This window comes from Pleuronectes platessa, chromosome 11, assembly GCF_947347685.1.
Source record: "Pleuronectes platessa chromosome 11, fPlePla1.1, whole genome shotgun sequence".
Lineage (NCBI taxonomy): Eukaryota > Metazoa > Chordata > Actinopteri > Pleuronectiformes > Pleuronectidae > Pleuronectes > Pleuronectes platessa.
In genome coordinates, this window is record NC_070636.1 from 10,832,970 (window position 1) to 10,974,607 (window position 141,638).

Below are 141,638 nucleotides of genomic sequence, written 5' to 3' on the forward strand. Positions count from 1 at the left end.
TCAAGCTGATGCTTTTTGAGGAATTGTAAAGAGCTTGTTTTTCACAAGTGGCGGAGGATACGCAGAATAACAAACCCACAGTCTGACAGACTGATGGCTGGCCTGTCAAATAATAGTGTATTTTTGTTTGATTCCTTGTTATTCTAAGCCCCTTTTTTTGACACATTTGTCTAATTTCAGACGATGTAGATATCTTCTTAGGGAGGAATTCCCTGCTGATCCGAAGGAGAGCTGGTTATGTGGACTGGACTGTGTGGGAGTCTGCGTTCCTGTCAGAATGAGGAGTCTGCAGTCTGGTGCCTGCCTCCTTCGTCCCACAGCATCGCTTCAAGGACATCACATCACAGGGGGGCCTGGACGGACACAGCGTGATGCATCGCTACAGCGGCCATCACACCTATCCCATCTGAAGCAGGCAAGATGCCTTATATCACCGCAAAATCTTAAAGTGTGATTTCCAATATAATGGCATATCGATGTGAAAATATATTCAAAAGAGTCATCGTTTTCTTGGCTGACTGGTGAGCTAAAGACTAAAGACTAAAGAGGGACACATTAGCGGTTTCTTCTAAGAACACCTGAACATACAGCCAGCAAATTGTTTGATTAAAAAAACTAATAAAAGGTAAATACTGAATCATTCTCTATTTCGAGAGCTAAACAAAAAGACCACATAAAGCCCATTCATAAACATCTTTAAATGTCATTTATTAACATGTATCTTTTTTCCTCAAATAAAACGAATCATTTTTCTTTTTTTCTTTTTACACTTGTTTTCGTATCAAACATATATTCTGATATATGCTATATTCTCTCCATATATGCTAATCGAAGCTTCTGATCATGCTAATGCTAAACCTAAACTGAGTGGCATTGAACTTCTCATCTTTAAAGTTGTCAAGTTAATGTCTATTTCAAAATGTTGTTGACAAATTGACTAAAATCCCTTGTGGCACACGTTTCCTGCGGTGCTGTAAATCAACCTGCTGAATTGATGCTATCACGAATCTACCATAATCACAAAAACCTGAAGGCTGATGATTAGTAAGTGGTTTTATTTTAAATTTAACGTGCTGTTTTTTAGCTTTTTAAACAATTATTGCTATGAATTGCTTTTAAATTGTAATCACCTTGCGACCCTGTTTTTGTGTCTTGTGACCCCACCATGGGGCCCAACCCCTAGTTTGGGAACCACTGCTTTTAACAGGTCAGTATCATAATAGATTGTGTACCATCTTTCTACACTTAGATTACAGTTATGTAATCTTCAAATATTAGACGAGTAAAGACTGTGAAGTGATATACTTTCGCTTTCACAAGAAGAAGTCCTGCCTCTTTTTTCTCGTACTTGGAAGTGGTGACTCAGTTTAACCGCATTAGATATGTTTCTATGTGGGATTTTGGCAGGACAGAGTGTCAGTGTCACATTTCTCCTCCTTCCCCATCCTTCCCTCCCTCGGTGTCTCTCAGCTCCCCGCCCCTCGGTGTGCTGCTGCTGGTGCGGAGTGAGGCGCACAGAGCGCAGCGTGGATTTGGAGATGTCTTGGCAGGATTACGCACGACGGCACGATCCACGCAGAAGCTTCTTGTAGCCGGACGGGGCAATCTGAAGCTGGAGCGGACACAGATTTAACTTCTGACCGAGGGAGACGCTTCTTTCTTTCTCACATTTCCCCCCGTGAGAGTCGGATCTACCCTCCTCTCACAGCAGCACCAGCGGGTCTGGATGTCCGGTCCTCCTCCTCCCGCTCTCGGGTCACGGTGACTACAGAGGAATGGAAACGATGTAAACAGCTGGTGGAACAAAACAAACTCTTCAGCACAACAGTTTATTTTTGTTAGAGATCGCAGAAAGAAAGGGAGAGGGAGAGAGGGAGAGAGAGATGATCCCGCCGGCCAACATGGCTCAGGATGAAAGTGGGGACAAGGAGGACGAACAGGAGCAGAATGAGACGCAGAAATCCCCCAAGAGTGCGAACCCCAGCCAGCAGGAAACCAAGGTAAGACAGTCCTGGTGTTATGAACACAAGCTCAAACTCATAGACTGTGATGGCACTGTACACCAGTCCAACTCTTAATAGTGGGTCAGAGCAAACACACTTATCAACATGATAAATAAATCTTTACAAGAGATATTTTAAACCCTCAGTCCTTCTCAAAAAAACCTGATCCTGGTTATTATCATTATTATATTTAAGGAGGATATCATAGTATCTACTGCAGGGATGGACTTTAATAATATATTCAGCTTTACAAATAAGAAAACACAAAGTACTTTAATGTAGAGTTTAAACTCAATATTGTGCACATTTTTCCTTGTAACTTGATCTATAGCATCAATAACAGTGTCATTTAATAGGAAAAAGTCTGTAAACTGTTCAAGATCACCTTATTATTTTATTATGGTATTTAAATTGATCCATGAGGTATTTATGAGGATGTAAAAAGCTTTTGAAGTTCTTGACAAGGCTATAAATATGTCCACGGTGAGTGGTCGTGGTAAAGGAAGCCATATGGTGTTAATTGTTATAATTCACATTGACAACAGACATTCAAACTCAAAGTCTTTATAAAACAGCTTTAATAACCAGATTCTAATGATCATTATTTTATTTAAAGAGGTTATCACACTACAGAGATGGACTTGAATAATATAAAGAGCTCTGCAAACATGACAGAAAAAAACAAGTGCCTTTAAGAGACTCAGTTTACTTCAACACATCAGCCTCAGTTTGTAGGATACCCATCAGAATAACACAGTGAAATGAAACCATGCAAGGAAACAACCTTAGATAAACACAAGATGGATTAAACTCTAAAGACCTCAACCTGCATAAGATCACTTAATTGTGATTATGGTATTTAGAGGATGTAAAAGCTGTTAAAGTTCTTTTTTAAGGCTATAAACAGAGTCCATGATGTGCTGTAGTGGTAAAGGAAGCAATATTGCTTTATTCTTATCATGCACATATGTATTCATAGGCAGCATTTAGGGTTTATACACGTTCTACTTGTGGCCGATGTAGAAAAGTAGGCTGTGTGATAGAGATCCACAGCCGCCTCAGGCGATTTGCCATCTATGTGGGTCACATGTTGCCCAGACTACTACAATTAGCAGAACGTTATTGGACTACCGTCATCGTGGTAGTGATGCAACAGTAACTCCACTGCTGTCATAGATTAGACCCACGCTTTCTCTTTTTTTTTTACAGATATACCTTTGGTTTAGTTTGTCAATTAGTTAGCAGGATTACGCAAAACTACTGAGCCCGTTTCTATGAATCAAGGAAGAATCCCTTAAATTTTGGTGTGGATCCAGATCAGAGGGTGGATTCTTGATGAAAAAGTTCCCTTTACTTATTACTTGTTGATGCCTTTGCACTCTAGCTGCTGTAATACTACAAATTTGTGGGACTAATTAAGGATTATTTTCTCGTATCTTATCTCAAAATCTACAAAGGCACTAAGAAGAGTACAAGGCCCGACAGTCCTCCTATGAAACCATGTTTAGATCCTGATTCACTAGATCCCGATTTTTATTTGTATCTGCACCAAATTGTACACACTCATGAATCAGACCCCTGAATGCACCGGTCAGTTTCATAAATATTAATGAATTATGCTCTCAGAAAATCAAGGAAAATGTTTTAGAATGTGAAATGTGAAAATAAATGTACACCCAAAATTTAATGGGTACCTCCCTGACCCATACCGCATCCTCCCACTAAGTTTTGTGGTAATTGGTCCTGTAGTTTTAGGAAATTCTTTTAACTAAGAAACAAACAGAGAAGAAAATTTAAACTCCATGGCGGAGGTAAAGGTTGTTTTTGAGGATCGGTCTTCGTCAGGTTTCTCAGCTGCAGTGGGGATGGCCGAGTGCATCTCCACCGATGCATTCTGTTTTTATTTTTTGACGGCTCCAGCATGAGCGCTATCACTTTGGCATGTGTCGTCACTGGGTACTTTCTCCTGGCTGACTTTTCCCACATCGTTTTTTAAAGCTTCTGCCAAACGGCCGCACTCGCCTTCCCCATATAGAATAAAGTGTTCAATCAATCTCACATTCAGGACAAATAGAGTGAGCTCCTGACTGAGGAGACTGAATTAGTTTACTTCCGACGAGTAAAGCTGTGTGTGTCTGTGTTTTTATTCCTCCTTAAAGAATACTGTGAGGCCTGAACACCAGAAGCGCAAGGTGAGCCTGTACACAAACTGTAGCGTCCTGCTGGTTTTAGTCCATGGTAACTTACTGTAGCTGCATGTGCGTGAGGGTAAAAGCCGTTTCACCTATAACAGTCACTGCTTCTAACAGATCACTTAAGTTACGTGGATGCCAAACACGGTTCAATCCATCATCCCCCATGTTTCTAGAGGGCACTCTTTACTTTGCAGGTTTATTTAATTACATTGTATGCAATACATTTTAGTTTTTGTTTATTTGCCTTATCTTTCCCAACCTTCATTAACCCTCCAGCTTTATGCTATGACATACCTCTTATGGATTTAGTGTCATCAAACACAGCATGATCTCCTCTATGCATGCGCACAATACTTCACTTTGTCTCATTTGGGATATCTTTATTTATTGGGACTGCATATATTTTATTTTATTTTTTACTTTTTTAATGTTGCATTTATTAATTTCAATTAATAACTCAACATTTACAACTACAGAAAATAAGTGTAGCATCGTTTGTCACCACAACAAATATATATATAAATATATAAAGATGGAACCATTATTTCCATCATTATATTGTACTGCAGTTTCCTTTTAAGGTGTCTAAAAGAAGACTACAGGTTGCAAGAAAATGTGTCTGTGTTTTATGTTCATGTCTGTGTGTGTGCGAACCAGTGTGTGCACTCATGTGTGTGTGTGCGTGTGTGTGGGTGGTAATGGTTTAGAAAGGGTCCAAATTGATTGTTTCCAGACTGACCCCGCAGAAGGGATTGAACTTCACCGTGCCGAAGCTGCAATGAAAAGCACTAAAAACTATTTGCACGTTTGCCGAAACATCAACGGCAAACAAGATTACGGATCTCGAGCATCCAGCAGGAAAACAAATGTTTACCTGTTTACAGTTGTACATCCAGGCCTGTGCTATGTGCAGGGTCATTAGAAGTCCTCGCCTTTACCCATCAATTACCTCAAAAGATAAACTGTTTCTCCAGATCAGTCAGAGACCGGCAGCCACACACCCACCAGCCAGGAGCCATAAAATCTCATTACACTAGCTCAGAGAATCTTTATGACGCTCGTGAGCCCAGAATTAAGTGTGTTTCACTGGGGAGGAAGTGCACACTGAGAGGTTAAATGAGGAGTTGTCAGCGTGGAGCATTTAGAATAGCATTACTGTAAAAGAGGAAGCTAATGAGATTGATGGAGGCTGAAGCCAGGAGAGACGGCACAGCGTGTGAGAAATAGGGTTGATATAATGCATCGACCCAACCTGGAAATCACATTACAGTGCAGGTAGGGGATCAGAGGTTTTCCGCTGAGCGCTGCCTGTTGCGATGGTATTTTCTTTACCCGAGACATCGTAGAGACTCTGTCAGGTAGTGATTTATCTAGTTTATTTCCAAATATTGATCTCCTTTACGTCCCACCTTGTTCTCCTCTATCAATCTCTCCCCTCGTTAATCTCCAGTTTCCTTCAGCTCTTTTCTCTCTCTGTTCAGCTCCAGAGACTCAAGCGATCGCTGTCCTTCAAGACCAAGAGCATCCGCAGCAAGAGCGCCGACAACTTCTTCCGCACCAGCAATGACAACAAGACCGAGCTGCTCTCCGACGTGAGCAGCAGCACGGGCCACCTCTGCAACATCGGGATGGCCCCGCCGCACACCGCCAACCACCCCATCCCGCCGGTGCCTCCGGCCATCCCCAGCGCTCCTCCTCCCACGTCGCGCTCCCAGTTGCGCAACCCCCTGCAGGTGGACTCTGCGGGACACTGCTTCATGGAGCACATCTTCAAGAAGCCGACATTCTGTGACGTGTGCAACCACATGATCGTAGGTATGGTCACAGCGCCGCCCTCCTTCGTTAGTGTGAAAAAAAAATGCCGTACAGAATCCAGCTACAACGGCTCCCAGTAAAGAAATAACCTCCCCCAAGGCCCATCACTACCATCATTAAAATCACATTTAAATGAATTACCAAATTGAATATACTTAGAAATATCAGTCTCCTAAACATGCCTGAATTGATCGATCTTTTTAGAACATATAGGACAAGATGGTGAATATTAGCGAAGACGAATTTAGCCCCGCCCACAACAGATTTGGTCGGGCAGTTCGGTCTGGAGTCGCTCCATTGGGAAAAAATTATGGCCGGACCGGGCCAATCAGATTGTCAGGGCGGGCTTTATACGATGATTGACAGATGATCAACGGTAACGTAATCAACCACGTCATCACAGTGCCCTCGGGTTGAATTCGTTTTCAACAAACATGCCTGCCGCTGGCGAGCTGAGATGTGTAGATGCTGCCATTGAGTCTGTTTTAGAAGACATCGACAGCGCATTCATTTTGAAAGAGGAACACAGAACGTGGAGGCGACGCCAGAGCACCGCGCTAATCCCTATCGCCCCGGCGCTTGGCTGTTCACAACGGACACTGAAGCGACGCTGAACCGCCGGGCAGCGCTAATAATATCACCCGTTGATCCAGTAGATCGCTGCACGGCTTTGTGCCGGTCACACCGGAGGCTGAAGCACCACGCTGCGCCAAGGCTGCCTCGCGGTGCTTCAGCCTCCGGTGTGACCGGCACAAAGTTTTAACATGGGAGTGGATGGGAGCCAGCTGTTATTTAAGGCTTGGTGCTGCGCTGAAGCGTCCGGTGTGAACCCGGCGTTAGTAAATAACTCACAATGCGTTGCTTAGCATACGTCACATACTACGTTGCTCTGATTGGTTGTAGGTCTATCCAATTGAGCGAAGAGGAATTTTACTTCCTGGTCAGTTGAAAACGCCTCATAATTTTTTCCCAATGGAGCGACTCCAGACCGAACTGCCCGACCAAAATGTTGTGGGCGGGGCTAAGTTCGTCTGGCATCCAGGCTAGGTGAATATCCCTTCCAATCTAGTCTTCCGGACTAGATTGCTGTTGAGTTGCCAACCACCCGAAGGTCTCAGGGATCACCAGTGGATGTTAGGGACACATCATGGAATACATACCTTCCTGTCATTAGTTGTTTTGGCCGTTTGATCACAATACACCCTCCTCTAAGGGCCACCACAGGCTGATCAGACCATGGTGTGTGCCCATGACATCGTGGGGCACAGTAAGGGTCTTTCCTCCTGATCCGGAGTCATTGGCTGCCGCGTTCTGCAGTCTGTGATGTTTCTTTCATGGTCTGGTGCAGGGTTTGTCTGTGGATTCTTAGCTCTTTGAGCAACCTCGTGGTGGATGTTTTAATAAATCCCTTGCAGCCGACCTCCACTGGACAGACTATTGCTGTCCATTCTGTTCTGCCTCAGATGTCATCTCCGCGAAACGCAGCCTCTTTAGGATCCATTGATTATTCTCTGACAAATTTTGAAAAACAAGTTAAATGTTGAAAAACAGTGTTAAAGAAAGTGAAAAATGATCTACACCAACATTTAATAAGTTCATCTTTTGCTCATGTCCCTCTCCTCTACAAAATGTTGGAGAAATTGGGTTGAGTAGTTCTTGCGTTGTCCTGCTAATTGACAAACAAACACAGACAAAAAACAGATACGTCTGATACCATGAGTCTAACTTGACCGGTTGACATGTGATCGAAGTATCTCCGTACTGACCCCACTCTCCCTCCATCGCCCCACTGAGGTGTCAGATATTCAACCCCAGCATCCGTGCCAGCTCCTCGACCTGTTCTCCTCTTACCAGATGTTCCAGTTTCTCTAGCGGCTGCTCGCCTACTTGTTAACCATCAGCGCTGAAGGGCCACTCAGTCTTTTTGTCCCAGGGCGTTTGCAGCATGGATATGACAAGGGCTGTTTGTGCCATCTGCTCGATAAGCACATGATATATTGTTTGGTTGCAGAGAAAGGACGTCAGAGCAGGGATGTCGTTGAGCAAACGCTGCATCACAAATGCATTTGACAGTTTTCTTTGCTCAATGGAAATATGTTAGATTCTACCATATTAAATTATTAATTTGAAAAGTTTTGTCCTACGTTAAGATGAAAGGTGTAACCCAGGATTTCTGTTTTCTAAACAAAGAAAAACTAAATCCAGTGGCTCATTTAAATTAAAGTTCTTAGTTGGGAGATTGACGATGTGTCTCAAATCCTCCTTCCTGACTTGAACATATAACAGCGTAATAATAATAGTAATAATAAAAGAATAGCAGGTTTCAACACAATTTGCCACTCTACTTATGTACATTTTTCATGTATGTGTACTTAACTTAAGTACATTTATTTTTCATTAATTTATACAGTGGGCACAGTCAATAATGTAATTGATTTTGCATTAGGGACTTTGCTTTCAGATACTCAATACAAAAGTAAATTTGACACTTTAACTTTTGATTGAGTAGATATTTGTCTATTTATTTGTACTTTTACTCCAATAAAATGTTTAAGTACTAAATTTACCATCGGAGCCTTCTACAATAAGTTGCCAAACCACTCAGAAATGAAGATTCTTTAGAAAATGTTTTTAGATGTGTCAAAATGAACAATGCATACTATGAAAGATCCCTTGGGCTCTATGGACTGGTATAGGATCTTTCAGCTCATTGTTTTGGTTTTGGAGCCTCCAACATTACTGATGTGGTTCACTCTCCCCTGTGTTTCAGACAGATGAACATAGTGGAGCATTTAGCCGCTAAAGATACAGAATCTTAACTCAGGAGGTGATAGAGATCAGAAGCAAAGAGTGAATATTAGACAGGTGAAAACCAACATAACTCAAAACGTGTGCTAATGTTACGTCATAACTTCAAGATTCATAACACGTGCAACTGTTTCCTAAGTTCATTGTATCAACAGGTGATAATACGTCCAAATAATGTTTACATCTGGTTGTGTTGCCCCTAAGTGGCTGAGAACATCTGTTAGAGCAGGTTTACAGTAAGATGTTTGAGCAGCCAGACATCTGTGTGTTGGCCACCTTGACAGATTGAGTTTATGTTGGGCAGTGATGATACGTTACCACTTTGGACTTGTCCACCTGTCACCGCGACACACAAAGTGAGGGTGTCATCATCAATGTGGCTCAGAGGTTTTTCCATCCTGATGAGCGTAACACTCCTACTATTAAAATGTATGGCATAATAATGACATGAATTAATAATTAAGAAGGAGGATACAGCATATCTATTTTCTATCAGCAGTTTAGTGTGATTAATTATATGTACTACAAGACCACTGAAGTAAAACAGAACTTTATTCAACCATTAAACAGATTTACACAAGTTTACAACCGTTGTTTCGGTCTGTTTTATGTGAGCGCGGCCTGAGGGACCGTGGCCAAATCATTGTTGCTAATGAAAGTGCGATGTCAGGTCTGTGAAAGGTGCCGTGCCCTCTGGTCCACTCATGAAAAAAACGTCCACCTGCCTTCTTCCTCATTTGTCCTGCTTTAATGAGAACACAGCTGCAGAGTGTGTGTGAGTGTGTGTGTGTAAGGAGAGACAGTGTCGGCTGGTTGGGACTTTTACATTGTGTGTATTAAATCTTATTGGCCATTCAGTTGAAATATGACCTGGTCTCTACAGTTTAAAATAGTGCAGTAATTATACAAATACTTGGAAAATATACTTGTAACTGAATTAATAATAATTTACAGCAACTTCAATCCACATTTGTATAATTATGCGTGAATCAGCATAATTCTCCATTTGAGCAGATTTAATAGCAATATACCACTTAAAGCTTATATAAATGTAATAATTGCATATAGATTATTTAGATAGATAAAGATATAGTGCACTCATTTTATTGTCAGCATCATCTCAGCAAAAAGGTGTTAAAATGGGAACAAACGTTATTTTTGTATTGTAACTGCTCAGTAGATGAATAACAATATGATAATATGGAAAAAAAAAGCAGACTGGGAATATAAAGCACCCACTCGCTTTCAATTGAATCCTTTATTATATAAAAGTCTGCACAAATTGAATGTGTCATGCAAAATAAAAAAGGCTGAGCTATTTATAGAGCTCACTGAGTCATTCATTAGCTCCATTATATGAAGGCAGACCAAACCACATTGGTAAATAATGTAGCAACAAATATTTTTTTCTGTAGGCGTTCATCCGTTCTTTAAAACCCATATATATAAGAGAATGGCTCATAGACAGTTGGTTATAGTTCATCATCAGGATAATGAAAACCCTCAGTATAATTAAAGTTATACCTTTAAGAGAAGAACCTTACTACTTTTTCTTATATTGATTCAAGACCGTTGTTCTCCTTTTGTTACACCATTGTTTTTATGTGCATCTCCAAGCAAGTAGATTCCCTCACATAAAATTCTCGGAGCTAGAACAGACTGATGCCGAGATATTGATTGCAGGGCCTTAGCTGCAAATTGGTTATTAAATAAATGTCCACATGAGTGAATGGGAGGTTTATTTGCAGCTGACAGAGGGTGAAACATAATTTACAGGGCTGGGTTGAAAAAAAAGAATTAGTCTACATAGTGAGCTTGAAAGTGAATATTGTAAATGACACGCAGTGTGCAGGATATATGCAGATGGAATATGCAGAGATTTAAGCTGCTGAGACAAAATGTCAATGTCAGGCAGATCCTAAATGCGACATATGAAGTTATTTAAATTCCTGGAATAAAAAAAAGTTGAGAGTGTAATCCCTCTTAATTAACAAACTCTAATCTGTGCTATAAAATCCCTGAACTACACATGACAGGTTTGGCCTGAAAGAGAAATTAAGTTTGGGGGTCAGAGGTTAAGGTCAGCCGGCAGACAGATGCTGCTGTGACATGGTGCGTCACCACTGGCTGTATAAAACACAGACAGACGTAGTTTGTGTTTTTGTATCATCACAGGACACCACTATGTGTTGTGACGCACGTGTGCTTCCGCCCGATCCTGCATTTATCTGTTTTAGTGTTGCAGTCGATACGCTGACGCTGTCTGGAAATGTCTCACACATGAGTGCACTGTAAAAAAACAAACAAAAAGACGTTAAATGTCAAACTACACAGGTGGGAGATTGGAGAAAATGTCACTTACAAAAAAAGAGTCTGCCAAAGACAAGGAAAGTGAACATTTGTTTAGTTGTGCTGACACCTTCAACTATGATCTACTACCCAGACTACAGGTAGCTCTTTAAAGTGTTGCTGAACAGGAAGTCCTGGTCCCCGGATGATGAATCATACAGACATCAGTGATCAGACTTTGGTGACCTTGAAAAGTTTTTTGGCGTCAACTCCTCGCCTGCATGACCTTGAGATGTAAGTGCGATGATCTAAACAATGATATCAGGTCGAATTTTGGAGAATCTCAGATCAGACAGTTTGACTTAGTGCTGCAAATTCATTTCATCTCTTTAAGCAGTTCCGTATGACATGGTTGTGCTCTACAGTTGATTTCAGGAGACCCTGTTCACAGATGAATACATGACCTTGACCTTCGACCTTTGACCACCAAAATCTAATCAGTTCATCTTTGAATGTAAGTGAATGGTTGCACCAAATTTGTACCACATTTACATAATTCCCCCTGAGGGTGTTCCTGAGGTGTTTTGTAAGGTCACAGAAACTGAATGGACGGCAACCTGAAAACCTGCAAACACTGGCTGTCGGTGGCAAGGAGGCATAAAACTAGCAATACTCAAGCTTTGATGTGACATTAAACTTTCTAAACTTCATTTCCTCAAACTCTCTGTGGATGACACAGGAGCAGGAAGCACAATGGAGCTCTTGTCAAGCTGTTGTTGAATGGCCTGTTTGAGGTGACTCACTCACACACGGGACGATTGTGAGACGACTCCAAGTTAACTCCGCTCATAAGGGAACAAACTGCTGTGTTCTCGCTGGATGATACAGGAGCCTGACATTGTTGTTCTCTTCTCTGGCAATGGTGAGGTGATGAAGTCAGTGTGTGTGTGTGTGTTTAGGTGCTTTTTCCTCCAGGCTCAGAGAGGAGTCTAGCCCTTAAAGCCATTACAGCTGTGGGGGGGAAAGAGTGACAGTGCTGCTCTCTCTGGCATTCGCTCTATCTTGGCAGCTCTGCCTTTAAATATTAATTTACACTACAGTTAAGGACACGACTCCTGCCAGATTTTCCATACCTCCGTCATCGTGCCCCTTACTTCCCACACAGTCTTTCCTTCCTCCGATTCCTCGTCTCCGTCCCCACAGTATAACTCTCACATCAGACATACGGTGATCCACTAAGCCGCCCATCTAACCATACGCCTCCTGACTTTCTGAGCCAACCGCCTTCTTTGTGACAATAACTTATCCACCTCCTCCTCGTTGTAAGCTCCTCTAAAACTCTGACCCGGGCAGCCCTTCTGGGTTTATTTGCAGACTTTAATTAGTTTCTCCCATGGTCATTCGATTTTTTCCAATATCTCAAGCAACTAGATTTCGATAAATTCATACTTCCATCCCAGAGAAACTAAGGCGTCCCTTCCTGGCCCAACCTATCCCAGGTTCATCCATTCATTCTGTGATTAACTGTTTTTCAATGTGGCAATGAGACACCAGTATCTAATGTTACACAGCAGGTTACTAATACCGAGGGGCATCCAAACTTTTTCGTTGTGTCGAACTTGAGCTCTGTTGCTAGGTATCAACAATAAGGTTGGACAAGGTGAGGTGAGGAATGCCTCTGTAGACTAGACTGTGTCATATTGGTTCGGCCTTCTCGACATCCTTCGTGGGACAGGAGGACCACTTCCTCCAGAGCGTGCAGCCCCTGAATTGAGTTAGACACAGTTGAGACGTCTTGAAGCACAATGAAACTCACAACATCACCTGTCGACCTGATTGGTAGTGACCTGACAAAATAGGTGCAGGTTGCACTTATTGCCTCTGCTGCTTCTCCTTTCTCCCGGTTTCCGTGCTTGGGCTCAGCCAAGCAACACAGCAGCCTTGAAATGGAGAGCACAGATCCAGTTTTCCAGTCTTTACTGAGTCTCAGCGCTGTGCGGCTCCAGATTGTGTGACACCAGTTCACGTCACAAACACTGATTTGATGCTGGCCGACTAAACTACACATGTTGGGCTTTGTACCATTGGGTAAACAGTGTCTTGTGATTGTCTTGTTCGGGGATCAGGTGTATGTCTCGGTGTCGTTTTTACCTCAGCTCGCTGACCTTTATTCAGCCTGCTCATCAAACAAGCTGCATGTTGTGTGTAACCTTGAAGGAAACGCTGGCATCATTCAGCAGAACACAATTCAGAAAGCCATTAAACCCCCTTTTTTTCTCTATTCTTTATTTTTGGACGGTCATTGATATTACATGGCATACATCAGACCAGTGATAGTTTATTTTCCCCTCCAGAACTTTTCAACAAAATATTTAACCTATGGCCTACAACTTCAGAAACACGTTTCTCAATACAGAGAGAAAATGTCATCATCTCAATCAAATACATAGACTATCATTTTTTACAAATGCAATTTTGCAATTTTTAAGCTAAAGTACAAATAAATAGGAAAAAAGATTGTACTCCAGCAAGCAGAGAACCACATTAGCAGCACTTTTTGCAAAGAATTTAAAGTAGAAGTACTTGCTTAGTCGGGAGGGGGTTCTGTCTACGGAGGCCGCCATGTTTTTTACAGCAGCCCAGACTGGACAATCTAAACACCTTTTGAGTTTTTATGACAACTGAAGGCTACCACAGGTTCTCTTTCCTGTTTGAAAGGGGAGGGTGAGGTGAGGGGTAAAGAGCTGCAACATGCAACTTCACAACTAGATCTCACTAAATTCTACACACTGGACCTTTAAATACAGTAAAAAAGTAAATGTACCTTGTTACATCCCAACACTGACTTCACTCTTCTATTTGGGGACATTCAGGAAGAAACCAGCAACTTGTGATTGTTTTTTTTTCTATAGCCACCTAACACACCGACATTATTTGCATTACATCACAATGCACGGAAAAAACTAAACAATGCTTGATTATCCGTCTGTGATGAAACTGGTATTTATCCCTCGTGCTCTCGACGCCCACTGACATAGATCGATGATTCCTTCGCACGTCCATGTTTTCACACGCACTCTCAGAGGATGTGGGGCCAGAGCCGGGCACGTGATCATCGATTAATCAATCACTGCCAGACTAATAACAGCCCTGTCCTCTCTCGTTAATGTGGAGTAGCTGTCAAACGATGCAACGCTGCTGACAGTGAGTGGTGTTTTTTTTTTTTATCAGGCCGTGTACAACACATAATCCTTAACAGATGATTTATCCTCTGAGAAATCTCTCTCTGCTTTCTCAGTAAATTTCATTTTTAGATTTCAGGTCCTTTTACCACAAGCTTCCACCGTCTAGTAAAGTTTGGCTCCATGACACTTTTCTATTGGCATTGTACAAATTGTAAAAAGTGGATATTTGGTGCATTCAATTCTTACCCTGGGGGAGAAGTGGAGCTTCTTTGCCCAGTTTATTTTTCAGCCCTGTGCAGGAATACAGTCGATCAAGTTCTTTGAAATCTTTCACGAAAAGAAAGAAACCTACAAAATTTACGTGAAGTCGAGTTATTTACCGGCTCAGTCTTGTCAACACCTTTTTACTCATCAAGATATAACATGTAACAATTCTTAATTACAATGTCTAAAAACAACTAGACCTATGTTATATATTTTTGGTGACTTGTGTACTCACACTATCTAAAATGTTTCAAACAATGTTTCAAACTCAGAAAAATCCCCAGTTTTATTCAAGTTAACGAAACGTTTCATTTCATTCACCTTCAATTGCATCATATCTGCTTTACCTGAGGCTTTGTCTTTTACAACCAGGACAAACAACGTATGAAGGAAAATAAGAGTCTGCAGTTTTTTCCTTCAACTGTTTCTATTGGTCACTCGTAACAGATCACGATTATTTATCGCTGTTTGCTGCCTAACGTAAAACTTTAATACGTGACCTCATCCATGAACATGATTGACGAGTGAGGTGTAGATTTTCTTCAGCAAGGTGGTGAAGACAACAACTCGAGGTCTTTTGTTATTGTTTTGATCGAGAGACTGTCACTGGCTGAAGTTTCATGTTTAATTAAATCTGAAGGACGAGCAGTGAGAGCTGGAGTTCCCCTGTCGTGACAGATTTCATCCCCTCGACTCCTCAGACACACCAGCGTTACCCACTCAACAACCAGGCATACCTGCCTATTCATCTCCTGCCCCTTGGTTGTCTTTCTTTCCTCCCTCGCTCAAGGTGACAGACTTCATTAAAGACGGAGCTGTCACGGCTGCCTTGTGAGCTTTATTCTCCGACCAAACACCTTTCTCCTCTTTTCTTTCATTATCTACAGTATCGCTCTCTCTCTCTGTCTACTCTGTCGTTCTCTGTGGTTATTTATGTGTTACTCATTCATGCACACACTAAGTGATAGCATCGTCAGTGCTGAGTAACTTTGTTTATTCCAGAAACTGGTCGAGACGGCGCCGTCTCAGTTTGGTTAAATGCACATCATGTGTCGCATTTGCAAAATGTTGTCCGTGTTAAAATGCTGCACACGTCATTTCACAGGTTTTTTTCTCAGTGCATGCTGGGAAAGAATCCAGTGTCAGTGAATTAATGAATGAGATGTTGTTCTGAATGTCTTGTCTGTATCCGCCGCCTCCTCATTTGTAATTTGCTGTTCCTGAAGAGAAAGAGTTCAATTCCTGACATGACCGATTTTAACCTGTTGCCTCATATCCGTGCGTTTGTGTGTGTTTGTCTGTTTTTGTGTGTGTTAGGTACCACAGCCAAACATGTAGTATTTCTGGCGGGAAACACGGCAAAGCACGGCCTGCGCTGCAAAGCCTGCAAGATGAGTCTCCACCACAAATGTGAGAACGGAGTGGGACAGCAGCGCTGCATGGGAAAACTGGTAAGATGCATGAAGACATGATTCGAACAACACCTTCTTCATTTTGTTGTCAACTGTTTCCGAGCCTCAGGAGGTAACAACAAAAAATTTGGATAATAAGCATCATGAACAACAGAAACACACATCTGAGTCGGCCGTCACATGGTTTCCCACCACAATGTGCTTATTCAGAAATCACACTCTGCAGTATGTGTGAGCGCTGGTGCATCTGTGACCAGCATCCATCCCCGTCATCGTCCGCATTATGGTTATATCATCTCTTTTACTCTGTGTTAGATAATATGAATATCGCGCCATTTACAAAAATGCTGACCGCCTCATCACCTCGGTTAAGTTCTGCTGCTTCACCATCAGCATAAACCAATACAACAGGATCAATGTGACCACACTGAAGCAGCTTATTCAAGTGGTTGTATTATGTGTGGGGCCACAAGAATATCCATATCAATCATCCCTTTATAAATTATTAGACTATATCACCAGCAGAGGTAATTTGATGGTTTTTGGACATTTTCAGTATCACCGATATGACGCAGTTGGTTGTGATGATTACCTAGGGGGGAAAAAATGATCCTGTCTGATTGACAAGCTGCCCGTCACTGTTCTCATTTACAGTGCCTTGCATAAGTATTCACCCCCCTTGGACTTTTTTCCATTATGTACTGTTACTAACTGGAATTCAAATAGACTTAAATAAACTTTTTCCCGTTTGATCAACAAAACATGCATAGTACTTTGGAGGTGCAAAATAAATTTTATTGTGACACAAACAATAATGAGAACAAAAAAGTTGACATCTGTTGGGTGCATAAGTATTCACCCCCCTGTGTCAATACTTGGTAGAACCCCCTTTCGCTGCAATTACAGCTGCAAGTCTTTTGGGGTATGTCTCTACCAGCTTTGCACATCTAAAGATGGAAAGGTTTGTCCATTCTTCTTGGCAAAAAAGATGAAGCTCAGTCAGATTGGATGGAGACCGTCTGTGAACCGCAATCTTCAAGTCTTGCCATAGATTCTCTATTGGATTGAGGTCTGGGCTTTGACTGGGCCATTTTAAGACATTAACATTCTTTAATCCAAACCATTCCTTTGTAGCTCTGGCTGTATGTTTAGGGTCATTGTCCTGCTGGAAGATGAACCTCCGCCCCAGTCTCAAGTCTTTTGCAGACTGCATCAGATTTTCTTCAAGGATTTCCCTGTATTTGGCTCCATCCATCTTTCCCTCTATTCTGACCAGTTTCCCTGTACCTGCTGAAGAGAAGCATCCCCACAGCATGATGCTACCACCACCATGTTTCACTGTTGGGATGGTGTGCTCAGGGTGATGGGCAGTGTTGGGTTTTCGCCACACATAGCGTTTTGCATTGAGGCCAAAAAGTTCAATTTTGGTCTCATCTGACCAGAGCACCTTCTTCCACATGTTTGCTGTGTCTCCCACATGGCTTCTGGCAAACTCCAAACGGGATTTTTTATGGATCCCTTTCAACAATGGCTTTCTTCTTGCCACTCTTCCATAAAGGCCAGATTTGTGGAGTAGACGACTAATAGTTGTCCTGTGGACAGATTCTCCCACCTCAGCTGTGGATCTCTGCAACTCATCCAGAGTAACCATGGGCCTCCTGGTTGCTTCTCTGATTAATTTTCTCCTTGTCCGACTCTTCAGTTTGGGTGGACGGCCTCCTCTTGGTAGGTTTGCGGTTGTGCCATATTCTTTCCATTTTCATATGATGGATTTTATGGTGCTCAGAGAGATGTTCAAAGCTCTGGATATTTTTTTATAACCTAACCCTGCTTCATATTTCTCCACAACTTTATCCCTGACCTGTTTGGTGAGCTCCTTGGTCTTCATGATGCTGTTTGTTCAGTAATGATCTCCAACAAACTCTGAGTCCGTCACAGAACAGGTGTATTTATACTGAGATTAAATTGCAGACAGGTGGACCCTATTTACTAATTATGTGACTTGCAAGTGTGACTTGTGAATGCAATTGGTCGCACCAGATCTTTGTTAGGGGTTTCACAGTAAAGGGGGTGAATACATATGCACTCAACACTTTTCAGATTTTTATTTGTAAATAATTGTGAAATCCATGTAATATTTCCCCCCACTTCCAAATGATGCACTATTTTGTGTTGGTCCATTACATAAACTCACGATGAAATAAATTTGAATCTGTGGTTATACCATGACAAAATGTAGAAAAGTCCAAAGGGGGTGAATACTTATGCAAGGCACTGTAACTGCAGGTGTTTAGTTTGAGTAAGTTTGAGAAAGCAAGTTAAAGGTCGACCTTTTCCAAAACCACACTCGTCAACCACAAAATACATTTATTTGTAGAAATAAAAAGGGGGGGGGGGGGTATACTGTGGAAGGAACTGTCACAGGACGCTAGTGAAACCAAGAGCAAGAAAATACTCATCTCTGTCTTTATTTATTCACACATACACACACACACACACCACACGCACACGCATACACACACAGTCAGGCCACGTTATGTCTGTTTTTCTACTCTGTCTCCTTCTCTTCCAAATCTATTGCTGGAAACGGTTTAAGACATGTGGAATAACTGTTGTTGTTGTTTGTCTGCAAGAATAAATGAGACTGAGACTGTGGAAATAATGTGGAAGTGACATTAACAGCAGAGACAGGCTCTCTTTTCCTCCGCCGTGAGGTTTTTCCACAAGCTGCAGGAGGGATGAGGCTTGAAGATGCGATCGGCTCTCAGGAGTGGAAAATGAGGTTGAAAGGTCGAGATTAAAAAGGAAAGTTTCCCCATCACAGCGCGGCTCTAAACTTGTCTTGTTCTAAACTTGGACTTCTGCAGCCATGATTGTTTCTGTTGGCTTGAGAACCTTGTGGCAAAGAAATCAAGTTTCCTCAAGGATAGAATTTTCATTTTTTCCAGTAAGTTACTGTTGCAGTGATAATAACCCTTTAAGAAATGTAGCTGAAGAATCAGAGATATTTAACATTAAGGTCTTTGTACTCCAGCTATTTGGTTACACAACATTACTTTACTTTCTACCTTCACATAGCACTGCCTCCAAGAGAGAACCTGAAACTATAGAGCCACGAACAAACAGCTGATAAATACTTTTTGGTTTTGGTATTTTTCAAGTCAGGTGGGGTTCGGTCACGCTGGCTGACGACTTGATTCTTCATTCTGCACGTCCATTTAATCGGGGAAAACGTTGAGTGTGCAGTTTGGACGGTTAGTTTCCCTCAGGCTCAGTTGGGTTCGGACAGGAAACTACAGCCCAACCAGCACTCTACTCTGTGTTATATTTGCAGGCTTAATTCCTATCAATGGCTGCTCCTGACTCACAGATTTTGTTTAGATGAATATGCATTAGTTAATGTGTGAATCACTTAAACGTTCCATCAGTAGCCAGAGAGAATTGAGCTCAAGCTACATATCGCAACAGATCTGCTGCAGAACAAGTTTAACTGATTCAAAAACGTTACTCGTGATCAATGAGTGATTTATCTGTGATTATCACACACAAACGATAGCTGGTGACTCCTGTTCTCATGAAGCCAATATTCACAACATCATCCAGATCTTTTCCTCAGTCCGTCTGTGTTTTCCACTTCACAAGTGGTTTTTCAAAGCACTTGAGCAGAAAGTGAGATCGGTCTCTCACTATCGTGTGTGATGTCACTCTGCTTTCAGCCATCAAACGAGACAAGATCACAACATATGCACGTTCAGTCCTGTTATTTAGAATCTCTTACTTTCTTTTCTCAGCTGACTAAGAAAGAAATTATGCCTTTTTAACTGTGAAAGATAAATAGTAATTCATCTAAAAGTGAACATCCTCAGCTCCTGCATGTGTGGTCACATCTTGATTCTGTACAGTCTGAACGTGTTGAGCCGAGAGTGTGTGAGTCTTAGAATGCTGCCGTGGTGTCTCAGTGTGTTCGGGGTAAACAGAGCTTTTGCTAAACAGTGACCTAATCCAGCACAGTGCGGGTCTGAGTGTCTGTGCAGTTTGAGTGATGACAGCGGGGTTTGTTACACAGCTCACCTCTGCTCGGTTGTTATTGAGGAAGTGAGTCTGTCCACAACATCTAACAAAATAATTTAGGAGGCTTTCACACCCACCTTGTGTGGTCCAGATATTCAGGCTTCACAGATTAGCCCAAACAAAAATAAAGGGGCCTCAGACCAACGCACCAAAGTATAGTGCGATCTAAAGAAACTGTTTCGGTTCATGAAGTTTGGACTTTCAGACCAAGTGCAGGAAATCCAGACAGGATTAAACAAGTAGAGATTAAAAAAGAAGCGGGACCCTTACTGCTCCATCTATATTTCAAATGTATTGTAATCTAAAACTGTTAAATTTGTTTGAATACTTGTGGATTAAGGACACAAACTTTGCGTGACTCCTGTACATCTGCAGCCACAACATCAGTGTCTTAAAATGTAGTAAACAAAGACAGTGAGCGGCTCATAATGTTTGCAGTCAAATGGACCAGATGTTCTCCCAGTGCGTTTGCTCTGTGAAACCTTTTCCGTAATGACTTTGTCCCCGACAGCCTCAGTTGTTAAACATCTGGGCTGAAGAGCTCAAGGGTTACTTATTTTAACCTCATGTCAAATGAAGAATTCATCAGTGCTGTGAGATGTAGGTTTCCAGTAATGTCTCTGTGTTCAAGAAACATGCATGAATCTGATTTGTTCCTTAAGAGAGAGAGTTCACAAAACTTGTGTTTTTGGCTTGTTGGCCGAGCTGACTCAGTTTGTGCTTCGTGAAATATGCTGGAACTTTCTGTGAAACTTGGCTTCCAACATGGTATCTCTGCAATGTGGGGTTGTGTTCAGAAATGTCTGATTAAACAGAGTAATGTGCATTCGATTCGTCACTAATGTCGCCCCCCCCCCCCCCCCCCCGTCTTTCTCTCTTCAGCCAAAAGGCTTTCGGCGGTACTACAGCTCCCCATTACTGATCCAGGAGCAGTACGGCTGTATCAAAGAAGTCATGCCCATCGGTGAGCGGCTCACAGCTCCATAATGAGTTCAGTTCTTTCTGGGATGAGACGACTCGCCTCTTCCAGGACAACTTTTCCTCTCGAGCTATTTTACAAGTTTCACCTGCCACATTTTATAGTAAATAACAACCTGGCTTTCACAAAGTCTTATGTCTTGTTTTTCTTTTCTCAAGCCTGTGGGAATAAGGTGGACCCCGTGTACGAGGCCTTGAGGTTCGGAACGTCTCTGGCACAGAAAGCTAAAAGGCCCAGCGGCTCCGAGTCTCCTCACAGAAACTCGGTAAGAAAAAGATAATTTTATTTTGTGCAAAATCAAAGTCACTCTTATTGTCAGTTCTGCCGTACGCACATAAACATATGAGTAGACATATAGATACTTAACATACTAGTAACACACTCAACATATAAGTACTCAACATATAAGCAACACAACATTGGAGTACACATATAAGTACTCAACATATAAGTAGGAACATGTAAGACAACATATGAGTAAACATACAAGTAACACAAAATGTAAGTAACACAACATATAACGAGCAGTGCAAATACTTAATATAATATGCAGATAATGAACAGTAGTAATGTTCATCCTCAAATGGCAGTAAAATAGCAGCAGATGAAATGATTACAATAAGTTACTGGTCCCTGTTTGTACTAAAAGGAGTTCAGTTGGGTTTCAGCTATAGTAGTAAAGTCAGTAAATATAATTATTCAAGTTGTTTATCCTATTCTGTCTCTCAGTTATTTTCATTAAGCTCCACTCGACACAGTTAGATAATCTCAGTTCAGCTCAGGAGACAGTTTGTCACTGATCATCTAAATAGATACTGCCACTGCAGGCCTGTAAACACTACCAATAAAGGCAGTCTGGTCCGGGCGGTCCTGACGGGAGACGTCGGCACAAGCGCTCGTGTTACAGCTCTGAAGATGAACTGATTGTAAAGACACGGCCCTTTCCTGCCTTGTTTCCATCTGTGTGTGTTGGGAGGCTCAGGGACCACGATGACGTCTGGAAGCTGCTGGGTTCGGCCCGTCCTGTCCCGAGCAGCTGCCACTGAATGTGTGTGGGTGTGTCTGCAGAGACGATGGGATCTCAACAGGGTTTAGCTTAATAGTTTTCAAATTTAGATGGTTTGCAACATAACAGGAGTCTCCGTAATCTATCTCCATATCTATCTCTATACATCTATATATCTATCTGTCTCCACATCTATCATTATACATCTATATATCTCTCTATCTCTCTGTCTCCATAATTATTTCCACCTCTTTGGATCTCTCAATCTCCCTTTCTATCTCTCTATCCTTATCAGTTTCTCTGCCATCCATCCATTCATATATCCAATCTGTCCTTTTCACTTCCCCATCTCTTTCTATCTGTCTCCCTTTACCGTGTCTCTATCATCCATCTCTCTATCTATCTGTATCTTCTTCTGTCTATATCCATCCATCATTTTGATTTGAGCTCCATGGATTAGTCTGAATCAATTTTCTCTGCTTCCACCTTCTGAAAGACGAGTGTTTGCTCTTCCCTGTTTTATATGTTGCTGAACTGAAAATCTCTGTGTTTGGAGATTGTTGCTCGGATCCAAACCAGACATCAAGAGGCATCACTTTTGAAGAGTGGGATGGACATTCTTCAGTCTTTTTGTTGCTTTTCAGACTGGTTTTGGGAAGATTATTGACAGATGTATCGATATCTTATATCTGACGTATGTAATCTTTACAGACCAGTGACTTGGATAAGGTTCCAGAGGAGATGGTGGCTCACAGCAGTCGACAGGAGCTGTCGAGGAAACACAGTGACGACGGTGAGTATCTGCGAAGGGAAGATCCCCCGATCAGGGAAGATAAAACACAGCCATTGCTTTTTCCCACATAGAGATGTTTGCGACACCACATTCTCCTCCTGTGAACCATCAAATAAGGGTCTCAGCTATTTTCTAATGAGATGAACCTTCACCCTTTCACGTGCATTGTGTGTGTGCGTGGCTCCTTATTCAGAGGCACTGGGCTTTTTACGGCTGCACAATAGTTTGTGTAATGGAGGTCAAAGCACTGACCCTTTACAATCTGATGTATTCACTCTAATTATTGAGAATGGTGGAACCCACACAGGCATTCGTGTCGGAGAATGCTGTTTGAAGTATAGGTACAATGCTGCTTGAGAAAAGCACCTGACCTAACAACAGGAGAAATCAAGCGCTCCATTCAGCTCTGCTTGTTAGTGTTGGCCAGTTTCTTGATGAGGTTCATGGAAAAAAACTGAAAAAGTAGAAACACTATCCCCAACTGTGTTATGGTATTTTACCACATTCTTGTGAAATTTTTGATTTGCTGCCAACATCATTTTTAATGTCAATTTTGTGTTCATCGTGGAATCAGATAAAAAACACACTTTTTCATGGCCAGGGTTATAATTCATTTCTATTCACATTTATTGAAATGCTTATATAATGATCAAATCCAATACACAAGACATTAAAGGCAATGTTGTGCTGAAAAACAGATACAAATATATAGCCTAGGACTCCTCAGGGTTAATGGAATAAACTATGATGAAGGAAAACCGAATGTTCATGAACCCCAGAGGTTGATTCTTCATGTTACTTGTGACATCTTTGATTTGTTGCCACCATATGTTTTTACTCTTTTCCTGTAAATGTTCGACCTGGTAAAGATATTGGTTTCATTTTTTAGTTCAACATGGAATTTAGTGAAAATCACAGCTTGTAGGGGCAGGAGGCTGGGGTTTATATTCTATTCCTAATTATTCAATTTCATGAATTCAATTAACATTTGTGTTTGTTTTGTCAGTTTTCACAGTCATTGAGAACGGCACGGAGCATTACCACCAGACAGAGAGAAAACCTGATGATTTCCAGGTAAGAAGCAAATCCACCAACTCATTACCAAGAAATACTGGATGTGCATGAGTCCACTATGTATCTGAATAATGCTGTTCCTGTGGTATTCACTTGCCTTTAAGTAACATCAACAAATCAATTCAGAGGAAATCAAAGTGATTTAAACTTTGCTTTGATTCTTTTCTCTGTTGATGATTTAAGCATCTTGTATTTACATTTTTTCGAACATACCATTTTCTTAAAGCTTTACTGCTTCCAAGATAGAATAAGAATCTACAATTATTTTTAAAATGTGTTAATTATGTTTATTTCATGTCGTTTTACCCTCAAGAAGGCCAATGGATGATTACTCATAAACACACATGTAAGGGCCATATAAAGACAAATAACATGAAGCTGTTGTTTTAACATTTGTCAGATTTCTCATCACCTGGAGGAAAGGTTTAAGATTTTTTTTTGTCAGATGGAAATCCTTGATGTGATGTGATACATGTGATCCTTCACTTTAGAATAAAACACAAACATCAGCACAAATGTGAAGTTAAGCATTTTCACCTGCAGATAGAAAAAACGAACCTAAATGTGTTGTCATGCTTTAACATTAAGTTTACAAGTCTGCAACTGTAGCATCTATAACTTTTCACAGCACTTGTTACTCTGCAGAACAGTCTTACTGTAACGCGTCTCATAGCTTTAGTCTGAAAACCCCCGAGAGCCGATTTTGTTCACTGACCAACTTCTGAACTCTGCGCGGTGACTCTGAGAACTGATACCCAGCCAGTCCGTGCAGCATCCATTAAGTATGCTGCACTTGGCTCCCCGCCTTACTCGCCACTGCTGAATTTCCCAGGGCTATGAGGGAAAAACTTCTCTTCCTGCTGTAACAAATCATACCAGTGCTGACACAACCACTGGCCTGCACCGATTTGAAAGATCCCTGACCCTCTTGTGTGGATCTGGGATCTGTGCTGCTGTGTTAATCTACAGTGAAGATGTAGCGCTGATGGTGCAAAGATACATGCCGTAGAAAATATACCCAAACTGTTCATTTCCTTTAAACCTGTTCAGCTTTCTTCAGTATTGATAGTCTTTGTAAATATTGTCTTATATTATGTGCAGGCATCTGTCCTGTTTGCTTTAATAGTTTTACATGTTTATCTTTGTTGTCAACAGTGGAAAAAGAACACAGATACTCGGACAAACACAAAAATGAAAAAATAACCATACAAGGTCACACACACGCACACACACACACACACACACACACACACACACACACACACACACACACACACACACACACACACACACACACACACACACACACACACACACACACACACACACACACACACACACCTCTTCTAGCTGTCTCCAAGTGCATTGTGGGGTCTTATCAGGCTGGACCGAGCACAGCTGGCAGTGGGCAGTATGTCTTTCGGCCGACGGGTCCATTAGACAGATGGAGGCTCTGCAGGTTAATGATCAGACGAAAACACGTTAAAACTGCTTCTTCACCCGAGGACTATAAAATATTTGGTTGTGATTTATTTAGCTTGAATTTGGATAGTTTGATTTTGAGTTTACACATTTAGACACCGACCAAGATGCAGATTTAGAAAGATAGTTAGAAATTGAGAGCTTTTGTTTAGAAGTGCTGATCCCGGTACCAATGTTTTGTAGATAAAAACATGTGATATCTGCAGCAGAAAGCACGACTCATGTCCTTATTCCAGCATGCTCTACTCATGCTCAGTGCATTTGCTTGTCTGCGAACATATCTGACACGGAGAATCGCCTGCTGCATCCTTCACATGTCTCAAAAGGCCAACTCAATGGCTTCAAGGGTCATTTATGTTTTCTTTCAGTTAGAAAGGTCATATTACAGCCACATCCACATATTTCCATGTGTCTTTTACATCGGCAAGTTTGCTAAGCGATAGATCTGCTAAGTTGTGAGAAATTACCTCTTAAGAAAGAGACAAAAACAGCTGTTTGTCCCTGTGTCTCTCTTCAAAATGTTCTGCCATCGTTGAATCTTCTTCCTCATGTCCTGTGGTCGTCTCGCTCGAACTGGATTGCCACTGGTTGATGTTGTTGCTTTCACCCAGAGGACACAGTTAACTCAACTCATCCATCAGCGACAAGGCCAGTGCACGTGGGAGCCACAGACGACCAAAACAGCTCCTCTTCATTATCACACCTGCCACCGAGAAGTCAAATCCTGAAGCTGTTTTGCAGGAATAGACATCTGTGTGTCCTAAAATTTCATTCTCATATCTTTTAGCACAGTTTCCCTCCAGGCACCACGCAGGAACTAGCTATCATTTGGATGGATTTCAGGGACCCAGCGTTCAGACTCAAGGTGCTGGTGATGAAACCGGAAAACGCACCCACTGCTTTTCTGAGCAGGTGTGAAGAACGCTTATCTCCCTGCTAATTGTGCCAACACCTCTGCGAGAACTTCCTCTCCGCCCACAGCCCTGTCCTTTTTTTAAACTTCCTGAGCGTTCATGAAAAGCGGATCCTGCCTCTCCCACTCATGTTGACGCTGGATTAGAGGGAACAGATTGTGGAGGAATCCAAGCAGCTCCTCAGTCGGCGCACTGTAAACAAGGACTCCTCCTGCCCACGTGAACGCCAAATGAGTATTTTAAGATACAAGTGCGAGAAAAGGGACAATAGAGAATATGGTGTTTGTGTGTCTTTACCTTGTGTGTAGTAATGCACCAGTTTTTTCATCATTTCATTAATTCAAATCTGTGTGTCTGTTCTTTGTCGTTTAGTTGGAGCAGAGTCAGCTACAGAAAGACATCCTCAAACTCAACACCTATGTGGCCTTGTTCAGTTTCACTCCCCAAGAGAGCCATGACCTGGAGATGAGGTGAGTTTGTACACATACACAAACCCACGATGACAAATTGTTGACTGATACGGTCCAACGTTTCGTAATATCCTGAAGAAAAGGTGAAGTGAACATATATAGCAATCAAAATTCCTCTGCGGGCTGATTGACTCCAGCAGGGATTCATACGAACACATTCGCAGGTCACCTGAGGCCACCTGCCAGGCAACAGCTAAAACACCAAGATGTTTCACTGCTTATTTCACTTTCATTTCAAAGCATCAATCCTTAACAACTCCTAAATATTGTAGTCGCTTTTTTAAATGATTATTACTTTTCATGATTCAGACAACACATTTCATCTCCTGCTACCAGCCTTCTGAGACTCATTCTCTTTGTATTTCTCAGTCTCGGTGACAGCCAGAGATCTGAGGTGTTATGTTTTCCAGTTGTACGTCCAATTAATCTCATTTCTGTGAACTTGATATCTGAACACTTTGAGGGGATTTGCTCAAGTTTTTGGTGCAAATGTTCACCTGGAATCGATGATGGCCTGATCAGAATTTGTAGGTCAAATGTCAAGGTCACCGGGACCTCACAAAACCGCCTTTGTCTCGTGAACTAGTTGTCTTTCGAACGCCTCGAGAGAATCATTTCAAATTTGGCACAAACGTTTACTTTGATTCACAGATGAACTGATTAGATTTGCGTGATCAAAGGTCACGTGGCCTCACAAAACACATGTTTCTGGCCACTTGAACATGATATCTCCAGTCTGCCTCAAGAGAATTTCTTGGTGTGTTGTGTGACTGATACAGTCAGGCACACAATCGAAAACACACACACACATGTAAAGAAGGTGTTAAATTCCCTGTAATAGCACGTGTCAGTGTCTGCTGTTGTAGAGCTGTCTGCTCCTCATCAGCCTTCTTCTACTCTGGATCATACCAGGAAATCAAATTGTCTCTTAATTGGTGCATCTGTGTTTCTCCTGTTTCATCTTATGAAATCAGTGCGCTCAGAGCAGCACGGGTGAAAATATACAAGAATACACAGAAGGAACTAATTAGCCTCCTGTTTTTAGGTAATGCTCTTCAAAGATGTATTTCTCTTGAGTGGCCTCATTAATGATACCTGAATGTGTGCTGTGCTGTTCTATTAATATCAGTCAATCTCATGTCTTACTGAATTCATCCTGAGAGACAAGTACAGGCTTCAAGAAGTCCCTCTATTAGTCAATTTATAGCGTCCATTAGGGATTTTACCAGTAGCTTAGATTGGATCATAGAATTTTTATAAAGATGGACGAAAAACCAAGTCCAAAACTCCAAAACAGAAAAAAATGCTGGATTGCAAAAAGGCTGAAAAAAGGCTAAACCTGAAAAAGCACAAGGAACAGGAAGACAATAGAAACATGACATCAAATACTGCGATGCACCGACAACATGTGAAAGGCAATGAACTGACCAAGAGAAGCACTGAGACTTATATATGCAAGGGAGGAGGGGATAATTGAACACAGGTGAAACACATGAGCAGCTTGCTTGGGGCGGGAAACAGGACAAAGACAGGGATTAAAGCCTGAGACACACGAGGAGTAAAAACTTCAAAATAAAACAGGAAACTGAGAACTCAGATTCAAGACTTTTTTTTATCATGTGCACAACAACTACACACAGCAGTTGCTCTTGATCTCAGAGTGTGAAGTCATGACAGAGAATTATCACCTGAATGTGGAGCCTCACAGTCTCAGTTTGAGCTCATTGTTGATCTGTCCGGGCCACAACCTTCCTGTTTTGGTTCCGACGCTCTCACGGCTTTGTTTTCGGCCGCAGCAGGAAGTTGTTTTCAGTGATAAAAGACTCCCACAATGCTCGACCTGCTCCGCACGCGTTCGAAAAGGACTCACAGACATACACATACCTGCCAGCGAACATGGTCAGTAATTTAGTGAAGAAGCTGAATATCAGGAGCTGGTCAACTTTTTGTTTTTGTTTGTTTGTTTTATATTGTTTTTTATTAACGTTGTCCTCTTTCTGATTGTCGTTGTTTTGTCTCTGCTTCACGACATCTTTTGTTATTGTTTCGATTTAAGATTCCTTTATTGTCCCACATCATTTAAGACCCCTAGTGTCCAGGATTACATATTGTATGTTCTTAAGCCTACAGATATGGAACAATAATTCATTATAGCTGAACACATATGTTTCTTATTATCTCAGATATGATGTGAACCTCAGGCTGCAGATTTGATCCCTTGCCAGAGTTATGATTGATAAGTAATCGTCTGCAAAATACTTTGAAACAGGCCCTCAAAAACGAGAGTATTCATCATGAAGAGCCCTTCAGCCTAGGTACACATATCTGCCTGGTTCTCACAGAGGATTTAAGGATATAAGAGTGCACTTGTTTCTGCCTCTACCTCCGCACACACACACACACACACACACACACACTAACAAACTGACCCTTCCTCTCCCTTGATCATGAAAAACTTCACTTGGCTTCATTTGAAATTCAATGACTTTTCCTCAAGCATCTCTGTCCTCTGATTCCTCCTCTACAGTGCAAAGCTCACTCAATGAGAAGGTTCAGTTTTCATTTTATGAGAGAAATTCAGTTTCTTCACTTGCTGCCACATGCTCTGGTACGATTACTGTGGTGATCTATGATGGTGACAGATTCAGAAAATGCAATTCTTTTGTTGTTTCATCGGTGAAGATTTTTCCAACCCTTTTTCTTTTCTTCATTGATTACTCATACATGATTCTGAAGTTCTGTAAAAAAAGAATGCTCATCTGTATAATTTTCTCTTGTTTCTAGTTTAATCAACATGTGGCTGCTTTGTTTTCATCACCTCATTAGATTTTACAGCGCTGTGTGCCGGGCTGTTTCTTACGGACAATAAACACTGTTTTCTGAGTCACGATCATTATAACCGAGCAACGACAGTGAGTGTTGTAACTCAACCACAAGAAGAAGAAAAAGGGAAATTGTGTAAACTAACACTCGACTCAACTGTGCTGGTTCCTTTGATTTTGAAGCCAGTGGCTTTGAACAGATGCTAGTAATTACTGCACATGCGGCGATGGGGTACAATGATTCATGCATTTCGTGAAGTACCCACCGCAAACCGGATTAAGGGGTATCACATGTCACATATTCTCAACCGAGAAATGATGACTAACATGTTCTCTGCTTCAGTATGCAGCATATGTAGCAGGGCCTGTTAGCTAAAGTGACTCCCTTGTAGATTTTAGCTGCTGTTGCTAATTATGCTAACTTTTAGCTTAAGTATTTCCAGGTGATAACTTTGAAATAAAAGTCTTGGGTATGTGTTAAATTTGCCTTGTATTGCTACATACTGTTAATCATACTGTGCTAAAAAAAATGAGGCCAATTTGAACAGGTCCAACTGTAAATTATCTTCACCAATTTTTTATCCATGTAAAAAGAATGAAAAGTATGAGCCAAATTACCCTTGCATTTAGGATAGGTTATCTGCCCTTGTATTATAGTATAATAAAATATATAAGATGCTAATGGTGCAAAATTCTAATATGGTAGCTATCCTATATAAAGATAGGGGTCCGATCACGCCGGACCACATTCAGAGGGGGTCTGGGTCACATGTGTCAACATTCTTTTAACAGTGTGAAGGCATATGTGTCCTGGGCCACCTATGAAGGACCTCGGTCTCAGCTGAGGTCCTCTGACCACAGCCACGATAGCAACACTGATCACCACATAATGATCGGTACTTTCCTTTAGTTGGTCAAATCTTACACACACACACACAAACACAGACACACGCATACACACACGAACACTCACACACACACACACACGCACTAACACACACAGTGACATCGGATACATCTGTAAACTCAGACTAGGTCAATACAACATCATTTGGTTTAATTTGCATGCAGAGCAGGGAGGTGAGAGCCGATCACAAGTCCCAGGAGACTCATTCACAGCTCATTGTTACCCTATCTTGTGTATCAGAGGAGGCTAAACGTTTTGGCTGATTTTGTCTTTGCTTTGTCACTGCAGAGCGGGAGACAAGATCTTATTGGCCGACGACTCTAATGATGACTGGTGGAAGGTAGGTCCAAACTGGTGAAGCTCCCCTAAACAGTTTTTCATATAATTAACCTTCCAACAACCTTGAGTTTCCCACTAAAATTGAACAAGAGTTTTCTAATCTGTTGTCCAGTTTTCTTACAATGTGGCTTTTCCGCAAAGCACAGAAAATGCCAGATTGAAAAACAGGATTGATAAATTACCGGACATCCAGCTTGTAAATTATAGGAGCAGGGCTACAGGCTGCTGCAGGACAGGGATGCATGACAGATAAATTGCGGAGATAAAAGGGCCAAAACGTGACTGCACAGAGGCCGCCTGCTGCCACCAGACCGTGAGGAAACTCATCACACATTTTAATGCTGTTGCTGTTCTCTGCAGCCTCTAGATAAACAGACATCTGGCCTGTTTTTTCTTTTGAACAATGGACACTTTAACAAGTCGAGAGGATGTCATTAAACATGTGCTTGTGAAAACCACGGTGAAACGAAACAGCAACATCTTATCTTTTCTATCTCTATTTAAAAATGGACAACGTCTCGACCCGCACCTGGTATCTGCAGTATGGGTCATGAATCCAGATTACGTTGATTTATGTTGATAAATGGTTAATGGACCAAATTCAAAAGTTAATAAAAAAAAATCCAAAACTGTTTCTATCATGAGTAGAAGCTGAGCCTGAATCACAGAACCCCTACTGTTGTTTCAAGGCTTCTATCTAATCATTCATAAAAACGCTGGCTGTGTAATCCACTAAGGTCCTTTGCAGCTTTTTTCTGTGCGTCAGCAGTTTTTTAATGTTGGATTAACTCATTTTTTCCAGGGGGTAATTGAGGATAGGATCGGTTTCTTCCCGGCAGCCTTCGCTCATCAGGTGCGGGCCGAGGACCAAGTGTTCAGGTGCAACAGGACATTCATTGGCTGCAAGGAACAAGGCCAGATCACCCTGAAGGAAGGACAGGTACTGATAACTGTGATTAGCCCTTATTAGCCCTCTGCAGCTCCCACCTCACTGCCTCCCTCTCACACTTACATCCACAGAGCAGCTCCACTGCAGTCGTCACTGGATCCTTCTCAGGATTCACCAGTCAAGTAGCATTTGGGCACAACGGCCCTTCTTAGATCAGGCTCCCTTTTTTTTTCCCACAATGCATTCCAGGACACGTTGAGACTCAAAGGAGTCCCAACATGCCTGAAGGTTGAGCAAACCTCATTGGAGATTAAACCACAGGGCACAAGACAAGTCTGTGGCCTCTGTTTTCCAGTCTCTCAAACCCAGGGGAAGATGTTTAGTACTTAGAGCAAAAATGAACACAGTGTCCTCTGGTCCATCGTGACGGTCAGCGAATGACATTTGGAGAAAATGTGATTAGTTATTTCGTTGTTGATAAAATTCTTTGCATATTGTTCATACACACAAATTCTCTCCTCATAAAATGTTTATTGTAACAACAGATATCAGTGTTTGGTCTTCAGAGCTCCTTGCAACTACAAAGCCAGTGGCTAGTTCTGTCACGGTGTCCGTCTGTCACATTGTTGTGAACATGACATCACAAGAACACCTAGTCACAAAGTCTCCCTTCTGTTTTCAGATCTGTGTGAGCAGTGAGGGCGAGCACAGCGGCTTCCTCCGAGTGGAGAGTGGAAAGAAGAGAGGCTTCGTGCCCTGTGACGTCCTGGAAATCATCTGAGAGACACACTCAGAGAAGTGAAGAGAGAGAGAGAGAGAGAGAGAGAGAGAGAGAGAGAGAGAGAGAGAGAGAGAGAGAGAGAGAGAGAAAAAAAGAGAGAAAGAAAGAAAGGGAAGGAACTTAAGATCAGCCGCCTGCATGGAGGTCAGAGGAGGAGGAAACTGAAACGAAACAAATGGTGACGAGACACCAGTGATGCTGGTTTGGTCACTGACGACTCCAGGTCAGAGTCTCTGCACCTTCCTCACTCGCTCTCAGCACAAACAGACAGATGCTGAGATGATGTTTTCAAGACCCGGAGGTCACTGGATCCCCGGATTTTATTTTATTAGAGCCAATGAGTGTTTTTTCCCATTAGTTTTATTCTGTTTATTTTCTGAAAGTGAGCTATTTATACCTGAGAAAAGGAAAACAAACACCACATTAATTAATTCCAAGGTTTAGGGACATATAGCGGCATACAGGGCTCTTAAAAAGCCCTTTCAAAACTTGATCGAAATGTAAGTGAGGATAAATAGGAAAATAAGACCTTACTTTCTGTAAAGCCTTAAAACCCCAAAACATCTGTTGGAAGTACTTCCTGTATAACCTCCAGCGTACAGTTACAGTCCTAAAAAAAGGGTTTTCCACTTGTTTCTGGTGAGAAACTGCAACAAAGAGATGTGGAGGAGTATTTCCAGAGGACTTTGACACAATAAAAAAAAAGGCTTAAGTAATTCTCTGGTCTTCAAACAACATCACCCTCACACAGAGAATATCTCCCTCACTGCAATCCAGGGTTTTACTTTATCTTGATGGTAATATACATTTCGTTATCATTTACCAAATTTTACATTTTACATTTTCTTCGAGCTGCAGAATGTACTAGATTTATATTTTTCAGTATTGTCTTCATTGATAATTGATTGATTTAATCTCTCTTTTTTTGTTTCCATCAAATATTACAAGGTTAGTTAACATGAGAGGATGAGAGAAGGCGCAGTTCTGGTTGAGGGACTCTGGTTTTTTATATTAATTTGATGATCAAAGCTCATGTGATCCGATGGGGATGACTTGTGAACGCACAATGGCGTTCACGAAAATAGACATTTCCAGTCAGTATGTTAACTTTAAATGCGATCACTCTCTTGTCGTGTGCCTTTCTGGCAGGGTGTTGCATCTTAGTAGATATAGTATATCTCTTAAAGGCTGTTCTGCACTGAAACTTGGCTTTACTGAATGTCCAAGAATACTTTATTGTACATAATGTATGTATGAGATTAAAATTCCTTCTTTAGCACAAAAACTAAACTCGTGTTGTGTTGATTTGCTGTTATCTCACATTCTTTCTCTTCTTCAGCATTTTCACCGTTTTCATTTTCGAGAATTTGCAACAGTTATATAAAAAACACAACAAGTATTTCACAATCCAATGATTCTTACATGAGTCAGATTAATTCGAGCATTTTCATCCTGGCTCTCTTTTCTTTTCGAGCTCAACAATTAGCTGTCGATAATCAGCTCATCATTTGCTCGAATGGTCCCCACAATAAAATGCATTATGCAAATATGCGTAGCGTGATATGATTTGTTTGGAAAACAGCAGGAGCGTGTCTCAGTTATTCAGTGTGTAAAGAAGCAGAAAGTTTTCAAATACTGAAGTTGAGGGGTAATTAAATAAATGACTATGACTGTGACTGTAAGGCAGAGAGATGGAGAAGTTTTAAATGTCAGTTTGGTCTCAGATTGCACAACTCTGAATACAAGTTTTATACTTAAAAATCACAAACTTTTGGCCGAGAGAGCTGAAAGCACTGCAAATTAAGAAAACACATGCAAATAGAAAACAAAGGTGCAAAGTACGAAAACAACTTTGACGACACATGCGGTGCTAAAAGTCAAAACACATACAAATACAGAAACCAGCTGCAAATTAGGAAAACAACCCCAGTAATGTTTCCAGGGGACCGAACAAAGTGATGAGCCTGGCTAGTTCAATGCTTTGTGAAGTTATTGGAGTCTGCTACTTGTCAGTGGGGATGGAACTTCACAAAGCATTGTATTTGCTTGTGTTGTGACTTTTTGCAGTGCATTTGTCGTCAAATTGATGGTTGTTTTCTTAATTTGCACGTGTTTTTTCTATGTGCATGTGTTTTCTTAATTTGCTGTGCGTTGAGCTCTCTCGGCCACCAAAGGACAACCTAAACCAATGTTTGGCCTGTGACAGGTCCATTAATCATAAGTAAGAAATTAAACGACTGAAAGAGTAAAGGAACAATATAGGGAAAGTTACATCAACATTTGTGCTGCTCTTTGTAAAAAGATAGAAAACAACAAATAACTTTAGCCATTGTTTCCCGCACTTGCACTTGACCCTGTCCGGTGTCTCATCCGATCCCCTCACAGCTCAGTGAGTCTTCCTGATTCACCCTCATCTGATCTGTGCAGCCATCTGAGCAGAGAGTCAGTGTCAGTGCACAGTGTGTTTTTCAGTGTCAGTGGAATAGACACACATACACACACGTACATACAAACACACACACACACACACACACACACACACACACACACACACACACACACACACACACACACACATACACACACCAGGCCATCACCACAGGACACCAGAAGGCCTCACACACTTGACTGAAGCACCCCCTGTTGGTTTATTAGGGTAACAGCGTGATCCAGTTGGAGATTAGCTGATTGTACAGCTGTAGTTTAATGTGAGAACAGGACTAAAGAGTATTAGGAAATGCAGGCAAATTATTTTCCTATATATATATATATTTATAACTGTGATGGGTTTAATGACTGAGTGTGATGTGCAACATGAAACTTGTGATCAACCGGCTCTTCAACTCCTCTCAGTTCTGTGGAACATGTCCAACGGCTCATTGTTGAGGCGTCCAGCCCACAACTGCACCATCAGTCACATATCGCATTGTTTTTAGTCACTGCAGGCAACTGTGTTTAGTGTAATGGAAAATGTTGTCATTATACCACTCTATATATTATCTCTGCGTATTCATACTATTCCTCCTTGTATAACTGCCAAGATGACTCAGGGCCCCCCCCCCCCACCAGGACCCTCGAAGAGGCCTTCAGCCTGTGTCTGGGTCTTGGCTTGGCCAGGAAGCCTTCAGCATGTGCCTGTGTCTTATCTCCTGGGATTTTACTATTCACGCAGTTCTCACACATAGTTCACATTCACACACATACACACACACACACTCACACAGACACACACACACACACAAACACACAAATACACACACACAAACACACATACACACATATACACACACACATAGTTCATACACACCAATATCATCACTGCATCTGCATAAGAACCACACGCCTGCAACTGTTTCTTTGTCATTCCCTCTGCAGAATGCTCTTCACACGCTGTATGATTGTTTCACTTCCGTACAAGGAATAAAGTATATTAAAAGACTATGATTCTCTAATCTCTTTATTTCAGAAGTCTCACCGGGTCAAATTTCCATTACAGTAGATGAATTTTCATTTTTGGGTGAACTATCCCGGTTAAAGGCAACATGCAGGATGATCCAGCTGATAGGTCCGTACAAAATGTGGCCCCTGTTCAGTGAATCATTAACAGGCTACAGCTTTTAGTCTGCTGCTTCACAATGCTCATGAGACATGAGAGTCTGGGACCATGTGTCTTATCAGTTTTGGGACCTTAGATCAATATACCAACAAATAGGTCTGGTAGAAAACTTAGATACCTTTTTTTGTACAAAGTGCATGCGAGAAGACACATAAGCCAACGTGTGAGCGTTAAATATGGTTTGAAGGTGTGAAGCAGGAAGAACAAATCGAGCAACAGTTGTGGTGGTTGTTCTCAGCAGCTCAACCTGTGAAAACCAGTTCGTGAAAACTCAACTACACTGTGAACCAGCAAGATGATTCATGGTGAGACTGACGAAAACCATGCATGGTAGCTCAAGCCAACATTTAGACATGCAAATAATTTAGATTCCTCAGAGAAATTCCTCTAGATGTGGGTCTGGTGACGTTAAAGTTGACTGGACTGCAGGAATTTTCCGAGGGGTCTTGTGCCCTCTTAGCACATCTGGAAGGAATCATACCTGCAGACTTGCTCTGCCATTGTGGAATCAGGTTGCTTGTGGTTAGGGTGAACAACCGACATATTGGCGGCATTAGTCTGTCAGTGATCGCACAATTGCACTAGCAACCAAACACAATTGTAGTACAGCTGAATTTTCCATTGAGCTTCCCAGCAGCACAAGAGCACACCTCCACAAGGGAAGAGAACAATAATCTGGGGCAGGAAGCTGTCTGGAGTCCCTTACTTGTCTCACAAATCCCCTTTGAGCAGACTTTGGTTGCCTGTCATTCCCATCATAATAAAATTCTGTTTTGTCTTTTTTCGGAATAAAATGAGTTTTTACATGTTGTAGTTATTCTCATTTCATGCTATAATATGAGTTACAACCAGGTGTGAATCCAGAGTTTGACCTGAATTGAGGGTCACCAGTTTTTAAAGTCGAGGTCTGCTGAACTACGTTTCTTTTCTTTCAAACAATTGAGTCAGAATAATATTAGCAACTGAGATGACAACATTTGAAACAGATACATGAAAGACATCGGACACTTGATTAGTTGCAGATTCATCATTGCATATCGTCTATTTGCAGACGACGTCCAACTCTCCGAGGGAAGCTCCTCAACATGGAGGTTTAGAGTGTCAGTTAGATTAAGTCGTCCCAGTAATTGAACTTCTTTCCTCCAGCCTACGTGATTTAGAGGTTATATTTTAGACCAGTTCCCATTAAGCTGCTGACCAGATCTGGGTTTTTCTGCCCTGGATCCAGGATGATGCCACTAGATTTCTGACTTTAGGTCAAATAGATGGTCTCACATTATATACACCATATTATCTTCACTGGCTCCCCTCCATATGGAGCGCTGCACCATCACGTCCCTGCACACCCAATGAATCTACACCTTTACTCAGCTGCTCGCTCTGTCAGGTCCCGTCACTTAAATCGCTCACATATCCTACGCACTCGTGGAAGGACTTGATGGAGCTTTTGAGGCTGTATCACAAAGTTTTTAAATGCTCTACTCTTCCTACACCTCTAAGGTTTGCTTTGTGAAATGTATGAAATGTAATTACTAAATCATAAAATGTATTATTATATCTAAGACAATGAAATATCCAAAATACATAAAGCTCATCATAATCAAATTTTGTCATTCTCAAATCAAGTTTATCCATAAAGCACATTTCATAGACTCAATGAGCTTACAGTTTTTTTTCGATTGCTTAAGCATGATTTTTTCAAAACAGGCCCGGTGTTTCAAAATACTACACACTATCAGCACAACCACACACCCAATCAGCAGAACACCTCAGATCCTTTGCAAAATGAAACACTATACACTAATTTAGCAAAACCATATTTTGTTACCACATGAAACACACACGCTGTTTATGACTTACAGTTGTTTTCAATTGCATAAACACTAAAATCAAAAGTATTACACAATTATCAAAACCTTACACTCAAGGAGCAAAACATGGCCCGGATCTGCACCACTAAAGGGACAATGTCAGCTTTACACTTTTTGCAAAACCATACACACAGTGATCTGCAAAACATTAAACACACTTGTATACATTAGACACAGAATTATATCAAGATGTCACTTCCTTGCAATTCCTAAGCACTGCCTGTCAAATGACCACCTCTATGGCCCAATTGGTTCAACACAGCCATCAGGTGTTTAAACATGTGCTTAATTGTAAACACACCAATCAGGTTTAAACACTATACAAATGCAGCAGCCGAGTTCAACTGAATTCAAGTATTTAAAAGGAAATTGACAAATATGCAATAAATAGGGGTATAATCTTTCACGACATGCTATATCTACGGCCGATATCTCAACATCCCCCTCCTTTGTATGAAAGAAAACACAACTCCCCAATGATTTTGATTCAATTCAGCTTCGATGATGAATATTGTTGCTTATTTTTATATTGTGAGACTTAGATGGTGAAGCTTTAAACCACAACACACCGACACCCAACTTCCTTTAATGAGCCATGACTCAAAACAAGACAGCTTGAGTTGGTGGTTTGAAGGAAGTTTTCTGTCAGTCTCCTTTCCACAAAACCATCAGAGAGCGAGCCACTGTGTGAACAGCTATTTTGTGGTTTCTATTTTCTACTGCTGCAGGAGTGTTGCTGTGCAGCCCCTCACGTCTGGCGTGTATAAAAAGGGGCTTCGCTGCAAACACACAGATCAGAGATCACTGCTCGCTGTCAGCCATGGCAACGTCTTCAATCCTCCTGCTCGGTCTCCTGGTGACATGTTCAGGTGCTCACTACGTTCTGTTCAAATCTTTCTGTGTATCGGATTGTAGAAAAACAGTTTTGTCTTAAATTTAACTTTGTTTGTTGTGCCTTCACAGTTTGGACGGTCAAGGGGAGAAGCTTTCAAATTGATATTGATGATCAAGAGCAGGTGGATGTGGAGATCTCCGTGGAGGCCGGCAAGGTAAGAGCCCACATGGCTGCATTAAAGAATTTAAGTGCTAGTAAATTATTCCGTGTTAGTTAATATTACAATATGAGATGTTTAAAGCAAACTGTGTCTCTTTAGACCAGACATTAATTAAAACATTTTAAAGCAACAGTATGTATTTTTTACTGAGCAACAGCGCTCCCTGCTGCCACTCGTCGTGATCCATCGTGTTGGCACACCGTGTCTAAGCGATTCAGTGGGTTTCATGTAGAGAAAGAAAACAAAGCCTATCAATGTGTTAGACTGGAGCTCTGAATACAATGATGGGGACTAACTGACCACAACTCCTTTTCCCAGATTCCAGGTGCATGCTGGGCCTGCAAGTGGGCTTTAGGGAAGGTGAAGAGAGTCATCGGACCAAACGCCACCGCAGAGGTAAAACAGTGTCTACGGGCCTCATCAGAAAATATCTAGAGCCTCTTTGAAAGAGAAATAATATCATTTTCCCCCCTCTTACAGATGGTGAAGTCACACTTGAATTCCATCTGCAACGAAATCGGCCTCTTGAAATCGACATGTCGGAAATTTGTGAAAGTGCACCTCGGAGAATTGATCGAGGAGCTGACGACCACGGACGACGTGAGGACGATCTGCGTGAACACCAGAGCCTGCAAGTGAGTGACCAGTCCACCATTCACATGCCAAAACCACATGGGCACACTGCTCTCAAGGTTTAATTAAATCAAAAACACAAAATGTTCAGAAAATAATTTTAAATTATTAATTGGTCACATCATTAAAAAGGTAAACGCTGTAACTACAACTCTTTCAGGATAATGTACTTTCCCTCAGTATTTAAATGTTTTGCTTCTGACTCCCTCTAGACTGTATACTGAGAGAAATATTTTACTGTTTACTTATTAGACTTTTTATAATACAATTTTACGTGCTTGATAAATGATCAGTTTATTACTTATGATTACTGGTACAGATTTAACTACCCAACAAGTAATCTAAAGCATCTCTGTTTAGACCACAACATTAAAAACACAATTTATATATTATATTATATTATATATTACATTATATACAATAACAACAACAATAATTATATAATTAAGTATTGGGATTTTTTTTATGAGGACTTTTACTCATGGTTTTTTTAAGCACCTTATGTTAATACTAATAAATAATTTTACTTAAGTCCTTTTTTTAATGCAAGATGTTTACCTAATACAACATAATGCAACATAATAAGTAATGAATTGGTTATGTTTTCCACCACTGACAACTAATACTCTTTTTCTGTGTTTGTTTCTTAGGCCAAAGGAAGTGTCTCATCTGCTCTTTTATCCAAAACAAGAGGAGTCACATACTGAAATGATTGAATATCCCTAATGTTTTGTGCATGCATTAAAAATCCAGCAGCATTTAATTCATGAGCAAGAAAAAAAAAAAGAGTTCTTCCTGTTCCTGAGAGCCTGATTAAAAATTGCATACTCAAAATCCGTCCGATATGTTTTTGTATTTTACTTGTTGCCCTTTGTCTGCTTGTTATATTAAAGAGGGGCCATCTTGTTTCAAACCCCTCAGTCCTCGGACCCTTCAGTCAGATAAGGTGAATGTCCCCCTACAAAAAGAAAAAATCCCTTAAAAGAAAAACACTCAGATATATAGAAAGTAAAGAGAAACAAGAGAAGAGGTTGGGTCTGAGGAACTAAAACATCATCGACTATGCTTTACATACGAGGTTTAATAGGTTAGTTGAGGCTGAGAAGGACCTGCCAGAGGGAGGCAATAAACAATGAGCAATCAACCTGAGAAAATGGACGAGTTTAGTTGAGTCTATAATGTGCAAATCAAACTTCCTCAAGCATTTAATGTGAATTTCTTATACTTTGAAAAATCGTAGATAGAAATAAATAGTAAAAAATTACTGTTATGATTAGATTCTATTGTAAACTAATAGGAAGACCTTTAATTTAATAATCTAAAACGGGTCATATGAAGCATCATCATCTCAGCAGTGGAGAAAGAGATAAAAGCAGAGGCTCAACAACAAAGCCCTGGGGTACCCCACCCCCCCTCAAACATAAAATTCTGTTATAGTTCGGTTGAGCGACAGACCCTGAGAGGCGATTAAAGGTTTATGAATATATTATTCCAAGGTACATGGGCTGAAGGTTTCTGAGATGCAACAATTTTATTTAAAAGGGATAGATTGAAAGTTTGTGTTCTGAATTAAAAGATAAGAAAGGCCAGTCTTGATATTCACATGCATGCTCATGCAAAACTAAAAATGCGACCACAATGCTGAGAAAACGAGGCAAAGTCCCACGGCAGTAATGTCTCTGGTTTCTGTGGCAACTTCTCAGAAGGATGTGGTAGTTTCTTCACTTGAATTCAGTTTCAATTTGACAGAAAGTTTTAGATTAAATGAAGCCGACAACTTTTTGCTTTGTAGATTAAAAACGGACCCTGAAAGACCAAAGCATCATGAGTCATTAACATTTTTTTATTTCCTTTTTTTTTTTTTAATCATACAATAATTCAGTGGGTTGAGGACAAAAGGTGCATCAGAAACCAAACACACTTAAAATAAACAGTTTTTTATGCACAAGACTTTCACAGAGACACGTAAATGAAGGGTACAGAATAAATGAAAGTCATTGGAGTTATTTACAAAGTGTCCACAGACGGTGTGTCACGAGATATTTGTTTAATGTAGTCTCCAGCTGTTACCGGTAACTGAACAAAGCCTAAAAGAACAGAAAAACATCCTTATTATAAAAGCTGTGTATTTGTGAATAAATAAGAGTTTCATATGGCTCAGATTCAAGTGTGTGTGAAACAGAATTCTCTCGTCTTCATGAAGAGGCTGCAGTAGAGAGCAGGCACTTGGCCTTTCGGTCAATAAAAAGCCCGTGTGACTGACTGTTGTTCCAGCTCTGCTTCAGAGCCTGTCTGTCCAGCTTGTTCAGTCCCTGAGAGCAAAGGCGAAGATCTTTGACCAGCTCTGACAAACCATCCAGAGCTGAGCTGTCCCAGGGGCCCGACACCTGACAACCTGGGGAAGATGAAACCAATAGAAATTCAGAGTGTATATGTGATGTTCTCAATGTTCTTCAGTACCTAGACCTTACCTCAGCATATTCTGGCTGATTATGCATTTTTCAAAAAGCCCCAATTTAAAAAGGCGCTTCCTCATTCAAATACTGTTCATATTTGTCTGAGGTAAGAGTGTTTGGTTTGTACATATTTGTACGTCTGTACAAACACGCACGTTTGTACGTGTTTGCATCTCATGCACACGTACAAAAACACCACAAACCAAACACTCTTACCTCAGACATATATGAACAGTGTCTAAATATCGACCACATATACCTTGTCTTATTTGAGCGGAAACTACACTTGACTTGTTTTATTTATGATAGAAATGAGCAACCAAAGGCAAAACAATACATGCAGGTTTTCAAATTCTTTCAAAACAATAATTCCAATTTTTTTTACATTTTCAAAACTATTAGGAGGAAGAAAATAAACGTGCTTTATGAACTTTTCATCCATACACACATCAATACAACGCATACCTTGAAGGTTGAGAAGGGTCAGAGGTCGAGAAGCCTCTCTGAGAGTGGTCAGGATGCTGTGAAGTCCAGCTGAGGTGACGGACGAGTTTCCCGACAAGTTTAAACTCAGCAGAGACGGACATGAAGGCAGGCACCTGGAGAAGAATCAATGGAAATCACTCGGAGAACCAGACGGCAGCAGAGGCACACAAATGACAACAGATTAAACCACAGCTGAAAATACCTCAGCCAATACACAAGTACACACACACACACACACACATACCTGGCCAAGGTGGCGACGCTGCTGTCCGTTAAGTCGTTGGCTGCCAGACTCAGGTGCGTCAGGGAACATTCGTCCTGGGATTCAGGACAAACGTCAACGTCATTTGTTTAGTTCCATGAATACGTCTCAATCGGTCAATTCACGGATGACATGTTAATATCATAGTACATGTGTATACATGCATGTACCTGTGACAGGAGTTTCGCGAGGTGTTCAAGTGCCGGGAAATCAGCAGGACCCCTTCGGATGGCAGACAGGTCCAGGTGTGTGAGGCAGTGCAGAGGCAGAGTCTTCAGCACCAGCTCAAACCCAGTGGAGCCCAGTGCATTGTGGGCGAGATTCACTGACTTCAGGTGGCCCGTCCCTTACAAAGTAAAGGATAGTAATCAATCAACTTTGTCATGTTGAATCCTTCCAAAGAGCTTTTTAAGATTACTATATCATTAAGAATATATTTTTTCTCTATTTTGTAGAAGAAGCTGCTAAACCCAAGTGACCCACTTAGATTAAACCCACATCAATATCCCCGAAATGCAGCAAAGACAATGTTCATCGTCACATTACAGAATAACAGACTCTCCTCAGTATTCCAGTGACTCTGCACTTTGTTACAGTTACCTGTCAGAGCGCTGGCCAGCAGCAGTCGATGCTGCTGCAGGAAACGAGCAGTGAGTCCACAGGCCTGCAGGGACAGCTTGGCTAACAGAGGGCAGCAGGACAGCAGACAGGACAAGGACTCGGACACACCGTCCCCCAGAGGATTCATACTGAGGTCGAGCTCCTCCAGGCACTACGAGAGGAAACCAACACAACAATAAATCGGTTGAATTCATTTTGTGTTAAATGTGAGTCTTTCTCACATGCGAGGGTAAAATGTGCCTGGTGCGATTTGAGGGAGGGAGGAAGTGGCTTCAGTGAGTAGTTACAAGAACCACCAGGACTTATAGTAAACTGGGTCACACTTTAACTGTGTTCATAAGTTAAACAAATAAAATATAGGTATAAATAAAAAAATATATAATAGTTAATAATTGTGAATCACAGAAAAACTAACTAGATTTCTGAAGACAGATTTTCAGTCAGTGTGACATCCTCACAGACATGTGTGACAGGTCGTCTCACTGACGTCTCAGTTCACCCAAATGGTGGCAACAAAAAACATCTTCATACCCTCCTCTTTTCATACTGTTTAATCTTTTAATCTTTTGAGATATTCCTAGAGTATAGTCTTTCAGTTCGAGAGGACTTGATTTCACCTACATGACACTGATCGGGGGAAATAATAAAAACATCTGAGGACTTTACCGGAAACGCCGGATGACTCTGTCCCTTCAAAGCGTTCACCGCCTTCCCCAGCCCTTCCCCTGTGATGTGATTGGCAGAGATGTCCAGCAGCCGGAGCCGAGGCATGGTGATGGTTGTGGCCACCAGATCGGGGAGCAGGTTGTCATGGAAGCGGTTGCCGGAAATCCGCAGCTCGGTTAGACTGGCCTGAAGTTTGAGGGCGCGGAGCATGGGGTTGAGGGAAGAGGGCGCCAGACTGAGGCCGCACACCGACACAGAGGAGCTCCCGTCCTGCACCTCACACAGCCGGGTGATGCGCTTGTTCTCATCTGAAAGGAGGCAAACAGACTCTGTAACTGATCATCAAAATGTGTTTGTGTGTTTTTGCGTGTGTGTCTGTGTGTGTTGCTCACCCACTGCCAGGCTGTCACAGGCCTTTTTGTAGCGCTCAGGGAGAGGAGGGAGATCCCAGGAGCACACTTCAGCCAAAACCTGCAACATGCCACGTATTATTATTATTATTCTGTCCCAGGGAAAATAATTGAAACTGTGGTAAAAGCTGCATTCATCTAGAATACTTCATCTTAATGTCTGTGCTCCTCACCTCTTCATTGGTGTGCAGGACGGCCAGCAGCAGGTCCTGCGGGCAGAGAAGAGCGCCCTCTTTCTGCAGGGAGAGACGAGGCAGGAGGCCACATTTCTGGTAGTAACGCTGAGCTGCCTGCTCACACAGCCACGACACGGTGCAGGGGGCTGCCTCACTGGAACACAGCGAATGGATGTGGGTTAGAAAATATGCATAAACAACAGTATCAACCAAATTCAAACGTTGAATGACCACATTTAAAAAAGATTTTAAATCACCGATGCTGCTGCTACAACAGTTTGTCCAAAGCACAAAGCTCTTTATCACAATGTTTTAGGAAAATAATAATGACATCGTTTAATTCATTATATACCAACCTTTGTGGAACTGGGATGAGGAAAACATCTTCCTGAACTCTGACCCTCATTCTGATTGGTAGAGGCAGTGATGTGGGCATCGGAGCAGCCAGTGTTTGAGCTGCAGGCTGAAATATACAAATTGAAAAATAAAAAACAATATATATGTGAGCACAGTGAACTGGCTTCTTACATTCAAGGCTGTTTCAGTTTGATATCAGGACTTCACGCCCTCAATGGTTTTATTCCCCTTCTTCATTTAAACACGAGGGCAGGAGAATTTCATTTTAAAATCACTATACCTAGCGTTTTATTTGTCTGGGAATTTTGACACACTGTGCAAAAAAACCACTACAACTTCCAAAAAGGCCATCAGCTTTAATCAACACCTTTAAATAGGGTGAATTGAACTAGATTAAACAGATTTCCAGCATGACTTATGGGAACGTATGATATTAAAAGTCCATTTGCTTCTCTGGTAAAGTCTGTAATATTCAGCAACTGCAGTATCTTAAAATGGCTCCTTTTCCTTGATCAGCTCCGTCTCATTAACAGCCACATTCATCACCATCTAAAATTAATCGAGAGCGAAGACAGGCTCAAGACAAATGATGTTCCAGTTCTGGCCCCTGCTCACGTTGAACCATTAATTATCATCGAGCTGCAGTCGACACGGTCCTCAATAAGTGATGTGAAAAATGTTTTGACTTTGACTCTTTGGAACTTTAAACGAGTCGTGTAACAATGTGTTATTTTGTGATTTGTGATACGAGTCTGTCATTGTGATTGTGACTCTGACCTGCATGTGTATGTGTGGAGGCGGAGTCTCAGATAGCATGTCTTCATCATCTGTGACGGTGGGGCTGTGCGGCCGGTTGACCTCTCGTCTGCCCAACCGCACCATCCCAGGCATCTGAGTCATCTTCACCTGGTGAGGCCTCACAGAGCCGCTCTTCTTCAGAGAGAGACTCCTGTTGGAGGAGGAGGAGGAGGAGGAGGAGGAGGGAACTGCAGAGGCTGAGAGAAGAGGAGCAATAATGACAGTCAAATAAGCAAAGAAACATGAAGTGAGATTAAAATGAAAGAGAAGTCATTGCTACCTCGGCGGGTCGGGTCAGAGTTTAGGTGCCTGTTTTGACTTCTGGCTGCTGAAAACATGGCTGCGTCCTCCCCGTTCATCCCGTTCTGATTGACTTGAAGCCTCCTCTTCTTCTTCGGCTGCATGTCCCCCAAATCATCATCCAGCCAGTCATCGGCGAGATAGTCCTCCTCCGGAACCAGAGCTGATTTGTTGCTGGAAGACACGGCGGGCGTGCTGGAAAACTGTGGCTGTGACAGACCCTGGCGAAGAGATTTGGAGCTGCCCAAGCCTCGAAGGGCGCTGTGGTACTCCTCTCGTTCGAGGACGAATGGTGCCGGGTCCTCTCTGATGCTGCCTGAAGTCGGGACGGAGCCGGTTTCTTTGCTTGGTGGAGCTTCCTTCTGACTCGGGGCTGATGGGAAACTGTGCCTAGAGCGGACAGGACGGAGGGGACTGACGGGGCAGTCCGAGTCGCCATCGTCTGAGCAGCTGCTGTTATTCTGAGGAATTCACATACATACAAATCATGTACTGTAACTTCTAGATCTAGAGAAAGAGAAAAAGTAGAATTTTCATCCACATTGAAAATATTCATCAGACATTACCCCATAGAGAACGGCAGCCTCTGTCCCTCTGGCTCGGTGGCGCTGTGTTGAACCGTTGCTCTGCCACCGCTTGGGGCTGGCCGGCCGCGCGTTCACCTCCGAGCTCCTGCTGTGTCGAGGCCGGTCCTGGCTGACGGAGCAGCCTCCTCCAGAGGACGACAGTGGCTCAGAGTTCTCTGCATCAAACAGCTGGCTGTCCTGCAGGGCATCGAAAGGCTTGGCCGGGGCCGGAGCGGCAGGCACTGTGTGAGACGGAGATAAGTGGGAGAATCAAGTATTTGAAAGGATTTCATTTTTTTTTTTTTAAAGTCAGACTGAGGCTGACATGGTAGGAGCGTCTGAAAGTCTCACCTCCCCCGGCCAGTGCCTCCCTCAGCAGATTCTCTGTAGCCACACACTCCTGCTTGGTTTCCTTGTCCAGCTCTCGGCTGTACGTCCTCTGCCAGTGACGCAGGGTATCCATGGCTGCGTTTCCCTGAAAGAGGAGAGTGAAGGCATGAAACACACAAGATACACAAGTTAGTGTGACTTGTGATGGGATTTATTTGTCTCGGGAGGTGGGTTGATTTTTTTTACATCACCAGCAGCCTTCATTGATTCCAATTCACAGGAGCATGAATGTGTTTTTAAGCCTACCTCAGCAAAATTGGGCTCTAAGTCCCTTTCACACAGCCTGGTCAATGTGGGAACGTTGCATCTTTCTTCCACCATATAAGTGGCATTCTTATTCCACATTTATTCTGGGAGTGGTTAGTCACAGGGCCAAATCAAGGTCTGTGTATTTGAAGGATACCTGGATGTCAACACGTGACTAAACAGCAACTACATCTTTGGCCTTCAAAGCAATATAGTGGGAGTTGTGTATAAGAGGCTAAAAGTGCATGTAACCACATACACACTCATGCACACACCTTGGAGTTGCGTTGAGTGACAGAAGCCCCTCGTGTCACCAAGAGTCTGGCAACCTTTAAATTGCCACATGCGAGGGCATCGTGAAGAGGAGTCACTCCCTCACACAACGGACCGCCGGGGTCGTTGATGTTTGCACCGCGGTCCAGCAGCACAGCCACAATGTCTGCACGAGAGAAACAACAACGAAGGATGATAGAACCGGACACACAGGTTTTATTCCATATTTCATAAATAAAAAAGCTTTTAAACAGGATTCAATAAATGTAATCCCAAATCAGTTACCATGGTGACCGTGGTTGCAGGCCTCATGCAGGGGAGTCCACCCACAGTAGTCTCTGGGGTTCACTGGATGACCCTGACAGAGAACAACAATTATCACACAATCCAGATTTTTTGGTTTCTGTATGTAGAGCGTCGGCCCTAATAAAGATTCACAGCTGAGCAGAGACTCTCTCCGCTTTTTATGTTTGTATAATAAATATTCAACAAGCTCAGAAAGGAAGTCCAATAGGTTTGTTACTGTTTACAGTTTACATGGATTTTACCCAACCAAATTTTGCTTTCTTTTTCACATTCCTGATTTAAAAAACAATTTCGGGGTTTTTCTCACCTGTTCAACCAGATACTGGACCTGCTTCAGGTTTCCATCTATAGACGCTCTGTGCAGAGACGTCTCACCCTTCTCATTCCTCTTGTTCCACTAAAGCAAGGAGACAAGGGTATAAGCATGTCAGAGGGTAAAAAGAGTGACGATGTACAGTGTGTAATTTGACTATGAGGCTGGCTGATAAATGACTCACCCTTCCTGCCTTCCTCCTTCCCGACACCATCTTGTCATAACCCTCAAGATCATCATCTGGAGCCCACATGAAATATAAGACAACTTGAATTTTATCCAAAAGTCTGGAGGTGAAACAGGTCAACTCTAGAGCAGCGTGTTTCTGACCTGAATCTGAGAGGACGACGTCACTGTCATCCAGAGGTTCACTGTTGTCCATCTCCTCCTCTTCATCTTCCTCACCATCACTCCCGTCTGGACTCCAGCCCTCTGCAGCACACAGCTCCTGCAGCCTGGCCTCGGTGTCTCCGGCATCTGATGAGCCAGCGCGTCTCTGAGATGCCAAACACAGCCTCAACACGCGCTTCTGAAGGAGGGAGAGACAGGAAATCATTAAAACTCTAGTATACCTGTGGGTAAAAAAAATGTTTTCATATTTCATGAGCCTATTAGATCTTAAACAATGAATTGCCTTTCTTTCAGCTGCTCATATCACCTGTAGTTTGGCCTGTCCACACTTCTGAGCGCATTGCAGCGCTTTGCTGTAGCTGCTGTCTATTTCCTGGAAGGTACAGCCACTCTCCTCCTGAGCTGCTGCGATGTTTATCCAAGTGCTACTTTCCTGATAGAGAAAGATTCAGGCGTTAAATTCACAAGTATGGAAACCCACCCACTGAACGATGGATGGCCAAGAGGAACCCATTAAAGTTTGTCTTGAATCCAAAAATATCGATACATCAGAGAGTAAATACAATTTCATTGACATTAAACTGCAAGCGTAATAAATAGATTTCAACTCATATTTTTTAGTTTATCAAAACTATCAGTTGAGTGCTCTGTTGGTATTATACATATGTTTTAGAACTCTTGAATACTGATGTAAATAGTCAACATAGCACAACAGCCATAGTACTGTTTACCATGACGCTGATGTTTAAGAGCAGATTAGTGTTGGGTGATTGTGCAGGTTGGGCGTGTTCACCTCAGATGATCTGCCCTGTCGTAACACCAGCTCCTGTCTGTAGTGTTCCACCGCCTTGCTGTGCTGCCTCAGGTCTGTGTAGGTGGCAGCCAGGGACACGTGGATGACGGCCAGCTCCCGAGCAGCCTTCCCCAGGGCCTCCGCACCTTTCAGCTGCACCAGAACAACAACAGTTCTCAATGCTCCAGCAGTCCACTACAGAGCTTATACGGTATGTAAGATAAGTTCAAAGGCAGCGCATATTGGGGGCTACAAAGCTTTTAATGCTTCTCACTTGAGCTTGATAGGCATCCAGAGCTTTGCTGTAGCAGCCAACTTTACAGTAGAGGTCCCCGAGCTGCTCTGCCAGCTCCACGGCCTGATGGGAGCTGAGTCTGTTGCCCTGATCCTCTCCGAGCTCCTCCTCTAATTTACAGCCACGGTCAGCTAGGACATCAGAAAAAAAAAAATCATGTCATCAACTCAAATATCTTGAGGCGGAGGAAATAAAAAACCGACAATCAACAAGACGAGGTGATTCAAAACTTGATTCATCACCATTTTTGAAAGCTTTCTTCACGGCCTGCTTGTCCTGCGGCTGCTGGGAACCCAGCAGAACAGCTTTCTTCAGAGATCGTCTCGCTGCAACAAAGTCGCCGAGCGAAAGCTGCACCTGTGGATAAACGTGGCGAGGACACACACACACACTTATCACAAACTGTACAAACCGCAGAGGCAGTAGGTTGGAGGGTTTGGTCGAGGCCGTACCTTGCCGATGCAGTGAAAGCACTCGCTCTCACCGAACTTGTCCTTTATCTTTCTGGCACACTCTTTGGCTTGTTCCAGGCAGCGCACAGAGTTGGAGTGTTGACCGTTACGAAAGTAGATGTTGCCCAGATTAAAGTTTGCACGGTAGAGGTCCTCCAGCAGCTGGCTCTTCCTTCACACGATAAAAAAGGAGTAAGACCCATTTACAAGAGGACATTCCTTCATAAGTTTTTATTTTAGGACACAGTATAGTTTAGGATCTTCGTACTCAGCAATGAAGACACTTCTGCGGATGAACTCGCTGCAGCGTTTGGGCTCCCCCAGATGATCGCAGACCAGACCGAGATTGAGGAACAGACGAGCCTTCATCTCACTGATCTCTCGCGCCGGCACCGTCCCTGGAGTTAAAAAAAAATTAAAATGTTTTAAATGATTCACTACAAATCCCAGAGGACACACAGGCCTGCAAACAAACACACCTTCTAGACGTTCATCCACGATGGACAGGCTCTTTCGGAAGGCATCCTCTGCTTTCTCCAAACTTTTCCTCGACTGGTCCGATTCATAACGGAAGAGATAGGTTCGCCCGATAGTGGCCAGCGCCCTTTGCTCCTCTGCGTGATCTCTAACAGAGCGAGCCAAGTCCAGGTGCCACTGCTGATGCTGAAGAAGAAGACAAACATACAACCACTTATGAGCTTCCTGAATCATATTCAAATATAATAGTCACAGATTTGAAGAATGTGGTTTCATGGGCACCAACTTGTTCTTGCATCAATGGACTCACTTTCAAAGCAGCCTCTATGTTCCCCATCTCCGCGTAGCACTCTCCTATCTTACGATTGGCCACGGCTCGTCCAATCACGTCATTCAGCACCTCAGAGAGCGCCAACTCCTGCTGGTGCTCCCTGATGGCAGCGTCATAATCGCCTGAGATACAGGAGGATCAGACGGAGCACACGGACAAATGTAAAAGTCAATTTTATACTGTGCTGTGAGAAAGGGGGAAAAACATGAACCAAAAGCAGCAACAGTACGAAAAGATGGAATGAGCTTTTCCATTTAAATGTGAAAATTGATTTTGGTTTATCCTCTGAGAAATCAAGGAAAAGGATGAAATATAATCAAAATCCTGGATCGACACCAACATGTATGGGTTCTTAGCATGACTCATCCAAACCAAATGAGTACTGGTTTGCATAATACTGCTAACTGTAAATAAATGAATAAACATATTAGTACTTTGTAAATACACACAAGTCTGCATGTGTGAGTCATGTTTACTACTTTGCTACCACACCTTTATAATTTGTTTAGTGTGTTGTGTGCCTGATACCTTGTTGCTTCAACACAGAAATTATACAGTTTGGGATCAATGAAGCACTAACTTACTAACTAACTAAATAACTAAATAACGATCCAGCCATCCATTATTATCACTTTACTATCTTCTTCGATTCTATAGATTCTATGAGCAATAGCCAGATAGATAGAGACACACAGATAGATAGCCAGAAAGAAGAAGAAAGATAGATAGATAGATAGATAGATAGATAGATAGATAGATAGATAGATAGATATACATTGATCGTATAGTTTGTATGTAACCTCCTCACCGGATCTGGACAGCAACTCTCCCAGCTGGTTGCAGATGTTCGCCTCCTCCGTCAGGTTGCTGCTGTTCTGGGCTTTGCTCTTCGCTTTCTGCAGCTCTGCACGGGAATCGAATACCAAACACTTAACCGACAACAACCCAAACATGTGCCAACGACAATAACTTGTCCAGTAAAGCGATACTTACGCTTGATCTCCCGCGAGGAGCTCATCTTGAGGCTGGGAGTCACCGACAAGGCGGCTTCGCTTTAGCTTATAGCGCCACAACAGAGGAGAGCTGACGGAGAAGCGGGGAAGTGACACCGGTGAGCAGCTCCTCACTTCCCCCCGAAGGTCAGGGTGGTGGTACACCTGTGTGTGTCCGATCTCTGTGTCATCGGTGGGTTAGATCGTGTTCGGAGACTCACAAAACACTGCTACACAATAAACACAGTTTCAGCCATCAGTCTTCTTCACAAACCCCCGCCATCACTCTCAGCCAATCAGTGCGCTGCCCCTGTGTGGAGGGTTGTTTTACCCCGAGAACACTTATCAGGCACAACTTCCGGATGTCCCCCCCAGAAGATCCAGTCCCCCTAGCATTGATCGTCTGCCACCAACCAGCACTCGAGTCTCAGAAGTTCTGATTTCTTGACATGTGTGTGGACGTGGTGTCGCCAGAGAAGAGCGTGAGACTGTTTGCCTGACAGTCTAAACTCTGGAGAAAATACCCCATCTAAAAGCTAGGCCGTTGATTGGCTAACCACAGGGTTGTAGTAGTGACGTAGTTCCACTTAGAAACAGAGGAGGAGGAATTAGCGGCAGAAGAAGCTCCGAGTTTTTCAGCTCCATGGTGACATCTAGCGACTGTTGACGATCTTAGACACTGAAAAACTACAAGACATAATATTCTCCTTATAGTATATACTGAAAACACACAGGTTATATACAATACTGCACACTGACCACTCGCCATGACAGAGGACCAAGACAAAAACTAATCTATAGGTAAGAGTCCTTATAATTTCTGATTTGTAGGACTATAATATATACATTACACACACACACACACACACACACACACACACACACACACACACACACACACACACACACACACACACACACACACACACACAGACACACACATACATACATACATACATACATATATAAGTATGTATAAAGGTATATATTATAAGTGATAGATTGCAGGGACTCTATGAGCTATAAATTATAATTTACACTATATATACACACACATATAGATTGTGTGTCTGTTTATATTATATACACACATTATATAAGATTAGATAAGATAAAACTGTATTGATCCACCCCCCGGGGAAATTCAGTTGTAGCAGCAGCAGACGAGTCAGAATGAGGTAGACGAGAGAATAAAAATAAATAAAGACGATATAATAAAAAAAACTAAATGCTGAGTATGTACATTATTTACACCTTTCACTGTAATGATTTGAATTGAAAGGTTTTAAAGTAAAGTGCAGTGGCAAAGGATGAGTCCACGAGCAAGTAGTGCAAATAGTATAAGTAGAGTGAAATGACCAGTGCAGTATTTATTTGCTCATTTCGTGTTGATGTTGTAGAGTCTGACAGCATTATACAATATACAAACATAAATATATATTCTACATTCTGTCACATTGAGTCAGTGGTGAGTTTTACTTTGCCACAACAAGCAAGTTTATTGACATTATAAAAAAAACTGTAAGTCAGAAGAAAAAATCGAATTAATTGGAATTGATAGGAAAAAAATATCTTCAAATAATGACAGAGTAGGAAATTAGTAACTAAGTATCTAAATTATTACTAATAAGCGTGGCCCACATTTCTGTCAAATTTAAGCTGATCAGAATATTTTACTGGTGCTAAGTTATGAGCAGAAATTGTTCCCTTGTCCAAGCCCAAATAAATCATGATCTCAACTCAACAGCTTGTTTTTGCTGCCCACTAGTGGTAACCACTTGCCTGTTCCCCTCTCTGTGATGTCACATGATAGCAGAGTGACTTGGACTTCACCTGTTTAACACATTTATACCTTTCGTCCCATAGTGGGCAGTGCAGCTATCTTTCCAAATTTTGAGGTGGTTACCCTTTAAAGATCAGGTGTCACTCAGGCTCTACGACCCAAACGTGAATTAGAGTAAGTTCATTTCAACATTCTGAGTTACAATTGTGTTGTATATCATATTTAGGGGATTTCCTCATAAACATAATGATTTGCCTGTATGTTAGAAGGTGTTTATATTTTGTGATGTTGTCACCCTTTTATCAACTCTACTTTATAATGTTTTATTAAATGTTGAAACTGTTTTGTTTCAACAATTTAGCCCATGGCATCTCTAGCATGGCTCTAATGTGAATCTTAAATGATATTTAAACACCATAGTAGGCTTACTACAGCTCAAGTGAAATATCTATAATTTGTATATTGTTTTTATAGTAAGGAACACGACATGGACCTGTTTGTTAGCTGCCTGTGTTGGTTTGTGCAGTTACTAGCTGGTGCATTTGCTTACTCAGCAGGATCCGGCAAAGAAGGATCAACAAATCTCAAAAACACAAACAATGCCGAACCTTACTTACACCAATTTTCAGATTGACGTCCATGGATCTAACCCAAATTCATGATCTTATAATCCAACTGTTCAGCTTGCTTAAAAAAAAGAGAAAAAGAAGAGGGGCAGGGGACATGTGGCTTAGATGAGGATGACGTCAGTGCTGAGATGTTTTTTTTGATTGGCTTATTCGGATGGACAGCGCACGTTGACAGACAAATATTGGAGCAGATTGACGTGTGTTGCTTAATTAAAAGACGTCCGGTGTCTGTCCTCCTTGATTTTTTTAAAAGTAGCTTGATAAGTATGCGAGGATCAGACTCTTGGAAGCTGTTAGTTTGGACTGAATGCATGTGGTTCTTTATTTTGTATCAATTTTCTGAAAAATCGAATTAAACCACGATTGAGAAGAAACCCATTTGATGTGATGTCTTAATATTTACGCAGAAAATCAATATAATATGATATGAATTAATAATATATATCTCATCTTCTCTGGATGAGTTTTAGATCTGCAGGTTTGTTGTTTGAAAACTCTCTCGGCCTTATTTGTGCTCAATGTGTCGACACATCAACCTGAGAAATCCTTTTTGGAGCATCCAAAAATATTCCCAAATCTGTCTCCCCGAGGGAAACACAGTGAAAAACATCACAGCAGGAAGAGAGGAAATAACTCTGCCAGTCTAGCCTTTCATCAAAACTCCTGAAACTCAAACCCTGCAAAACACAAACAAGCAGAAATGCAGCTTTGTCTCTTTTTTTGTTTGTTGCTGAGCCTCAAAACAACATTTTAAATGCCAGACGTGAGACTGCAGCATCTGAAGGAGCAGAGAAGCCTTTCACATCAGACACAGAGCCTCCTCTCAGCCTGTGGGAGTGTGTGTCTCTAAACCGTTGACCTTACAAATGAGCATGCTGCATCATTGTGAGAATTGGTGTTTCTGGGCGGTGCAGAGTGGAGTAGAGCACAGCAGAGTGCAGGATATCTGAGCACAGCAGCACACAACGAGGCAGACACATCCGCCGCTGGAGGGATCAAATCTGTACCATCTGACGCTCAAGGATTTATCGGTTTAGTCAAAATTGCTTTTCCCACTGTGGAGATTAAGCACCGTAGAATGTTTTCCACTCAGGCCGTAGAATAGCCCAGTGTAGCTGCTGCTGCTGCTGCTGCTGCTGCTGCTGCTGTGTCCTCTCCCCTCTCTCATCAGCTCCGGCGCTGGGGAAGGGAATGTCTCAGGCAGGTGGAGAGCTCCAAACCCTGGAGGGGAGTCAATTCTGAGTGACAGGAGAGGTGCGTCCTCTGGGGAATGTGAACCATGCAGGTGGATGCTGTTTTTGTGCTCTTCTGTGTGTGGATCGCGGGCGCCGCCGGGAAGATGGCCCAGTCAAGAGGTCACAAGCTGGAGAACTACAAACAGAGCAGGTAATGTCAGAGAAGACACGGACGGATGAAAGGCAAACGCATGAATGAATGGTTTTCATTCTCTGGACAGGATGTGTGAGAGTTTTGAATGAAGCTTTTACTGCAAAACATCTGCTCTTTTCCTTTGTCCCTTTTATATTTTCTTATAGATGTATTTTTCATGTTAACACAATGTTGTGCTGTGTTTCCTGTGTCACCTGTGTTGCTCCCTCCCTCCTGAAACCCTGACTTATTCAGACAGCAGATTGAAGAGCAGAGAGAGAGAGAGAGAGAGAGAGAGAGAGAGAGAGAGAGAGAGAGAGAGAGAGAGAGAGAGACCTAAATCCCCACATCTATTTATGCACTACTGGTGAGAACAGTGCTCTTTTGCCCCACAACCACTGCGGGCCAGTTAATGACTGTTTCCCCCAAAGGCAGCAGTTGTAGTCAATGTCGATTTCATGTGATTATTTGGGCTAATTGCTGCCTCGTTAATGGGACCATTGGATTAGATGTTGTAGTCGCAAATGAACTAGAACTGGAAATCGTTAAAGGGTCCTCAGGTCCTCTAGTTCGAACTGGCTTGAACGTTAGAGGGGATTTAAATAGAACAGAATGTATTTGTGTTATTAAAATGTTAAAAGTTTTAGCTACTGCTGTTAAATGCAAGGAGCAGTGAATTGAGTTGGACCTGAAGAACAGTGCAGGTGCTGAGAGAAACGTGGCATTTACACTGTAAAACAAGATTTTAGAATCGCAGTCATTTTTGACCCACATTCAACCTGATAATCAAAAATGCTGACATTTTTGGGATCACATAAATACATTTGTCAAATTGCAATTCTTCATTCTTCAGTACACAGTAAAACCGTCAGACCCTCACTTAATATTTGTATCACTTTTCTGTTTGAATAATTGATAAAATCGATTTATTGGCTATAATAACGGTTTTAGTTTTATCACAGCTGTTTAGTGCAGTATGTGGAAGTGCAGCCTGACTAACAAGTCGACATCTCTGTGTTAGAAAACAAGCAAATTACCATCTAAGTGTTTAGACCACACATTAAAGCATAAAAAGTGTGATTTATCATTTGTGTTGACGATTGTGGTATCACTTAAATATATGATGTCATCAATTTAAAATGAACATTAACATACAAAGCAACAATTTTCGACTTAATACAAAATTTGGAGTGTAACAATAACAATTGACCGATAATTCCAAAATAAATGTGACACCACCAGATATTTCTATCCTATCATTTGCAATATCAGATCTGAAATAACACACTAGCACAGCAACTAATGTAACATTTTATTATCACTGTTGATTAATCAACTAAACATTGGGTTTGTTAAAGGTCTAGGGTGTAGAACTTAGAGACATCTAGTGGTGAAGTTGCATTTTGCATCTGAATACCCCTGAATCACCCCACCCTCCCCTTTTAAACATGAAAGAGAACCTGTGGTAGACTTCAGTTGTCATAAAAACTCAAACGATATTTAGTTTGTCCAGCCTGGGCTACTGTCAAAAACATGGCGACCTCCTTGTGAGGACCCAATCCTTATGTTAATATAAAGTAATTAAATACAAAGGGACAATTCAAGGTTAAAGTTAACAACAATTTGTACAATTTAGATGAAACACACTAGTGAAAACATCACTGGGACCATTTTTTATTCAATTTCTGCCAATAGATCCCTTTCACCTAAATCTTACAAACTGGACCTTCTAAATGACACATCACACCATCCCATCACTGTAGTTGTTTATTTCAAATTGGATGTTTTATCCAACCAACAGTCAAAAAACACAAACTAGAATTACACTCAGAGAGTGCACTCCGAACATTAATAATTCTTTACACATATACCACACACTTCGTGACATATACCACATCATTTCACCAAGTTTTCGGGATAATCCGTTATTGCATTATCTTGCGGTAAATCTTTACTTTACATCACAATTGAAGTTTAAAATTATTCACAATAGTTGCTAATTCATTATGACTATTGACCAATCAACAGATTGTCTTTCAGCCCCAAAGTCCAATGTCAGTGTAAAATCTTAAAATGGATCTGAATAGACTTGACTCAGAAAAATCCAGATTTACAGCACCTGAAACATGAAAGAACAAACGTTTTCTATAAATGAAAATAGATCTTCAGCATTTGATAAACCGAAACACTATTTACTTGTAGTTTGGCTGCCGAACGCAGCCCCCTAGTGAGAAACCGCATTTGCCTTAATCTCTGCTGAAGATGATACGATTTTCTCAAGCAGGCAAAGTACAGCTCTGATCGCCTCATAATACCGTCAGTGTTGAATGATTTGCATCGACTTAATATATTCAACAAACCCTGTCAAATTATAATCCCCCTGCCTTTAGATACAGTATCACTTTTCATGCTATAAGTACCGTTATTTATAGATCGGCGGCGGCATCGCACTGAGCGGCTTGATTCTCATCCGTTTGAGTTGAACACAAGTGTTTGACAGACAAATACCTGTAGCTGCTCGTGTGCACCACGGCAAACTGTCAGGATGCATGACAGGGTGAGTCTGTCCTCGCTGAGGGGACGTGTGTGAAACAGTGCGGGATTAAAGCTGCCTTTTTAAATCAAGACAATCCATGAAATTGCAGTCATCTGAAGTGATCATCTCAGCCCTAAGGTGATTAAGATGATCATTAAGTACAAGAGAAACACAATCGTAATCATCTGTGGAAAATCGGCAAAAGACGGTTCAGTGCAAGTGCTTCAAAGCTGCAATTTCTAAATGCCAGCGTGTTCTCCAATCTATTCTTCACCCCTCCGAAACTCATTAAAAGTCTGCTCACATCCGTCTCCTCTTTGCTGACACACACAGTCTGTGAATACAAATCAAGTGTGAATCTCTGATTCCCCTACTAGCAGGAGGGTAAAAAAAATATCTCATGTATTCATGTTGAAGTAAAACTCGTCTCCCGCCTGCCTCCCATCGCTCCTCTCCTCCTCCCACTCCTCGCCTGGAGTGTGAAATCGCAAAAGCTGCTGGATGTTGCCATGCGTGGGTTGTGGGAGTTTTCACTATGTTGCGTAAAAAATTCCACTCACCGCCTTGAGGAGGAAGAGCGGAGCGCGGGATTTGTGTAGGACAGCTGAGTCCCACACAAGAAAAACATCAGAGGAAAACCCCCTCATGAGGTTTTAGAGATAATTTGGGGAGTCATCGCCGGGTGATTCTTTGGACAGGAAAAAATGACATTTAAAAAAAGCTGTGAATGTTTACATTTGCTTTTGTTACTTGCAAGTATCTAAAGCTTACGAACGGAAAATTTAAATAAAATCATGCTGTACGAAGCCAAAGTAGCCCGCTAGCTACATATGTAGTTAAATATGACATTTATTTTGCAATATCGTCTTTATTTAAAAGAAAACAGCATGCTAATGATTACACCAACTTAGCTAAACTCAACCAAGTTTAGCCGAAGCAAGGCAGCCAAGCTAGCTTAAAAGTAATTTCCTGTAGTTGAAATACATACATTTTGATTGACGAACTTCTTTAATCGCAATTTAATTAGTAATTAGAATAATAAAAATGGAAAATACTTATTTTTTCTCAATATACATTTGAACAGTAACCATCATCAGCACTTGACTCAAGCGGAATCTGAAGTTACTTTTGAATTACATCTTTTAATTTACTTTATCGTAAATCGGTTTATTTTCAATATAAAGTTCTTGCTAAAGTTTGACAATACTGTTTTTTTTTCAAAGGTCAAAGTCAATCATTTTTGTGGTTGCCTAAAAATGAAGACATTACACCCAATCCACTTGTTGGGACAATAAACTTTAAACCCCCTCCCCCATTTTTGTAGCCAGCACGACCTCTGTGGTAAAGTGGCCGTTCCACTCAGTTCCAACATGATGGCCACTTGATTGTGTCTGAGGAGTATTCTTTACAGCTGACTCGTGTACAAACATCAGACCCCCGTCCCGTTGTAACCCAATGTTAAACGAATCCAGGAGGCTGATTACACTTGATGTGATGGATTTTATTTTCCTTTCCAGCACAGTTCAGACACATCATTTAAACGATCCATTATCGAAAATTGGAATGCCTTAACTCCAAGCTGGTCAAAATGTCACTTTTTCTCTTAGCACTGATATCAACCATCACTTTCCCGTCATCTTCACGTAAATCAAATTCACATAAACTTGTTTGAGTCTACTCCACAGACTTACTCACCACTCACCTTGCGCATCACTAACCACTCGTGCTGGCTCCACCACGCACCTATAAGAAGAACCGCCTTATGGTCTCCTCAAACTGTCGACTCAAACAGCGCTCAAAGCAGAATATACTTGAATATAGAAAACATATTATACAAAATATTATTCAACTGTACAAAACTTAAACTACAAAACCTGGACAATATAAGAAAATATCAAAACAACATAAATATTTAACTATACACACACAGGCTGCATAGTGGCTCTTACACCCTGATGCAGCCCGTGCATGCAGGTCTCCCGCTGCACAAACAGGCGTCAGGCCACACAGAGCAGATCAGAGAGCAGGCCGCCAGTCTGCTGCATGGCGTCGTCAGGCAGAGAGGGGGTTAGAGAGGCATATCTGCCAAGAGGATTAGGAACCAGCTGCTGGAAGCTGGACGTCAGACGACCAGCATCCTGCTCATCACTGCAGTGCAGCTATAGTTCCCACAGAAACCTGCTTCTGTTGGATTTTACTCTTGTTGTGGGTTTTATTTCTTTCTGTTTCCGTACAAGCCCTTCATCTCTATCTCTTTGTCACTTCCTCTGTGGTATTTCCTTAATGCATGTCCATGGTTGTCACAGGGATTTGGCCCTGTCTGTCACAGCATGCTCTACTCTATTAATCCATTTTAGGGTTTTTGGAATCTATCTTTTTTTCCTCCCTCTCTCTCTCTTTTTTCTCTCTTCCTTCTCTCTCTTTTGCTGTGTGTGTGTCTCTCTCTCTCCGCTCGTGGCTTGAAAATAGTCCCTAAAAGAACAAGTATGCAGAGTCACGCCTATTGAGAAATTGCACCAGAGAGGAACTGGCTTCATCCAAATTGGATGTGTGGAGGAAATGCTCTTTTGGGCTTTGTGGATACAATGTGTGTGATGTAACTAAAAGTTTGCAATCCCCTGAAGAGAGGAGCAACTAAATGAAACAAAAAGAGGCAGAATTATCGTTTTTACTCTGAACCATAAAGTGATGTGTGCATCATCATTTCGTTCAAACACCGATTATTCCAGCTCCAGTCAAAATATATTGTGTCATATGTCACATGAATCAAAAAAGTTGTCGTTTTTAAATCATAATTCTAAATTTTAAAGCTATTACACTGTCATGGTAAAACTGAAGAAAACGATAAATCTCTGCTTTTGTATCTGCTGTGGTCATATGTGAAAGATGTATTTATTTATCTATTCATTTATTATTTCTATTCTTAATTTAAAGGTCGCGAAGAGAGACCAGAATGGAGGGGGGTGGAGGTCAGAAACCTGGAAGGTGCGTCGTAATATGTGTAATCCATTTCCTAATTGACTTTTAAAACCAATGCATTACATGTCTACACAGGTTTACCCTGACCTCATGTTTTATTGTCTCACAGCCCGGTTTACAAGCGAAGTCCAGACATGACAAAGTCCCTGATGACTAAATCGGAGCAGCTCCTGAGGATAGACGACCACGATTTCACCATGAGGCCGGCATTCGGAGGTGAGCGAAGAAATCGTTTTCTGTCATCAACAGAGCTGCAGCACAGACAAACACTGGCATTAGAGGCTGTGTGGTCAATCATCAAGTGGGATAAGATCTGTGCAGCCGTCATTGGTTTGGGCCAAACTGTCCTATAAGCATTAAGCTCCTGGAGGCCTTAGTGACACATTCCATGCAGGCTCTGCTGGAGTTTTCCATTGCAGCTCAATTCTTTACATCGCAAGAGTGTTAACCCACAGTCTTCTGCATCGCTGTACACTGGAGGGATTTGATGTCAGCTTTTTGAACAGCAGGATTACGGAGCGATAAAGACACACAGGGTCTTCATTGTACTGGAATATCATACTGGAATATATGTTCATAATCTTTTTAGCTCCGTTTATCTTTTGATTTGTGTTTTGTGTGGTGAAAAACCATACTCGTAAGAACTGTATTTTTATTATTATTTTTTAAATCTGAGAGTTTTGGCTTTCCTGCAGTGGAGAGAGAGATGTGCTGTTTTTATCAGGACACGTCTGCTTTTAATCACGCGACAATCTGCTGCTGGAAACACATGAGTGTGTTTGCTGTGTGTAGTTTCAAAAAACACCATGCGTCTCAGCTGGAGGTGGAAAAGAGAGCTGGATTGCTTCCAGCGCTGCATCAACTTTGATCCATTATCATGACCCAATTGTATTTGTGTACTATTGGGGGATGATGAAGCAGAGTAAAAGAGCTGAAATAGGTCAAAAGTAGAATCACAGCCAGACCGCCGCAATCTTTTGTTATATATTTGTGTGATGCATTGTTGTTTTTTCGGAAGCGTGATTTACAAAAGCAAAACGTTGATTTAGTTTCTCTAACCGTTGACTCTTTATTTATATGGGAACTGTTGGGTGTCTCTATTCGTTTTAAGGTCCTGACCTTATTATGTTATGATTTGGCCCTAATGGAACTGATTGAATACCTTTTATTCAAGTTCATTCATTGTTGCCATGGATTTTTGTAAAGCATGTTCTAGCCTTGTTTAGATATATACAAATAAAGTTATTATGATATTATTATTTTACCCACTGTTTCCTTCATAATGAAGCATGAAAACATCTTCTATGAATAAAATTAACATTTCTGCATCACACTTTATATTAGGTCCTCCGATTCCTGTTGGAGTCGATGTTCAGGTTGAAAGTCTGGACACCATCTCTGAAGTGGATATGGTGAGTATGATGCCTGAAGACTGGAAACACAGTCACTACCTAACTCTATATAAAACTAGCACCAAAAACAGGAAAACACTACTTATGCACTGATGCATCAGTATTAATGATCTATACTGTCACGTATAATTAAACTCTCAGTGACAGAGAACATTTTACTGCACAGCCACAATTTTAACTTTGATATTTTGTGTAAATAGCAGATAGTTATTTTCGTACTTATACCAAAGTAATATTTTGACTACAAGACTTCTTGCTTGTGATGGAGTATCTTTACATTTTACTTTATAAAGATCATTTTCTCCACTACTGCTCAACACTCCAGTGTTTTTCACCTTCCTGCAGGACTTCACTATGACACTGTACCTGCGTCACTACTGGAAGGATGAGCGACTGGCGTTCCAGAGCACCAACAACCAGAGCATGACCTTTGACAGTCGCCTGGTGAAGAAGATTTGGGTTCCTGACATGTTCTTTGTCCACTCCAAGCGCTCTTTCATCCATGACACCACCACTGAAAATGTCATGCTGAGGGTGTATCCTGATGGCAACGTCCTCTACAGTCTCAGGTAAACACACTGACTGGGATGTGCCTGTTTGATAATCCGTAGAGTTGTTTCTGCAAAGCAGTGTGTATATTTGTAAAAAAGAGCTATAACACAGTCACGTCAGTATTCTCTACTATAAAAATAATGGAAAACGTCACAATATATAATCATTTTCCAACAGAATAAATTCAATACTTTCACTGTGTGATGAAAAAAACTAAAAATGCCAGATGAAAAGTATACTGTAATTAATTTCACCACAGGCGAAAGGTCCAACATTGGATAATTGTAATCAGTGTAGCATACGAATGTGACATCGTTAATCAGAGGAGAACACCATTATACCGTGAGTCTGGTATGTACCAGTTCAGCGTGGGGTTTTACCTTTATTAATCAGGAAAATACTTCATATTCACAAAGACAGAATGGCATTAGATTGTTGGATTTGAAAATAAATGTGATAACAACAGAGTATAACATATAGAGGATAAAAAATAAAACACCTTTGCAGGCAGCTAAATCAGGAAGGAAACTGAAAACACATGAAGAAGATCAGAGAAGAAGAGTCCCATTAACCGACATATATGTAAAAAAATCTATTTAACGGTTGGCTGATTAAAGTCGGCTAATTTCAGCATTAATTTTAGGCGATATGTGAAAAGCTTTGTTTGTTCATATTTTGCATAAAGATGTTTCTTAATTCAATTTCTTTTTGGCTCTAGTTGTATTTTCTTTTTACTTATATTTATTTATAATAAATACAAGAAAAAAAACATATAACATATAAAAATCCAAACAGAGTCTCTAGTACCTCTGATTGTTTTGGTCGATTTTGCATTAATTTGTGAATTTAGCCTAAATCGCTGTTGTTTCAAAGTTGAATTCTTCCTCGTGTCACTGCGGTTTCTCCTGCAGAGTCACTGTCACAGCCATGTGCAACATGGACCTGAGCCGCTTCCCTCTGGACACCCAGACCTGCTCGCTGGAGATCGAGAGCTGTGAGTGGATGTTATCAAACATACGGACAAATATATCACCCAGACATTCTGGTCTAAAGCGACATATGCATTTTGATAACCATTTCCCAGATTACCTTAAAATGTTGAGTGATATTGATGGTACTCAGGTTAATGAATCGCTATATAGCTGCAAAAATGTGTCTTTGTGCAGTGTAATTTTCTTATCACTTTCATAAACCCTTTTTCGTGCACACATCCAGATGTCTTATAAAACGTCCGACACGTTATACCATGAATGATTTAGAGCTTGTTCTGGCTTTAAACAGAATTGATATCTTTAGCTCTAATGACCCTTTCTCCTTGTACAAACCCCACAGCGTCACTGCTGCTGAGCCACTAACAGTCGCAAAATCAGAGCGTGCTGTGAATATAGTTCAGTCTCCAGGGTCTGCTGGTGGTGCTTTCCACTGGTAGTCTTGTCATGTTTTATCATTTTGTCACACATTTTGTTCGCATCCAGCATTGTCCATTATAAATCGGCCCTGATTTGGTTCATTACACGTGTATACTCACTTCTGCATATTTTCCCACCAGACGCCTACACAGACGATGACCTGATGCTGTACTGGAAGAAAGGAAACGAATCCCTCAACACTGACGAAAGAATCTCTCTGTCCCAGTTCCTCATCCAGAAATTTCACACCACCACCAAGCTGGCTTTCTACAGCAGCACAGGTACTGCAATCCACCACATCCCCCTCTTCCAGTTCATCCACTAAACTAGACTGATTATGCAAATGGCCCAAATGTGCAGATGCATGTAAAAGTGAAACTGTTCAGACTTAAACTTCTCCAACTGAAGGACCAAGTTTTCCTTACTAATATCGATGTCTCTTGAATGTCGAACAGGGAAGAACGCACTAATATTTAATCCTTACTGTGAAACCAACTGAATCAAATGTCTGCCATCCATTTACATGCTGCTGAATACCCTCTGTAAAAGTCCTGCAGCCTGTTACTAACCACATGTCACCTAGAGGCTCAACCTGAAGCGTTAAATCGGATTTTATTTCCTATTTTTCTCCGCCAGAGTAGCCAGGGAACCTCTAAGTGTCTGTACCGTGCAGCAGCAGCTAACATGTGACAATGATATCATTTTTTCCCCTATAGGCTGGTACAATCGTTTGTACATCCACTTCACCCTGCGGCGACACATCTTCTTCTTCCTGCTGCAAACCTACTTCCCTGCCACTCTGATGGTCATGCTGTCCTGGGTGTCTTTCTGGATCGATCGCAGGGCTGTGCCCGCCAGGGTGCCGCTAGGTACGATAGGTCCCACACTCGTGGCCTTCGCATAAAAACGTCACACCACAAGTCCATGATAATGAGAGAAACTTATTTTGTGATTTCCCATCACCAGGTGTTTCTTTTAAACTATTTTATAATTCTGGAGAGGTCAGCTATCGCTCTAGCTTTTAGTTCATCGGTCATGAGTGACAAGATAAGATTAGATAAGAAAATCCCACTATGGGAACATTTTTACTGTGTTACAGCAGCAAAGCAGATAGTAAAAATATGTAAAGTATTTAATAAATGAACATGCTCAAAATGAAATGTAGAAAATAACATATATGGTGTTAACAGGAATACGCATAATAAACAAATGAAAGTATTTGTCATAAATGCCAACTTATTCATATCGTCATAATGTATCGTCATAATGAATTATTTTCAGTGAGTGAATATAGGCCTCAGATTGTCTCTGTAGCTCAACGATTTGCAAAAATATCATACAGTGTGTTTTTGAGACCATGAACGTAACCTTTGACTGATCAGCTCCTAAATATAATCATCTGTGGATACCATCCCAATGTAGAATTGTAGAAATCCTACCAAGTTTGGTTCAAATTCATCCATGCATTGTCGAGGTTGTTTGTACAAACACGTACAGGTTTGCTTTATAAAGCAGTTTAATGCTGACAGCAGCATGTTAATCCCACAGAGACCTGCTAACATACAGTTTGCTAATGTTGCCATCTTTCTTATTAAATAATGACAGCATGCTGACACTTGCAAAATTGCGCTTAACACTAATTAAAGCAGAAGCTGATGTGAATGTCTTCTTTATTAAACAAACATAAACTCACAAATCTCTTGACTTAAAGTGGCCCGCACTTCCGGAAGTCTCTCTCCCGGGTGGCAGCTTAGTTGCTGCCTTTTCAATCGAGGGAGAGCTGATTGGCCGACTAGTCTCAGCCGAGCCAATCACCTCTCCCCTGTCCACCTGGAGTCACAAACCAAATTATTGGACAGTGGACACATTTTCGTCTTGATATCGGCATTATAGGACATTTAGAATCACTTTGTACATTTGCAACAAAATGAATGGCATATGGAAAAAAAGTTATGTAGATATGATGCTTCTCTAACTTCCCTACAGTGATCAATAAAATGTGAGGATAAAACACATATTTTTTGTTTTAAATGACTGGGCTCTTTTGCGCATCCCTCTCTGTGTTATTTAGCAGCCTGATAGAGTAGATCAAATCTCTGCTGTTTGTTCGTCTGCTCCCCTCCAGGCATCACCACTGTCCTGACCATGTCCACCATCATCACCGGGGTCAACGCCTCCATGCCGCGGGTCTCCTACATCAAAGCAGTGGACATTTACCTCTGGGTCAGTTTTGTCTTTGTCTTCCTGTCGGTGATAGAGTACGCGGCGGTCAACTACCTCTCCACCGTGCAGGAGAGGAAAGAGAGGAAGCTGAGGGAGAGAGTAAGTGAGATATTCTCTATACGGTTAATAGTTCACTCATGAAATGTTAATGATTTAATGTTTCACTGTGACAAATGAGACTGTCTGCTCTTTGGTCTTTGTTGGTCCTCTTTAAACCAAACCAGTGGACTGATTTATTAAATTAAGTTTTGTTGCCAGATGCAATTATTTGCTTAATTTTGGCCCAAATGTCCAAATCTAATAATGGAACAAAACTGTGCAATGTTTAGTTTTATTCTAGCCGTGCCGTGTTAACAGAAGATGAAAGATAATTCTCACCAAGTAAGGAGGTTGTATATCTGTTAGAACAAGGAGTAAAGCATTTGAGTGTGTGGCCAACATATTCCCATGTTGCTTTCAAATGTGCACGTTCAAATGAGGATGAAAACGTTTCTTTGATGTTTTGCATGAATTATTAATGAAAAGCAGTTGGTCTAATCGTTGTAGATAAAATAGGGTCTCTGAAGGTTAAAACAAGCTGTTGTATCTTCTATTAATTGCATATAAGAATATCTAAAAGTGAATAAGGAGACGGAGACAAAGTAAGTATGAAACAGTCGAGTTCGGAAGTCACACAACACAAACAAGTCTGACCTGATTTTATATTAGAGTAATTTTAGCCATTAGAATATTTCTAAATTGGCGGAAGCATGGATACATCATATATGGGCATTTCCATAAACAAATAAATATTTTCCAATTTGGCTCACTTAAAAATGCTTGAGGGGCAATGGCAAATTATTCCAGGGATTCGGGCTTGTGTACTATATGACTATTCTTCATCTGCCAAATGTTGCAGCATATGGAGCCAAATTGCCCACGTAGCCTCGGGTACATTTCCTGCACAAACATCCTTCTATTCAATGTTTCATTCCAAAGTTGTTTAAGAGCCCTGATCCGTTTCACCTCTCTAGCTGCCGTGTACTTGTGGCATAGGCAACCCAGACGACATGATGATCGACCCCCAGATCACTGGCTATGGGTCCATGGATGTCAACACCACAGGGAATTATGGGATGCCGGAGAATGGCGGCCGCCAAGAGCGAATCTTGGCCCAGGTGGCACTGAACGACTCCCAGATCACGGGCCAAGTGGGGCCGTCCAGGGGCTACGTGAACATTTGGATAGACACACACGCCATAGACAAGTACTCAAGGGTTGTCTTTCCCGGTGCGTACATTCTCTTTAACATCATCTACTGGTCCATCTACTCATAACACGGGATGCAGAAGAGGAACATGTGTAAGAGTCGTCTGGGACGGGACTCCAGGAGCTGGGCTTGTTTGTGTCAGAGCAGGTAAGACCTCGCCACTGATGCTTTTCCGACAGAGAAACTGCTCTTTAGATGAATGGAGACCACTTACAGACTGGTGATCATTGCCTTCTCGACCCAGCCACTTAAAACAGAGGTACTGACAAACCGGTCAGCCATTGGCGATTGTTTGATCAATCCATCAAATCTATGTGGCTTCATGTTGTAACGTCAGTGTTGTTGATGGAATGTTTTGATATTGTCGCTGCATGAGGCTTTACTGCACAAACACACCAACACAAACTGTGCAACTATGTGCAGAGGAACTCGGCGGGGGTATGATTCTGGATGCAGTGACCAAAAATATGAACTGGAAATGGATTTCTGAAAATTCCACCATACGGACAGATTCCTCCCTCTTTGTATACGACTTGACAATCAAAAGCAAACAAATAATTTTCATAGGATTAGCATGACATTTTGTGAAATGCATTTGTTTAGCTTTTCTGGTTAAAGAGTTAGATTAAAAGATGAATACCTTTGTAATATCTGTCTGTTCAGGCCTGAGTATAAAGCTACAGCCATCAAACAGCCAGCTTAGCCTAGCACAGAGACTGGAAACAGAAGGAAACAGCTAGCCTGGCTCTGTGTGAAGGTGGTCACTTCTAAAGCTCACACGCTAAGAAGTTACATCTTATCAGAATGTGCTGTTTTTCCAGAAGGTTATGTGCCAAACAATTTCATTGCTGAGGCCAGAATTTTGTTCTGTACTGTAAAACATCTAACTGTTGGATTTACACCTCAGTTTTTTGTTTGGATTGATAAATGAAATGTAAATTATTAATAAGTGAACTGTAGAAGTGCTGGATGGCAGATTTGCTCATCAACCCTCTCATCTAACTCATCGCAAGAAACCAGATAAGTGACATTTTCCAAAATGTGGAACTTTTTCTTTAAAAGCCTATTCCGATTATTCTTAAAGTTCAAATCTTCTGCAACACGTTGGTATGATTCAGTCTTTGTTACATTCTCTTGTGATCTTTGTACTAATGCAAGTATTTTGATGTTGAGGTAATTACTGCATTGCATTTGTGTTAAAAAAACGCAACAATATTAAAGTCACAAGTGTAAAAATATATGTTTAGTAAATCACATAATATTGATTGTTATATCAACTTTCTTTTTTAAATTCTCATATTTCTTTTTTTTATGAAACTGAAGCGCATCTCCTCTGTTTGGTGTCGTGAGGCTTTGAGGTTCACTGTGACCTGTTAGTTGCTAGTTTCATAATTTTTTCAGCTTAAAACAACTTTATACTTGGTTAAACATTTAAAAACATCTTTTGGTGGGTCATACGCACATGTAATGTCCAAAAAAAGAGGTATACATTTAACTTATGAAAGATGTTATATGTGGGAAGGTGTTTAATAAATGTTTTGTTTTCCGAACATCTGATTATTTTAACAACAGAAACACAATACAGCATTTTAAACTTCCTCAACTTGCAAACAGATCAGAGGCAGGGTTGAAAATACCTATTCAAACACAAACTAAATCAGACATACATTTGACTACAATGTTTGTGTAAGTTGAAGGTTGGACTCCTCGTATTTCAATGCCCAAAATATCCCTTTTTCCTGCTTTTTTATCGTCTATATTCAAACAGTGCTGGGGGATAGGCTTTCACAGTTATTAGACATTGGACTCCTACCAGCTCCAGGGCTTCTCTTCGCTCTCTGGCACAAGTCTGATTGCTGATGAGCATTCATACCCAAATAGCTTTTAACAGCATATTCTGTAATACCATTAACTGCTCATATGTGATCTGCTATAGTGAGTCTGAGACCACCTTTGTTGTATCTTTTCTCTACACCTTTTATTTATTCATTTATCCAAATAACGTCGTGAAGGGCGTGGAGACAGTTCTGCCTGAGTGAACCATCGTCCTATAAAAAAACACAACAAAAGCATCGCTGCAGCGGAGAGACATGAAAAATGATTCAAACATCAAAAAGATGTCCTTAACCTGATTTTCCAACACATCCGTGACCAGTGAATCTGTGCTGCTGAAAACATGCCCAGAAATCGGAACCACTCCAAGTCAAATATCCAGAAATGAGACTAAGAGTCTGCAGCCTGTTGGCACAGTGTATCTGTGAAGGTTCTCAGTCAACCAGGTCATGGTGTCCTCAGGAGTCGTACATGTGTGCCGATGTACACACATACATCTCCTGAACTTAACACCCGTGCTTTTAGCTAAACGATCACTGAACTTAGTTTGATAGCATCCTAACATCTGCTTTTTAGCATTAATGTGATCGGTTTTAAGGTCATAAAATACTAAACAAATGCTGCTAGTAACCAACTGATCACTTTCCATCCCTACGGGAACAAGCAATGGAACCAAATTTCATGTTAAATCTATACAACAGTTGAAATGATACAAAGAATACGTCAAACTCACACTGGTGCTACGAATAGTAAGTAGAAAAGAAGTATTCCTCTGGTGATCACGATATTCAGGGGTGCAATTCCCTGGAGCCCTTTGCATTGGCTGAGTGCATTAGTCCGGAGCAACAATTAGGGCCCCCTATTGTTAACCTGGTCTACCCAATAATCTTGCTATAACTGTTTTTTTTACATTTGAAGAAGTCCTCACCAGCTACTTCAATTGTATTGCATTTGGCTGCAACACTGTTTACCCCTGAAACTTCAAAAGTGTTTTGTGGACTTAAAAACTTCGCTCACCCCATCCATCGGCAAGTGGTTGGCAATCCACCTATGTATTCATTTGTGCCTTTATAAAAGGACCTTAAACGGCAGAAAGGATGGTGGATTAAATTTTGTTTCCCATTAATCATAGCTTCACCTTATTTTTTTAAATCATGAATATTTATTATAATGTTAATCTGTAAAACGTCATTATTCCACTCTCTCCCTACATGAAGTTGGTCGATGTTACCAAATATTGGCAGTCTCCATCTCCCTTGAACTCCTTTTTATTTTTCATATCATTATTTTCATAGTTGCTGTATTTAATGGAGATGCACATCATTTCTCCTGTTTCAGTTTGGCCAGGCCGAAGTCCTCTCTCACTTTCCTGAGCCGATCGGGGCAGCACACTACATCCACAGCTGTGGTAGCCCGGGCTTTGGCTGTCCTCAGGGTGTACAACTGGGCCGTCTCAGCTCCTAGCACAGGAAAAACAGGAGGAGGAAAAAATAGAGCACGGAGTAAACAGAAAGTAAACAGGAAAACTAAGTGACCTGGAAAGACATGATGGCTGTGAAGATGTCTGATCGAGATGCATTTCAACTTTCGTTACAAAAAACAACATCTGTGCCCGATAAGACTCTGGCTACCGTACCTGCTGCTTCGGTGTGTTCCTCTGTGTGGTTAAATGCATCTGTACCGATGGAGGAAAAAAAGGGTGGATGCCAGGAAGTATGAATGAGACGTCTCCAAAGTCCGTGGATTCTGCCAGATAATAATATATTCACTGGGAATATGATTCTGTGCTAATCACGTAAACAACAAGAAGACAATAAAAACCTGCTGTGTTTTCGCTGCCCCAAGGGGTCACAGCAGGAATCTTTCTGAGGATTATGTTTTTGTTTCCCTGTAATAGTTGTGTGTTACCTGGCAATGGTTTCCGGTTGCCATTATGCAACAATGTAATTTCGCTATAGGTGGAAACATCTGCTCGACAGTCCTTGCAGATCAGATTGTGCAAATTTAGCGTCACTAATTATATAACCATGCTTGTTTTGCAGTAGCATGATATCATGCCCAGTTCAGAGAAATTTCAATAAGCCGATCTATTGGGTTTTCAGTGGGAGAAGTTGAGCAGAAATGGGCTACATATTACTGTGTGGATACTTGATCCGAGCCCATCGGGAACCGTCAGGACATGGTAGGCCGGGATCGGACAAAAAACTTTGACCCAATTTCTTTATGACGGTAACGTTGGCTGGGCTGATTTTCTAAACTGCACATGTCTGTAATCTGGGAAAACAAGTAATAACCATGTGTGTGAGAGGACAGGGAAACACAAATCCAGTGCAGCGTACAGGTACTTCAGACAAAGAATAAAAGAACAAAAGTATTGGAAGGTAACACAAACGCATTGTGAAATAACACAATGTGTATTGAGAGGTCAAATAAAAGTAGTTCCCAAAAATATTCTTGCAGTGATCCTCCGGAGGCTCGATAGCTGAGTCACTTTCTGTACAGGGAAAGAAACGAATGATGATTTCCTTTGCTATAATTTATAAGTTTTTACTCACCAGAGAAGTTTTGTGGCTGCTCTGCAAGGTGAATCCCTAAAGCTTCCCCGTTTTTTTTCATACAGGCTTGACAGTGTGGCATTAGGCAGAATGTTGGAGGAAGCATGGGATGGGTAGATTTTCTCCACTTTAAGGAAACACAAGTTTATCCTAATCAATAAAATATACCTATTGTACATTGACAGCATATGAGGTCATGTACGTTTTTTAATGTGGGGCAAACCGGTAAATGTCGTGGGAGAAAAAACGCCTGAAGATAAAAATGAATTATGTAACAGTAGCACAGCACTCGGAGCATAATTACAGCAATGTGTTAAAAAGGGCAAAGTTATATAATGGAAGAGTCACCTCCGACATTGTATGTCTCCACTATATCAAGACACTGTGTTTGTTTGTTCCCTTGTCTGTGCTTCACTGTTAATCTACAGACGAGGGACACATTGTCAGTCCAGTCCGGAGGAAGACTGTATTTTTAGGTAAGCTTACTTGGCAACCAGTTGGCACGGCAGCTCCCCCGAAGCAAGCCTCCGCTTTGGCCTTGAGGTCCCGAAGATCCTTCACCAGCGGAGTGCGCAGACAAAACTCTAACCCGGTGTAGGCAGGGATAATGTTGGGCTTCTCTCCTCCGTGTGTGATGATGCCTGTAGACAAGAAAATGCAGACGAGGAGCAAGGGAGCGGCAACAATGAATGAATCCATACGTCTGAACAATCACATATTACGGTGGATTGTTATTTCTGAATTCCATTGGTAATGAAACATTTGGAAAAGGTAGGTAAAAAATCACCTCACACAGATACCTTGTGGTTTCTGTTAACACCAACAGAGCTTCTATTTTTATCAAACATTTTATTGATTCCCAGAGGGCAGCTAAATTTCAACCTACATGCAGCAGCATGACTCTCAGGAGGAGCACACCCATCATTCAGTCCTAAGAATTGGCCGCAGTGATGCCAATTCTATGGTCTGACCCTTGAAAATGTGAATTACTGATGCTTTGTCCGCTCCTCGCCGTGAACCCTCCACTCAGGTTTCATCTGCTGCCTGAGCACGGAGAGGTTGTTGTAGGGCAGCAGCAGCATCCAGGGCATTGACTCGGCCCCAGGGGTATGCACCACCATGAGAGGGCTTCCCGTGGTACTTCACTGACACCCTGCGCAACATCAGCATAGGTTGAGGGGTTGTCTGCAATATGTAGTTATAGGCTCTCTGCCTCTATCAGGTCGATCTTTCCTCCTGTGTTCTCCTCTGCAGGAGTTCCCAGAAGAGTTATCTGGTAAGAGAAGATCTTAAATCAATCATTGGAGTTTTGCTTTATCGCAAAACTTCACAAAATTCTGTGCTTTGCATGCAACCAAGTGCACAATTTGCAAAACTGCTATTGTGCACTTGGTATATAAGAACATAGTTTCAGATAATATGTTAGCTTGCACTCTTGTAATACAAACAAAAATGTGTATGTCTCTCTCTTTCTCTCTCTCTCTCTCTCTCTCTCTCTCTCTCTCTCTCTCTCTCTCTCTCTCTCTCTCTCTCTCTCTCTCTCTCTCTCTAACACCAGGCTGAGTATCTAATGTATGTAAATGTAATATCTCTGAAGCAAGACGAGGATCGCCATCTGCTGGCCACGATTATACTCACATCACACTTAGCCACCTACAACAGATACATAATTTAACTACATGGCTTTTATCGAATGGAAATTAAGCATTGAATGAAGATTTAATTGTGGGAAGGTTTAAACAAGCTCACACACACACAAAATGAATCACCACATACAAAAAAAAAAATACCATTCAATTTTTTTTTTTAAAGTCCAGAAATATAATCTTCCCACAAACCAACTCTCATTTTTGTAGATAAGCAATGTGCATACATGATGATAATATGAAATCATGGGCCTCCTACAGAAATCTGGGACATGCTGTGATGAATGAGAATAACTACAATGCCACAGTAGAGGGACCCAGAGATACATACTCTTGTAAATGGCTCCTTTCACTCATGGTTCTGATTTGATTCCTTTTGCAGAGGAAATAATTCAGTGTTCTGCAGCTTCACATCTTGTACCTTGACCAATATAAAAAAAACAATATAAAATAACTTTAGATAGAAAAAATCATTACCGTCTATAGGGATAGTTTCTATTGCCTTCAGCCACTCAGATGGTTTTTCACATGCAACAAGGTAACAACTCTTTCCCTCACTCAGGATGAACTGGGATCTGTCCATGAAAAACAAGGTCAATTAGTTCTGAATGAATAAAGACAAAGCGCCACAGCTGCCACGCACCCCGTGTGTGTGTGTGTGTGTGTGTGTGTGTGTGTGTGTGTTCGAGACAGCGAGCAGGTGGATGTGTGTGTGTTTTCTGCCTGTATTTGGGTTGGGGGTTAATTGGGGGCGGCTGTCACAGGAGGAGACATGTTGAACAGCGCTCAGAAAGCTGACACCACCACTGCCTCCTGACATGGCCTGTCTGTCAGCTTACTTCACGCCTCACCGGTGACGCCGACCCACTGACACTCTCCACTGTGCATCTATTAAGTGACATGGAAAGGAGGCCCCCATGTGTCGCCCCCATTGTTTTACCAGGAGATTTGCTTCGCGAGCATGTGCATTAGTTCACATGATTACACATGTTTTGGGCCTCGCGTGTTAATGTGGTTGAGGACCTTAATAGTTTATTCCAAGAAGATGATTTGAGGCAGCTCATCACACGGATGGAGTCTGAAGATGAGAGGTTCCTGTTAAAATCATTCCGCCTTCAGAGGAGAGAGGAAACCAAATGTCAAACCCATTGCACACTGAGTGATGCCACAAATAAAAGCCCCATCTGCTCCCATGACACACCGAGCACAGGATATATACGTTAAAAGGAGGTTAATATTTCATGCAGCATGGATATTTCAGATTAAGCCAGTAGGGATCCCACAGAGCGGGAGTGATGCACGCGATATGATATATGCATGTGGGACACCCAAAGGAAGGCTGGCTGGACAATTACATAGAATGGATGAGCCCCTGATGACAGCATGTCTGAAATGGGAGATGAAAGGGCCAACAAATAATGCTTTCTTGTGTGTGTGTGTGTGTATGTGTGTGTGTGTGTGTGGCCACTGCAAGAGTGTGGTCCACAGATTCATGCCTTTGTGTCTCTGCCCCAGCCTGAAAGTATTGGAAGCCCACGTCTGCCAGTAAAAACACATTATGCATGATCAATAAAGGTTCTAATTGTGAGATTTAAATCAACAACATGCCCGATTTTTCAGTGGCTCATAATTTGTGCGCTTTTATTGATCAGGTCCTCCAAATGAAACAACACAGTTTGTCCATACAATCTCCAGCACGACACATGGAAAACATTTTCTGATCTGACAGCCCCTGTTGATACGATGACATCATTCACTTGTTCCTTCAACAACTGTGACTATTAAAAATCTGTTATATGATCTGTTTAGGTTCAAGGAAACATTATATCGCAAGATTTAGACCCAAAATCTTGAAATTGTGACTTTTAAAAGATTGATCGAAAATTTGATCAATATATTTCTGGTCCTCCCAGTTTCACAAAACAATTCCCAAGCAAACACATGGAAAAATGTATCATTTATTAACATGGAGAAATATATGAACTTACACTGCAGTTAACTTTCTCATCAGAGTCTCATACATAAAAGTCAAGAGTTTGTTCCATTTAATATATGAAGGCTTCTTTGTTTGGAATCTATGTATGTGGCCTTCAGCAACATAAGGCAGCTTTCAAGCAGCTCCACTGTCCTTCAGTAATGGCTCCTACTTCAGTTCCTTTCCACTGAAGGACGATAAAGTTGAATTGAATTAAATTGAATTAAACTATTTCACCTATAGGACACAAAGTCTCAACAACTTTACCTTAGTTAATGATCCTTTCATATCATCAGGAAAGAGGACCAAGATGCAATGACATATGGGTAAATGTTAAATAAAGCACATGATCCATTTGTACTGCAACCTAGATTTGAAGGTCAGCAGGATTTTTACTTGTTGTGGGTTGTCTTTGTTTAAAATAAGCTCTAATACCTGAACAAAAAAAACTGATCCTCTCTCGGCCCAGAGTGTAAATCTGAAACAATTCAGATTTAATTTTAATGTAAATCCCCACCATGGATTGAAACCTGACACAGATGGAACAAGTACAATGGCTCTCAGGAAAGCCCATACTCCACCAAGGCCCAACAGTCCTCTTATGAACCAACATTTAAATTCACTAGATCCAGAATTTTATTTGGATCTGCTGCAAATTGCACACCAAGATCATCAAGATCCACGAATCATTCTCTGAGAAATCAACAAACATGTTGAAAATCTCGTAATGTTAAGGGATGTTAAAAATAAATCCTGGTTCCGAGCCCTGATCCAGATCTGCACTCAACCGTCTTTCCTGACCCACATCTTTCCAGCAAGTTTTGTGTTAATCTGTCAGGTCAGTGGGTTTTGTATAATCCTACCACATAACAAACAACAAACACAGACAAAAACATAACCTTGTTGGTGGAGGTGAAGTTATCTGAGGCCCTGTGGTATATGCTCTAACCCACAAATAAAACAAAGCTTTGGAACCATTCATCTGTGGTTCTTTATTTTTAGAAGCTGGTATTCTCCTCGAGGGGAGCATCAGAGAAAATGTCACTGGGGACCCGAAACTGATTGATTGATTTGCTGCCTGAAACTGTTCTAGAAATAAACTGTGTATAAAGACATAGACAAGCACAACCTGCTTTCGACCACCAGCCTTTGAATGTTTTATGCCTTCCTCTTCATTTACAGAGGTTTTGTCTCAAGTGGGCTTCCATATTAGCCTTGATTCTACCAGTTCATTGTTCATCCTGACAAGTTGTTGACGAGCCTGATTTCAAACATGAGATTCGAGTTGACTGAAGGAAAGTGACAATGTGTCATTCGCGCTTGCTCTGTCCTGTCAGTATTACTATCAAACAAAACGCACCCTTATGGGAGTCCCCAGGAAATCCAGCCAGCAACGTTCGATATTGCACAGCAAGATGCTTGGTAGTTGGAAAATATCCCCCAAGGGCCTCGGGAATGTGTGTATTCATGTGTGTGTGTGTGTGTGTGTGAGTGTGCAACATGACAGTCCTGTTTCTGTCATTAATGTCACATCAGTGCACACACTGTGCCGCTGCGTTCTCCAAGATGGAATACATTAACACCTCGATTCATCAACCCAGCGTGCACCTTCGGGTGGTGGTGTAGGGGTGGCACTACTCTGTTCGACATTTCTTCATGTTTTTGTGATGCACGATGGTTTATGATTGAATGTAGCTTCAATCATAATCTTTGGAGCAAGTCAACAAAAATACTATTCAGAGGTTAGGTTTTGTGCAGGTGATGTCATGTTATAAAACAGCTACTTTATATAAATAGACATGCACTGAACCGAAATGTCCAAATCAGTTGCTCAGGAGAGTTGCAGCCAGGTCAAATGTTCGAAAAATGTATGAGTGAACCCATGTGTGAGTGAGTGGGTGTGTTGATGACGTGTCTAATACACCAGAGACGCAAAAAACTGAAAAAGAAACCCCAAAAGAGGTGTCTTACATGTAGGTGACACATAAGAGGATGTTAAAAGACAGTGATATTCTTCTAAGAGCTTTTAGTTTTTACATTATTTTATCTACCAAATAAGTGTATTTAATTGAATCTACAAAATGTATTGAATTTTACGTAATTTAACTTATTGCTTTTTCTCCTAGACAGAGTACCTCAGTATCACCTTGAACAGCCAAGCAGCGGACTGAAAAATCCACATGCAGTCTCCATCTGTATGAATCTGAACCTTCTGAAGAGCTGGACCTTGAAACATTGTAATTTTCTTAAGGTAATAGGAAGGTTTTTTTTATCAGTATAGTGTTTGCACAGATAAAATCAATGTTACATTAATGTCAAAACATTTGATAATAACTGCTGTGTAAAAAGTAGAGAGCACACTTAAAATGGAAGATATGGGAAAAGTGATGTTTAAGTGCCGTACATCTGCAAAACATCGAAGCGATGACTTCCGAGCGAAAACAATTGTCTAACAAAAATCTAGATTTGTGTTTGAACAGAACACAATTCCAGCGTCTTCAGGCTGAGCTGCGTTCTCTCTTCTGTCCTCCCAAGAAGTCCACCCAGCTGCACTCAGTGGTTCACAGGAAGCCCTGCTGCTGCGGTGCCCTTTCTTTGTTTGACAGCACTGAAAAGGCTGCTGTCTGCCCCTATAACATCAGCCCTTTGTGGGCAGTGTGCTGAACAGTGGGAGCACGAGTCGTTCCCTCGGACCACAGACGAGCCACCATCAGCGGGGCGTGTGCAAAGTGCAGATTTGAAAATGTTGCCTTCCTGAGTTGATGTGCTGGATGCTCTTTTCCCGATCCCAACAGATTAATCTGTTTCCGATAACAACAGGAGCTCCGGTGTGAGAGTAGAAAAGCTCAATACATCACGTGCATGACATTTCTTGCAGAATAAATTCATTTTAAATCAGTTGGTGAAGGTTTAAAGTGAAAACCGCATTGCACAGCCCAAGGACAGTTACCCATTGTGCTTTTTATACGACCCACAGGTATTGCATTTACACGTGGTACTCTGCCAGCTTGATTTGCAGTCTTCACAGTCCTCATCCTGAGAGGCAGGATTAATTCCAGTTTTCCGCTCCAGAGGAGGGAAGAGAACACCTCCCTCTCTTGTCTGTAACCCCAACCCTCCAGCTTTGATGATTAAGAAGCAGTTACCGCTTAAATAATACATAGACTGCGATGATGCCGAGCTACCGGCCGGCCAACGGTCTGCAGGGAGAACAGAGATCAAGCGAGGATCAGTGTTTCACGGTCTGCTCAACACTTCAGGGGAGCAGGGGGGGAAAGTGCTGCGTCAGAATAGAGCTGCCCACAGGTAGACCTGACAATGTGTGAGAAGCTGCACCTGGATTAGAAAAGTTAAAGATAAAGAAGAGCCTCAAACACTTAATTCGTCACATAACTAAGATTAGAGTATTATAAATAGTTTCATGGTGAATGCCTGTGTTTGTTTAGATGGAGAGAAAGACTAAAAACTTCACTCATTACTTTGAGCTAATGTGTTCAAAATGCCAACCCTATCACGCCATGTTGAAGAAAGTGAAAGGAAAAATTATTGGATTCACCCGTTCGCTGTGAATATAATGGATTCTTGGTTGGGTCATATACCTCACCATACCTCCACAGAGGTTTTTGATTACAAACAAGCGGCAATGAAAACATTACCGACCTGGCAGAGGTAATAAAGAGAAGCTTTCATTTCATCAATAGTCATCAATGAAGATCGTACAAATCCTCTTCAGGGGAGCGTGAACGTATGTGACAACATTTACTGAAAACATTTCTCTAAGGCTGACCAGGCCATCTGTTAACCTTTCAAAAAAGAATTCAATTCAGTGTCATGGGTGTGTGCATTTTGTGATCATACAGTTCATACATATCACAGCTAATAAATAATGCATTTCCCTCTGTGATACGCCTTCTCTCTCTCTCTCTCTCTCTCTCTCTCTCTCTCTCTCTCTCTCTCTCTCTCTCTCTCTCTCTCTCTCTCCTCTCTCTCTATGTGACGCTCCATCTCGAACCAGCCGACATGTCAGGAGAAAGCTCAAGTGTTAATTGGAGGCCCTCCCATGGGAACTCGTGGGCGTCTTCGTCATTCTCTGTGTTTATCGGCTAATGTGATTGTCACGGCTCTCTCAGATTCATAGCTGCCCCTGAATAATGAACATACTTAATATTCCCTTCAGACTCTCGCGACCTGTTGTGCATAAATAAAACTTTAGCTTCCAGGACGAAAGAACCAAAAACTAAATTTATACTCCAACAAACTGGCAGAGTTGGCAGTTGTTGTGTCTTTGATGGCCGCCCTGTTGCGTGGTTAACGAACACTCCTCTGACACTTGTAGGGTGTTAATAGTTTCCACACGTCCACTGGGTGTATCCTACATATAATAAAGGAATACTATTCTTAATCTTAATATTTTTAGTAGCTGTTCTGTGAACCCGATTTGTTGATAAAAAATTTATAAATATTATATCGGAATGTTATATTTTCCAAAATGTCCAATTATTCCAATAGATGTGTTTCATGTGTAACTGATAACCTTGACACACTGGCAAGCACAGGATTGATATTTGAGATGGGTTTCACTTTCATTCTCTACTCCATCAAAACACACACGCACACACACACACACACACACGCACACAAACACGTCAGTAGAGTGTGAAAATGTGTACTCCTGAAATTGCTTCTGTCTAATTAGATTTTGCACAAGCTTCCATCACCAGAAGCTAATCCCGTTTTCATCTCACGTTTGACGGAGATTACACAGCCTGATGTGTCTGACTGATACGATGTTTCAACTGAGAAATACTGTAGATCTAATTATTATTCCACTGGCTGTTACACCATAATAGTATACACTCCACATCACTGTTTTCTATTCACAAACATGCTATAAGTATCCTACCTTAATCGAATGTCCCTAAATGCTCTGTATAAAGGCTCCAACCACAGAAAAGCCGTAAATACCTGAATAAAGATTTTAATCCCTACAGAATAATTATGGATAATTTGTCAGTATTATAATTGTTTTACATGCTTCGCGATGCTGTTAATTAATGCAGATCCATTTACATGCACATGAAGTGATTCATATAATAGACTGAGCTTGGAACAATCAGACAGTCGTCATAGAGGATGTGGAGACAGACGCAGTAAGTCACCACAGGACGCTTCTCACAACCTGATTAAAATGGGAGTTAGCAGCGGTGTCAGAAATGGAGCCTATTGTGAAAAATGTTTCCTGCTTTTGGGTAATCACTGTTTATCCTGACAAAAGCATCCTAACAGCTCGGTTACAAAATGAATTTTTCGGTAAAACATCTCAGAATCATGTCATCATGCGGTCGTGATGTCGGGCTTTGGCTCGATTATCTTCCACATAATCGCGGAAATCTATGCAGATTGTTCCTTGTTATTATGTTTTCACACCTGAAAGTTCAAACCAAGTCTTGCATTTAATCCAAATAGTTTTGGTTTCACATTATGAAGACTTTTGTACATCCTGTCATCCTCTTATTTGTTGGTTTGTAGAGGGGCGTGTGTCTGATGTTGACGATTCAGGAGGTAGTCGTCCTCTCATTTGAATGGAGAAAATAAATGAACTGTTTATTTCTTTGCCATTGTAATATCATGACGGTATCACCACCACCAGCTTCACAAACTTCAGGCGTTGTACCCAACACTAGTTCAAATTTACCAAATGGCCGTCCTGGTCATTCAAACATTACATCATAGGAGACTGCAAGCAATCCTGTGGGCCATTTCTATTTCTTCCTCTACTTTTGAGTGCTTCCTGCAATTGGTCCAAAAGTCTAAGCGTGTCAACATTGAAAATGAACTGGACCAGGGTTCAGTTTGGTCCTGACCGAGATCACACCTCTTTTGGTTGAACTGAATTATGTTTGTGTCTTTGTTCTTTGTTGTGCACGTAGTTTGGCTTCTTTTCAGTCCACAGCTGAGCTCACGTCTGCCTCGCTCATCTAAAGCTGGCACCTCTATAACATTATGCAGAACAGAAGAAATCATGTTGTTTGTGCTGTGGACTGAAGATTGCCGAGTTTTTTTGTTTTTCTCTCTTGTTTTTCAGACAATTTCCTTCGGTTTTGCATTTTGAGGAGGCTGTCTTGTTTTTTTTATCTTCTTTGTCTTGTTCCCTTTCAGCCTCAAGGTTGTGCAAACTGCAGACACAAAGGAGAGACAAGCAGGACAAAACAGAGATGCTTTCAATGTTCTGTTCAAATCAGACATTCAGGCTCCTGCCACTCCGTCTCCAGCTCCCCTGTGTTTATCTCCTCTGAATAGCGCCGTGGCTATTTCTTCAGATAGAAGGATCGGTGTGCTCCTCGTTGGAGTCAGCACCTGACAGGCTGCATCGAGGTTTGTGTATTTGCTGCCACAAAAACAAAACATCTCTCCGGGAATCAATAGAATGAAGTTTTGATACAAATACAAACACTGTTTGTGTTGGCACTGGTCGCTTGACAGACTCATAGACACAAATAAATTATGTCTGAGAAGTTTCAGAAGTTTTTGCAGATAAGAATGATTTTTCCTTTGTCGTTATGAACATTTCACATTATGATGCCGATGTTATCTCGCTAACCCGGAACCAGATGGCTGGGTTAAACAATCGCACCTCAAAGATGAGATGAAAAACGGATCGTTGCTAATGCGTTCACGACGTGAATTCAAGAATTCCATTTTCTAATGATCTGACAAACCCTGTCAGCTTTAATAATATCATATTTAATAGTTTGTCCCAAAATCCCAGAGCTCATAAATCAAAGAGATAGTTGAAACACCTTCTCTGACGCCACACACACACACACACACATCCACACACCACACACGCTCGCAAACACACACATCCGCGTCTCCTTCGGTGTTTCTGAAATGGAGATGATCAACGGATAATATGCTGATTTCATTGTGGGAACAGGTGTTGTTGGGTGACACATCATTAATCAATCGGAATTTAACAATGAACTCCTGACCCAGGCGGCCGTGACCTCTGACCTCTTGCATCTGAGACAGACCGACGAGGGTCGGACCTGCGTGAACACAAAACTGAGTCAGACCAGTTATGGCCTAAAAAGAAAATCAGAGAACCTGAACAGACGACATGAGTCATACAACACGTTATGAGTTGATGACAAAAATTAAACGTCTGGCGATACTTTTTTATTAAAAGTAAAATATTTGTATAATTTTATTTATTTGCAGTTGTGTTGTGTTGTGGCCTCTGCATTCATGTGTTCTATCATGCTCTTGTCTGAGACGTCACGTTCACCATACCAACCCTTTGATTAAACCATGCAGTTTCATACAATGGTGAGAGTAGAAGTTGGATCTGCCACTTTCACATACTCGTAATTGTGTGTGACAAGAGAAGAAGTTGAACTCTAAAGAAACAGACAGGAAGAAAACATCATTCACTGTGTTGAGAATAGACAGAAAACACCAGTCTGCTGAATAAAGGTCGGACAGGCTGTTTGGATAAGAGACCAACTGGCAGACGTCATCGGTGAGCAAAGGGAAAAGCAATCCGCCCTGAAGGATCACAACAATCCTGACATGGTGATGGCTCCAGACAACAACACAACCTGAAAATGACGCATTCGTCCACGCACACTCATCAGACCAACTGTGGACCTTTTTATTCTTTCTGAAACAGAGACACACACACAGACACACACACACACACACACACGGAGAGGTGTAATCCAGGTGACCTTGAGCAGCTATGGCACAGCAGGGTCTCCATAGTGATGCACCTGAAATGCCAGCTTTTAAAGTCCCCTCAGCTCGAGAGCGAAATGAGAGCGATAATTGTTTTTGTCTCGACACAAAAGACTTGTTTCCTGCAGAGCTTCACTGTAAACATGTGAGGGGATCGATGATAAATAAATAATTTTTTTAATACAGACAGTTGAGTGGGAAGAGAATGGATGAAAAGAAAGAAATGGAAATAAAAAAAATTAAAAGAATACGGCTAGGTCCTTAGGACTACGTTAATCATTATGATTCATTTTTAAACAAAAACATCATAGTACTAATGAAGCCTTTAAGTGAATAGATAGATGATGAATGACTGGATGAATAATTACTAAAACAAATTTAGGAGCCGTTTCTTTACAGATGTGTCTCAGTGAGAGTTATCCACAGGTGATCTAGAGTTTAATCCACCTACGTGTGAGCCCTAAAGTCAATTAGACTCTGAACTGTGAAATGATAGAAGGGGGGGTTTTAAAGGTGTAAAGTGAAGGAATCATCTGTGTTCACTGAGTTCAGAGTGAAGGCTGGTGGCCGGCTTCCAGCAGGGTTATTTATGCTCCGCAGCCATCGATCTATTTTCCAGCCCAGATGGCAGCGATTACTTCAGGAGGGGAGTGATGAGCTGGATCTGACAGGGATTAGAGTCAAATCTGTCTCCGAGTGCTATTCAAATCTAACTCTCACGTCTTTAACGACACTTCACTGATGTACACAGTTATCATATTTTAGTCAGAATTAGCTCATGTCCGCATGTTGACCCTGCAACGCGTCGGGATGTGTGGAAATGAAAAGCTGCCCTTTTTAAATAATGTCTCTTTAAATCGCCCGTATCGTTGTACACTCCTGCAGCTCCATTGATCTTTAATTGATTATTCTAATTATTTGTCTAATGTGTGAAATTAACACTTTCGGCTAAACTCAGCCTCTATTCTCTTTATACTTATACATAACTATGCAATTCTTTCCATCAAAAGGTGCTACTTGTATATTTAACGTCGATTCCATCTCTCTTTTCCCGAGGCACATATTTTTATTTCATCTTCATAACTTATTTCGTTACATTTCAATGCACTTTGATGAGAAAAGTCAGGCACGTTGAAATCTGCCTACAAATTATTAGCCGTTTCGTATCCTTTCTTAAAAGCATAGTGAAGTCCATCCTTACATGCTTGTAAGGTGCAGACAATCACGGGGGGTGGGGGGGGGGGGGGGGTGGGGGGGGGGGGGGGGGGGTGGGAGGGACAGGACAAGACAAGGTGGAATCACACACGGGGCAAAACCTCAGGGAGATCACAAATCCAACACAAACCTTAACAAAAGGACACATGAAAAGACCATAAACAAAGGAGTCCATTATAAAACCAGAGTCATGACAGGTGGACCAGACTCTTTGGATATTTGCAGCTTTTATCATTTTTCAACCCATGCCATCCACTTCCAATTAGGGCTCTGCGGGTTGAGGCTTCGGGAGACTTGTCATATGTGGTTTCAACAAAACTGGACTGGTAATACAGTGCCCACGAACTGGTTTGGATTTATTCAACACTACCAAAGAACATATAACACGACACTATTGTCACCTTTGACCCCAGCCTTTTATCAATATATGTGCTATACCTTGACCCACAAACTTTACTTTTCCAACTTCCATTGGCTTCAATTAAATATGAAAAGATTATTGTATTTTAACATAATAACATAATTGAATGCACAAAATAATCCAGTATCGCACCTAAAAGTGGAGAGACGAAGAGAGAAGAGGAGAGGAGAAATCGATCGACAAAGAGTAAAGGGAGGAAAACGACTCTGATATCTGCATCAGTTTGTTTTTCCAATAGTCAATTTTGCTTTCCTTCTCTTGACGCTGATGATTTCACACAGAACCCACATCTCAACACTAATGCTTCATTTGCAGATAATGTTTTTCAGTCACTCACGTTGCCTGACGAAATGAGTCGAATCGCTCATTACAGCTCACCACAAATGCATTTTGTCTGACAGTATGGACGTCGTGTTTTTCCACATGAATCCTTCTCTTTTCTTTGCAGCATGGAAACTACTGCACCGGTGCAAAGCCCCATTTTCACCCATTCTGTCACAAAACCCTCTATATTTCAGGACTCTGTGGGATCTAAATACTTCTCATTGGGCTGAAAGCAGGGAAATAAATGACAAAAGTGATAAATGAACTTGTTATGAAAGAACTCCCTCTCTGCACTGACCACGAAACCGGAATAAAACAAATCTCCGACCAATTTTGAACAGTAGTCCCTTTAATGTGATTCGCAGCGGAATCTCTTCATCTCGTGATAAAACTAAAAGCTGATGCACAAAGTGTCGCTGCCATGATGAAAGAACTCATCTGGGATGTGAGAGCACTCTGATATTGTGAGCTGGATGCCTCTGCCAGTAATGGGGGAATAAACATGATGGAGTGAACAGAATGAGAATGGATGAGTGCTGCGGCAGCGATGACATGTTTTCATGGACACACAATGTAGGAAACCGAGCTCACACTGTGATACCTTTACAAACAGCTGTGATAGAAAGTCTTTGTATTTATTAAAGTGAGTGTGTGTGTGTGTGCCGCTTGACTTATACCAAACGTGGGTATATGCATTTTAAAGGTATCTCTTCATCCTATACGACACAACCTGAAGGTTATATAGTCCAAAAAACTCTTTATGATCATGTGGTGGGAATGATGTCATCATGACGTCACTAGAAAATCAGAAAATTACATCATACATCCAGTGTAGAGACATGACATACAGCTTATTTAAATTTAAAAATAATTTGTCATCATATGGTATATATATGGCATCATGATGACATCATCGTGAAGAAAATTGATTTTCCTTTTAGCATGCAAGCTGGGTATACCTCATCTCCTATCATCATCCCCCCTCGAGTGCGTGACAATATTTAAGTTCAATTATACATTTGTGGTAGTATTTGAAGATCATTTGAAAATCCCCTCTCGACATCTTGCTCACACAGCTTAGTTGTCAGATGTTTTCAGCAAACAGAAGCTCGACTCAAAGTGAAGGCCAACGCTGCAAGTTTGCCATGTCACTGTTAAACTTGTAATTGCAGCCTGGTTTGATTATGCAGTTAAAAAATCTGAGTGGGGAGCAAAGAGGAAGAACGGCTAAGAATAAATTGAATTTGACAGCCGATCTTCCTCCTGACAGAAGTGGGCCATGTGATTACAGGTAACGTGTCATGGCAGTCGGGGCTATTCGGGGTTCTCGTCTGTCGGCGACGCTCGGCAGCTGCGTTCAGGTCAGGTGAATCATCCCTTGGCTGTGATTGTACTGTGGCTCTACTGGGCCGAACAAATCCTGAGTGTATCTCTGGTCTTGATGGTGAAACATGAGCGGTTTTTAGACACGAACTCCGGAGAATGGGTCGGGAATTTCTCCAGAGTTTGCCTTTCCCACATGTGCAAAGCAGCAGGAGACTCTACAAAGAAACACAGAAATCTCAGGAGCTTCAGGTGAGGGGCTGGTGCAGTACACAGAGATGGATACAAATTCTACAGCGGATATCCTGTGTTTTTGTTTACCACACATCGACAACATTGTCAGCCTTTATCACTAATACTCTATGGCACCGGAGATATTTCTAATCTTTTCGCTTGTGATGAATCCTCCGGAGGATCTCCTCGTGTTTTCTCACACGAGTTCACACGGATGTTCTCTGCAGTTCTCACTAGGGGGCTGTCAGGAAAATGACAAGATAAGATAATAAAAGGCATCAGCGAGTGATACGTAACCAATACTTTACTGTAAGAAATATTAAAAAATATATATATTCTATAGAAATAGATAATATATATATTTTTTTATATTCTAGTATCTGGAGCCTCCCAATCGGACATTTGCCATCTCACATACAGCAGCGTTATAGTTTCCGCTGCATCGGTGCTGCTCTGCATCACATGTGAACCAGGAGAGATGAGGTTCCACTGAGCTGCGATCTGATGCTCTGCTCTGCCGCCTGAGAGACCCCTCTGTGCCCAGAGCATTTATTTGCATCGTGTTTCCGGCGTTCACTGAACCACCGGCTAAGTCTTTGTGATTACCACTGTGTTCTGCTGAGATAAAAAAAAAAAAAAAAGGTCTGTACAGAACTTAATGGTGCATGAAGGGGACTCTACCCACTGACCATTACGCTGTTTATCTCCCTTGCACCAAGAATACCCAGCCTTTCCGCAGCATAGCAGCTCATCTTTTAGGTATGCACTGGATTACAGGGTTTTTATTGGTCTTGTCCTAATTTTCTTCGGGTTTTTTTTCATCCGGGGAGAAATTCAGACACAGAAGGCGCAGAGTCACAACTTGTTCCTACTTTGCACTGAGCTGTTGATCCCTGTGAGGGAGATCTGTGCAGAGATTCTGACACAAGAGAGGAACATGACAGGGAACTTTCACACTTCACTTCTCCCTGTTTATTTCTCCTACAATGTTCCCTGAGAGCGGAGCTGTTTGTTCAAAAAAAAGCTGATCAACAAACACCTTTGATTTGCCCAGTGAAGCCACGTATGTAAATATAATTGGCTAAGGAAGTGAATTATGAGGATGCAGACAGCTGATGACTGACGGTAGGCGATGGTGCGCATGTATTAAATATTAAAAACTACATAAAATACATTTATTAAATGTAATATTTTGACTTTTTCTCTTTACTGCGGCAATTTTCCAGCCTCATGAGAGAAATAGAATATGGAAGTGGCAGATTAGAAAAACAGTTAAGAGCTGTCACTGTTCACCCACAACCTCCTCTCATCCTCTATTTGTGCATCTCTCCTCCTCATCCACCCTCCCTCCCCTTGCCTCCCCTCCTTCCCCACACACTCTGCCATCTACCAACACCTTGACACAAACACATCAGAGACAGACAGCCTGCTGCAGAGTCGTGTCTGGAAACTGTGTGCGTATATCCAGTATACATTTCAAACCCGAAAAACAGCCTCTGGCTGTCTGAGTCCACAAAATACTTATTTGGATATGCAACGAAATGTAACAGTATTGTTTGAAAGATTCAATTTTTGCAGGACGGGAGCCTGTGTCTCCTGAAAGGGATGATTTCATAACAGCCACTGAAATAACAGCACACGGGGAAGGATCAATAGTGAATGAGGTGCATTGTGTTGCTTTTCAGGAATCCTACTAAAATCAATCCAGGGGAGACAGATGGACGTGTAACAACAGCAGCAGCAGCCGCCCTTTACTCCTCCACACGGCTGGAAGATGATCCAGGGGAACTGAACTTCTACAAGTGGCTGTCACACACAGAGGCCTTTACACAGCTTGAACCACTCTTAAAACTTTCTGAAAAAAACAACAACAGAGAGCCGTGAATCAGAAGCCACTTTATATAAATCTGAGTCAATCACAGATGATGCGTAAGACATCTCATTTACACTCACTGTGTAAACGTCTTCATACACATCGACATATTGGATGTACTGCTCTGCCAAGAATGATCAATGGCTTTTTGAACATGCTTCAAGTGCAGCATAACAAGTGTGCAGTAATTAGTTGGATGACTCCACAGCCTCCTCCGTTCTGCCAAATCTGGAGCCACTGGCATTATGTGCGGCGCCTTTCATTGTTTTCCCATGATGTTGCATCGCCAAATGTCATGTATTTTCCACAACAAGATACATGTAATTTGGGAGACGGCTCCTGTGGGAGAGCGTAGAGGAAATAATTGCGCAGCTGTGGAGGATGAGAACAGGACTCACTCCTCATAGTGTGTGTACGTGAACTGCAGTAAATCAATAGAGGATTAGTGGAGGATATTCAGGGTGGACTTTTAAGACACAAATGGTGCCAATATATGGACCTATGTTTTATCTAATTATCAATATGAGAGTAGCATTCATAACTTTAATTAATTCATGAGGAGCGGTGTGACCCCCAAACTGGGAGCCTCTGAAGCTTCTGTCCAGAAGAGCCCAGTCCTATAGGAACAACTGAGATCCAGCACGGAACCCTCAGACTTCCAGGACCAGAGCTGGAGGTAGACACAGCAGGAGTGAGGGAGATTTTATATGTATGTTTGTATATATATACAGAGAGAGAGAGAGAGAGAGACAGACAGAGAGAGAGACACAGAGAGAGAGAGAGAGAGAGAGATTGATATCTATCATCCTGCATAATAAGTAAAATGTGCTCAATATAGTGATTTTATATTGCAATAATATTAATATTAATAATAATAACAAATAGTCATATTTGTTTTCATATGGGTAGTCAAATAAAATCCATAATAATAGCTATACATGCTGCGTATATGCCATATAGGGATACATACACACATATTATTATTACATATATATGTTATATATGTTATTAGTTTTCTTTCAATTGCAGCATCTGTTCTGTTCCCTAAGATTAAATAAATGAATAAATAAATGAATAAATAACAAGGCGTGGACGATTTCAGCTTCCTCCTGCGCTCCAACACCTCCGACCACGTGACCAACAGGCGCACAAAGCCTTATAACCGCCCGCTCACACGCTCACACGCATTCACGCACTCACACACACGCACCGGCTGCCTGTCTGCTTCAGTGTAGTGGACATTGACAATATCTTTTTATATAGCTTTGTCAACAGCTGATGATTCCTCCTGAAAATCCTCTAAACAACAAGTGTAGCTGCTGGAGTTTTATTGGAGACACTGGGATTGACACCTGGGAGACAAAATCCCACTGGTGTACTCCCAGTTTAACTGCTTTTCTTCGCGTCGTGGATCGATGTCCGTATTGAGGAAATCAAGGTACGTCTATTATTTAATCATCACTACTTTTCACTCGGTTTCTCTGTTTGTATTTTTTGCCCTTGTTTTTCATTGGTTGTTGGCCCAGATTGTGTGTAAAGTGTTTGGTTGTCAACAGAGGAAACATGAGAGATATTTTAAAACTTAAACGTATTTCATCCTTCAGCTGTTTAATTGAGAGACATCACTGTTGTCATGAGTAAAATAACAGATCTTGTTCTAACCCCCCGCCCCAGTAAACAGTTAATTAATTAATTAATATCATAATTAAATGGATCATTGGACAGACCGTAGGTACTCTCTCTGTTTAGTTTCTCCCTTGATGCTTAATTATTCCAATGATTATTGAATTAAAAGCTTAATGCTTAATGACCTACTTTAATTAATAAGAAAGCCCTGGCTGTCCTACATACTTAATGCAGTGATTTCCCCGGAGGCTGCACAGGTTTGTCATCAACTGTTCACTTTCCCACTATTGTCTGGGATGCATCTGCTCTGGAGTCAGCTGGTTGATACACAGATTCCCCTCCTGTCTGCCAGCAACAGATCCATCCTCCACCGTATCTATCATCATTGAATATTAATGGATATCACAGTGATCTGATATATTTTTATATTTAAATATAACTCGGTGTGTTTATTTTGGACTGACGCCTTCATGGAAAGAGTTTTCATTTATTTATTTCCTTCTCCTTAGATGTCCCGTTGCTCGGCTCTAATGCTGTTTGACCACACACGTCTCCACTGAGCATCTCTGCAGCCACAGACCAGCCATGAAGTTGGCTCTGGGCAGGATAGCCGGCACCACCTTCAGCACGTTAACAACAGGTGTCCAGTATCTCGGCTCCAACGACGCTAGCTACGACGACCCCTCCCTCGACTCGACCCTGATCAAGAGCAGGTCCCACTTTGAGAAACCTCTCCCCGCCGCCATCGCCCACTCGCTCTCTGCACTTGTCCCTGGGAATAAGGAGGTCCTCTACAGAGGCCTCTCTCCCATCTTCCCCACCAACGTGTCAGACCTTTTGCTCGCCAATGGAACGTCTCTGGATAGCGGAGGAGCGCCACAGTGCGGCGAGGACTTTGCCGACAACATGGAGTGCTTTATGATTTTGACTCCTGGTCAGCAGCTCGCCGTCGCCATCTTGGCGCTCACCCTGGGCACGTTCACGGTGCTGGAGAACCTCATTGTGCTGTGCGTGATCCTGCACTCCCAGACGCTCCGGTCGCGGCCTTCCTACCACTTCATAGCCAGCCTGGCAGTGGCTGATCTGATAGGAAGCATCATTTTTGTCTACAGCTTCCTGGATTTCCATGTGCTCCACAGGAAGGACAGCCCCACTATCTTCCTCTTCAAGCTGGCCGGGGTCATCGCCTCCTTCACCGCCTCCGTAGGAAGTTTGTTTCTCACCGCAATCGACCGATACATATCCATCCACAGGCCCATGGCGTACAAGCGCATCGTCACAAAGACTAAAGCAGTCGTGGCCTTCAGTGTGATGTGGACGATCTCCATTGTCATCTCACTGCTGCCGCTGCTGGGCTGGAACTGCAAGCAACTCAACTCCGTCTGCTCGGACATCTTCCCCCTCATGGACCAGAGGTACCTGATGTTCTGGATCGGCATGACGAGCGTCTTGCTGCTGTTCATCATCTACGCCTACATGTTCATCCTCTGGAAGTCCCACCACCACGCCGTCCGCATGCTGAGCCGCAGCTCCCAGAGGAGTGTGATTGTCTACACGGCGGAGGGGACTAAGGTTCAGACAGCGAGGCCCGAGCAGGCCCGCATGGACCTCCGCCTGGCCAAAACCCTGGTCCTGATCCTGGTGGCCCTCATCATCTGCTGGGGCCCGCTGCTCGCCATCATGGTCTACGACCTCTTTGGGAAGGTGAACGACTTCATCAAGACCGTGTTTGCCTTTTGCAGCATGCTGTGCCTGCTCAACTCCACCATCAACCCTGTGATCTACGCCATGAGGAGCAAGGACCTGCGCAGGGCCTTCCTCAACATCTGCCATATGTGCCGGGGAGCGACGCAGCCCCTGGACAGCAGCGCTGAGAGCGACTGGAACACCAGGAGTGTGAGAGGAACAGCAGGCGGGGCAGGGAAAGGCGGAAACACCCAAGTGAAAGTAGCCCGGGTTACTGTTTCTGGAGTGACTGAGCCTCACACTGCAGAGGCCGTTTGAGAGACCCTCCAGTGCACGGCTCTGTGACTGTGAAATGTGCCAAAACACGAGAAACAGACTTTAGATCTGTGATATTAACACAACACTGTTCTCCTCCGTCTTTACTAGCAAGACATGGTTTGTAAGGTCGCACAAGTCTGAGAAAAAGGCCAACTTGATCGTTTCATTCAGGAAATAATACAGTCGTATTCCCGACAACATGTTTTGTCATCTTCACTGTAGTTTCACTTTCTTTTACAGATTTCAACTTAAAGCTAGAACTTGTATTTTCATTTTTGTACTTTCGCAGCAATATTGTGGCAGTAATGCAAACTGAAACTGTGTCCACCCTCATGCAAGGTGTCAGTTTTTGAACGATAGCTTGTAACAAAGTAAGATTAGCATGTCATTAGTGATTTGAAATCAACTACTGATGATTTTGTGAGACCATGCTATTGTGAAATTTAGCATTCTATTGAGTTTTACGTTTTATTTATTTTCTTTACTGTGCTTAGCAGGGCAAACATATGGAGTCACACTTTGAAATGTAAATTTATTTTTGATCAAAACAGAACTTCAGTCAGCAGTGATTTGGGAATGTTACATAGATGCTTACTACTCGTGCTTATAAAACAGTTAGCAAATTGTTTCTTCTTCTGAGGCGTCCATTGTGCCATTGTGTTCCTTAAAGCTGTGTATAAGCCAAAACATGATTTCCATGAATATATTTGTCTATTTTTCATCATAAGTGTTTTGAACATACCTGGATCTTTTCAATAAAAAATTGGAAAAATGACAAACCAGCACATCAGCGCCTGCAGCTGATTTCATTTATAAGAGATGTGTATTTCTTTCTCGTCAAGTTTTAAAAGTGTGTGTGTGTGTGTGTGTAAATGTGACCCCAGATCAAGGCTCTGGTTTTACTGACCGGGTTATTAATAATTCAGCTAGAGAGTACTTCTCTATTTTGTGGGAAACATGGCAGCAACATCATCGTATATGAACGTAGGTTTCACATCATATTTTCGGTTGGTTTCATTTTGCTTGGGGGGGATTTGAGCAGGATGGAGCCAAGTTATATGTACTTCATGGACATGATTTTACTCTCGTAACGTTTTAAACACGTTTTAAAACGTAAATTGACAAGTGAACATCATTTGATGATTTATATAAGTATAGGATGAAATAGTCGGTATATTGAGCTTTCCCCAACAAAAAATTCAAATAAACTTAAGGTGAGTTACAGTTCTGGATGTAGCCGGATTAGGTGCAATTCATCTGCATTTTTTGTTTTTAAGCCTCAAATAATATAAATGCATATTTTTAAATTTACAAAAATCTTGACAACTTTAGGGCCATTTAAATATAAGTTGAAATATATGCAAATTGAGTTTTAGCTCAACAATGAGGCCATATTTAAATGAACACAGTTTTGTTATGGGTTCGATATTTCTTGAGGTGAGTTATAGGCAGGATGTTGCTGATACCTTTTACATCATTTTGGACCTTAAAATAATAAAAATATTTGATAATAATATAATAAAACAACTTCACATGATTTTGAGTCATAAATCCAGATATACTAGTTCAGCTGTATAACATGTGTGACACTGCCCTCCTGTGGGGATAATGACACATCATTATTTTTATTTTTTTATTCCCAATGTATCGATCCTGTTGAAAGCAAATAATTCAACTGTTGTAAATAAATAAGTATAATGAACTAAACAAAAATGGTGAAATTCCCAATCTCTATGACGACATGAAACTCTCTCTGCATGGCCCAGAGTGCACCGGGGCGCCTTTCACACGTGACGTCACGGAGCGGAGAAGCCGACAGCCTCGTATGAAAAACAAGCAGCAGGAGTTGTGTTAGCTCGCCCCGCTATCTCCAGCTAGCCCCGCTATCTATCAGCCAACTGTCGGCCCGCAGCTGGCGGCTCCTCGCTGCAACTTTTGGGACGCAACTTTCAAAACAAGCCGATAGCCGGCCGCCGTGTGACGGAACAGTTCCCCCTCCAGCGACAGGTAAGAAGCGGCTTCATTCCAAACGTGCACCGCGGCGCAGGGTCCGAGCGGCGGCGGTCAGAGCTAACGTTAGCTTTGTTTTCTTTTTGATTGTTGGCTAGCGAGCGCGGCTAGCGTTAGCCCGCTAGCAGACATCTAAAGCCGGAGCTGCGCAGTATCCCTGGCGTGCGCTCCCCCGCGAAACGATCTGACCCCGGCGGGACAATTCACGTTGGAGCTGGCTCAACACAATACAGAAGAGCCGCGGCTATCGGCTCGGCGAGATCACTCGTGTCGTCACTTCATTATTGTCTTGTTTCGGTATTTTTGCACCCCCCTCTTTCCTCCCCCCTCCTCCTCCTCCTCCCTTTAACAAACTAAAGTCATGGCGTGTGGAGCCACCCTGAAGAGGACCATGGATTTCGACCCACTGATGAGTCCCGCTTCCCCCAAACGACGAAGATGCATCCCCGTGGCCCCGTCGTCCTCGTCCCCTAGGAAGTATCTTAGCATGGAGCCCTCGCCATTTGGGGAGTCATCGTCCAGACTTAGTGCAGGTATGGTGCTGGCCTGCTGGCTGAGAGGCATTAGCAACATGTTGAGCCTCACCACATCTAACCAGAAAGCAGCTATGCTCCTCTGTGTTAATGTGAATCCTCCATTGTCTTTACTGATGGACTTGTGTTGGTGATTGTGTCCGTTTGTCCTTCCAGAACAAATCCTCAACAGCATCAAGCAGGAGTACAAACGCATTCAAAAGAGGAAGCATCTAGATGGAGGCTGCCAACAGTCGGAGTGCTGCTATTCTCCAGAGTCCCCACCCCAGTCGTCTACTATGAATGTGTCCAGCATGCCAGGTTAGCTGGTTTGACACCATGCCTATTGCTGACATGGTCACTGTGACATGTATTGACTCAATCACAACTGCTACGCACAAAGTGATTCTTATGTCTTTGCTCCATCTGTGCAGGAACGTCCTCCGGAGGTGTTTCTCCCACTAGAAAAGAACAGCCGTTATTCACCCTCAGACAAGTTGGAATGATCTGTGAACGCCTGCTGAAAGAAAGGGAAGAGAAGGTGCGGGAAGAATACGAGGAGACCCTGACCTCGAAACTGGCAGGTTTGTACATTCAGAGTAAGAATACAGAAATAGAAACCCGGTTTATAAGGGAACACACTTAGTTTTACTTCCTCATAGTTAAGTTAAGGGATGTTAATTAAGTTTTTCATAAAGACATTAATAACAGGATCACTTCCTCTGTCTCCTACACGTGCTACGGAGCTCCTGAGGGGAGTTAATTTAAAATATCATGTAGTCACAGATGTAAGTAAACAAAATTGATTGTGAAGAGTGATTGGTGATCTGGGCTGTTTTTAGATTAGTTTCTGAGAAATTGTCAAGATTGATCACATTTCAATAATAGAAGTTGGGTTGGATACTTAACATGTTGATTTCTTGTGGATTTCAGAACAATATGACACCTTTGTGAAGTTCACACACGATCAGTTAATGCGACGATTCGGGGAGCAACCTGCGAGCTGTGAGTAGTTTTCATTACATCAGTGTTAACACCCTTGTGTTTCATGGAATGACTTAACTTGACAAAGTGTTAGATCTCAGTGTGAGCTCTGCCTTTTTAAAGTTTTAAAGTAACGAGTGTGGTTTTTTCTGTGTTTTTGTTTCATCTCCATCTGCTCCAGATGTTTCCTGAGTGGGACACAGACACGTCTGCAAGACAGCCTCCTCTTGCTGCCAGCTGTCATGTGATATTTCAAGAAAGAAAGAAAAAATGCTCATCATTGTAAGAGATTCAGTTTAGCTAGTTTAAATCAAACTTTTCTTACTGTGCCATATTTCTGTCTTTGGGCAAAGGTTTATATGAAGCTGTTGTTACCACTCTGTTGTAAGCAACTAGGTCCTAATGTAACTGAATGGACCCTATCTCTACCAGTGGCCTATGTTCCTCCTGCTGTACGTATCTACAGTTATCTCACTTTTGTAATGATTCCCAGCATTCCAGGCTTTGTCACTTGTTTCTCTTTGTTACATGTAAATACGATAAAGCAGCGCAGAGTTTAAAACAAGGTTTGCTGGTCAATCTGAAAGGAAGTGGAAGAAACACAGCTGAACAGGGAGAATGTTTGCAGTTCGTCCTCTGTTCATCGCTTTTTAAATTGAGAATAACGTGGGCAAGTTTCTTTTTTTTTCCTCTCCCTACCAGTGTTTTATTTATTTTGACTTTTGTTTTGCTGGTATCATTTTGAAACCAATGTACTTATTGGGGAAAAAACAATAAATCTTTTAAGAGTTCAGAGTCGTATTTGTGCATGACAGACAAAAACCTCGTCCCCTCATGTAACTGCATTGTATGAAAAAACTCACTGATCGCAAATCTCAGTTTTACAATTAACTGCTCACTCTAAACATGTATCTAAGCTGTGCTTCCTGTAAAATGAGGAAATGCTGAATTCAGATTTCCTCTAGTATGATGGAGTATTGTGGCCACTTGAAGATGGAAAAGTGGGGCTTAGAAGTTGGCATTTTCAAATAAAATGGAATTACATTCCCCTTTCTGGAATACAGCACCAGATATTACAGATCTGCATCCTGAGATATAAAGTAGTATTTTCTTAGTTTGTTCTCTCAAAGTTATTAATACAAGTATTCATAGCCATTCGCTACATATCTTTTATTAGCAAAACAAACATTAACAAATATAGATCCAACTTCCACTTGATAAGCGCCACAGTAAACGGAGACGCTCAGGTCTTTTCTTCCGGTGGTCAGCAGCCCCCCCAGGTGAGTCGAGCCACATGGTCCGTCTTCTGCTTGGTGGATTTAATGAAGCCCAGAAACTCGAGTTCCGATACGGCTTGGATGAAACGAGCGCTGGAGACGAAGATAAGGAACAAAGGTTTCTGAAAAGTGGACTAAACTACAGCCAGTGTCGATCAATCCTGAACTACTACATGTAGCAACATGTGCAAATGTTATTGACAGTTACCTAAGTGTATGTCTTCATCACAGCCACTGTTTACAATTTATAGTTTGCACCGACACAACAAGACTCCTTAAGTCTTGGTTATGTCATTTGACCGTTTGCCTTATGTTCATTTCACCCAACGACTTAAACATAAAGCAAGTATGACAATAGAAGAAACATGATGGAAGGATACTGTTTGACTTGATCCACTTTCCCAAAATCTTCAGAATCTGGATCGTTACCCTCCGCTCCAGAAACCACGGTGGCGTAAGCCTGAAAACAAACAAACACGTTCATGCACGTGTCCAAAGTCTTATCTTCAGATCAATAAGGTGACATCAGTTGTTAGGATCAATTGAGACAGAAAGGTAAGGTTGAAGGGTTACAAATATTTATATTTTTCTTTACAGAGGCTTGTTGCCCTGTTAACAAGTTAGGTTACTTGTAAATCAGCTTAATAAATAATGATTTAAAATACAAACTCACTTCTAGCCAATCAAAGAGGTTGATGAGTCTGCCGCACTCCAGGTGCAGCTTGTAAGCGATGCAGATATCAGGAGCAGCATTAGAGACCGACCCGTCCTCGGTCTTCAGGCTGTCATTCTGAAAGGAAAGTCAAGAGTTAAGATGACTTGACATTTTGAGGTTTTCCCAAAGCATGTATCACACACACAAACATATAAAACTATTTTTGGGAGTTAGCTTCAGTCCTGCATGTGTAACCTCCAGTCACCCCTCTTGAGCTGTACCTGGATGTAGTAGTAGGGGGTGTTGAGAGCAGCCTGAATGGAGGTGCGAGGTGTAGCGTTGAGGTGGCGTCTCACTGTGGCAGACGAGCTGTAGTAGCAGACTTCGTTCAGGGTCTGAGACTCTGGGGGAGACAGGTGACTCCTGGGTGGGAGAGAGATGTTTGGAATATCATTATTTTATCGTATTGAATTCAATTAAACTTAAAGTGGAGCAGGTAACTGATCTGTCTTACTTCACTAGGCCATCGATAAAATCAATGGCTTCATTGCGTAGAACCTCAAACGGACTGAGTTTCTTGGATCTCCGAGACTCATTCAGCTCCAGCAGCGTCTGGAAAACACGACAATGTCCAGTTTATTTATGCAAGTATGAATGACATCACTGGAGTGGGGAATCTTTTCACAGAAAACTCGTCAAGTTGACATGTTCCCTTAAAAATCCAGATGAGTTACCTTCTGCAGCTGGAAGAGATCTGTTTTCTTTTGAAGGTTTTTCACTGGAGACGTGAAGCTCTCTTCCACATCAGGGACAGATTCAACAGCTGCCTTCGCTGCTGCCAAGATGAAAACGAAAGACAAGAATGAGCAAGTAGGGACATACTATTTCCGTTGCCTATTTCATTAACTTTAATAATGAATTGAGAAAAGATGCAACCATATTTTTATACTTACTGTCCAACTGCTTGAATTTGATGAGCATCTCCTCAAGCTGGTTAAGAGCGTTCTTCATCTTCTTTGACTTGACCTGCTGCAGAATCTCAGCACACCTCTGAAGCAGCATGACCAGCTCTTCTTTCGCCAGCATCCTGGGAGGAAAACCCACAGGAAGTTTATGACTGAACGGTACTTGGGATTCAGACCTGGGATGCTGTGGTTTGATCAGGGGAGCGACAGACTCATTTTACCAAACATTAATCTGTCCACCAGGAGGTGCAATAAACACAACATATCAAAAAATAGAGCATCTTAAAACAGTAGGCAGGAATTTATGTGACTACAGTTACTGTGTTTTATATTTTTTATGTCTGACTTCTATTTGTTGGTAACATACATATTATTTATGGAAGCTTACTTCAGAAGCTTCATGGCCGACTGGTAATCTTCATTCTCCCACACGTTCTTCTCGAGGCAAATTAAATGGAGCTCCCTGATCTGCAGCACAAAGACCACTTCAGTAAAAAAAATCCCACACCAGCACAGCAACAGAACAAAACGTGGTTATAGTCAAATTAGCTGGTTCAAAAGTATTTTTTTAAAATTTTGTTTTATACAAAGAGCTCAGAGTTCATGCCTGTTTCCCGAGAGGGTAGCGAGGTAATGACGAGGCCAGCGTGTGGAGGCATCTCAGGACGGGGTAGTAGTTCTTGTGGTATTTGCGAAGGTCTTTTATCAGCCTCTGACACACATCCTGAAAACAGAGGGTCAGCTGAGGTGTTATATTGGGGCCAGATATCTGCATTATTCTTGGCTAGTGCCTCAGGAGGAGAGAAAATACAAAGAATGTACCTTTAAATAACCATCGTCCTTCAACAGACGAACCTGCTCCTCAGTTTCCTGCCTCTCTACATACCTGGGAAAAAAGGTTAAGTCTGTTTTACATTTGAAAAGGTGAAAAGCAAACCATTAAACAAACAAAACAATATTTAAACTTTATTACATCACGATAGAATTTGAAGTTATCCAGAGTGTTCACAAAATTCAAAAGCAATTTTGTTATTGAAACGTTTTCAATTCTACATAGAAATAAAGAAATAAATCTTTGGACCCAGGTGAAATACAAATTGGGTTTGTACCTCTTGAACGACGGCAGCTGTCTGATCCTCTCCAGGTCGCGGACACTGAGCTGTGTCACGTTCAGAAGAGCCTCCTTCTTCGCACAGCACAAAACGCTCAGAGGCTGCGAGTGAAAGTGCTCCAGCAGAGCCAGCTGCACAAAGTCACACACACACACACACACAAGGCACTTCTGAGTCAGATCTTCAGACAAGGCGACAAAAGCAGAGGGAAGACTGATAAAGCATTTAGGAGCATCTCTGTACCTGAACCCCCTTGATGAAGTTTCTCACTGAGAAATCGTGGTAGAGGAAAATGCTGATCAGCACCTGCATCACTTTGCCATTGAGCTTAAACGGGAACTGATGTGTCAGGATAAACTGGAAGTAGACAAGACAAAAAATACATAATTTAATAAACTTCTAAATCAAACGATGATGTGTTTATTAAAACATTTGAAAAAACGGTCCTGTAGGGGGACACGAAAAATTTGCAGTAAAAAGCAACCAAGGAAAAATATATACAATCTTAAATATTATTATACCTTTGTTACACATGCTTGAAAAAAGGCCACAGGGTTTATCACAGGGCTGTTAAGGATTTCTTCATATTTACATCATATTGGAGCGTTGTGTTGAAGAAGCTGAGCTGAGCTGCAAGTTCTGCTGGTTGATCAACGTTCTGACCCTCAGGGGAAATCATACCTTGTCTATGACTGTGGCCAGATGCTGGGTGCAGGACAGGGACTGGAAGAGCTCTATGCACAGCAGGGAGGACACAGAGTGAGGCAACATGTGCTGGATGGTGCTGGGTGACGTGGCGATGCCGAAGATGAACATCAGCGGCAGACGTTCGATGTACAGACTGCGGAGTAGAGACAAGAGTCGACTTAATGAAGATTCTTCAGGCGGCTGTAAAAGCAGATTTGTTTAGGAACTTAATAAAACGATGATCAAATCGCATATAAAGAATTGGTTCAACTCAGGAGTTCATGGTTACCTGCAGATGAGGATGAAGGATTGAAGAACCCTTGGATTGAAAGCCTCCAAGTCTTTAAAAATAATTACGACAGGAGGCTGTTGTTGCTCATCTTTGGCTGGAGAACTTCGCTTCTTTCCAGGAGTACCACCGCTGGATTTCTGACATAGACATAAACATGTATTTTTAAAATATCAGCTGAAAAAATTTAATTTCATCAAGCTACACCTTCCATTCTCACCTTTCTTTTTGTGTTGTACCAGTCGCACAGTGTACCGAGGGAGCAGTGGGCGCCCTTGAGGAGCGGAGCACTCGTCTGCTCAGCCTCCTCCTCTTCCTCATCATCATCCACGGCCACATCTGTGCCTGTTAACTTCTCCAGCACCCTCTTCATCAAATGCTTCAATGCTGAAATGATGAAGCAGAAATATAAACTTGAAAGCTCGAACTGAGAGGCTTTCAGTAGAGGCCCAACAGTCCGCTTAAAATCAACAAATCTGAACTAAATCAAACGCACTCATAGATATCAGTCCCCTGAATATGCCTGATTCTTTCACCAAGATCTATTTATTATTTCCTGGGAAAATGGGGAAAATGTCAAAAACACCACATCTCACAATTTTAAATAAAGTGGATTCCTGGATCTGCTCCTATGACCCGGATCTGCATCAAAAAAATGTACGGATTCTTCCCTGACACTCACCACATCCATCCAAAGGGTTTCATGGAAATCTGTGTAATTTTTATTGTGTAATAAAGCTTTCAAACAAACAAACCAAGCAACAAACAAACAAGATATATTTGTTTTGATATCTCTTGGCGGAGATATCAAAACAAACAGTTTCTTAGTTTCTTAAATGGAGGCTCTTACTTCCACACTCCTTGGCCTGGACCGAGGCCACATGAGGGGTGACAGACTGCTGGAGCTGCTCCGACAGACTCTGGAAGGTCATGTCATGATCTGGGACGTTCACACCTGCAGAGGGCAAGGTAGGACAAGCGAGTCAGGCTAAATGTATTAAGCCCTCAAAAGGCAAAGTGAAAGGATGATGAATATAGAGTCAGCAAACGTCTGTGTACCAAGGACTAGAGCTGCAGTGGGTATCTCACTGGCTCTCATCTTCGACGCCCAGTCACTGTGTTGACGAGTGGAAGAGCATTTCCTGGTTAGGTCCAACAAACTGTCCAGGACTTTCCTGTTGAGCTCATCCTGTAAGACCTTACGTGCAGGAAAAGAAAATATGGTGAATATAGTCTTCTTACTTTAATGCACTTAGTGGATACAGCAGTTTGTTCAAAATCTGTTGAACAGTGCAAAGGGTTTGAAAATGTATCTTGTTGTTCTTCTAAAGGGACCCAGTGGTAATGTGATGATGATATATTTTACCTCTGTGTCTGTTTTGATTCGCTCCCACAGAAGCTGACAGAGCTTGAATCGTACTTCACTGTTTTCAGCACCTTCACAGCCGTCAGTGAAATGGTCCTCTGAGGAGGAAACAAGGCAGAGAATAAGTTTTTATTAAGTATAAGAGTTATTTGTCAGATGTAAGATAACATAGATTCAGTGGTATATTGAAAAGAAAACCATTGTACGTTAAATATAATGCATATAAATAAAATCCAGCTCGATATCAAATATTATACTATTCTTTTTATTAAGACGATAAGGAAAAATAAATCAGAGTTCAATATAAATCAAATTAATATTATTACAATACTACTATATGAAGATAAACCAAACATTAAATAAAATATAGAGCTCAATATAAATAAAATAAATATGAGATACAATACTAAGATATGAAGATACAAAGAGAACATAGAATAAATACATCAATATAAATCAAATCAAATAGAAAACTATTGAGTGAGAGGATGTGAGTGACATGTGAACATACAAGTTATGATTATTACAGTCACGTGTCACGTGGCAGCTTTAAACAAACGACACGTTCTTCTCGATCTGAGCAGAACTCACCTAAACTCAGCTGCTTCTTCTTCTTCTTCGCACTTGGTTTGAAAACAAAACAGCCCTGAAACGTCAGCGGCCATAACGTGAGTCAACAGCAACAACAACACACAGAGGAACTTTGACGCCATGTTTACGTGACTTGTAACTTCAGAATGGGACTTTACCTTCGACACAGATGAAGTCGACATGTCAGGACAGTTTTATATCAGAGTTCAACGCTGGAAGTTGAGTGGAAAGAAAATGTGGATTTAAAATGACGGCAGCTACCACCTCCCGCCAACGTGACGTAGCCGGAAGAGGCTTTGTTCAGCTGTAGACGTCTGTTCCGCTGTGTTCACAAGTTTGTCGTCGTCCTAAATTCTTAAGTCGTTGCTCATGATAAAGTAAAGTTACGGTCATACCCATGTTTCAAAAATATAAACTGACATGTGACCGTGAGCCTTTTGTTAAATTAAGTAGAATCTCTGTAGTTTTAGACGCTGTAGTTTGTTTCTGTTTAACATTGATGTTCTTGAACACCCTCCTTGTAGCGGTCTCACTCATATCCTTAGATGGCAGAAAAATTTTAATATGATACTCACACATTGCTTCTAATATATTTATATTAATACATTCATAATTTAAAAAGTTATGTTTACAGCTTCATACTTTTATTTCGTAGTGTATTGTTGGTATATATTTAGCTGCATGTCAGCATTTCATTTGAATGCACTGTATATTATATTTAAGGTCTCATAAAACAAGGAAGGAAAACAGAGCTGTCAGTATTTTATTTAATCCTCTTGGTGTTTATTGAGATAAATATTTATGATACAACTTTATAGTAGGGTTCTGTGTATTAGTGAATTCTGCTAACTTAATATGCATAATAAATCATCTAAATATTTTTTGTATAATGAAAAGTAGCAAACTTGTGCTTTAAGTTAAAAAAAACAGGGGGACAGTGTATTAATGTCAGTATCCTGATGAGTAAATGTTATCTATTGTAATCTAAAGTCTATATAATATCAGAGACAAATACTTGCTGACCATATTTTACAAAAAGAAAATGGTAACATTATTAAAAAGTAACATTTTATTGAACACTTTGTGGAAGACATGTAAATATTACAGATAGGTCTACTAGTGTTGAAAAAGGATAAAATAAATACAAACAGAACTTGAAATCCCATAGGGATATATAAAAACAGTTTTTCTTTAAAAGTCTCCATTTAGCAAAAGAAAAAAAAAACATCCTCAGTACTAAGCATAAATACAAACAAGTTTCTAAAATCTATGCCCTAAAGATTACCTGGTTATTATATCTAACATACATAGTTAAAATCATCCAAGACATTATTTCTTTAAGTACAAAATAGGCCGTCTCATTGTAATCTGTGACCGTGAGTGTGAACAACTGGAAATCTGGTGCATTAACAAATCATTCTGCAGCATAACTTCTCAAATCCTGAGTGAGATTGAGTTGAGAACGAAGTACGGGGCTATGATCCACTGTTCAGCCACTTTTTGATCATGACCATGGGCTTCATGTCTTGTAGCTGCTTTAGCAACAGATCAGCACCGTCTGAAAATGTTTTATCCATCACTATCTTGACATTGTTTACCGATTTTAGATTAAGTGGGTTTCTGAAGTCTACCAGATTTTCACAGCCCCTAAACTCATCAGTTATTTTACTCTTCATCGCGGATCTCTGTTTGTGAGTTTGCTGTCTTTTGGACGGCAGCTCGGCACCAGGTTTGTCACTTGATTTCCGTTTGGAAGAGTGGGTGGACTCTGAGGTTTCCAAGAACTTAAGGAAGGAGTCCTCAAGTCCTAAAGGTTTGAAAGACCCTGACATAACCACATCGTCATGTTGTTCTTGGGCTGTGGGGGTACCAGGATTTGAGTTCTCTCTCGAACTGTTAACAGTCAAACGATTCCTAAGGGATTGCATCCTCTCCGGACAGGCTGGTGTTGGACGTGCAGGTTTTCTGGGACGCCCTCTTTTCACTCCGCATTCTGTCCCAGTGGAAGCTTGAGATTCTGCACTATCGTCGTTGGAAAGCTTGCTGTCTTCTTGGCTTGCTCTGTCCATCAGATCATCCATTTTCTCGTCACTGGACTTCTCCGCCTCGTCTGGCTCCGTCTCCTCAGAGGACGAACTTGACGCGCCCTCAGATTTATTTGCATCTTTGAATCTGGCGCGCGAGTACTTTTTGCAGAAAATGAACTGACTCCTCTGGTCTTCAATGTATCTTTCTGTGAGGCCATGAGTGGTGTAATGCTTGAATATATTCCTCTCAGCCCGCTCAACTGCATCACAGCCTATGATCATGCACGGGTACTGCAGCGCGGACTTCTTGGTGCACATAGCTGATGCCTCCTCGTGGGATTTTAGTGTTGGTTTCCCGAAACTAGTCCAATGTTCAATGGACTTGGCTTCTTTCTTTTTAGAGTTTTTCTTCTTCATTTTGAATTTGTTTTCCACATTCTCTTTCCCATTAGACTCTGTGAAAAGCCCGAATGATTTGGTCCTTCTTCCGTCACTTGCTCTGGGATCATAAACATATTCGTGCTTTTTGATCAGGTGGCGGAGGAGGTTGGACTTTGTAGTGTATATGCGGTCGCATCCATCATATTCGCACTTGTAGGTTGTATCAACTGAGCCGCTCTCAGTGATGGCGATTTCCTTGTGGTAATTCTTAATGTGCTCGATGTACTTTTCCACAGAGGTGAAGGGGAGATCGCAATCGGGCCGGTCACAGTTGAAAGTCGCTATGGTCATGCTGGCCATCATGGCCGTAGCTTTGTCTCGGGTGAACTTGTGAAGTAAGAGGTAATGCTGCACTAACCGTGTGATTCCCATGAACACCCTGGAGCAGTTTTTCACTTGACACCTGACTTCATTGTCTTTTCCTATGCTCGGACTGCTCTCTTCTCCATTTTCAATGCTTGTCATTTCAGGCTCAGTCTCGGGTTTGGCGGCGGGCAGCGTTGCCTGATGCATAGCCCTGTAGTGGAGAATCAGATTTTGCTGAATGGTGAACGCAGCGGTACATCCCTCATGGACACAGCGATATGGTCTGTACGGACTGTACGCGTCTAATGCCTCACACATTTTGAGGCTCAGCTTTTTCTGAAGTTTCTCTTTCCTCTGGGAATCGTCCTTAGTTGGCGTGTTTTTGGAGCTGCTGGGTTTCTCCGGGGAGGAAGAGGAAGATGCAGTGGGAGAGCTGAACTTTCGCTCCCTCACTTTGCTCGATGCTGGATCAGATCTTCCTCGCTGCTCCTTTTCTCTGCCAAGTGGACTGAGTTTCTCTTTTAGATTAGATGTATGTTTCCCATCTGGACTCTGGTTTACAGCAGCCACTGTAGGTTGCTCGGGGGTTAGATCAGGGCCTGGTGCCGCCTCGCTGAATGATCCCTCGTTTAGATAGTTCTGAGGTGATGGCAGTCTTGTAACCGTTAACACATTAGGTGGCACGCCCTCTTTTACTGCAACTCCTGTTGAAGTGATGTGATGAACTGCAGGATAGTTTTCATTGTCCATCTGAGGTGCAATTGCAATGTCAAGCGGTTCTTGTTTGATAGCTGGTATCACAGGTGCAGACTGCGACGTGGAGCTGGTGTTGGCATCAGTGGCTGCAGGGCTACTTATCGCATCATCTTGGCTCAGTCTAAATGTACGCCTGTTTCGAGCAGTCATCTTTAGCTTCTGCATTTCTGCCTTAGACAATCGATGGACTTTTTCATAGTGAATTCTCAAGCCTGTGGTTCTGGTGAACGTTTTGGGGCAAATCTGACAAGGGTACGGGGACAGTTTGGATGGTGTTCTTTTCATTTCCTCTATCATTTCATTAGAGTAATCGTGCATTTTACACAAGTGTTTGAAAAGCGCCTCCTTTGTCATGAAGGAACAATCACAATCTTCCTGGTCACATTTAAAAGGTTTAGGTATCTTTTCAGTGGGCTTGTCATTACTTTTACTCAGGCTTTTACTTTTTTCTCTGTCAGCGGCTTTGTCAGAATCCCTGACTTTCTGCTCTGAGGACAGTGCGTTCCGCATCTTCTCTTGAGCAGCCTCAATCAAATCCAACCTTTGAAAGGCATGTGAGATTTCCATCAGGTGATCCTCTTGATAAGGTACAGCGAGGGCTGGATTAGTCATCTCTGCAGCCTTCCCCTGCTGGTTTTCAGGGGGGAAGGAGTTGGGGTAGTCCATTATATTTGTAGTTTGGGGCTCCTGTTTCAACACCATAGGTGAAGTCAAAGTTGTCAAGCTACCGGATTCCTGTGAGAAATCACCATTGTTAAACGTCGCTCCATTAGTGTCAGGGACGAGCGGGTCATTGAGGAAATCCAGAAATGACATGGGCAGATCAGCCGTCAGGTCGATCTCATCTACGGGTCTGCACTGCGAGCGTTTCGACAGGTGACCTCCAAGAGATTTGGTGCTGGAGAACTCCCTGAAGCATCTCCTGCAGATGACTTTGCCATCCTTGATGATAGCGGGCCATTTGGTTCGCTTGCTCAACCTGCTGCGTTTTCCTTTCTGCGGGTCGGGTTCGCTGGCCTTTTCTTCTGCCAGGATGACATCACCCTCAGCACTAGGACAGTCCTCATCGTAAGGGAAATCTGTGTTGACGGCACTATGTGGACTGAGCATGCCATCCCTAGAGTTTTCCATCTGATCATAACCAGGGGTTGATATATTCTCTGTTTTAACAATGTCAAGTGTGGGTTTTAATGCAACCTGGGGCTCTGGGCTGAGACATTTCATGGGAATATTGACCGATGAGCTTTGAGCATTAGACGAGTTTTCACTCTGAGCATATGGAGTGTGGTAACCTCCTTCAGAGAGGCTGTCAATAGTTGAGATACTGTTTCCATTATCCAACTGTGCTGTCAAACTTGCCCTGTTTTTTCTCATATCTCCAGCGTCTCTGCTACCTTCAGCATGCACGAGTCCAAACTGATTCCCTCCGTTATGCATTTGCCCTCCGTTATCAAGCATCAGAGAACTAGACACGTACTGAGACATCAAACTGGACTCTGAAGGAGCCTGTGACATAGTGTGACCGATATTAGCTGCCATTGAATGATCTCTATCAGATGGAAGAGATGCCGTGGCCTGATAGGGGTCCGCCTGCCACTGAGGGTAGCTGCGGGAGGGGTAGTCATTCATGTTAAAGCCGTCTGGATAGCTGTTATTCACGGGAGGTGAAGACCATGACTGGGGCATGTCTGACTGCATCATTCCACTGGGATTGTTTGAGCTCCCCCATGACGGGTAAAGTGTGGGGTTCACCATTGGAGTGATCGGTACAGGCTCCATTGATCCCGGATAACATTGGGCAGGTGACGTTGAACATCCCACTGGGTAATCCATTTGCTGCACCTTGGGTTTATTGCATAGTACTCCTGGCTGATTTGACGGCTTGTTTCCCAGGTTCTGAGACGGGTTGGGTGAAGCTGGTCCACTCGGGATCCTTTTTGCTGTGATTTTGGCCACTTTGTTGTATTTCTTTGCCAACTTCCAGTCTTCAAATATTTGAGGGTGCTGCTTCTTCACATGCCTAGAAAGACTTTTGTTTGTACTGTACCCCCTTGTGCATTCGCTATATGGGCAGCAGTGCAGGTTCTCCTCACTGGCGGCACTACCAGAAGCAATGCTGGAAGGATATCCCTGCATCGAGCTGGGAATTTCTGTCTTGATTTGACCCGGGGAGATGATCTGTAGTATCGCTTTTGGAAATTCACTACCATGTACATTATTGTTATGCCCCTCTCCCGGCTGACTTGCCACAGGGTTTGCTGCTGCGGGGACAGGATATTCAGAAGGCATCTCACCTTTCCCTGGCACCTTTACTTGTACGTGCGGAGCCTCCGGTGGTAGATTTGCATCAGCTGTTGCTGTGTGAGGTTTTGTCAGTGGAGTGAAGCATTTCTCTGGTTCATTAATTTCATAATCCGCATCCGGATTCAGCATACTTGCGACGGAGTGTTTCACCCTTAGAGGAGTGGCATCATTAGAGACGTCTGGGGATCTGCACGGTGATGCGTCGGCCTGTGATGGATCATCCATGTAAGCACCTGTGCTAATCTTTTCATGGCAAACAACAGCCGAACATGTGTCTTCTTCGCTCGGAGTGCTCTGTGGGGGCGGTTGCACTTTTGGAGTGACAGGCGGGTTTTGATTTGTGAAGGGTAAATTGTTCATTGTGTCATTTGCACAATGATTTTCTTGGTGAGACAAGAACTGAGACTGTGAGTAAAATATTTTACCACAGTTTTCTGTTGGGCAGGTGTATGTAAGATAATGCTGAGCTTCATGATCATACAACAAATAGGCCTCGTTGAAAACATTGCCACAGTTAGGGAACATGCACTGGGCCTTAAATTCTGGGTGTGTTTTTCTATGCATGAGGAGCTCAGAGTTGGAGTTAAAGTTGGCCTTGCAATCCAACTGTATGCAGATGTATGGTTTGGTGCCACAGTGCATCTGCAAATGATCATTAAGATGTCTGACATTAACAAACTGGCGTCTGCAGTACTGGCACACCACTTTTTGCTTTTGTATCTCTAAAAACCTCATGGCCTCCTCGTCGTCCTTGTGAGATCGGACGTGAGCCATGAGGTTACGGAAAAACTTGAAAGCCTTGGAACAGTTTTTCACGGGACAGAAACAGTCTTGACTTATCTGTGTGTCAGATGTAGTTTGCTCTATCTTAACAGAAGATGCCAATTGGTCCCCAACATGAGAGTCAATTTTAACAGGACTCATGCATGTCTTGGCGGCAACCTTTGAGTTTTTTGCTGGACTTTTAGGGGACTGAGGTGTTTTGGTTACCTTTCTTGCAGCTTTCATTGCAGCGAGTCTCTCTTTGCAGGACTGCTTTACATGCGATGCTACATGCGGCTCTAAAACCTCCCTACTTTCGAAACTGTCAGCACAGATCGGACACAGGTACACTCCATCTTTGAAATGCTTCTGAGCGTGGCGAACAATTCTGTGACCCAAGAACTCCTTGTCACACAAAACACAGTACTGCATGTAGGCTCGCCAGTTTCTGAAGCGAGCGGACACGAAACCCTGCTCCCGAAGTTTTTTCGCCTCTCGATTTTTCTCTCTTTCATCTGTGATTTCATTGAGTTCGTTCGTGGTGGTTAACAGAAAATCCTCCAGGTCTCTGTATTCAGGGAGCTTGCCAAGTGCACTTTCTACCTCTTGATCGTCTGTGTCATTAAGTGTGTCAATAGATGACACGATAGCTGCCTCCTCACCCATCAGTGCCAAGCAGTTGCGTTTCAGTGTTTTCCAGTCCCAGAACTCTGGATCAAAAGGCCACTGTGTCTTCAAGGCCAGCAGTAACTCGCAGCGTAGAGAGTTGGGTACGCGTAGACTCCCATCCTCCTCTGGCTTTTGGTCAGGTTCGTTGTACAGTGACTCCACAGCATAATAAGAGTCGACGGTAGGCTGGAGGAGGAACTCTGTCAGCTGGCATGCACGCTTAACCTCTAGATCGGTTGGCAAGATGCAGGAAATGGTCTTGCAGATGGTAGAGTTGCTGTCCTTGTGGTCACTGGAGGTCATTTTCAGAGCTTGAATGCACATTTCCACGCACACCGGAAGCCCCACCTCTCCAACCTATAGAAAGAGTAATGTAACATGAATGCAACAAGACTAAGAGTCACTGTCGGTCAGAATAGTGACGTCTCTATCTTACTTCAAGCTACAAATGTGCAGACTGTTTTCTTACCTCGTTTTGGATGACTTTGATGAGAAACAGAATGTGACAGACACTTCTGCAGAGAAGAGCCATCTCTTTGCCCTGCCCGAGAAAAGTCTCAGCAGACGACTCTGAACGCATGAGTAGCTTGCTCCAGAACAGAGTGAGTTCCCTGGAAAACATCACAAACATATAAATTATTTTGTGATTAGGGTCTATCTAATCTCAAAGTATGCAATGAAATACGCCATCACAATTTCTTAATCTCCAATTCCTTCTTTGTCGGAACAATAACCCCAAACCACGAAAATATAAAATTTTCTACAATGTAAGAAAACAAAAAAGCAGCAAATTCTCATATCTAAGAACCTGGAACCTCCTATTGTCTTCATAAATAGCCTAAACGATTACACAATAAGAAAACACTTGTTGATTGACAAATTGTTGTAGCTCTATTTGAAATGAAAAGGTGCACGTAATCAGATTAAGATCATCTTAACCAGACTGTTGCTGATACAAAGCAGTCAAGTTAATATCATAAATATCCTCACTAATTCAGTTATATACACTGGGCCAATCTTCACACAATTATTAGCTATTAAGAGAGCAGGGAGCATCTTCGTGCACATGTATATCACAGAGATCGCTTCGGTTTGGAAAAACAAATTTCTGCCATGACAACTGTATTACCAAGCCTTCTAATAACATATGTGGGAGCAACACTTACCAGGCGCAGTAAACTTCTCCTTGAAGGAGCTGCCGCTTGAGAAAAGCAGAACATAAGCAGAGAGCTCCTTTCTCGTCTCCCTCTGACTCCAAGTTGCAGATCATTTCAAGAGCATCTTTACAGTCAATTGATCCAATCTATTGAGAAGACAGAGAGAAATAATTCTGTTTAAAATTACACCAAAAACATTTCACAATACTGTTGGGACCTTTTATGAATAAGTATCTGCGAGTAATGAGTGATCAGTGAGTGTGGGTTGGGAGATCTGTTTAAATTAATTGTTTAATTTAAACAATTATGTCACACATTCAACTTAAATTATCTTTTTGGTTTGCACATCAAACCTCAATGGTTCAAATGTTCAACTTGATGTCTGTGTCACTGTGTCGTTTCCTCACCTCTTCCATTAGCTGCTCCTGATTCTTTGTCATGCAGACGCAGAGCAAGTAGGTTTGTTTGAAATTCCCTTTTCCTTCATATCCCGGATACTCTGAGCACATCTTTGCAAGGACAGCAGCCTTATCAACGCTGTCCAATTTGATTAGGTGCTTTATTCGCATGTTCAGCAGCGTGGGACCTTCCAACTCAAGATACTCGTGAACTAAGGGACAGATAGTGGAGACGACAGAAAACAAGATCTGAGAAACGCCACAAGAGGCAATACACAGATTATACTATAATGTCATTATATTACAGCAGGACAATTGAGTTTGGTGCATCTTCAAGGCCCATATGCATCTAAGGAAGTGACAACTAACCTTGCTCTGTTTGAGGGTTTTGATTGGATAGGATGCTGCTGAGCGTGGTGTTGGACCAGACGCCATCCTGCTGTGCCAGAACTGCGAGCAGGCAAAGCTGTGTGCTCCCACTTTCTTGCAACAGGCTGTGTGCCAACTGTAGAACGAGACAAATACATGTGTAGTCACAGAATTACTAAGGTGTCAGTGAGTCATACTTGAAATATCACAACATTCAAGGAAATCATTTTTACAGCAGATGTACTGAAGTGAATTTGTGTCAGCATCAAATAAGTCGCGAGTCATTCTTATACAGTAAAGAGAACATACAAACCCTTATATTTCAACCAATGTGTTTTTATTACCTCAACCCTGAGATAAACCATATCCACGCTAATTACTAAACAACATTTCTTTGCTTATCACTGCAAAGATAAGCCTCAGAAAGGAAAAAAAAATAGTGTGCTTTCAGCCGCTGGGATACTGACCTTCATGGAGGACTGAAACTCCTCCCATAAGGCACCAGGGACGTGGAGGGGCAGTAAGAGCAGCAGCTCCGCACAGCTCCTGTGAATCCAACACGGTCGTTTGTTAAAGCCACATATGGGTCAAGGATACACACTTCGCAGAGTAAGGGGAAGCATGCAAAAAAAAGGTGCGGCACTGTAAAGTCAATACAGAAGAGGATGACGAACAGGAGAAATGAGGGTTTATAAATCAGCAGCAGTGATACACATGTCAAACTACATCTGTCAGTGTCGGTGTGAGCTCAATATTAAACAGTTATAACAGTTGGAAATCCTGCTCGGAGCGACAATACAAATAATCTACAAAAAGACAGAAATCAGCATTTATAATTGATAACTAATGAAGTTTTAATTACTGGCTGTCGTCTCTCTATCTCCATTCGGTGTGCGTGCTTTGCCTCCATCCACAAACTTTACTCCGCAGCTCAGCCCAAATATGTCAACGCTCCCTGTGAGGTCGCCTTCATTTCTATTCTGCAGAACAGCCTCAAGGTCTTGGCCTTCGTCTGAGCAAATAGCTGAGTAGTTATTTTAGACTGTTTACAGAGTATTAGGAAAAATTTTCATATCTAAATTTTCTTTGGGATAAGGGCGTGGTTCGTTTGACTGTAACTGTCAAATTGTTAAATTAAGGATTTAAACACATTACAGTCTATCTGAGGGGCGTAACTGCTCGAAAACACAACTACAGCGGCAGATCTGCAAAGCCGACAATGTTATGTCTGTTGTTACATGCTTGTACCGAACCCTGTTCTGATTCATGTTTACGTGAATGATGTATAGCACATGTTAAAGAATTGTTCATGGGAGGGATGTTGTTAGAAAGAATCAGAACAGTAGGATTTAAACATTTCCACTCACAGTGCTAACTTTTCAAGTAGGAGTGGCACGTTTTCACATTCGGAGGAGAGACAGGAGGCCGCCTTAGCAAAGCTGAGGATGGCCACAGTGTAGACCTCCAGCAAAGGCAGTGGATCTTCATCAGTTTTCCATCGGCCGGCATGTTCCACGAGGACCTGGAAGAGGATTCAGATAGAATGATGAGAAAAGCTGATTCTGCACCATTAGAATATCATAACATCTGTTTTTTAAAACCTTATAAAAGTTATCAAGCAAAATCTGTTTTACGTCATGTTAAAATGAATTTCTTTCTTCTCTTCTATGATGGGTTAAACAACCAATTTAAAGGTGTTGGCTTTGACTCCGAGCAAAAATGTATCAATTAATCAAAACTATAATATGTAGATTAATGTATCCTGAAAATAGACATCACAGTATTGTGTCAATTATATTTGTACTTGATTTGGTTTTAATTACACTTTCCATAGCTCATGAAAAACAAAGAAAAATGTAATTGCATATATTCAAGTTATGCTTTGTAATTTCGGGTCTGACAATAAGATTAAGATTAAGATACATTTATTTGATAAATAATAAATAATAATAAAAGAAAATTAAAGTGTTTGCACTCGTGGCAGCTGACGGGACCAGAATCCAACTTGTTTGGTGAAGGAGAATAAAAGATGTAACTCCTCTGTACTACAATTGCGACAAACAAATAATCGCAATTTAGAATGAATACAAAACTATTGGATCTGTGGTTATCTTTCATTTCAAAAAGCCACAACCAACTTTAAGCTTACGACAAAATGTCCTTATATTCTAATGACATAAGTTTTGTTTTTGTGGATCTCTTTCCAACAGACAAGTGTACACAAAAACCAACAAACAAATGCACACGGGCGATGGCAAGGGGAAAAGCCACAGCATTTACATGGAGGTAAAATAACAAAGACTGTCATTGACTACCACAAATTTACATTTTGATTAATTTACTATATTATTACATCCTGCTTGGCTACATACATAGACGCCGACCTCAGCCAGGAAGTCAGGACTGCACGCTGCTGGAGGTTGAGCAGCAGTACTATGTTATTACATCCGAATCATTAAAGTTGCACAGCAGGTAAAATAACAACATGTTGTGTCTACTTCCCAAAATGCACACACACAGTTTTTCCATCACTCAACACAGAGTAAGACCGAATCCAACATGGCTTCATAAACTACCAAAGAATCAGATTTTGATAAATACATATTTGTCATGTTATTACATCGTAATCATATTAATTAAACAGCATGTCCTTCCACCAAGCTTCATGGAAATCCATTTAGATGTTTCTGTGTAGTCTTGCTCACAAACAAACATACACGCCAACAAACAAACAAACAGTGGTGAGAACGTAATCTCCTTGGCGCAGGGAGAAAGCCACAGATTTCAAATGGATACAGAGCGCCAATAAACCACCACAAAATTAATTTTATATTCACTATATAATTAGGTCCAAATTATATAAGCTGCCCAGCATGTAAAACAACAAAGCATTTTCATCCTCCACCTCTTTTCCCCCCATCAGTAAACAAAGAAGAAGATCTACACAGAAATCCAATGAGGCTCCATAAACTACCACAACATTTAATTTTGATAAATATATATTCACAAAGTTATACCTCGTAATTATACAAGCTAACCAGCATGTTAAACAACTAATGCAACTTCCCTGGGTTCTTTCCTCCCACACAGGACACATCCCTCTAACAAATCAGTGCAGTTGTTTTGGTGTAATCTAGCTTATAAACAAACATACAAACAAACAAACAAACAAACAAACAGGGGTAATAATGAAATCTCCCTGGTGCAGGTATAAGGCTTTCAGATGAAGACAAAAAGTGCTGTTGTTGTCATTTGATAAATGTATATTTACAATGTTATAACATCCTTATTGTATAAGTAGCCCAGCGTATAAAACAACAGAAGCATCACAGTTTAGTGTCTTCCTGCTCAATAAAACCTTTTTATCTTCCACCTCCTTTTTCAGCAAGGCCCAAACTGCATCAATGAGGAAAGCCTCTCCACATCCATTTCACCCTGAATCCCTGTTCCTCTTCTCCTCCTACACGGATCCTGACCGAGCTGCAGAAAACTTCCAGTGTTCATGCCGCTTCTTTTCCCTCTTATAACTTTTCAGCTGGCTGGATCCCCCCCACCAGTGTTCGCTCATGTGGAACACAAACAACCCCACGACAATACGAATAAGAATAAGACTAGAACAATAAAGATCTGCGCTGCATCGCAGGTAAATGGAGACCTCGCGTGATATGGACGTGGTCGGGCCAAATTAATGAAGGAGGATGCGTAATGGAGTCAGTGACCACTGCCACACTCTCCCTTTGAAATCCCTGTCGCAGGCAGCTGCACACCGATCGCTCGCTTCTAACACACCAATATCGCATCTTTGCTTAGTGGAGCCGGTTATAAAGCTGCAGTAATAACACTAATAATCGCGTCCGCCTCTCCTCGTGTGGTTAGCCGGATTAATTAGTGCAAAGAAAAAGGCCTGAGCTAGCACCTTGGAGGAATCATTGATCTCTCGCTACAATGGGCTTCACCGAACTAACCCGTTTTCAAACCAAACTAAACCCTGGACGAACACGGAGCTGCGGGGGAATAACGCCTCATGTTCCCGACAGTGAATTCACCCCTTGGATTCTGTGCACATCAATGCAATCGCACTGTAAAACATCGCTAACGTTGCTATCCGGGCTTTCTCTTTTTTTTTTCCCTCTTGCACAGCATGACCACTGCACAGGACAGGGGGGGGACCCTGCATACCAGCTAGCAACGTTCATCCGCTGCTAGCTGCCTGGCCTGGAAAATACGAGTAATGCGTGCACGGTGCGCGCCCCTCGGCGGCACTCGTCGCCACACCGACACTCAGACTTCACACACGAGCACATGTCGCCGGGTAAACACCGCGGAGAGCGCGGCTCAAAACCGCGGAGGAGTTTTTTTTCCCTCCCCTCTCATCCCGAGACGCTAGCTAGGAGCAGCTAGCCGCTTAGCTACATTGTTGTAGCGAGAGCGTAGACGCGCATCCTCGGCCAGGAAGCCAGAGGGGCTGCAGGGCTGCCCGGGGATGAGCAGGCGGGAGAGCGGGCTAACCTGGCAGAAGTCCTGGCAGAAAAGCAGCGAGGCTTCCGGCGGCGACCGCGGGCTCTCCCCCAGGGCCGCGCTCAGGCCCTGGAAGCGCTCTCGGAGCTGCTCGATGGCTTTCCGTGTGTCATATTCCTTCTCTGTCTCCCCCTCCGCCATCTTCACAACAATCACGACCGCGTACGCACAGATGTTACGCTGCCAGACTCGCACACGCGCGCGCGCACGCAGGGGTGTTGGGTGGGAGGGGGGGCGGGGAGTGTGGGGTAGTGGGGGCGACAAGCATACACCACACACGCACACGAACTCACACACGCATGCATATACACTCCTGATACCATCGAAGCATCCAGGACCTGACTCACACCCTGCACACTCTGTAGTTTCATGTGGGGGTCATTTCCCCGGGAACAGGGTCCATGTTGAGAGACTGCGGGGCGAGCCGTGACCTCCGCGATGCGAGCATCATCACACAACATGCACCAAAGTCTTCTCACATAATCTATGCTCCAAAAAGTGGCTCACGTTGTACTGTGTATATTACACATCAGGGAGAATTGCACAATAACAAAACCTTGATCCCAATCTTCATACTGCATATTTTGGAGGAAAAAAACCAACATTTGCCTTGTATTTGTGGTATCATTCCTACTTTTATTGTAAATTTTATTTTTATTCATATTTTATTACTACTTTTTTTTTTACTTACTACATTTTCACAAGGTATACATCTTATATATCTTACACTCTCAAAGCAAATGTGTTAAAAGTAACACAACATGTGCAAAAATAGTAATAACACAAAAAGTGATTTTAACACATCACTTTCTCAGAGTCGATATATATTTTACATATGTTATCTGAGCTTAGCTTATTTAATCTTAGCTTAAGGTATCCACAGTGTTAACGTCCTCGTCCCTTCACGATGATCAGAGTGCGGTGTCGTCCCTGATTCACTGTGCCTTGCTCACTGGCCCTTCAGAGGGGCAGATGTTCACGAACAGGGGTCAGTCAGCTGAAAAACTCTCCACCCAAAGGGCAGTGTGTAAGTCTGCACGTCACTCTGTGTAGTAACAGTGTCGTGATTATAATTCTCAAATATGGACAGTGTGAGGTGCAGTTTACAGGACGTGTGGCACAGATCAGGGGTAAACTGAAGTCTCAGAAGATGAATCCATTCATTTCTGCACATCCCAGACAACAGATGGATGCATTAACCCCTTTCTTGGCTTGGTTATCACGAAATTGCAGATGTTCATATTTCCATTTTCTGGAAGCACACGACTTTTCAACCATGCTGGCTTGAATATGATATTTTTCAAGTGGCTACTTGATATGTTGTTTGGCTCCCACTTCTGGATTGCAGAATTAAAGAACTATCATTTTTATTAACCTATTGTTACCTGTGTTACTATTGATTTAGCAGGTGTGACTTACTCACACACACGAACACATACACACTCAGGTTTGCACAGCAATCCTTATTATGACTTGACTTTGACTCACATTCATTAGGGCAGGGCTTTGGTCCCCATGAGGTCTCCTTTGAGACGAGTACACACACAAACACACACAAACACACAGGCAATGTGCAAAATATCCTCACTTTCCCCAAATGTCCTCACTCTGTTAGGTCTATGGTTCAGACACACACACACACACGTACACACAAACACACAAAGATCAATGCATGAGTTATAATGCAACAATGACAATGCAACGTCTGGGTGCATATTTTATTTGCTTTTCAATATACAGTACATCTATCAATGCCAAGTCGAAGGCTAATTACACATCACAGGCACAGGATTGCTTAAAAATATTATCTTTCAACTCCAGAACCTGAACTTTAAAATGACAGAAAAGCTTTAGGCTGTTACAAGAAACACAATTTGTTGGCAAGCTGAGCGCAGCAGGACGGCCTCCACTTCTCATCTGTCATATCTTGTGATGATAGCAGGTGTGGCAGTGGCACTCTGTGTGGTTCCTCACCTTGATGCCGGCCACCTCCGTCTGAAAGAGGAACAGATGATCGTGAGCACTAACAGAGTCACATCAGGCTATGGCAGCAAGTAAATGTGTGATCAAATCCTCCTGTGAACATCTGCTCCTCATGCACTTCTTTACATCTGTTAACAGAAACCAGAATTGAAACGAGAGTGAAGCTAGAAACAAACATCAGTGAGAATACCCGCGGTGGAGGAGGTAACCAGATCCTTAACTCAGGTACTTCAATAAGAAATATACTGTTGCGAGTTAACCGAAGTGTCAGAGATATGTAATTCAAATACCAAAAGTGAAAGTAAACCATTTCAATTATGATTTATTATACTTTACTTCAAATACTGGAGGATGGAAAGGAAAGATGAAATATCTTTTTCAATTTTTGAATAAGCTGCACTCTTTGTTTTGGGTTTCTTTTGTGACATACTTGAGAATGTGACCTCTTTGTACCTTGAACAATTACTTAAATGAAACCATCTGAGTTTGAGGGGAAGTGCTTCTTTGATGCAACTGCTAATAACACACAGGCGTCCTAAAATGTGACGACAGGCCCCCAACTGGACACTGCTGAAGGATCACGTGTCAAAAACACAGGAAACCACTGGTTAAATCTCAAACAACATGTTGCATGTCAGTGGTTAACATGTAGTTTTCTTATGTGGATTCAAACTGATAAATTACAGATGTCAAATGAATACAGCTGACTAAAAAAAAATATATTTTTATCGGAAGTTTGGTGGTCAAAGTTTAAAGCATCAGAAGCAATCGAAAAAATGCAGATAAATAAACCCTAAATAGAATGAAACCTAAACTATTAAAATCATTCAATTCTGTATTAACCATTTTTATCATGTGGAAATTGTATCTTTGTTTCAAGATATTTTTCCGTTTTACCTTTATTGATAGCAGTAGTTATGACAGAGAGGAAACATTCGGAAAGAAAAGGGGAAGAGTGCCTGGCCATATTTAAACCAGGGACGCTGCACTTACACTTCAGGCACAGCTTTACCATGAGGTGACCAGCCTCATCTCCAAGACTCACCTTAACGTACTGTGACCTCAGTAATGTAGATTAAATGGGCACAAACAAACTCTGTCTGACATGTGACCTTTCCGTACCTCGTAGCTGTGCTTTGCGACGCAGCATGTTGCCTCCGAGGTGATGTTCTTAGGGGTCGCCATCGTATTCATTGCCTTGAGAGGCGTCGGGTACGCCTGGGAGAAGCAACAGCCCACGCACTGGAAGATTGGCCGATCCCTGGAGAAAAAAATGTTCCTCCTCAGCGTGCACTCCTCACAGCCCACTGGAAAAAACATGACAGTGGTCTCACAAGCAGTTCAAAACAACAGGCGGTGATGTTCAGCATCATTTGACATCTGAGATTAAAATCACAACGTGCAGTCTTTGAGAGCAGAGATGAGTACAGGCAGATTGTGTTAATACAACATGTGATTAATGATGTCAGGATTAACAATTACATGGTACGACATCAGAGGAAGATATTTTGAAAGAACCTTACTGTTTGATAACTCCGTGTTTGGATAAGAATCAGCTATGTAAAGGAAAAAAGACAAGAGTATAAGAGACAGTCCAGCTGATCTCACAGAGCCCTTCGAGGTTGCAGCAGTTACCTGGAGACAAAGGAAAAAATCATCAGTTTCAAAGATCTGTTTAGTCAAATATATAAGTCAGGGATGTTGATTATTGGAGTATTACCATGTTGATAGAAAGTGTCCCCTTCATGCTGCCTCTGTACAGGAATCCTTTATATTGTGCACCTCTGCTTCAGTCCTTCTGTTTTTATACTACTGTCGCCACAAACTTCCTGGATCGGGCGAAACCTTATCATTGATCTCACCTTCTCGTTGGCCCCTTCTCCTCCTCATAATCCCCTCATATAGCACTAAATGATAAGAACAACCCACACAAAGTCAAAACATATTTCCATCATCCCACCGTTCTGACTAAGGATGAAACATGTAATCCCCGGGTTTTTGTCGCTTGGTAACAGAGCGTTGTTATTATTTGTCGCGTCACAGTGGGAAAGGGTCAACGGTTTAGGGTTTCTTGGTCATTTTAGTTAACTGATTGGGGAACATTTGCAACACTCTGTAAGTGACCTGAGAGCGTAGTAAAAAGATTATGTTATACCTAATGGAAAGAATAGTTATTAAAAGTATGAAAAGTCATCACTGTAGAAGTCTCAGATCAGGTACAGCACCTCATGGATCCATTCAAGATAAAACTGCAATAATGAAGGGATAAAACATTATAAAAGCAATTCTCGAAAAAAGTTGCAATTTACTTCACAAATTAAAAAATAGGAAAAACACCATAATAACCAAAACAAATAAAGACACAGTAGAAGTTATGAATAAATAATAAATAACGGAAATATGTGTAAAGAAGGATTTACCATGGCCACCATAAAGGTATAATCAGGCAATGGAGTATGACAATAGTATGTTTTACGCTTTTATTCAAAGAAAAGCTACAGACTAAGACTCTCTTTTCCAAATAATAACATTCTAGAATTTAAAATTAATAACAATACCATATGGCTTTATATTCCCCTTGAGGGTTTGTATTTTTTCCCCCCATCCCGGTTAAGTCATGCATTCAAAGCAATGAAATTAAATAGCTCGTCCTGATATCTAGTTGTCAAGGTTCTGATCTTCCAGCACAATGAAGGGGGAGATAAAATAAGATTTTTGCCTAAATTAGATTTAAACTAACTTACATCAGATTTTTAAAACAGGCTATATTAGAAAGGACATAGAAATGATAATGGTTGCAATCAGCAGCAGCATTAAATCAATCTGTACATGCCATTTAAACCAAATTAATGTCATTACTGTCCTACACTAGTGTCAGAAAATATGGTTCCCAAAGCTTAAACAGTTTGTCATGTAAAAACTACAAACTCATTAAAATATTGAATCTACTGAAACTTAAACTAAACAATTTTTGTGGGGTGTGTAGTTTTCTTTATCCTCAAATCAAAGCAAATCTCATTGTCCCAGGGCAGTGGCACCTTAAAAGAGAGGATGGCTGAGTGGAAACAGCTCTGAATGAGTGGAAGAATATTTAATAGCTGTGAAGGAGTACCCATCTGTTTGCTTCCCATATCTGAAATGTCAAGGATGAATATATGAATTTACTTTGTATTTCACCTGAGTGTTTACTTGCTGTAAGTTCCCTTGTCCTGCGTCCTTGGTTGTGCTGGTGATAAATCCTTGGCTTAAGACAGGTAATTCAATAAGTGCGGAGGAAAGCATGTTTAAATCGCGGAGATTGTAATTGGGTTTTGTTTTTTGTTTTATTATTTCAGCTAACGTCATTGCACTTATCATATTGTCTAAAACTTATAATACGTGGTGGTAGTTTCATTCCTGTGGAAAAGATTGACGATTGTAGCATCATGCACTGTGACTTTTTTCCCTCCCATGTAACTTTATTGACAAATTGTCCCATAATCAACTCTAATAATCACATTTGCATTCGAATAGAGGCCCACATATTAAATTGTTATACTTGGTGGAAAATACAGGACTCCTCAAACTGATCAGTATTAAAAGTTACAATCACATCTCACAAGATCTAAGTATCGAGGATTGTTTCATAGACATGTGCTAAAGCAAAGCATGTTGCTGTGTGATGAAGCTTCTGCAGGTGCGCTATAGCAAAGGTGATAAATGTTAAACTTGTGATGTGTATTTCCATCACAAGTTTAACTCTCTATCTCTTTGTATTGATCCGACAGCAGGAGGACGAGCACCATAGGGATGTAAAGCTTCAGGTGTAGAGCAAACGATGTGGCGCTCATGCTCGACGAAACTGAAATCTGATGTATTCTCAGGGGCTCTGGTGTCACTGTTGCTGTAGATGATAGAGCCATGGTGGGTGTCATGGTGAGGTTAGCAGATCATGTCTATTCTCTGCAGCCAGGCTCTGATCAGATCTGGCCCACATTCCACACCTGGTCCACATATCGCATGGAATGATGGCACTGGACACTCCTGTTGGCCAGATCTAGGCCACAGGTAAGCCATAGCAATACCCCATGTCAACCAAAGGTGGCCCGAATTTGTTTTGTGCTATCTGGGCCATAAAGGCACCATTTTGTATATGAGCCGCTTTGTGTTCATGTCCGGATTACATCTTGCCTTTAGAGCCAAGAAGGTTTGCCAAAAAAGGCTCACATTTGTTTTGGGATATTTAGGCCACATTTGCTACTTGAGGTGGCAACATCCTTGCATGAATTAGCCTACATCCCTATGCTATCAGGCTGAGGTCTGTAATTGTCTTGGCATTCATCTAATGGCTCCAATATTAAGTGAAGTGGTATGATGACTGAAAAGGAGTTTGAAACCCATCAAGTCCGTGCAGGCTCACTGCTGCTTAATGTGGCAGAACCGAGGAAGACATTCATTAAAAGAAAGAATTGCAAGTGGCTAAGACAACACCAAACAAGGAGGTCACACCATAATTTTGGTTAAAAAAAATTAAATTAAAAAGGACGTCAATTCTGCCGACTGCCATCGGACTATTCAATTCTAAACTATGACTAAATTAATCTTGTTTCAAAGCACTAAATATTCCTGAATTTTGTATTATTGTATTATTTTCTTTACCCTTAGCCTGCTACTTCTAAAAATTATTAAATATTATCTTCCAACATGAGAAAAAAACTAACAAAGTAACATGACCACAGTTGATCATGAAAAAAGCTGGCCAGACATGAAAATGCTTTATTTAAATGATTCCCTTTTATATGCCATGTCAATACATTTTTTTCTTCAATTTATTATCAATTTAATGGGAAATGCAATATAATGCATAGAGGAGGCAGACACATAAACGTACCGTGTGTCTTCAGCATCAGTGCAGGAGCCCATTTCTAAAAGTAACACACACAACTGAAAGTAAAAAAACAGAAGATCTGCTGAAGTGCTCAGGGGCCATTTGACTGATGAGGACCCACAGAGATGCTCTCACCACATGGTGCCATGAAAAAAAGGTCATATACGAATAAGTATGGCTCTCAAGAGCACATGGTGGTCGTCAGAGGCTCTTACACTGAGCTCCAGATATAAAGCATTAATGTTTCCATAAGCATGCATATCCAAGGTGGAGTATTAAAGAATAAAACCAATCAACTATCCTATCTATCTGGTTTTTGATATCAAGTACGATATTTAGTCTGGGTTAAAGGTGAAATTTGACACCATTAATGTTAATGTTTTCGTTCTCACCAGTTGAAACCTAAATACTTGTTAGGCTTTATCCTGGGGCCCTGTTTACTCAAGGGCCTTACAATCATTGTTCCTGAAAATATAATTTTTTTTTCGCAGACGCTCCTTGATGAACACTGTTTTTGTCATTCCATCCATTTTGCTGTTATTCATATTTCAGGAACTATACCTACCTTGATATGATACTGACTTCAGAAACTCTGTCTTCATTTGACTTTTCATGGCTTAATAAGATTTTTTCGTAGCTCTAAAACTACATGAAAAAGTAATTCAAGGCCAATGGATTTTAGCAATTAGCCTATGAAAAGCATTACACACTTATTTGACGACGGTCATTTCTGTGCGTTTTGGGCTGGCACCTGCTATACTCTGAGTTCAGCATGCCAGTTCTTTTTATTTGAGGAGTCATTTTATAGCTCGAGCATAAATTCTGCAGACATGACTTTTGGCTAATGCCCCAAACCCTGCAGTAGACCTCTTTTACAGACTTGGAACCTCCTGTCCATTATTTTTAGTGCTGAATGCAAAGGTATTTAGTTTTCCGAATAAACTTCCTGCAGAAGAATATCTGCCTTTTCGAGGTATGTTCTCAGTGGAGTCCCCAAAAGACAGAACAGAATAGATGCTATCGTGAATTCCACCGATTCCACCTGTAGAGCTGTTGTTTACAAGTATCTGTTTTATTCTCTTTTAATCTTGGTAATATTTTGCAATCCTATCGTTGTTTTTTTTTAAATGCCCTGTCTGTCATGTCTATGTCTGCAACACACCTTATTCATATTTACTGATTTTAGAGAATGAGCCAAAAATCCAAAGGAAATCATTCCGTAGCTCCATTCCACAACACCTGCGTAAGTTATTTCCCCCGAACTCTTCCAGCCATCATCATCCAGCTGTTAATGCTCTATAACCGTGGGGGTTGTTGGAGTTGGTTACCTGTTCAAGTTCTATAATATCAGCCATGAGCCAGACTTTAAGCCCATGATTCAGTCAGTTGTGATGGGAATACCAGATAACCCCCAATCTCATATAGGCTACTGTATGGTAATGTCACAGCAAAGTAACTGTATTGCAAAGAAATATCAAGGCTCAACACTGACACATGTGACAAACCATAAACAAACAATAATTTATAATATTAGTTCATGCTTAGACATTAACCTTTTAAGGTTCAAGCATGTGAGCCCAGAAAATGTCTTCAAAAAGGTTTATTTGCAGTTGACACACCCACATCAAGTAGCACACAATGTATGTCACTCTCAACTCTCACTCATCAAACTTTGTTCACAGTGTTATTGTGATTTTAATACAGATTTGCTTAAGCAAACACAAGCATTTACATAACAAGGTCCAGTGTGTTATGCATGCACAACTGTCTTTTACAAAATCCGTAAATAACTCTTTTATTTTTGCTTAAATAAATTCTCAGAAGGTAATCATTGTGCCTTTTGTGTATTTATCGAATCAAATGAATAATATTCTGGAAAACACAAACTCTTTACATATTCTTTTGTTCGTGTATTGGCTGGGTGTGTTTTAAAGCCATAAGAAGAGTGACACAGTGTGGTAGGAAGTGGGACCTGCCTCTCTACCCCCAGTCAAAACAGTCTGCTACATACTGTAAATACATAGACAGTGCTGGTTTAATAAGATCTTATATAACTGTGTTGTTTGGATTATAATTTTAAACAGATATAGAGAATACAGACAATAGTAAGAAATAGAAATGATGATTATTGTTATTAAAAACACATTGCATTAACAGTACACTCTATAAATCACTATCATACATTTGGGTTGCTATATCCAAAGATTTTTTGTTGAGTGTGATTGAATAGTAGTGAATTATTAACAATTCATGATAAAGTATAGACATACAAGAAATTTGCTGTGATTGGTTAGTGTGAGCATAAATATATATAAGATATTTACACTTTGAAAAAATACACATGCATCATAAACAGCTGAATGCTACAGACTTAGAAGCAGCGATCAGGTTTAAATGCTCCACATTTTCAAATTTTTTTTTTTTTTTCTATATTATTGATCTACTTCTGTGAGTAAATCCTTGTTGTTGAAATGTGCTATACAAAAAAACTTGCCTAGCCTATAATGAACTTTTGGTATATAATATAGAAAAACAGCCGCGGGTAATATAAAATCTACCAGATTTTTAAAATATGAAAACAAATAGAAATGCTATATATAATAAAGTAGAAATTATACACTTAACACAAGGTAATGTATACAAACATGTACAGTCAGTGCAAATGTACAGTATAAATGTACAATTTGTCCCATTATTTGTAATATACAGTCAATACAAATGTATTTTATGAGCACAACAGCTGTATAGGTTCCATAACCAGAGCAGAGTGATGGAGAAGCAGGTCACACAGCGATGATGGCGCTGATGGTGCTTGACGGTGTTCGATGCTGACCCGCTGCTGCCTCGGTGCCTCCGTCTCTACTGTACAATGCATACAAGGCAAGCCCGTGCGGGACTGTCCAAGAAACCCCATCGACGAGACAAAACTCGAGGCGTGAACGTGGCAGCCATTTTACATCATCAAGAGTGAATGACTGGAGCCGGACCAGTGCCGGGAGTTTTACACTTTTTCTGTCTTTTAAATATCACATTTATCTTCCTAAACACTCAGCACCGTTCGCGTTGGTGAGCCGGCGGCAGGTAGGGCGAATGCTACTAACTGTTCACCTCATTGTTGCTGCATTGATTGCTGTAAAGTCCGAAATCGTGCGGTGCTGTTTCAAACAATGTGGGAACTGGTGGTGGTTGGGAACGAGTTCTCCAGACCGGCTTTTTGAAAATGGACTCTCCCTATGTGGCGGCACGTTGACTAACCACGCAGCCAGCGGGCTAAATGCTCCGGCTCTCAAGGCCCCGCTGGCTCTGGTTCAATCTGAAAGCTGTGGTGTGTTAATTAGCTAAGTCTGTACCGACAAGTGACGATGTAACAATGGCCTCGCCGAAAATCCGCTCGCATTAGCATGCTAGCTCACGTTAGCCTATTTTGACAGATCGCGGAGTTGACATGCTCATTGTCATTGTATGCTAGCAGGCAGCTAGCTGTGGCAAAAGCCACTTATCCTAGCAATCCCGTGTTGCTGCCCTGCTAGCTGTCATTCTTCTCGCCGACTGAAACACTAAGCGCAGAAGTATCCGTGTAAAGTGCATATTAGCGCCTCGTGTTATTGTCTCTATGAAGGTCCCCGGTTAGCTTGGTTAATGCTAGCTGTGCAAACTAGCCCGCTAGCTAGCTAGCTAGCCTCAACGTGTTCGAGTCTGTCCCTCCCCGCTAAATCAAATGTGGCCGTATTCTTCCCGTAAAAATAATTAGATCAAATAAATGTGTGAGCGTTACAGGTTGAAATACTAAAGTCGATTCATCAGAGGGTTTAATCTGCACTTTTAACGCTGTAGAAATGTTTTAACCACAAAGCACGTGCTCACTGATATAACGTGATCGATTAGCAGGCACTACACGGTATTGATGGCATGATATCTTTAAGCTTATATTAGCTACAGGTAACGTTAGCTGAGGCAACGTTGTGCCGGAAATGAAGTTTGTCGTCCACGTTTCGCTGAGTCCAGCTTTGCTGGATCCAGTAATGGGAGCAGAGATCAGTGAGATTGCTGCTCTCCACGAGCTCTCGCCTCAGTCTCTCTCAGCGTCAGCAGGAGTGAAGTAACGACTGGGTCACTTCTTGACGTGATCGTGGTTGGAGTATTAATTTAAGTATCACAATCCGCGCTGTCAAAGTGTCAATAAACAAAATGGGTGCACAATCACTGGTCAGCCACCGGAAACCGGGGCTCACTCTGTGATGGAGCACGTGTATCGGCTATCTAGCCTGTGCTGAAGTCAGCAGCGAGGAGGTAAGCTAACATGTAATTTAGAGGCCAAAGCAAACAAGGCTCCTGCAGCAGGAGCCATCGAAAGCGCAGAGATTCAGTAGTTAGCAAATGAACGTTTGCTAATACCTGAGCCCAGAACAAACCGCAAGTAGAAAACACCGCCACATGGACACAAACTCAGAAGTTAACTGTTTTTCACAGGTCATTTACTCGATTTGTTTTGGGAATTCCGTATGTGCATTGTCTGCTTTTGTGCAATTTTAAAACATCTGTGTCGACTGCCTATATGCAGGTTTATGGGCTTCTACCTCATGCAAGCTGAGAGCTGCAAGTGTGGGTCATGACAGTGAAAAGTCTCTAGATGTTACAGGACCAAATTACCACGATAACTTGTTTAACCCCTTTTCCCTAATTTGTGCATAATATGTCAGACACCCCCTTCAAAGATCATGGTCAATTCTTTATTTGTATGCATTTTATTTAATGATTTACCTGCCATGTCTGAGACTTTGCACTCTCCTGGACACATCCCAAGTCTTGCCCATGACCCAGGATTAATTTGGCTCATTGCATTTACACAGATTTCTGGAGACATGGCCACAGAACATATTAATGGAAATGGTCCAGAAGATCCAATGGACACCTCTGCTGCAGTTACCCATTCTGAGCACTTCCAGACTTTATTAGAAGCTGGTTTACCACAGAAAGTTGCTGAAAAACTAGATGAAATTTACATAGCAGGTAAGGAACAATGAATTAACTTGCATATTGAAATATGCAAATTTTTGTTTATCAATTTCTTGCATGTACTGTCATTTATCACCTTTTTGAATGGGGGAATTGGGATCCTGAAGCAACTTTTTGTGGTTTCCTACCAAAATGGGTACTGCAGTGCTACAGAATATTAAATTACACATTCCTGGTGAAAATGTGTACATGACGGCATCATTTGCATTCCCAACATGGTTGCATGATCAATGGTGTCAGGGTGAATGAATTGTCATGGAGTGACTTTGTGAGCCTGTCCAATCTCTGTTAATTTCTATGTAATTTCCTCACATCCCATACAATTACTGCAGAGGGATGAATAGATGTAATTATAATGTCAGCTACAGCCTGAGTATCTGTTGCTCTGATCAGATCTTAAGTTTGTATAGAGCTGCAATGCCAAAAATTCAGGGGGTCATTTTAGGACTTGTTTGGTCGGTCAAATCTAGAAAAGTACTAGTCTGGCCTTTTCAGCCAGATGGGACCGAGGCAGGAACAATGGCAGCAGCTGTCTGGTGTGTGGCTGCCTGGGACAGGTGACGGCCCCTCCACAGAGGAGAATGCAGCCCGGCTCATTAGAATCTCTTAGCCACAGTGTAGAGGGCAGTGGCATATCGAGTTGCACTGTCACATCTGTTGTGATTAGTTCTGCAAAGACATGCTGTTTGGAGAGTAAAGTGCACCCTGACCACTGAACATAACTTTGATTTGGCTGGTCCCACTCTTACCCATAATATATTATTAAATAAGACCTAACACTAAGTAGCTCCCATGTAATAAAAAAAATAATCTTTTAGTTATATTTGCTGTCTTTGAATGACTCTTACTGTAGCTCTTCATTTCTCCCTCTGCATTTGTCTCCCTTCCTCCAGGTTTGGTGTCACACAGTGACTTAGATGATCGGGCAATTGAGGCTCTGAAAGAATTCAACGAGGAAGGTGCTCTGCAAGTCCTTTTGCAATTCAAGGACAGCGACCTCTCACATGTTCAGGTATGCTTGTGTAACTGGTGTATTGTTTTGTTCACTTCTGATGCTGTGATACAAAGTAAAGTCAACTTGTCCTTATTGTTTGATCATACTTTTTTCGATTTCAGAACAAAAGTGCCTTTCTTTGTGGCGTGATGAAGACGTACAGACAGAGAGAGAAACAAGGGACCAAAGTGTCAGACACCAATAAAGGACCAGATGAAGCCAAAATCAAAGTGAGAACTGATATTGAATCTGATGTCAAGCTTCACAGGTGTCAATACTGAAGCAATGAGAATATGTATTTGTAGATAAAACATTATCCTTTTAAATTCGCCATGTTTTTTGACATCAGGCTTTGCTGGAGCGAACTAGCTACACGCTTGATGTGACAACAGGCCAGAGGAAGTATGGGGGTCCTCCACCAGAGTCCGCCCACTCAGGGGCACAGCCGACCATTGGTACAGAGGTAAAAAAAAACACCTTTACTTTACACATGTCAATCACTCAACATCTTTTGACTGTTGGTTGTTAATCCTTTTCAAATGATTGTGTCCAAATGATGAACCTTGAATATACTCTGTAGTAACCATGGTTACACTGATAGCTTACCGCTAAGAGCTGACTGGATACACTTTACTTAAATGCAGTCCTTTTCTTGTCTTAACATTTCAGATGAAGGACTTTATCTCATGTACTATTATCTTTGCTCTCAACCTTATAGATATTTGTAGGCAAAATCCCCAGAGACCTTTTTGAGGATGAGCTGGTTCCACTGTTTGAGAAGGCTGGCCCCATCTGGGACCTGCGCCTGATGATGGATCCTCTCAGTGGCCTGAACAGAGGCTATGCCTTTGTCACTTTCTGCACTAAAGAAGCTGCACAGCAGGCTGTCAAATTGGTACGTTAACATTACCATAATTGTTGGGAGAGGGTCTGAGGAAGTTAAGTAAAAACACACACGCAGGTAGAATTCTGTCAAGAGAACAAAGTTTTCGTATCGCTTAATGTGGTAAAGTTCATTTAAATCACAAGTGTGTGCAAGATTGTGAAATAGAAACTACATCAAGTTGACATAGGCTCCATTGTAGTGTCTTGTGCTTTTTTTACCTTTTACTTATACTATCCATCTTTCCGCAGTGCAACAACAATGAAATTCGACCGGGTAAACATATCGGCGTGTGCATCTCTGTGGCCAATAATAGACTGTTTGTTGGCTCCATCCCCAAGAGTAAAACAAAAGAGCAGATTGTTGAAGAATTTGCAAAAGTTACCGGTGAGTCTTTGCAATCCTTAGATTTTACTGATTTGTTTAACAGCATCATACCTACAATTAAGTTTAGGTACATTCTACTCTGTAATGCAAGAATCAGTGGGTAATGCTTTGAGAGTAAGGGGTTTCTGTGTTGTGTCCAAATGATGACCTCATAACAATCCCAGAGTGACTCTGGTTACTATGACGATTATACCGCTAAGATCTGACTGGACACTAGATGTAGCTGCCCCCCCCCCCCCCTCTCTCTCTCATGGTTAGACATCTGGTGAAAGGATAACTTGGTCTTAAATTCTCCACATCTGATTACCACTTACAATAAATACATTTGTTTTTTATTTAAACCTTTAATTTCACAGTTTCTTAAATTGTGTCAATAGTTTGTTAGGTTATTGATGTGAATTGGTTTTAATTAGTGATGCAACTTAACCACCTGATGCGTTTTTTTCTCCACCCATCTCTCTGTCTCCAGAGGGTCTAAATGATGTCATATTGTACCACCAGCCCGATGATAAGAAGAAGAATAGAGGCTTTTGCTTCTTGGAGTATGAAGACCACAAGACTGCCGCTCAGGCTCGTCGCCGTCTAATGAGTGGCAAGGTGAAGGTGTGGGGAAACGTGGTCACTGTGGAATGGGCTGACCCTATCGAGGATCCGGATCCAGAGGTCATGGCCAAGGTAAGACACAAGGATGGAGTCATCAGTTGCTGTTCAGTGTGTATGTGGCCAACATAAGACTCTGTCACCTAAACCTGAACCTTGTTGTTCCTGTCCCAGGTCAAGGTGCTGTTTGTGAGGAACCTAGCAAGCACTGTTACAGAGGAGATACTTGAAAAGACCTTCAGTCAATTTGGCAAGTTGGAGCGGGTGAAAAAATTGAAAGACTATGCCTTCATCCACTTTGAGGAAAGAGATGGTGCTGTGAAGGTATGACAGTCTCTGTAATGACACTAAAGTTCCTAACTTAAACTTGTCATTGCTCAGAGATTGATCCTAGAATCGTGTCTTTTGAATTGCCAGGCGTTGGCTGATCTCCACGAAAAAGCACTTGAAGGAGAGCGCATTGAAATTGTCTTCGCCAAGCCCCCAGACCAGAAGAGGAAAGAGCGTAAAGCCCAGAGACAAGCCGCCAAAACACAGATGTAAGCTTGAACAATGCAACTCAAATCTTTGACCTTTTACATAATCAGTTTTAAATGTAAATGTTGATCTAAATAAAGAAGCTATATTTATGTTGAGCCTGTGTTTCTCCCAAGGTATGATGAATACTATTACTACGGGCCTCCCCACATGCCGCCACCTGCAAGAGGCAGAGGTCGAGGAGGGCGAGGAGGTTATTCTTACCCTCCCGATTATTATGGCTATGAAGACTACTATGATTACTATGGATACGATTACCACAACTACCGGGGTGGCTATGATGACCCGTACTATGGTTACGATGACTTCCAAGGGTCCGGCAGAGGGCGAGGAGTGAGGGGATCAGTCCGTGGAAGTGCCACTCAGACCAGAGGCCGCGGTGCTGTCACACCGAGGGGCCGTCTGGGCTTCTCCCAGCGAGGAGGCCCTGGAACAAGCAGAGGTAAATGAAAACTCACAATTTTTATCCTGTTAGTTTCAAAGTGTGAGAAATCTAAGTCACACAGTGGTGACTAATAAAGCTTGATTTTTCTGTTCCAGGTCATTACTGTTAATTACGCAAAGTTCTTAAATGGCTCGCTTTGTTTCCACTCAGTGCTTTGTCCTGAAAAGGGACTGCTGTGCTCAGTCTCTGTATATTTCTAATTCCGAGGGTCAGTTATCAGAAGTTCAGGGAAAGACTGAGAGCTGTAGTAAATAAAAGCAGCTCTTCTTAAGGAAAGGAATGTATTGATTATGTTGAAGTTACCCTACTAAAGATCAGAAAGCTGCACAAAAGATACTCGCGTTGCCTTTAAATAAAAAAAGACACACCTGCTTATTGGCCTCATAACTAATCCCTGACAGGTGTCATCTTTCAGAGCAGCTTGTCAACTTGTTGCTGCCAACAGACAAAGGTCATTCACAGCATACTTTATTTTTAAGGACAGTTGAGTTACTCCAGTAGTGGAATGCTAGCTTTAGTCTTAATTTGGTGTAATTTCATTAAATTGATAGCATGCTGATTGATGGGGAATGCATGCCATATGGATCCCCCATACTAATTTAATATTTCCTCTCATTGCTCCAGCAGGGAAACGGGGCAGAGGGCGGTCCTGACCTGTCACAGTGAATACTGACTTGATGTGTGGGGTTAACACCGTAAGCTGCAATGGATGTTGAAACAAAAGAGCACGACAAAAAGGTCCAATGATATTCCAGCCTTACAGAAGAAGCATCGCCCCTCCCCCCATGTTTTTATTTTCATTTTTTTCTGAAACTGCCACCTTAAAAAGATGATGGAGGATTCTGAATACTCGCCACAGCCTCTTTGTCCTGAATCCCTGAACCCAGCCCTGAAAAATATGGCTCTATGTATTGCCCTTACAATCTACCCCTTCCCTGTCCCTGATCATGCCATTTTTTTAAATAATTATTGAAGAATTTGCACTTTTTTAAGTTCTTAGGTTTGAAGTGGCTCAAAGGAGCTTGATGCTATTGTATATTTTTGTGCTAATCGCAATTTTTATTGTCGGAATATCCATGTTAATCTTAATCGTTTGATCTGGATGTTTGAAAGAACATTTGCAGGTTTTTAGGGTGTACCCACCTGGCATGGATAAGTCAGGCATTCCAGGAAAGTGGTTCTTTTCAGAACTTGTCTTTAAAGGGTTGGTTGACTACCTCAGTACAGAGGACTAAACCACCCGGCCTGTACTGTAAATAGGGAAACTATATTGATGAAAGCAGGGCTTGTTTTATATACAAAATATGCACAAGAGCTGCAGTGCAAAAAACAATGTACTTAATGAAATATAGTCATTTTTGCTGCAGCTCTGACACTGCAAACAGTCAAACTGGGCATGCAAAACAATCTCATCTGATGAGTCTGAACAAGCCCTGCTTTTATCCTATTTTGAACTGAATTAGCCGCCTTGCTTCTTCAGAGTATGTAGTTACTGGTTGTATAGTTTTTCGGATAAAAATGTTACTTTTGTAAAGGCTTCATCATCACAGGCATCCAACTGCCTTTGATAAAAAAAAAAATTAAGAACAAAAATAAAGCCCTGCAGTGTCCCCTTTGTGCCACTGTATAATTCCAGTGGGTTTGTTTTTATATGGATAACACATTTTCAAACAACTTCAAGATCATGTTTAACGACCTAATCCAATCATTCATTATGTAAGAACATCTAAATCTTGAATGATCCCTTCCCAGTTCTCAAGAAGGCAACTATTTACAAGATTTGAGTTATTCTTAATGGATGACTGAATTGCCCTGTTGCCCAGCCCGTGAGCATGCGTGTCTCATGCTGGCTGCTGCGATTTGGTGAGGGATCATAGTCACATAGTGGTGGCAAGGGATACTGCAGTGAACGATTTCTATTTCCAGGTATAGCAAAAAGGAAACTGCTCTTCAATCCCAGTTTTCTATACAGTTAACTCCCTCAATAAACTCGTAACAACCACCTTTTGAAAAAAAGATGTTAGCAGTTTTAAACTATTGTTGGTGGCCAACAACGTTTTTTGCATTCCTGCAAATAAATTGTTTTATACTGTAAAATGGAGGTGAGTGTAACTTATTTTTGTAATAAAGTTTTTGATTTCTATCTGTGTCTTATCTTTTGGGTAAAAGACTCATGAGGTGGACGTGCTCTGCTAGTAACTGGTTGGCATTTGGTTCAGTTTGGCCAGAGGTCTGTCTTTGATTACAGGGTCACCTTAGGAACACCAGAGATGTTGAGTGAGATTTGTTAACAGATTAAAGAACTGAAAGAACATTGCTCAGAAATGCAAGTGAAACTTGTAGATAAGAGAATTTGAAGGACTTAACAGACGAGTATGCACTTTCTAATGCTAGACTTCCTGCCTATTCTAATGACTCAGTAAAGTATATAAAGTCCTCCTCTTCTACCTCAACACTGAGCCATTGATACAGGAAGTAAAGTGAGTATTTATATTGTGGAAAAGAATGACTTCACTTCTCTCTTAAGGGGACTAGTATAGCTGCTTAAATAAAAGTCTGGACCTCGAATCTGACCTGAGACCATACTGATGAAGTTGAGCTACATTTTAAATCACAGTAAGTCTTTTATGAACATATTTTTAAACAAGTTGTTATATCTACAGCTACAAATTTGACCTCATTGTGTGAATCATCATTGGCTGACCCGGAAGTTTCCGGTCGTACACACATTTGATCACTGTTCGAAATCTGCGTGTAACCATGGGAACAGCAGCGATGTGGGTGGCCACTAACGCGGAACTAATTAATAAGCGGTTATGTTTCCAATGTTTCCTCCGTGTTAGGTAACACAAACCTTCACCAGTAATATGATCAAATGTATATATTTTAAGTATTTTCTCAACCTCAATAAACTGTCATGGTGAGCTGATAACTACACAGGGATATTTACAGAGTTATTTAACCCTAGAACACTAACAGTTTTTTTTTTTTTACCCGAGCGAGTGTGGTCATGGGATTTTCACTGTGTTGTTGCTGTCTGAGTGGCGTGGGTCCTTAGGTAGCTTCAGGCTGCTCCCTGACGTCACAGAAGGTAGGCTTGCCTCCCTGCTCCCATCCCTTGTTTTTTCAAATGCACGTGTTCAGGTAACTTTCACCCGACGTTAATGTTAGACGGTAATTAAAAAAAATATGATATAAGTTGTTAATGATGCAGGGAGACTGCCTTCACCGGCTGGACCGAAGAACAAGTTCCCAGCTCTATTATTATTATTTGGGGATTTTTTTTCTTTAACGACCCCCTAAATTCACAAGTTTTAGAGCCTTTTATATGTGATATCCTTTTTTGTTTTATGAGATGTCGTATCGGGGAAAATAAAAGAAGAGTACTTCAAATTGCCATGTATTGTTGTACATTCATATATATATTTTTTTACATATTTATATATTTGACAACACAAAGCAAAACAAAAACAAGACAAACATTTGGCTCACACACATATTCAGACTCGCATATTACAGCACTAAATGTACCTGCCTCCTTGCACTGTGTACCCTGTAAAACACTCCGCTATGTGTTAATATAAACCATATTGATACTATATATCATTTTATACAATAATATTGTCTTTTGCACACTGTCTACATATTCTTACACTCATAGTATATTATATTATCTATTGTATAGTCGAATACTTATATTTATACCTCTACTATATATCATATATTATATCATACTCTTTGTATATTCTTTGTATATAATATTTATACATGTGTACATATTATTATATTTACTATTATATATACTGTTGCTGCCATTATTACTATATACTGCTATTATAATGGTAGAATTACTATCATATATAAATATATATATTATGTTATATTATATACTATATATACTGTACTATTTGTATATACTGTCTAACAGTAACATTACCATCATCAGTACTATTACCTTCATCTTGCCACTGCACCTTATCTACCTATTTATCTTGTGTTCCTGTTTTTTATTCTTTCTACCTCAATATTTTTTATTTTATTCTATTGTATTTTATTGTATTCAAATATACCTGCTGCTATGACGACTTAATTTCCCTTCGGGGATGAATAAAGTAATCTATCTATCTATACAGGCAGAAGATTCAGGGGTCACGTCCAATAAAAGTAAGAAAAAAGTATACAGAAATAAAAGTAAATCAATTAAATGGTAAAACAGAGTGCCTCTTTTGAGGCAGAGCATTCTGAGCTATGATACAAACCCTCTTGTGAGAATGGTGGAAACATTCAGACCAACATATGACAGAAAGGGTTCCCATGTTTTACGAAAGGCATCATCATTGCTGTGAAGTTTACATGTCAAATGGTCCAATACAACATATTCAAATACAACCCTTTACCACTGAGCCTTAGATGGAGCTTTATCTGTGATCCAATTCAAAAGAATACACTTTCTAGCACAAAAAGCAAGTGTCTGATAAAGTCTTCTTTTAAATTAGTCAGTAATGGACATGTCAGATATACCAAGTAGCAGGTATAAAGGGTTATTATTACTGTTAATAGACAGAATCTTATTAATTTCCTGCCCTATGACCTGCCAAAACTGTTGTATTTTTCTACAATCCCACAAACAATGTGTCAGACCACCAGATTCTATCTTACACTTGGGGCACAGTGGCGATGTATTAGGGTTGTATTTATGACGTTGAGAGGGAGAGATCATTCATATATTTTGATGAGAAGTATTTTTTGTCGGGTATATTATATCGGCTAAAATTTACCAAACGTTAGTGATGGTGTAACTAATTGTACGATAGTGTTCTAGGGTTAAGAAAGTAGCACAAATGAAACATGGCGGGAGGACGCTGACTCCGTCACCTGGACTCGGGGGACCCTCTGCCGGGGCCTAAATGTCAGACCGTTGTTCGCCTGTAAAACTACCGGAGCGAGCGGTTCTCAGAGGAAACGCAGCGGAGGTGACATCACACGCAGGCGGCGCCGGGTCCCGACGCCCCTCAGCGGACTGAGATGACAGCTGGAGCGGCCGCTAGCCGAACACACGCTAAAACCCACCGGACAGCCCGAGTCTACGCAGCTGCTCCTAATCCAGCAGTGGATTCCAGCTGTTCTCGGCACCTCCACCTCCACCCTCCGCTGGATGACACCGACACGCATTTATTCTGTTCACTCACGACGGTGACGCTGCTGGACGACGGCGGAAAATGGCCCGTAGCGTCCACCGTAGTCGCACAGTAAGTAAGGGCTGCGGTCCATGGCTGACAACAACAACAACAACACAACCTGCTCGGTACACGAAGCAGGACAGTAGCTCCGAATTACATGATTGTGAGGTGCAGCTGCTGGCTGCACGCCATTGTTTACTACACTCAGACGGTCGCCCCCCCTCTCTCCATGTTTCAGTAACCTGCACTAGGCTGCACATGCACGGGCGAGGATGGGATGCATCAGCGCTGTTCTGCGTAAGGTCCGCAGCAGGATCAAGCTGGACCGGGTCAGAGAGCTGGGCCGACAGTACCCAGTCTTCTGCTTCCTGCTGCTGCTCCTGCTGATGTGCACGGTGCTGCTGAACAGGTAGAGTACTCTGCAGATGCATCACTTTATCAAGGCTACTCCACTTGTTTTTCTTGTAATGCAAATGTTTATTATGATTTTGTGCAAAGAGACAGTTCAGGATACCACACAAGGAGATACAGTACAGATTATTAACATGGTGGAGGACGACCTGCCTGCAGCATCAGAATCAGAATCAGAATCAGAATTATTTTTATTGGTCACGGACCAATTTGAAAACTGAAACATTTGTGCGGCCCACCCACACCTTTAATCACAACTGTATGATCCACACACAGGACTAGAATCATACATATTATTCATTTTAAGCAAAAAGAATTGTATATAAACGTATATGCAGGCATATGCAGTGCAAATACAATAACATCCACATTTAAGCGTAACAATTCGCAAAGCAACCAATGTAAAAAAAACATTAAGTGCAAATAGGGTATTGCACGACAGGGATATCCAGGAGAAGAAAAACTCATTTTAGGCATAACCAAATATACATAAGGCGTTTCCACTTACATAAACTGACATTAACAGTAGAATTCATCGAGTCTGACGCCTCAAGCAGTTTATCTTGATATACTTGATATTGAATCACACATCGCGTAAAGTGACGTGTCACCTGTAACTCCCCCAATGAGAGGGGTGATGTTGCCGCGTAGCTGGCTCCGATGCTCTCTCTGTGTATTTTTAAAAGATGCTTGAGGCTTGGATAAATATTGTCCATGTTTAGTTTCTAAACGGCAACGGCACACCTTACATGGTCCCAGGGTCTTGTTAGATGGCATCTCAGTGCACAGCACACACACAGGCCTGGGGGTTGTCCTCTGGGCCAGCGACAGGTTCTCACTTGAGTCCTTTCTGCGAGTCCTATTTTTAGTTTTGAATGATTCAGTTGGACTTTCTGATTCCCCTTCGTCATTAGCAGCTTTCCTCTGCTCCATCTTGCTCGACCCAGCATACAACAAAGTTCTCCCTAATGTGAGGTTCAGCAAATACAACGACACCTGCTATATAGGTCAAATAAAATAAGAACAATGTGGAATTTAAATCTCATGTTTTTGTTTCATTACCTGTCATGGTAGCTTTTTTTTTAATCAATCATAAATGTTTGGTGGCTCTGAAACTTTTTTATTTATTTTCTGATGACCTCTCACGGCCCATCTGCAGTGGCTTCACGGCCCATCTGCAGGCTGCGGCCCACACTTTGGGAATGACTGGTGTAATTGCTGTTGGGACGCATAGGATGCTCCTAGTTTTTCAATAGGACTCTTGTAGCTTTGATATGACCAATTTTTGAAATACTGAATTTGCAGTTTGATGCATTAGGTCTCAATGGGGTTTAATGGTAGAGCTGATCTTAGCCAGTCCCCCAAATACCTGCTGTTTCTCAAGAGAATGGATGAACCAAGGAACACTCCCACATTATATTCCCCGATCACTTTTACACTTCCAACATTGATTGTTATCATGACTGCAGTACATGTCTTCTCTCTGCACAGATATATTCACATCATGATCGTGTTTTGGTCCTTTCTGGCCGGAGTGGTCACGTTTTACTGCTCTCTGGGGCCCGAGTCTTTGCTGCCCAACATCTTGGTCTCCATCAAACCAAAGACCAAGGTAGGGCTGAGGCATAAATTCCCTTTGATTAAGTCCCATTTTCAGCCAGAGTGAATGATGAGCAGGATCCCCATTATTACTGTTTTTTATTTATCTTGCAGTCGTACCAACAGGAGCTGTTTCCACTGGGACACAGCTGTGCTGTTTGTGGAAAAATCAAGTGCAAAAGACACAGGTGAGTTACCGCGCTATGTTGTAGCACAGTGGAGGTGGAGAAGGTTTTCTGTTTATTTAATTAATAAGGGAAAATACACATTGATTAACATGCCTATTTAAAGGTTGAGTGTGTAAGATTTAGGTGAAAGGGATCTATCGGCAGAAATTGAATATAACAAAAAGATAGTGATGTTTTCACGAGTGTGTTTCATCTATATTGTATGAATTGTAGTTTTCTTTACCGTGGATTGGGCCTTTTATATTTAAACACTATATTTACATCAGGAGAGGATCCTCTCTACGGAGGCAGCCATGTTTTTTACAGTAGCTCAGACTGGACAAACTAAATACTTCTTGAGTTTTTATGACAACTGAAGGTTACCACAGGTTGATGTTTGGAAGGGAGGGGGGTTAGGAGTGTTCAGCTACAACATGCTACTTCATCACTAAATTCTACACATTGTACCTTTAAGTCCAGCTTGTAATTGTGCCAGATTTAGCCATTCCGGCAAGTTTTCCCTGGCAGTCCCTGGCAGGTTGATGATAAGAAAAACCTGTAACATAAAGACAGATGTAGATGTATAAAAGGGCAAAACTGCATGATATGTGAAAACATGTAAGGCACAAAAGTATTGTGCCGTGTTGTGTTTTGACCTCATTGTTTGTGTCAACAATAGTTATGATGATGAGACAATCTCTAGCTCACCCAACACCCTCTACCATCTATTACCATGGTGCTGCATACAAATCTAGTTATGTAGATGCAAACAGGACATTAAACTGCCTAAAGATTCACTGTGAGGCTCTGAAACAATTTCACTTGGATTTCCATGCATTCAGTTTGACAACATGCATTCTGTGTTTGCTCACTAACACACTGTTGTTTGTTATAATGCCATGGAAAATGTTACACCACCGCCTAGTGGTCAGACAGGATTCCAACGCTTTTCTCTTTGTGTAATACTGGGATTTTTTTTTATTGACAGACCGACATTATTACTGGAAAACTATCAGCCATGGCTTGACCTGAAAGTTCCCTCAAACGTCGATGCTTCTCTTTCAGAGGTAATACATGCACAGATCAAACTCTTTTTAAGTTGAATGAAAAATTACTTGTAGTGTTTATTGACATGACGTTTACTATTATTTATTATTTTTTGAAGATTCTAGAGCTTGTTCTGGAAAACTTTGTATACCCTTGGTATAGGTAAGCCATTTTCTGTTTTTAGTTTTCCGTCATTATACAAATTGAGGCAGTAAATATATGTTCTGTGTGGGACTGAAGTGACAGCGATGTTGTTCTCTTTCAGAGACATCACCGATGATGAGGCCTTTGTTGACGAGCTGAGAGTGACTTTGCGTTTCTTCTCAGCTGTGTTAGTGCGACGAACCCAGAAGGTAAAAAATGAGACCGTAAGCAGTCAAAATCTTTGGATGCTGATTCACAGAATTGTTTTTTTATATATTTTTTTCTCCTTCAGGTGGATGTGGCCTCCCTCATCACACAAAAGCTTCT

General features: G+C 41.6%; 12 protein-coding genes across 20 annotated transcripts in view; 7 read left to right on the plus strand and 5 right to left on the minus strand.

Moving 5' to 3' along the window:
• Positions 1-211: 211 nt before the first annotated feature.
• On the plus strand, positions 212-33,210 carry stac (SH3 and cysteine rich domain). Of its 2 annotated transcripts, XM_053434244.1 has the most exons (12): positions 212-2,000; positions 4,163-4,195; positions 5,680-6,013; positions 15,877-16,010; positions 20,925-21,006; positions 21,180-21,286; positions 22,739-22,820; positions 23,827-23,894; positions 26,663-26,760; positions 30,778-30,829; positions 31,631-31,768; positions 32,400-33,210. In XM_053434244.1, exons 1-12 carry the CDS (start codon positions 1,884-1,886, stop codon positions 32,496-32,498), a joined length of 1,344 nt encoding a protein of 447 aa, XP_053290219.1. In that variant the 5' UTR covers positions 212-1,883; the 3' UTR covers positions 32,499-33,210. The 2 variants fall into 2 exon arrangements, with proteins under 2 accessions (XP_053290219.1, XP_053290220.1); XM_053434245.1 differs by lacking the exon at positions 4,163-4,195 and having other exon boundaries at positions 214-2,000.
• A 5,382-nt stretch (positions 33,211-38,592) lies between these two features.
• On the plus strand, positions 38,593-40,507 carry LOC128450807 (antimicrobial peptide NK-lysin). The gene is made up of 5 exons (XM_053434494.1): positions 38,593-38,854; positions 38,949-39,034; positions 39,359-39,436; positions 39,521-39,675; positions 40,324-40,507. Exons 1-5 carry the CDS (start codon positions 38,806-38,808, stop codon positions 40,397-40,399), a joined length of 444 nt encoding a protein of 147 aa, XP_053290469.1. The 5' UTR covers positions 38,593-38,805; the 3' UTR covers positions 40,400-40,507.
• A 988-nt stretch (positions 40,508-41,495) lies between these two features.
• Positions 41,496-52,485, minus strand: tonsl (tonsoku-like, DNA repair protein). The gene is made up of 28 exons (XM_053434625.1): positions 51,992-52,485; positions 51,807-51,902; positions 50,978-51,120; positions 50,670-50,853; positions 50,459-50,588; positions 50,191-50,362; positions 49,981-50,095; positions 49,718-49,869; positions 49,444-49,596; positions 48,958-49,083; positions 48,630-48,828; positions 48,484-48,539; positions 48,294-48,383; positions 47,966-48,038; positions 47,683-47,846; positions 47,123-47,246; positions 46,772-47,013; positions 46,186-46,666; positions 45,885-46,102; positions 45,107-45,213; positions 44,748-44,904; positions 44,557-44,635; positions 44,165-44,472; positions 43,478-43,649; positions 43,048-43,223; positions 42,860-42,933; positions 42,595-42,728; positions 41,496-42,068 (listed from the first exon to the last, which is right to left on the minus strand). The coding sequence occupies exons 1-28, from the start codon at positions 52,014-52,016 to the stop codon at positions 41,869-41,871; spliced, it is 4,350 nt and encodes a 1,449-aa protein (XP_053290600.1). The 5' UTR covers positions 52,017-52,485; the 3' UTR covers positions 41,496-41,868.
• A 3,187-nt stretch (positions 52,486-55,672) lies between these two features.
• LOC128450943 (gamma-aminobutyric acid receptor subunit rho-1-like) lies at positions 55,673-68,197 on the plus strand. Of its 2 annotated transcripts, none has more exons than XM_053434703.1 (10): positions 55,673-55,788; positions 61,241-61,291; positions 61,395-61,501; positions 62,630-62,697; positions 63,043-63,266; positions 64,161-64,243; positions 64,799-64,939; positions 65,375-65,527; positions 66,784-66,980; positions 67,895-68,197. In XM_053434703.1, exons 1-10 carry the CDS (start codon positions 55,682-55,684, stop codon positions 68,195-68,197), a joined length of 1,434 nt encoding a protein of 477 aa, XP_053290678.1. In that variant the 5' UTR covers positions 55,673-55,681. The 2 variants fall into 2 exon arrangements, with proteins under 2 accessions (XP_053290678.1, XP_053290679.1); XM_053434704.1 differs by having other exon boundaries at positions 55,682-55,788; positions 61,241-61,283; positions 61,388-61,501.
• Positions 68,198-71,283: 3,086 nt separating this feature from the next.
• On the minus strand, positions 71,284-75,096 carry LOC128451092 (peptidase M20 domain-containing protein 2-like). The gene is given in 10 exon segments (XM_053434861.1): positions 71,284-71,423; positions 71,600-71,651; positions 71,654-71,709; positions 72,519-72,573; positions 72,575-72,640; positions 72,984-73,159; positions 73,531-73,592; positions 73,594-73,719; positions 73,721-73,791; positions 75,016-75,096. Coding segments are annotated over 10 exon segments (885 nt in total).
• A 15,369-nt stretch (positions 75,097-90,465) lies between these two features.
• Positions 90,466-93,634, plus strand: LOC128451191 (cannabinoid receptor type 1B). Its single transcript, XM_053434977.1, has 2 exons — positions 90,466-90,704; positions 91,402-93,634. The coding sequence occupies exon 2, from the start codon at positions 91,478-91,480 to the stop codon at positions 92,894-92,896; it is 1,419 nt and encodes a 472-aa protein (XP_053290952.1). The 5' UTR covers positions 90,466-90,704; positions 91,402-91,477; the 3' UTR covers positions 92,897-93,634.
• Positions 93,635-94,684: 1,050 nt separating this feature from the next.
• Positions 94,685-97,193, plus strand: LOC128450691 (akirin-2). The gene is made up of 6 exons (XM_053434290.1): positions 94,685-94,903; positions 95,266-95,439; positions 95,596-95,739; positions 95,853-96,002; positions 96,352-96,423; positions 96,584-97,193. Exons 2-6 carry the CDS (start codon positions 95,268-95,270, stop codon positions 96,592-96,594), a joined length of 549 nt encoding a protein of 182 aa, XP_053290265.1. The 5' UTR covers positions 94,685-94,903; positions 95,266-95,267; the 3' UTR covers positions 96,595-97,193.
• Positions 97,194-97,557: 364 nt separating this feature from the next.
• orc3 (origin recognition complex, subunit 3) lies at positions 97,558-103,628 on the minus strand. 2 transcript variants are annotated; one of them, XM_053434363.1, is made up of 20 exons: positions 103,503-103,628; positions 103,345-103,399; positions 102,754-102,851; positions 102,447-102,585; positions 102,238-102,342; positions 101,608-101,774; positions 101,388-101,527; positions 101,093-101,252; positions 100,655-100,768; positions 100,409-100,542; positions 100,122-100,185; positions 99,907-100,023; positions 99,688-99,767; positions 99,288-99,421; positions 99,069-99,166; positions 98,849-98,946; positions 98,616-98,757; positions 98,353-98,469; positions 98,060-98,139; positions 97,558-97,772 (listed from the first exon to the last, which is right to left on the minus strand). In XM_053434363.1, exons 1-20 carry the CDS (start codon positions 103,524-103,526, stop codon positions 97,667-97,669), a joined length of 2,172 nt encoding a protein of 723 aa, XP_053290338.1. In that variant the 5' UTR covers positions 103,527-103,628; the 3' UTR covers positions 97,558-97,666. The 2 variants fall into 2 exon arrangements, with proteins under 2 accessions (XP_053290338.1, XP_053290337.1); XM_053434362.1 differs by having other exon boundaries at positions 99,069-99,169.
• Positions 103,629-104,120: 492 nt separating this feature from the next.
• Positions 104,121-117,192, minus strand: znf292a (zinc finger protein 292a). Its single transcript, XM_053434714.1, has 8 exons — positions 117,043-117,192; positions 113,901-114,055; positions 113,001-113,079; positions 112,534-112,669; positions 112,174-112,376; positions 111,776-111,912; positions 111,079-111,220; positions 104,121-110,966 (listed from the first exon to the last, which is right to left on the minus strand). The coding sequence occupies exons 1-8, from the start codon at positions 117,190-117,192 to the stop codon at positions 104,820-104,822; spliced, it is 7,149 nt and encodes a 2,382-aa protein (XP_053290689.1). The 3' UTR covers positions 104,121-104,819.
• A 1,779-nt stretch (positions 117,193-118,971) lies between these two features.
• Positions 118,972-120,781, minus strand: cga (glycoprotein hormones, alpha polypeptide). The gene is made up of 4 exons (XM_053434609.1): positions 120,755-120,781; positions 120,558-120,669; positions 120,157-120,341; positions 118,972-119,046 (listed from the first exon to the last, which is right to left on the minus strand). Exons 1-4 carry the CDS (start codon positions 120,779-120,781, stop codon positions 118,972-118,974), a joined length of 399 nt encoding a protein of 132 aa, XP_053290584.1.
• Positions 120,782-126,822: 6,041 nt separating this feature from the next.
• Positions 126,823-134,906, plus strand: LOC128450722 (heterogeneous nuclear ribonucleoprotein Q). Of its 2 annotated transcripts, XM_053434346.1 has the most exons (12): positions 126,823-126,982; positions 128,752-128,911; positions 129,811-129,929; positions 130,034-130,141; positions 130,261-130,374; positions 130,630-130,806; positions 131,046-131,181; positions 131,651-131,856; positions 131,956-132,105; positions 132,199-132,320; positions 132,435-132,760; positions 133,388-134,906. In XM_053434346.1, the coding sequence occupies exons 2-12, from the start codon at positions 128,764-128,766 to the stop codon at positions 133,414-133,416; spliced, it is 1,635 nt and encodes a 544-aa protein (XP_053290321.1). In that variant the 5' UTR covers positions 126,823-126,982; positions 128,752-128,763; the 3' UTR covers positions 133,417-134,906. The 2 variants fall into 2 exon arrangements, with proteins under 2 accessions (XP_053290321.1, XP_053290320.1); XM_053434345.1 differs by lacking the exon at positions 128,752-128,911 and having other exon boundaries at positions 126,843-126,982.
• Positions 134,907-137,745: 2,839 nt separating this feature from the next.
• The window catches only part of LOC128451183 (sorting nexin-14), a 16,360-nt gene continuing 12,467 nt past the window's right edge, over positions 137,746-141,638 (plus strand). For 2 of the 5 annotated variants that reach the window (XM_053434964.1, XM_053434967.1), the window contains exons 1-8: positions 137,747-138,012; positions 138,182-138,352; positions 139,846-139,966; positions 140,068-140,141; positions 141,109-141,187; positions 141,286-141,329; positions 141,433-141,520; positions 141,604-141,638. The exon at positions 141,604-141,638 is cut by the window's right edge and continues 50 nt beyond it. In XM_053434964.1, the coding sequence (XP_053290939.1) occupies positions 138,216-138,352; positions 139,846-139,966; positions 140,068-140,141; positions 141,109-141,187; positions 141,286-141,329; positions 141,433-141,520; positions 141,604-141,638 (578 nt within the window). In that variant the 5' untranslated portion in view covers positions 137,747-138,012; positions 138,182-138,215. Of the gene's footprint in view, positions 138,013-138,181; positions 138,353-139,845; positions 139,967-140,067; positions 140,142-141,108; positions 141,188-141,285; positions 141,330-141,432; positions 141,521-141,603 lie in introns of all 5 variants that reach the window. The other 3 variants (XM_053434966.1, XM_053434968.1, XM_053434969.1) reach the window with 3 other exon arrangements.

Bases quoted from the DNA above. Each gene is read 5' to 3' on its own strand.
- LOC128450807 (XM_053434494.1), top strand. From the start codon at position 38,806: ATGGCAACGTCTTCAATCCTCCTGCTCGGTCTCCTGGTGACATGTTCA. The intron at 38,855-38,948 runs GTGCTCACTACG...GTGCCTTCACAG, and splicing joins TCTCCTGGTGACATGTTCAG to TTTGGACGGTCAAGGGGAGA. The intron at 39,035-39,358 runs GTAAGAGCCCAC...TCCTTTTCCCAG, and splicing joins TCTCCGTGGAGGCCGGCAAG to ATTCCAGGTGCATGCTGGGC.
- orc3 (XM_053434362.1), bottom strand. From the start codon at position 103,526: ATGTCGACTTCATCTGTGTCGAAG. The intron at 102,586-102,753 runs GTAAAATATATC...CCTGCACGTAAG, and splicing joins GAATCAAAACAGACACAGAG to GTCTTACAGGATGAGCTCAA. The intron at 100,543-100,654 runs GTACAGAGATGC...GACTTTGTGCAG, and splicing joins ACTTCATCAAGGGGGTTCAG to CTGGCTCTGCTGGAGCACTT.
- LOC128450722 (XM_053434346.1), top strand. From the start codon at position 128,764: ATGGCCACAGAACATATTAATGGAAATGGTCCAGAAGATCCAATGGAC. The intron at 128,912-129,810 runs GTAAGGAACAAT...CCCTTCCTCCAG, and splicing joins AGATGAAATTTACATAGCAG to GTTTGGTGTCACACAGTGAC. The intron at 131,182-131,650 runs GTGAGTCTTTGC...CTCTGTCTCCAG, and splicing joins AGAATTTGCAAAAGTTACCG to AGGGTCTAAATGATGTCATA.
- znf292a (XM_053434714.1), bottom strand. From the start codon at position 117,192: ATGGCGGAGGGGGAGACAGAGAAGGAATATGACACACGGAAAGCCATC. The intron at 112,670-113,000 runs GTCAGTATCCCA...CTCGTTCTACAG, and splicing joins AGTTTCAGTCCTCCATGAAG to TTGGCACACAGCCTGTTGCA. The intron at 111,913-112,173 runs GTGAGGAAACGA...TCTTCTCAATAG, and splicing joins AGGAGCAGCTAATGGAAGAG to ATTGGATCAATTGACTGTAA.
- stac (XM_053434244.1), top strand. From the start codon at position 1,884: ATGATCCCGCCGGCCAACATGGCTCAGGATGAAAGTGGGGACAAGGAG. The intron at 16,011-20,924 runs GTAAGATGCATG...TTCTCTCTTCAG, and splicing joins AGCGCTGCATGGGAAAACTG to CCAAAAGGCTTTCGGCGGTA. The intron at 21,007-21,179 runs GTGAGCGGCTCA...TCTTTTCTCAAG, and splicing joins CAAAGAAGTCATGCCCATCG to CCTGTGGGAATAAGGTGGAC.
- LOC128450943 (XM_053434703.1), top strand. From the start codon at position 55,682: ATGCAGGTGGATGCTGTTTTTGTGCTCTTCTGTGTGTGGATCGCGGGC. The intron at 55,789-61,240 runs GTAATGTCAGAG...CTTAATTTAAAG, and splicing joins GAGAACTACAAACAGAGCAG to GTCGCGAAGAGAGACCAGAA. The intron at 65,528-66,783 runs GTACGATAGGTC...GCTCCCCTCCAG, and splicing joins GCCCGCCAGGGTGCCGCTAG to GCATCACCACTGTCCTGACC.
- cga (XM_053434609.1), bottom strand. From the start codon at position 120,781: ATGAAGGGGACACTTTCTATCAACATG. The intron at 120,342-120,557 runs GTAAGGTTCTTT...TGTTTTTTCCAG, and splicing joins AAACACGGAGTTATCAAACA to TGGGCTGTGAGGAGTGCACG. The intron at 119,047-120,156 runs GTACGGAAAGGT...TTCCTCTTTCAG, and splicing joins TCGCAAAGCACAGCTACGAG to ACGGAGGTGGCCGGCATCAA.
- LOC128451191 (XM_053434977.1), top strand. From the start codon at position 91,478: ATGAAGTTGGCTCTGGGCAGGATAGCCGGCACCACCTTCAGCACGTTA.
- LOC128450691 (XM_053434290.1), top strand. From the start codon at position 95,268: ATGGCGTGTGGAGCCACCCTGAAGAGGACCATGGATTTCGACCCACTG. The intron at 95,440-95,595 runs GTATGGTGCTGG...TTGTCCTTCCAG, and splicing joins ATCGTCCAGACTTAGTGCAG to AACAAATCCTCAACAGCATC. The intron at 96,003-96,351 runs GTTTGTACATTC...TGTGGATTTCAG, and splicing joins CCTGACCTCGAAACTGGCAG to AACAATATGACACCTTTGTG.
- tonsl (XM_053434625.1), bottom strand. From the start codon at position 52,016: ATGAGCTCCTCGCGGGAGATCAAGC. The intron at 49,597-49,717 runs GTGAGAAGCATT...GTTCTGGTGCAG, and splicing joins TGGATGCCTATCAAGCTCAA to CTGAAAGGTGCGGAGGCCCT. The intron at 44,473-44,556 runs GTGAGCAACACA...GCCTCCTTTCAG, and splicing joins CTGTGACAGCCTGGCAGTGG to ATGAGAACAAGCGCATCACC.